The sequence below is a fragment of the Schistocerca americana genome, chromosome 3 (assembly GCF_021461395.2).
Source record: "Schistocerca americana isolate TAMUIC-IGC-003095 chromosome 3, iqSchAmer2.1, whole genome shotgun sequence".
Taxonomy (NCBI): Eukaryota; Metazoa; Arthropoda; class Insecta; order Orthoptera; family Acrididae; genus Schistocerca; species Schistocerca americana.
In genome coordinates this window covers 484,732,653-484,876,831 of record NC_060121.1, presented here as the reverse complement: position 1 = coordinate 484,876,831, position 144,179 = coordinate 484,732,653, and positions in this window count along the sequence as shown.

Here is a 144,179-nt window from a genome sequence, read left to right as displayed (position 1 = left end):
AGTTTATAAAATTGATAAAAAATTATTTTAACGTATATACAACAATAGTTCCAATGTTGAAGTTTGAAATGATAAGCCTGAACGGTCAACTGTAGTGCTTTATTACTTAAGGTGACTACATTGTCCCGGTCTCCCTTACATGTATAGTAACGGTCCCATTAGGTGGACCCATTGCAGATTGGACAACTAGTACTAGGTTAGATTGCTAGGGAAAATTAGTAACGGTTAATCTAAATCTATATCTTCTATTCTTTACTAATAATAAAACTGTAAAAAGCTACTATCCAAAATTGCCAGACGAATTTTCATGGTGTTTTGAGAGATAACTTGAGGGTAGGTTGGGGCAGCGTAGTGGTATTATTTCGCCTAAATCAGATCACGGAAGAAATATAATATTGTAATTATACTTTATCTGAAACCATCGTCTATCTGTTTCATCCCTCTGATCTCCGAAAGAACTACACGAAATTTCATGGGGTTTTCAGAGGTCACTTGAGCGTAGCCTGGGCTACCTATAGGTTTCGTTTTATCAAAATGGCATCACGAAATGGATAAAGATATCATAATTTAAAATTTTATCTCGTTTGAAGTATATAACGCTACACAGGGAAAAAATTTACTCTTTAAAAAATTTTTTTCTTATTGAAGTTTGAGCTTAATCAAATTACTGAAAATTCTTTTATTGTCTAATATGTTGTCATAATATGATTCAACATAATGAATGCATTGCTTAAACAATCTCCATGTTGCTTCATCCATACTTCTGTAGTAATACTTTACAAATTAAATGCAAACCAAATTGCTGAACCGATTTCTCTGAAACTGGTATGGAAATAGCTTGAACCCTGATACGGGGTACACAAAACACAAAAGAATCGACTTGTAAGATTGTGAAATTGATGATGTAATGTATCCTTTTGTTACATTAATGAACGTCAGATGTATTAAAGAATTAATAAATTTGTGCATAACTGCCACGTTGTATGATGTACAAATCTTCAGTATCACGATAGATAGATGCTTGCTCCTATAAACACCCCTTTTGTGCCCACAGCTCGGCCGCTGTATGAGGAAAACTGTTATCTTTGCAACACGAGTAGCGTGTAAAGCACTTGGCGTCAGAGATTCCAGTTCTTTCCTCCGCTTCAGACACGTAACACGCTAGTTTCAAGGTTTCGTGTAAATGAAACTAACAACTCAAACTTTTATTCATGACGCGAAGGAAAACTATTTATTCACCCACCCGCAGTCCAAGCCCAGAGTAGCGTTTTCAGTAGTTCGTGTCAACTTGGGAGCTCCGTTGTGCACGTCTCCACGTCTGCATCATAAAGTGAGCAGCACGGGATCCCTTGGTTACGCTCGGCGAGCAATTGCAAAAAATTGGAACTGTGTGCTGGAGCGGGAATTGAACCTGGGACCAAGCTTAAAGCGGGCAAGTACTCCGTCGGCTGAGCTATCGAAGCACAGTTCACTAACTCGGCAGGACCTCTGTTTTGCTGTTCAAACTTCACGAAAATCTCCCGCACATCTTACCTGACAGCTCTCTTGTGAAAAGGATGTAGCGGAGAAATGACTTGCAAAGAGACCGCACGAACTTCGACACACCGATTTGATTCATACAGACACGGTGTGTAGGGAAAAACTACGACCTCAGCATATATAAAGAGCAAGACCCAACTTTCAACTGTTTTCGAGGAATACGAGTCTGAAAATGTTGTTATTGTTTATTTAAATTGTATGGTCGCTAGTAATCGAGCAGTCTGCAGCCGAGCGAAAAGCGCCTAGTCTCGTAAGCGCAAGGTCTCTGGAACGAATATAGCTGCCGGTGCTTCTTTTTGTCATTCCCACGTAATTCTAATACAAGATTCATTATGACTTTGCACATTTTCCACGTTTAATCACTCATTTATTATTATGTTAATCATTATACTGAGAAAAGGAGATAACATTTTTCTTTTTTCGTAACTAGATTTGAAGTAATAATGCATACACGAAAACATTCAGTGAAATCAGTATAGTAATTTTTTTATATTTGTGTAACAGCGTTTGTGAAAAGTACCACCACTGCCCATTAAAATTGCTACACCAAGAAGAAATGCAGATGATAGACAAGTATTCATTCGACAAATATATTATACTAGAACTGACATGTGATTACATTTTCAAGCAATTTGGGTGCGTAGATCAAGAGAAATCAGTACCCAGAACAACCACTGGCCATTACAACGGCCTTGATACGCCTGGGCATTGAGTCAAACAGAGCTCGCATGGAGTGTACAGGTACAGTTACCCATGCAGCTTCAACACGATTCCACAGTTCGTCAAGAGTAGTGACTGGCATATTGTGACGAGCCAGTTGCTCGGCGGCCACCATTGACCAGACGTTTTCAATTGGTGAGAGATCTGGCGAATGTGCTGGCCAGAGCAGCAGTCGACTATTTTCTGCATTCAGAAAGGCCCGTACAGGACCTGCAACATGCGGTCGTGCATTATCCTGCTGAAATGTAGGGTTTCGCAGGGATCGAGTGAAGGGTAGAGCCACGGGTCGTAACGTACACTGTTCAAAGTGCCGTCAATGCGAACAATAGGTGACCGAGACGTGTAACCAATGGCACCCCATACCATCACGCTGGGTGATATGCCAGTATGGCGATGACGAATACACGCTTCCAACGTGCGTTCACCGCGATGCCACCAAACACGGAGCGACCATCATGATGCTGTGAACAGAACCTGGATTCATCCCAAAAAATTACGTTTTCCTATTCGTGCACCCAGGTTAGTCGCTGAATACACCATCGCAGGCGCTCCTGTCTGTGATGCAGCGTCAAGGGTAACCGCAGCCATGGTCGCGAGCTGACAGTCCGTGCTGCTGCAAACGTCGTCGAACTATTCGTGCAGATGGTTGTTGTCTTGCAAACGTCCTCATCTTTTGACTCAGGGATCGAGACGTGGCTGCACGGTCCGTTACAGTCATGCGGATAATATGCCTGTCATCTCGACTGCTAGTGATACGAGGCCGTTGGGATCCAGCAAGGCGTGCCGTATTACCCTCCTGAACCCACCGCTTCCATATTCTGCTATGAGTCATTGGATCTCGACCAACGCGAGCAGCAATGTCGCGATACGATAAACCACAATCGCGATAGGCTACAATCCGACCTTTACTAAAATCGGAAACGTTCAAATGGTTCTGAGCACTATGCGACTTAACTTCTGAGGTCATCAGTCGCCTAGAACTTAGGACTAATTAAACCTAACTAACCTAAGGACATCTCACACATCCATGCCCGAGGCAGGATTCGAAACTGCGACCGTAGCGGTCGCGCGGCTCCAGACTGTAGCGCTTAGAATCGCTCGGCCACTCCGGCCGGCGTTGGAAACGTGATGTTACGCATTTCTCCTCCTTACACGAGGCATCACAACAACTTTTCACCAGGGAACGCCTATTAACTGCTGTTTGTGTGTGAGAAATCTGTTGGAAATTTTCCTCATGTGAGCACGTTGTAGGTGTCGCCACCGACGCCAACCCTGTGTGAATGCTCTGAAACGCTAATTATTTGCATATCACAGCATTTTCTTCCTGTCGGTTAAATTTCGTGTCTGCAGCACGTCATCTTCGTGGTGTAGAAATTTTAATGGCCAGCAGTGTATAATGTGAAACCCACGAAGCACTACACGAATCAGGATGGTACTGATCGTAGAGACATGGAAAACAATAGCACACTGCGATATACAGCGCACGTATGACGTACACCGACGGTTTGTAACTGTTCTTTTTTTAATGAGTCTGTTAAAAAAAAAAATTGGTTTATAGTCGTGCTTGGACGACTGTCGGTAGAGCACTCGTCCGCGAAGGGATGAGATCCCAAGTTCGAATCCCGGTCCGGGACGCAGTTTTAGTCTTCCAGGATGTTTCAGATCACCGCACCCTCGACTGTACAGAAAAATCTCATTCTGCAGACCTTAGGTAGCTCGACATTCGTTGACTTTGTTGGGTTTTGACGATTTAGGGGTATGCAAGTTGGGGGCTGGTAAAAACTACCAGTCCTCTACAACACTACTTCTCCCCTGCAGGTGAAGCACTGTAGAGTTTTTTTATGTTTTACACCTTTCCTTTGTATTAGTTGACATTGTTATGGTCAGAGCTCTCTGGTCAATATTTCAAGTTGTTGAATGGTTTTCGCTTGTAGGTCTTTATAGTCTGTTTCTGGTGAGCTGCCACTTTAAGAGTAGTGACGTAAAAATTCCTTGGTATATTAACTCACCAGTACAAAAATCATGAGTGGGACCACAGACCACGCATCTGACTACTATAAATAATGATAAGTTGCTCTGGTTTCCACTAAGCTCCAAAAAATGCAGACAGCTGGTCAGAAAAATAACAAAAATAGACCAAAATTTATAGCCATTATCTGCATCTTCAATCATATTAATCACAGTAGTTCCCTAGAACTAATAAATGCTCCCTATGAATCTCTCGCACATTCTTACTGGTGTTGAACGCCACGTTACAGGCTCTGACAAAACAAATATGTCGATTTGATACATTATTGTCAGCCTCATACAATGAAACTCTGTCAGAAGGAAGCTGCGCTTATAGGGTTCAGACAAAAATATGGATACATCGCGATAAATACATGCTGGAACACAGATGTAGGTGCCAGCCCAGCCTGCGGATTGTTCTTCTGTGCTTGACTAGGCACAGCACCTATGAAATGTCTTCAATAATTCGTAGGGGGCAGTCGTGGGCGGAACAGTATAGTGCGTAGTTGTGAGCGCAATATGTTGAAGCTAAGTTCTAACATTCTGCGTGGTGTCCGTTTGTTCTATATCGTGTCTCCCTACCACTTTCGCGCAACGACGCTCTGAGCGTGTTTTTAGGGAATTGACTAGTTTGAACCTGGGACCTGTTGCTGGTAAGGAGACGCCAGACCACACATGACATGTAGAATTCAGAAGAGTTCAGTGAGACTAGCAATGATATAACCAAATACTTAATGATTTCAGCGTCAGCTCCACTGCACTCCCTGTAAAACAATCTTAATACTAACTAAATTTAGTGGAAGGGGTTCAAGGCTTTCCTATTTTTAGTTAGCTGGTAAAATAACGTTGAAAAAGCAGTTAAGTTTACCATTGGAAATTTTATTTTACTCACAAAACATTGTTTATAAATTGCACTATTGATAAAAGGAAATGTTTTAATACAGGATGGTAAAAACCGACTGCGTTCAACAAAAATGTGAACGAATATTCCCTGAATGGGTTTACAAGTTCTACAATGGATCGAAGAATGACCTATGCCATATCACATCTATAGTCTTGATTTAAATTAAGTTTCAAAAAAGAGAAAACTATCAAAATGGTCTACAGTGACCCTCAATTATCTTTAATTACTTATCAAACTTGTCGTAAATTACAGTGGCTGATGTAGCTTCTCAATAACTATATAACAGAGAAATCATCGCGTTTCAGATTTTTACTTCAAGTGGCAAATGTGAACACCATGAGCTTAATTGACGATCGACACTAGTATTACGCAAAAAGGGGGTGTAACAGATGAGACTTCAGCAGTTCTGAGTGAAGATTTATGCGCTGTTATGCGGCAGCGCGTGCATTCATTACCTTGTCGCTGTTCGTCAGGGGGCGGCGGGCAGCTCTCTGTCTCGGAAGCAACTCTTCCCTAATTTCTCCTCACTACAATTTACCGAAGTTGGTTTAAAAAAAACTATCTGGCTGTGTTTTCATCTGACCAATCAGGGTCTCAATGTTGACCTTAAGCTCCGCCTACAATGATTCGGTGTATCCAATGAGAAGCGTTATATTTTTCGTGATGGGGCAATGTTTTTAAAGTTTGGAACGCAACAGAGACGCGAAAAAGTCTCATGCTGAAACTTGCAGCTGGTGTGGTCCTTTAGTGTTATCGTAAGATCTATACTGTTCTTCTGGAGGGCTCTAGCTTTTAACATGGGCTGGGGGGTGGTCCTAACCTAACAGAGACGTGAAAAAGTCTCACACTGAAACTTGCGGGTGGTGTGTGGTCCTACCGGTTAGCTGGCGAAGTGGGTGTCCGTCCCGTATCGTAGGGCCTTCCAGCTTAACACGGTTCTACTCTCGGCTTCTGTTCTCGTTTCTCCCCTCGGAACTGCGTCTGTCTCACAGTGGGAAGGTATGACATGCATTTAGGCATTCTTGTGTTAGTCTCTGGTATTCCATTTGCTCCCTCGTTACTCGTATTACTTTGGTAAATTTCATGTCACGATTTATTCGGACCTATGTGACATACTACTGGATTTGCTTATCATGTCAGGGTTTTCATGCAAAGTGTTGGATTTGCCTGACACTTTACAAAGTGACTTTGAACATGTGATAATCGCAGTATTTTTATAATGGATGCTTCCATAATCACGGTAGCCGAAGGTTTTGGTGTTCCAAGAGACACCACATCGAAATGTATTCCGCATGCGTGGAATGCGGAAAAAACATCATTCACTAAGTCACAACACAGACGAAAGTGTGTGTTGAGTGTGATCACCACCGACGGTTATTGCAGAGGATTGTGGTGAAAAGTAAGACTGTAAGACTGTAAAAGTCACAACAGAATGGAATTCGCACTAACAAAATCTGTCAGCTCCAAAGTAACATAAAGTGGAGCTCGATAAGCTGGGAGCTGGAATTCCGGTATCAGTCAGTGAACTTAAGACCCGTATCACGAAAACGTAGTGACGAAGCAATAAAACTAGGACTGCGGAACAATGGAAGGAAGGTATTTGGACAGATGACTCTTGTTGTGCATTGTTTCCTACTTCTGATCAGGTTCACGTACAAAGAGTGAAACATGGTGGGGGCTAACAACTTGGGCGCTCACGCATAATCTACAAGGTCGCACTACTGCCAGGGATCATGTGACCATATTGGCTGATCAAGTTCATCCCATGGTACGATGTTGGTTCCCCAATGCCGGTGCTGCGTTCCAGACGACAGGGCCCCTCTTCACGTCATTTTCCATGACTGGTTTTGTGAGCACGAGAATAAATTGTCACATCTCTCCTGGCCATCGCATTCACCAGATCCCAATATTAATTTTGGAGAGAAGGGTGGGCAATAGCTAATCACCTTCATTATCTTTAGCTGAACTTGTCATTATTTTGCAGGAAGAGTGGCATACGATTCCTTGAAAACCACAACGGTCCTGTATTTCCATTCCGACAGGTCTTAAAGCTGTTTTGAAACCTTCTTCACAAAACCAGAGAAATAATATCGAATGGCTCCGACATATGTCACAACTGGAATCGTAAAAGTCATACAAATACTTGATTATAACAGACCCCACGAAGGGATTTAAGTTGTTAATCCACTCACAATGTGCGTTTGGAGCTGGAAGAAATTATAAAATATGGTGAAAAGGCAAACACCCTCTGCCACGCACTTCACAGCGATTAGCAGAATATGCATGAGGATGTATAAATGCTATCCACGTTACGTATGGCTGCAACAGGCACATTACCAGTGTTGTAACGGTGACCAGAACGGTCGTGGGGTAGCAATGACGGAAACGCCGTGGGTCCAGCGGAGCGTCCCGCGAGCAACAACACGACGGGAGAGGACGGACATGAACAACGGAGGACGTTACGACACACCAAGAACAGACAACAGAGTAGCGAACCAAACACGACTACCATTTCCACTGGAATAGAAACACGAAAGTGAATACGCTCTCTGAGGCGATATGTCCTGAGACGCACGACATGTTAGACTGCTGGCTGAGCTTTTTTTTTTATTTTTTCTTTATTGTAATTTTAGCACCTCATACAGGCGGGCTGTCAGCAGCATAGTACGCCGCTCTTCAGCCTTAAGAGGTACAATCATATGACAAAGAGGCGACATAGACAATAAAATGAAAAAGGGCGGTCAAAAACAGTAGAGACAAAAAACAAGAAACATGAAGCCGTTCACGCTGGACGATAAAAACGCTAACACCCTTTTGACACGGCGCACAGAACACGGAGGACGGCGACGGCACATGTGAACAGTGGAGTTGTAACTGCGAAAAGAACGCGATAACACAAAACGAGGCACACACACGAGACACCGATGGCGATAATCTCCGGCGCGCGAATGTTCACTATGCGCGTGCGAGTCCGGGGACCTGCCAAGAGAGGAGGAGGAGGAAGGGGAGTGGGAGAACGAGAGGGGAGAGCAGAGATGCCACGGGCAGGGGAGATAGGGGGAAGGGAGGATGGGGGAGGGGAAGCCCGAGGGAAGAGGGGTGGAGGGAGGGGACGGGGGAAAAGGAAAGAGGAGGGAAGGGAAGAGAAGGGAGGGAGGGTGCCTAAAGGAAAGGACACCGGAAGTGGGGGTGAGGCAGGGTTAAAATTGGTAGGAGGGGTAGATCGAGGGGAGGAGGACATCATCAGGGAGGGGGAGCTGGCGGAAGCCACCTTGCGAGAGGGTAAGGAGGGTGGAGAGATGGAGGCCGGGAGAGACGTGCGAATACAGGCGCGGCAGCGGGCAGGGGTGGGAGAGGATCGGGGAGACGAGCGGGTGAGGAGGATCGAGTTTACGGGAGTTGTACAGGATCTGTATCCTTTCAAGGAAAAGGAGGAGGTGGGGGAAGGGGATGAGATCGTACAGGATCCGTGTAGGGGAGGGGAGACGGATGCGATAGGCGAGGCAGAGAGCATGGCGTTCAAGGATTTGGAGGGATTTGTAAAAAGTAGGGGGGGCAGAGATCCAAGCCGGATGGGCATAACAAAGGATAGGGCGGATGAGGGATTTATAGGTGTGCAGAATGGTGGAGGGGTCCAGACCCCAGGTACGGTCAGAGAGGAGCTTGAGGAGACTTGAGTCAGGAGCATGCCTTGGCTTGGATTGTCTGAAGGTGGGGAGTCCAGGAGAGGCGACGGTCGAGGGTGACGCCAAGGTTCTTAAGGGTGGGAGTGAGGGCGATAGGACGGCCATAGATGGTGATGTAGAAATCAAGGAGGCGGAAGGAAGGGGTGGTTTTGCCTACAATGACTGGCTGAGCGCGAGGCAGGCGCTTAAGTACGCTATCGGGGTCGCCGATATTGGCCGCTGGGACCACGTGTTCCACATTGGCGCCCTCACACTAATAGCGGGCCAGGAAGCGCGCGCCGCCACAGCTTTCGGCGCGATGGTGCAGAGACCTCTGTGGGTCTTCGACGTCCATGACGTCTGGCGCGGAATCAAATTCCGCGGCCTGCGGTACCAGAACCACAGTAAAGTAGTAAATAACTCTGGTGCCGCAGGTACTAGAGATACGTTGAATAAATTCTTGTGGTATTTTGCGTCCCATTAGTTGAGCTATAAACACTTCTGCCTTGAGCACAGTTGGTAAGGTGCTGTTTGCCCTCTGGTCTGAACCTTGGGAGAGGAGGCCACTGTTCACCACTGTTTAACCGTCTCTGGCCATAGCGAGGGTCCTCCGCCAACGCAGGTCCACCTGAGTGCACTCAATACACCTCTAACATCAAACCTAAACTGAACGTCGGCATTTCATATGGCGGGATGTCGAATTATTCACGAACTATCTTTCTGTGAAAGGTGTAATTACATGTACACACCGTTGTACACGTCCCAATTTTACTGTGTTTTGCATGTTATCTTAGCAGAACAATATATTCACTGATATTCCAATTAATATTTAACTCGTTACCGTCTGGGTAGTTGGCTATTGCACGCTTATTCGAACGGACATAACTTCCAATAGCCTACAAAGAGATAGAGTCGATATTGACTATTGTAACTTAGGACATGGGGATGAGGGGTACACTTAGGGTGGACGGTCAAGGCCCCTGTAATTGTTACTCCTTAAGCAACAACTACCAAATTCATTCTTTATTCAAAACAGGTAATAGACAATCAACGTGCGCATCTTTTATAAAATATTGCAGGTATCTTGCTTCTCAAGCAAGACAGCAGATAACAATTACCAACAGACTTAAAGATATGACCAACAGAGATTTCAAATAAATTACAGCCTGAAGCTGATTTAAAGAAATGGTACAATTTTTTATAATAATTTGCAGTGTCAAGCTGATTTGTGAAAAGCATCAGTTCGTTTGGAACCCCCAAAAACCCAACCAGCACAACACGTGACTAGAATTACAATTCATACTCAACAAATTTAAAACCTCTCTTTTTTTATTTAAAAAAAAACAGTGCATGAAATTGGTTACGTTTATTAAATGGGCAGTGACCGCAGGCTGCCCTGGGCAATGTGACTTGACTTAAATGTCGGAAGCAGCAGACCAGCCGTCCAAACAATACCTAAACTCTGGGGCCCAACCGGGAGTCACTTCCCATTAGACGGCACGCCACAGCTTCTGTGCACCGATGCGGAACGTGGCGCCGCACCCACGCACTCCAACTTGGAGAAACTGGAGCACAAACAGACCGCAGAAGACCGGCAAACACCAACCAAACATCAATAAATAAACGTTAAGAAATTGATAAACAATGAAATACACAAACCAATTACTGTTGAGTGAGTGCATTCATTGCATTTATTTATTTATTTAACAACAATATACCAGGGACGTCGCTTGATGGCAATAACCCAAAATCACACGCACGCCTTCGTGATAATCTGCCTTTTAATAGACATCCAACAAGCAAATATTACTGCTGGTCTGCATACAGTCACACAGACTCTGCCGGCTGCTCTTACTTCGACAACACGTGTATTAGAACCAACAAATACACCCACTGCAACGCAAATCGTTTGACGAAAGGCACCAAAACCACTTACACGTACGATGGAGAGCGTTTTTCGAGAGAAAACAGGCACCAAAGCAATGCGACGAGCAGCGCCCGAAGTTGACATCAGACAGGTCCACCACAAACTCGCGACCGTCTTGCAAGGTAGACCGGCCACGGCAACGCTGGCCCAGCCCGCGTGTTTGCTCCGTCGTCCCCTCAAGCACGTCCTAGCGCCTCGTAGCGAGTCCGACGACCAACTCCCCTACCGCAAATAAATACCCGCTGGCAGATCACAACAGGGGCAAAGACCGTAGTACAGGCGGGTAATCGATAGTCGTGCCAAAGAGCTTGTGTGCCAGAAAATCACACCACGGCTCAGCTATATTTTGTTTTTGTATGATTGTAATGTTCTCTTCATTAACCAAAGTTTGCATCATCTGTAAAGTAGTTTTTTACGGAGTTTTTTCTAGTAGTCGTGTTTTCCGAGTGTGTCCTTCAAGTGGGCGTGAAACTATTTACAGTAAACTATCGATAACGGAAATCTGTCGAAAGAATTGAAACGTTAAATGAATTCTGCTCATCCGATTTCAACGAGAGAGTAATATGTGCCCGAATTCAGTATTCGTCGTATGTCTATTGGCAATGAATGACCTGGTGGGCATACCAGAAATTTAACTACAAATTGAAATATCGAGGAGATGCATGATGAAGCATTCAGAGATGTTTGACACAGCTGTCGCATTACACACATCATAAGGAAAACTTTGGTGCACTTTAGGTGAGATACGTGGTACCCAAAAATACACAGAGGTCGACTCTCAGAATGAACTTGTGCGGTTGGGAAGTATCAAACTAAATTTCTTAGTCGCTTTCTTGCCTCGGTTGACACCTGCGTCCACAAGACCGCTCTAGAGACGAGGCGGCTGTTTTAACTGTTAGGAAGAGGTCAGCGGCGGCAGTTCACAAGAGCGGAGTAGTCAATTTTGTTTGCCGAATTCCACAGGGAGCAATGTTCCTAGGGTGAAAAAAAGACACCGTCTTGTTAAAAACCCTGTTAAAAGTTAAACAGTACTAATACACTGTTCTACGAGGGTAGCACCACGTATACATGGCCTTAATAGCCAATAACGGAAACAAGATCGCCAAAACAAAGAAAAAGCTCTTACAGCTCTTTAAAAGAGACAAATGTCACGAACTTCATATATCTTTATTCTTCTTTTATACATATTTCTCAAGGTAGTCAGTCTGGCGAGGACACATTCCTCCCAACAGGGGAACAGTTTGTGGATAGCGTCGTTATAGAACGTTTGGTTTTGTTGACGAAGCCACAACCTCATCACTGCTAGCAGCGGTCTTAGTTATCAAACTGAGTCCTCTAAGTTGCTCTTTAAGTTATGGAAAAAGATGAAAATCGGTTGGGTTCAAGTCGGAGCTATACGGAGGATGATCTACGACTGTGAACCGAAGGCTTCGGATTGTAGCAGTTGTAACACATTACTCATGTCACAATCATCTTCCATGGATTTCAATTGGAGACAAGTTTTCTGCGGCAAGTTTTCTGCGGTTGAAAGTCTATTACAGCGCCATGTTTCTCTCTCACCGGTACAGCTACGTTACTCACCGCCTTGGTACGTGGTACAATTCAGAGCTCCCTACCGGCAATTGGTTGCCACTTGCGTCGGCGAAGTGGGAAAGTCGATCGAGGAATATGCACGGCATGTAATGCCTAAAGCGACATTGAAAACAGAAAAGAATAAAGAGACATCAATAAGGTAACCGATCACCAGGCATCCATAATCCTCCAAAGATAACGGTCAGGACCCAGCAAAACGACCGAATGGATTCAACCGATTACTCAAATACAATATGTGGAATGAAATAAGGTGTTTGAGAAAGATGAGCGTTTACTAGGACACCACAGCCCGTCAGTGGTTCGAGAAATATGAAGAGAATCCAAATTTTGGGATAAATTCCAGGCCGAACTGAAGGAAACATTTGGTGACAGTCAGCAGCAACAACGAAAAAAAAGGGCCCAACAGTCAAACATACCGAATGGTTTTGGCCCTAGGCCAAATAGTGATTCCAAATATGACAGAAGCCAATAAAATCACACACTTGGCGAAAGTAGTAGCAAAAGATATGTACGAAACTCTTCTGGAAGAACGTACCAAAATGAGTCGGACGGAAGAAGTATGACTGGCTGACGAATGTGGTCTTTATGATAGTCTTGGAAGACCGCCATGATCTCGCCTCTCTCATTTGCAGATAATAAGAGACGAGGTACAGTACTGTACAGCAGCCAGAAATGTCGGATCGAGCACACAAGAGATAGCAGCCATGAATGTCGACCCAATCCATCAGGAGGTAATAGAGAATGTTAAAGAACAGGTGTTTCAATCTACACCAGTGTCCACCAACTCGGACTTACTCCGCAGCCAACAAACGGTTAGCCAGCATCCGATCAACACAGGTAGAACCAACTCCTACGCCAACCATAATGTCCTGTAGAAAAATAGACATATGGAGGAAGGAAGATGTCACATCAGTGTGTTTCCACTGCTGGTGCCCTTGACACATTTACTTAGTTAAGTTCAGAGAGAAAAGGCGAGCCAGCCGCTGTGGCCGAGCGATTCTAGGTGATTCAGTCTAGAACCGCGCGACCGCTGCGGTATCAGGTTCGAATCTTGCTTCTGGCATGGATGTGTGTGATATCCTTACGTTGGTTAGGTTTAAGTAATTCTAAGTTATAGGGGACTGATGACCTCAGGTGTTAAATCCCATAGTTCTCAGAGCCAGTTGAACCCGAGAAGGCCAGTTTCCAACGACTTCTGCGCTGCCATATTCAATCCGGTGCACTGCAGATGATTATAGTCAGCCTTTGGGATGCTGCCCATCAAGTACTCTGTACGAGATCACATCCCATCACGCCGTAGCTGTACCCTGTCGGTGCACAGAGGTACCAGCCGCTTGACTAGCCGCCGACTTCTGGAAAGCTAAGCGAGGCGACCAACTACTGATTTGGGGCAGCCACAGATGCCAGTACTCCATTCACGACAGTCACTAACATGTCATGAAATCTGAGAGACGGCATCATGGACAGCGAACGTCTCTGGGTGCTGGTCGACTCATGGTCGACTCTGTGAGGTATGCTTATCGTCGTCAAACGAAGAAGAGTACATTCCGTGCTAAGAAAGCAAATACGATAAAAAAACGCAGATGGAAAATTTCAATCCAGCAGGGACATGTTCTGCAAGATTGACTAACAATGACGGATCACAGTCCTTCGAATTCGTCGTTTAAAGGGATGTGATTATTCTCAGATGGGACTTATAGCAGACATCACAAGCAGCCATAGATTGTGAAAGATCATACATATCTCTAGGTTGACGAATACATTCCAACAAGCGCACGTAACAAAATTTGTTCTGGGAAGTTATTCGCCACCGAAGGTGTTGATATCCCACCAACATAAACGAGATGAATTCCAAGAGGTACTCAGTTAAACTGTAAAACTTTTGTTGATTGCAGAATGCTATTCACGCTCACAAAATAAATCCACGTGCCAGTGACGATTGTAAGTGTTGTAGGTAGTAAAGGTCAGCTTTGGATTATTAATTGTCACGAGCAGTCACAATTCGTTCCTAAAGGAACGTGCATATGGACAGACGAACCAGCCCAGGAAAGGGCAGCTTAGTGTGATCGACGAAGAATCCCACTGTGATTCCACTGCCGACGTCGCAGGGTAGGCAGCTAGTATCGAATTGCCAATTTGATCTTGCCTAGCCGGTCGCTGTGGCCGAGCGGTTCTAGGCGCTTCAGTCCGGAACCGCGCTGTTGCTACGGTCGCAGGTTCGAAACCTGTCTGTGATGTCTTTAGGTGAGTCAGGTTTAAGTAGTTCTAAGTCAAGGGGACTGATGATCTAAGATGTTAAGTCTCATAGTCCTTAGAGCCAGTTGAACCATTTCATCTGGCCTGACCGATGAAAAATATCACCAAATGACCGCCGGTCTGCATCACTTTTCGGAGAAAGTGAAAGAAGATTAGAATTTGACGTCTCATCGAGAAGAAAGTCATTACAGATAGAGTACAAACTTTAATGTGGGAGGGATGTGAAAGGAAATCCTTCTAAATGGATAGATCTCAGCATTTGCCTTAAGCATTTTTGCGAAATTATGCGGATGGCTGGACAGGGATCTGCACCATCGTCTTCCCAAATGCGTGTCCTGTGTGCCAACAGCTGCGCCACCAGTCCAAGATCAGTTTTCAGATGCCTTAAAAATTGGAGTGACTAAAATGCAGACCAAGTGACGTACGACAAACCATTATATCAACACAGGATCATCCACCAATTACTCTGTTGTCGTACAGCGTGTCGCAAGCATAATAACAGATAATAGGAGGAAGTGGAGGAGAAGATACCACCATTAAATCTTCAGAGACTGCTTGGGTCTTTCCTTCGAATCCTGTGAGGAAGGATGGAAAATGTCGTTCACGTGTTTACTACAAACAGCTGAACAAAACCTGTTGTCTGCCAGTTGGTGCATATTGATATCGTCCTAGACTGCTTTAAACAAGGTAGACATTTCTCAGCTATAGACATGCAGACAGGCTACCGTCAAATTGAGGTCGACAAGGCTGACTGAGGGAAGAGCGTCTTCATGACTCCTGATAGCCTCTATGGGTTCGAATATATTATCTTTGGACAGTGTAACACTTTGTCCACCTTTGAACGTATAGTGGACTATTTGTTTCGACACCTGAAACAGTCGATGCGTCTTTGCTACAGGGATGACACTATTATTTTTTGAAGATATTTGAAGAACATGTAAGCTGCCTGACAACCGTGTTGAAGTGTTTTCAAGTGCAGGCCTCCATCTGAATCCAAAAAGTTCCTTCCCACTAACGAAGAAATAAAAATCTTGAGACACCTATTAAAAGGAGATAGAGTCCATCCTGATCTAAAGAAAAATAACAGTAGTTTTCAAACACCCCAGCACATTGTGATGTGAAATGGGTTTTTAGGAATAAGCTCATACTACTGCCAATTCATAAACTATTTCTGCACCAAGGCCAGTCTTGCAAAATCTACCGCTAGGAGATTCTAAATTTTTCAGGACATCCAGAAGGAACTAGAGAAGAAGCTGCAAGATGACATCACTGACCCTTCAGAGGGTGCTTGGCCCTTTCAGTTGTAGCTTGTGAGGAAATACGTAAAAATTCGTTTATTTCTTGACCGCCAAAGTTCTTTCCTTTTCCTTAAGAAGGCAGTAACATGTTCTGCATTCCTAGCATTGTATGACAAGAATGCCGAGACAGAACTTGACACTGACACTCGCAGTTATGGAATAGGTGCAGTTATAGAGAACATTGAGGAAGGGCGCTGAAAATCTGATAGCTTATTCTTCCACAGCACTCGCCGAGATGAATTAGCCTACAATAAAGAGAGCGAGTGCCTTTTAGTTCTTTGGCCCATGAAAAGCTTCTTTTCGCATTTATTTCGTAAACCGTTCATTTCTGTGATAGAGCACTATTCTCTACGGCAGCTGAAGAGCCTGATGCATCTGTTAAGTATACCGGTCTGCTGGGCACTGAGGCTGCAGCATTAAAACATCACGGTGGACGATAACAGAAGGGTGTCCACCATCTTTCAAGGAATCCCTTGACGGAATCCAGCAACCTGGATGAGACCTGGGTGACCGATTCTTTAAGTAACATTGCACTACCGCAAACCATAGCAGCCTTAAAGGAGGAGGAACCGCCAAAAGAGAATTCCACTTAATAAATGGAGCACTATACAGGCGGAAGGGTAACTATGACCCAACTGAGCTGTATTGGCAACCCTTCATCCGCTCGTCTACAGTTGTGAAGTTCTTCCACAGCACTCCAGCATCCAGACACCTGGGATTCGTGAAGACTGAAAAATAGTCGACAAACGGAAAAGATGAATAGTAGTATCACTAACTACCTCACTAACTATATCCTGTCAACAAAGCTGTACCGACTGCCAAAGCTCTGGGAACTGCGAAGTTCCTTGTAAGAGACATCATTTGAAACATGGAGTACCCATGTGATGATCTCTGATCATGGAAAACGTTTCTAATCGAGACTAATATCAGAGGTGTTTTCAGGTTGCGCCATCACTCACCACTGCCTGCCATCCACAGAAAAATGACCTCACAGAATGTTTCAATAATACGTTGACAGATATGCTCTCTATGTTCTTTGATATCGAACACGGAGATTGTGATACAATACTTGCTAACAACAAAGCAATGCAGGACACTACAGGCTTCACACAGTTGTTTCTTTTGTGATGCCACGAGGCCAAAACGACATTGGAGACAATGTTCCTTTGTTATCCCGACAATACTTCGATTCTCGGGATGAATACGTCAAACGCCTCATCAACAGGACTTATGGCAGTTGGATCGCTTTGGTTCCAGGACGCCAAGGAAGACGACAGCGCTATAAGACAAAGCTCTGGCTAGACCTTCATGGCCTGGGAGATTTGGAGTGGGCTTTTACACCTTTGTGGAAAGTGGAACTGTTGGAAAAGTTACTAAAGAGCTACTTTAGTCTATATAGTATCCTTCATCGCTTGCCGGTCGTCATAAGTCAGATATTATGACAGCCAAAAAGACAAAAATGTATCGACGTAGTCCATTGCTTCTGTATGAAACCTTTCTGCAGTCCATATCAGTGATGGGAGCTTCAAGGCAACTGAAGACCCACTCGACGATCGAGAAGCTGTGACGGACGGAGCTAACTTGGATTCCTATCATAATGAATATGATGTAACAACGCCATCATAACGTGAGGATCCGCCAGCGCCCCCGTATTTACGAACAATAACCAGAACTAAAGCCACAGTGTGGTAATCACGTTTTGCTCTTTCCGACAGCGACTCTTTTCTGATGAGGAAAGGGCAATGCCGTGAGCTTTGGCGCCCGCAGTGCAGATATGTCTGAAAATAGAATGGCACAGTTCCAACCTACACATGATGTACAAACCCTGTGAGCAGTGGAGGGAGAAAAGAATTACAGATTCGGTGCATGCTGTTCATAATATAACAGTGACGTCTACTTCATTGTGTTCAAAATTCTACGTGGCCTGTGAGATAAAAGAAAAGCATAATTTAATAACTAAGTTTATTCAGCAGTTAATTACTCAATGTTTTCCGCCCGAATTATCAAAACGAGATTATTCATCTGTAGGTTCACATGCGAGCTGGCACGTAAACAGCTAATAATTAAAACAAAAGAAAATTAAAATATTGACAACTTAAAGAGAATTGAATAACATGTTACACTTTTCTTTAATACAGCGTTCGTGGCGTCAGTCAACTTCGTTTATTAGTTGCTGCTATGGATCACTACCTAGCGATCTTTCCTCTCTCATTTTTTCATACCCCTGTGGTTTTACATGTCATTTTCGAATAATTTTAATATCTGTGTTTGGGTTAATGAAATTCATTTGCCGGCCGAAGTGGCCGTGCGGTTAAAGGCGCTGCAGTCTGGAACCGCAAGACCGCTACGGTCGCAGGTTCGAATCCTGCCTCGGGCATGGATGTTTGTGATGTCCTTAGGTTAGTTAGGTTTAACTAGTTCTAAGTTCTAGGGGACTGATGACCTCAGCAGTTGAGTCCCATAGTGCTCAGAGCCATTTTTTTTGAAATTCATTTCTCCTCCATTACCAATAAATACGTCTCATAATCACAAGCTTCCGCAAACGCCGTCAAATTCATTAGATGATTTCTGCTGCTTAATCCATTTATACTGTGAAATATTCCAGTATATTGGGCTCTGTTAAAGGTGCCTTCGTAGACGTTAAACAATACACTACTGGCCATTAAAACTGCTACACCACGAAGATGACGTGCTACATACACGAAATTTAACCGACAGGAAGAAGATGCAAATGATTAGCTTTGCAGAGCATTCACACCAGGTTGGCGTCGATGGCGACACCTACAACGTGCTGACATGAGGAACGTTTCCAACCGATTTCTCATACACAAACAGCAGTTGACCGGCGCTTCCTAGTGAAACGTTGTTGTGATGTCTCGTGTAAGGAGGAAAAATGCGTACCATCTCGTTTCCGACTTTGATAAAGGTCGGATTGTAGCCTATCGCGATTGTGGTTTGTCGTATGGCGACACTGCTGCTCGCGTTGGTCGAGATCTAATTACTCTTAGCAGAATATGGAATCGGTGGGTTCAGGAGGGTAATACGGCACGCCGTGCTGGATCCCAAAGGCCTCGTATCACTAGCAGTCGAGATGACAGGCATCTTATCCGCAGGACAACCATCTGCACGAACAGTTCGATGACGTTTGCAGCAGCATGCACTATCAGCTCAGAGGCCATGGCTGCGGTTACCCTTGACGCTGCATCACAGACAGGAGCGCCTGCCGTTGTGTACTCAACGACGAACCTGGGTGCACGAATGACAGAACGTCATTTTTTCGGATGAATCCTGGTTCTGTTTACAGCATCATGATGGTCGCATCCGTGTTTGGTGACATCGTGGTGAACGCACATTGGAAGCGTGTATTCGTCATCGCCAAACTGGTCTATCACCCGGCGTGATGGGGTGCCATTGGTTACACGCCTCGGTCACCTCTTGTTCACATTGACGGCACTTTGAACAGTGGACGTTACATTTCAGATGTGTTACGACCCGTGGCTCTACCCTTCATTCGATCCCTGCGAAACCCTACATTTCAGCTGGATAATGCATGACCGCATGTTGCAGGTCCTGTACGGGCCTTTCTGGATACAGAAAATGTTCGACTGCTGCCCTGGCCAGCACGTGCTCCAGATCTCTCACCAACTGAAAACGTCTGGTCAATGGTGGCAGAGCAACTGGCTCGTCGCAATACGCCAGCCATTACTCTTGATGAACTGTGGTATCGTGTTGAAGCTGCATGGGCAGCTGTAGCTGTACAAGCCATCCAATCTCTGTTCGACTCAATGCCTAGGCGTATCAAGGCCGTTATTATGGCCAGAGGTTGATCTGGGTGCTGATTCCTCAGGATCTATGTACCGAAATTGCGTGAAAATGTAATCACATTTCAGTTCAAATATTATTTATTTGTCCAATGAATACCAGTTTATCATCTGTATTTCTTCCTGGTATAGCAATTTTAATGGCCAGTAGTGTTGATGAATCTTTGCAAACTTTCACAACAGGACTCTGTCGCAGACTCAAAAGTGTTTTTTATTCAGATGTATCACTCATCATAGTCACAAATCCATTGATATTGATTTCTCTGATATTGAGTGTTTGAGACTAAGGTATGTTATAAGGTGGCGATAATATCCTATCTGACTTCTTGAACTATGACGGATCTGAGCTCATTACTGTACATCGACCGTAGCAATCAGCAAAGACGAACGCTTTCGGAATGGCGAACTATTGTAGTTTACGCTTTAGCTAAGAGAGTGAACATACACCACTTTTTTGGTATTGACATTCATTACTTCGTTTTAGAGGCTTTAAAAGGTAGGTGCTTTGATATACATCTACATCTACGCCTATACGTGTGGTAAATGTATTATGGCTTCTTTCGATACCATTCACGTGCTTGACGAGACAATCGGAACATTATAATAGCATCGTCAGCGTGTATGATGTTTAATACATGGAGATGACAAATTTTAGGCATTATATACGACTGTACCAAGAATTTGTATTAAGTGGCTACAATTAACGGATGCCAAGCCTCGTAAACATAGGTTATATATTCATTTAAAATTTCAGAGTGCTCGGGAAATAGCACCAGTTCAACGGAAAGTTTCTTTCGGAGCAATATACAGTCAGAAACGAAAAACTGATAAATTTAACCTCCGAGAATGCCAACGAAAAGTAATGTGTTCACGCCGGCCGCGGTGGTCTAGCGGTTCTAGGCGCTCAGTCCAGAACAGCGAGACCGCTACGGTCGCAGGTTCGAATCCTGCCTCGGGCATGGATGTGTGTGATGTCCTTAGGTTAGTTAGGTTTAAGTAGTTCTAAGTTCTAGGGGACTGATGTCCTCAGATGTTAAGTCCCATAGTGCTCAGAGCCATTTGATTTGATGTGTTCACAAAACTGTAAAATCCTAGACAAGGATGCGAAAAGAATGTTCACAACTCCGAATAACAACTAACGACAGCATTTTAGAAAGCCACGAATGTTCATCCGCACTGTCAGCAATTGTTAAGAATGAGCGACATTTAAAGCAAGTTGGTACCACGTCAGGTGTACTGCTACTTTGCCCGGCCGGTTCGCCGTGCAGTCTAACGCACTGCTTTCCGGGCGGCAAGGCGTGCCGGACCCCAGCACGAATCCGCCCGGCGGGTTAGTGTCGTGTGCTGGACCGTCTGTGGATGGTTTTTAAGGCGGGTTTCCATCTGCCTCAGCGAATACGGTCTGATTCCCCTTGTTCCTCCTCAGTTACACTATGTCGGCAATTGCTCCACGTACGCGTACACCACAATTACTCTACCACGAAAACACAGGGGTTACAGTCGTCTGGTGTGAGACGTTGCCGGGGTGGCCCGCTTCAGGCCGAACCGCACAATATCCCTGGGTTCAGTGAGGGGTGGCGGTGGGGTGAGTGGATTGCTGTAGCCTGCTGTGGGGTTGTGAACCACTGAGATGGCTACGGGGAGGGGGGGGGGCGACGAAGCCACTCCTTCGTTTCTTCTAGGTCCCCAATTCCGTACAATACAATACTACAACTTTCATAAAAATTGTCTCATGTCTGATTTACTTCGTTCCACCTATGCTACTTGACTGCTTCCGAAAACCTGTTGGAGAGTAACTTTATAATTGAAGTCATAGCTGTGATTGGCAGCAACAGTTGATGTAGGCAGAGATGTAACAACATGGAATCATTCTTCTGACTATTTTTCATGTCTACATATTTATTTCTCAACTTAGTCACCCATGAGACACTCATTTCTCCCAAAGAGAGAATGTTTGACTTGGCTGACGTAGCCACAGCTTCATCTGTATTCACTCCGCTTCATTACTACCTAGGAGAAGTCCTTGAAAGTGTTCTTTAAATTTTGGAAGCAATCGAATAGGTCCAAACCGGGACTGAATGGAGAATGATCGATGACACTGAACCCAAGGCGTCGGATTGTTGCAGATGATGTAGCGCTCGTGTGCGAATTGACGATGTCATAATGAAGGAGAGGGTGCTGAATGCGAGGAACAACTCTTAGAATTCGGGTCTTGCAGTATCTTTCATAGTTTATGTGGGTGCCTTTAGGTATGAACATCAAATGCATCAGACTTTGAATATCCGAAAACACTATGAGCGTGGCTTCGCCTGCTCATGACAAAATTGATCTTGTTGAAAGTAAACGTCATGTACACATCGCAGTTAAGGCGAAAGTCGTCAGCCTTTAACAGATCAGAAGAACAACGGCTGCTGTCAAAAGTACTGGCTGTGTTAACTAGATGTGATCATCGTATGTACCCAGCGGCACCACATACGATCCCGCTAAGTTCTGGGAAAATGTAACTACGAAGAATACAATCTGGGATCATTCATTAACGTCGGAGTCTCCAAACATGGGTTTATCCATCGTGATGCTGTACATAGAACTGGGACGAGTCTGTCAAGAGGACGTGATTCTTTTGTTGGTCGAATATTGCTGTGTGGGCACCATTGTCAGAGTTGTTCCCTCTACCGCCACCTCAGTAGGAGCCGGAACTACATTCGCTGTTCTGACAGTCCGTGTTGTTCCTAGCCCCGGACGTCGTCGCACTGTCCGTGTGGATATTCGCTTTGCTGCAAGCAACACCAGTATGTGGCTCAGTGTCTAACGGGCAGTCGAATGAGAGCGAGACAAATTATAAAGGTAAATAAACTGTTTATTATTTCAAAAGCAATCGCCGTTATATCTCATACATTTATCCAACTGTGAGACAAGTCGGTCAGTGAATTCATGGCTAAGGACCGTTGATTGTATCCAGGTGAGCACCAGAAGCAAATCGACTGCCACGAACGTCTTTCTTCAGGGGTCCAGAAATACGGAAGTCGTGTGGGGAGCGATAGCAAGTTAATAAGGAATGTGTAAGGGCCTCACAGCTGAACTTCTGCAACATAGTCGAAACAACGTAGATGCCCACACACCTGTAAACAAACATGGTTCCAGAAGTAAACGCCAAAATTTCTCCGTGAATATTTGACCGTCTTGTCTCACCATGCAATAAAGGTACTTTTGACAGAGTGAGCAGTTTAATTAATTTTTCCCATCTGTCTCGTTTTCATTTTACTGTGCGTTATATAATTCATTTTCGTCGCTAAATAATATTATTTACGATTAAACGCTTCTGATGACACTTGATACACTGTGTCCCGTTACGCTTTATATTGCGAAGGTTAACCCTTGTCGCCACTTAATGTAGTCGCATCCGCAATTATATGGGTCTGCCGGAGAAGAGGCTTCAAACCAGTTACAAATATTGCTACAGCATCTGAGAAACCAAGTATGGCCTCGGTGTTTTGTATATATTGCAGAATTGCAGTCTCCCATTAGTTCATCACCTCCTCCAGACTCTCTCTGTCTCTCTCATCTCCTACTCTCCCCGCTTTCTTTGCAACTCCTCCTCAGCTCTCTATCCAACTCCTCCTTTCCCCTTCTGTGTCCAATAATCCATTATTAATGCCCCCCTCACACCATTATTAGTTGGTGATTTGTATTGTCGTGTCGTCCGAAGAGCACAGTGCGAAAGCAATGTTGGCCCCGTGCAACGAAATTACAGAATAGTCGTTGCATGCTGTACTAGGAATGACAAACGCTGGCATGGCCACACCTTCTAGAGTTTCTCTTAGCTACTGCAATGTCTCGTCCACTTACGGCTGAGCAGACCAACGCTTGGCAAGGTTTGCAGTCAACCAGCAACAAGACAGCATCGTCGTAGATAGCCCACAAGGGAATTGAACGTCTTAGGAACTACGTGAGTGTGAACAGAATGTCAGTTATTCTTCAGGTCAAGAATCTTGTAAATTTGTCTCTACCTACGATACTTAAATATTCACAGACAGCTGTTTATACTCAGAACATTCTTTTGGAAATGAATTGTAGAAAGTAGTAAAATTTCAAGTAATATAATAAGATGAACAAATATTTTATATATTTTATTTCCGCTCAATGTCCTGGCGAACAAGCCAAAGAACCAAAGAACCCACCGTTGTGCCGTCGAGTGTATTTTCGTCTGCAGAACATTTACTGCGATAGTTTTTCTTTCCAGATAGTATTATCGGTACCACGTTTGGATGAAATCGATCCAGGGGCTTACGAGAAGAAGTGGAACATATTGCTATGTACCGTATATTGTTTATATATGCGCGCGCGCGCGCGCGAACGCGCGCGTGTGTGTGTGTGTGTGTGTGTGTGTGTGTGTGTGTGTATGTGTGTGTGTGTCTCACACTTACGAAATTATTCTTTGGCTGCAGTGCTCTTTCTCACAATCTGGTTGACATACTGAACAGCACAAATCAGACACAAACTGCACTTCATATTTTTAAAAGTATTCTATGTCAACTAAACGCAAGAAATGAATGGCATGAAGACGTTTTCGATTATTCCTATGCCACCCTTTTCTTCCACACCCCCACCCGTAGCAGTAGTCGTAGTGAATCCTACTCCAACAGTGTTTTTACATAGGTAATAAGTCAGGTACCTAACAAATTTGGTTGGAATTTCTCCAGGTGTGTAGAGTTATTCTGCTATGTCACCCCAGTTTCGACACCATTCCAATTACATGTAAGTGATTATTAAACCCACAGTGCCTCTTTCCAGATAGTAAGTGACCATTGAACTCCCGACTCTTTAAAGAAACGAACTCCGCGGTGTGAAGCCATATGACATGACTGCCACATATGGCTCTGCGATTTCTTACAACACAGTCACGATTACGGGATCCTTAATTGTATGAGCTTGGTACATTTTTCCTCACAGTGATCAGTAATCAAAAGAAGGAAGTGGTGCAGAAAATTCAGCAGCTCCTTAAGATCGCGAAAAGGTTTTTCACGGTGATTCAACAGCAAGCAGCTATCGCCTTTTGCGTGGAGACAAACTTTCACCGAAGTGGTCCTGTTTCTTGAAATGTTGATTGCGGACTGTTACTGGCGCTAATCCATTTCCTAAATACACAGATGCCGCCGTTTGCCATAGTGTATCACTAGGGTGAGGGGGCTTGAGGGTGAAATTCCCTCTTCTGTTGGCGCACCAAAGAGGAAGCCGCTTACTAGAAGTTCCCAGATCTGAGGGAGTTCCAAAACTATGGGCTCGAGAAACAAAGCTAATGAGCCCACCACCAGACAGGGTGACGTTGCTGCTGATCGATGAAAAGAGACTCCTTAAAATAATTACCAACCTCATGAATCGTAATGATGCTTTTTGAAGTGTTTGAGAGTAAATTTTCAGCTGCCTTCCCAACTATTTACGTAGAAAAGAGAACATATTGAGAGAGAATAAGTCACTCTCTCACCTATTTTTCGCATACGGAAAATTATTAAAGATTTTATTACAACGTGGCACACCTTGAGCAAGTCTCTAGAAAGGTAACGGGCTGAGCAGACGCTGATGGTGCGTGGTAGGGCGCTAAAAGAATGAGCCAATTATTTTCAGCACATAGCAACGGTTTGCTAGGAGCTGAAAATAATTGGTGGAGAACCCATCCTTTATTAAATCTTGCCGGACAGGCCCACAGCCGTACAGGGTAGACAGAGCAGCTTCTTGTGGAGACAGGACTCCAGTAGAACAATGCCGTAATACCTACCACAGTGCCAGCAGAAAGGAACACGTCTAAACAGTGGAGTTATAAACAAGGCTTTGTGTGTAATTTCTTAGACTTTCCCGGCGATTTGATGACATCTCGTGGAAATCGGGTTTTCTGCCGGATATCAGCGTCTTCCAAACACGATATTTCGACGTCATTACTTGACGGCATACTGCAGAAAGGTGACTATGACCTGAAGATCCGGCGACCTCTGGAGGACCCGGCCTACAAACCACTGGAGCAGGATCCAACAGACAGGGTGGACAGAAAAACCAAGTCTCTGCTGAAGGAAACTGGCTGGCCTGAGAAAGTTATCAAACAACTGAAATCCAAGGCACTAGTACCACCCAGACCCTATGGACTACCTAAAATCCACAGAGGGGGTGTACCACTACGACCCATTGTGAGCAATATTTGGGCAGCCACCTACCCAGCTGCAACATATCTCAAGAAAATGTTGGCACCATATGTGGGGAAGTGTGGACACCACATCCGCAACTCACGGGACTTTGTGGAACGTCTTAAAAACCTAGGTTTCTCAGATGCAGACTTAATGGTCAGTTTTGACGTGGTGTCCCTGTTCACCAGAGTGCCCTTAAAGGACATGCTTGACTTATCAGTGAGAAGTTTGATGGAGCTGTGCTGGATCTGTTTAAGCATATTCTAACATCGACTTACTTCCTATGTGGAGGTCAATTTATGAACAGACTGAAGGGGTGACGATGGGTAGCCCCTTGTCACCAGTAGTGGCCAACCTGTTTATGGAGAAGTTCGAGGACGAGGCTCTTACAACTGCCACTTACCAGCCAACATGCTTCCTGAGATACGTTGATGACACATTTGTCATTTGGCCCCACGGTCGCGAAAAACTGGAAGACTTCCTGGACCACCTGAACTCAAGGCATCCGAATATTAAATTCACCATGGAGCTACAAAAGGACGGCCGGCTTCCGTTTCTGGATGTGCTGGTGAAGAAGAAGGCGGATGGCACCTTCAGCCACAGTGTGTACCGAAAACCAACACACACAGACTTATACCTACAAGCTGACAGCTGCGACCACCCAGCACAAAAGACCGGGGTGCTTAGAACACTCGTACCCCGAGCCAAGACACTGTCTGACTCTGACAGCCTGGCAGGGGAACTTAAACATCTTCAAAAAGTGTTTGCTAACAACGGATTCTCATCCAGGGACATCCGCAGAGCTCTACATCCCGCCAGACGTCAGGATACACCAGAGAATGAGCAAGAAGAAAAATCAAGAAGTTGGCATTTTTACCGTATGCCGGGTCTGTTTCTGCCACGATCAGCAGAATACTAATGAAACATAACATCAAGAGTGTCTTCTGCCCACCTAGCAAAATCAGGGCTTTACTTGGAACAGTCAAAGATGACCTGGGCTTAAGGAAGCCTGGCATTTACAATATTCCTTGTGACTGCGGTATGTCCTACATTGGCCAAACGACTAGAACGGTGGAAATCAGACGTAAGGAACACCAGCGACATGACAGGCTAAGGCAGGCCACAAAATCAGCAATATCAAAACACTGCCTAGAGCTGGAACACTCCATGGATTGTGAGAACACCAAGGTCATGGTGCAGACCCCCAGGTTCTGGGATTGTGTCATCACTGAATCTATAGAGATACAAAACCTGATTAACCGGGAAGCAGGATACCAGCTAAGCACTGCATGGAACACGGCATTTGAACTGCTGAAGCAATACCGGAGAAAATATGTTTCCAACACCAACAACGAGCCTCAGACATCCGCACACTGCGGGCACGAACAAAGAATGGAACACCAGGGAGCCTCAGCCGCAGTCGGAGGCGGCCAGAGTGGGCGCGGACGGAATAGGGAACGGCAAACAGAACACTAGGCACCAGGCAGGCATAAATTTGCGACCCGGTCCAGCCAGCAGCCAGTGAAGACGTCAAGTAATGACGTCGAAATATCGTGATTGGAAGACGCTAATATCCGGCAGAAATCCCGATTTCCACGAGATGTTAAGGCTTTGTGTGCAGAACCACGCATAATAAAAATTCACATGTTTTCTTGTTCGCCGATAGTGCAAATAGGCTATTGAACCACTTGCCTCGGCTTCTTCGGTTGTGTAAGGAAACCCTGGCGTCTGAGAGACGTTTAGAGATAAAATCCTATTTACATCTCAATTCAACGACTAACAAGCTCCAAAGCACAGGTGATTTATGTAAAGATGTATGAGATTGTATCTGTTCGGTTGTTGCCGTGGGAAGAGACACGATTTCAGAGAATCATCTCATCCCCCTCTGCAAAAACTTAAAGAAGCCAGTAATTGGGGGTTATTTTTTTTAGAGGCGCAGTTTTCTTAACTCTTGCCCTGGTTCGACGTGAATTTGTGCTGTCATCTGGGAGGGGAGATTTAGCACCTCTAGAGCCCCGTGATTTACTCAACATGATGTGAAGGAGGCGTCGTTCGTCAACTTTGCAAGAAAACGGAATTTTTTTTCGGGAGAGGTGCAAAGCACTCTAGTGCGGGGCTTTGGTCTGGCAAGCCCTTTTGGTTGAAGCTCTGGCATGTGTGGTTGATTCTTGGGACGTGTCCTGAGACTGACTTCAGGAGCGAGTAGTTTAGGCTGGGGGGGGGGGGGGGGGCGGGGGCTGTGGTGAAGCTCTTATGTACCGACCATGCGAATGGGTGTGTCACTCACTGAAATCTGACGTGATTTCAGGGCTCTGGTAGAGAGTAAATTGATATCCGTCTGCCTGATCACTACACCGTGAGAATTTTGCATTTCTTTGGTGGCCGCGAGCGATTCACAGGTGCCGCCCCCACGTCTCACCTCCCCCGCCGCACACATCTCGCCAACAGCAGGTCACATCGCTGCACGAAGTACACAGGGCAACGTACTACCGCTCCGGCATAGTCGGGCGTACAGATCTCAATCGCCACACGCTCTCAGCTGCACCTATGTAGAGAAACTTCAGTAGATTTCATGAACCAACGTCTGCTCAGCAACAGATCAATTGAGCTTGCGTTATCAATATTTTTAGGGCCACAGTACTTGACTCACTGATCACCTAGTTAAACTGGCTTTGCCGACCAGGATCCACCAAGTGGAGTAGTCAATAACCTGTCAGTTGTTTAGGACATCCAATCAATAACTTTTTTAGTATAATTTGTGTCTGATTTTAAAAAATAAATGTGTTTAGTCCACTAAATCTTGTCAACATTCTCAGTCATTTAAATAGTTCCACCAGAGTTACCTTAAATTATTGGTTCGTCATACTGGCTGCAGCAGTCTATCTACCATCCGAGTGGAGTTCAGAATTTTTGGGGATTCTGAAGAGAGCTTCGTTTTTAGGATAAGATTCGCCTCCCAGCTCGTGTCGGCTAGTAATGGGCGCCCTATCAGTGTACTTCAGCAATGTAAGTTGTAGCCAGTAGCATAATACAGCTTCTGAGAAGCACGTGGCTCATTTGCTTATGCGTCTAGAATCGCAAATTATCTAGCTCAAAAAAGTTTCTCGTTTACGTTGCTTTCTTGAACTCGCTAGATGTGAAAGTCTTATTTATTATACTTCCTGCAGTCTTCCAATTAATCCTGGGTGCAATATTCTTTAGTAAATGAGAATTTGATGTGAACCGAGCATCCCCACCCGCTATCCAAATCACCCCACAACGATTCAAATGTATGGCTACGATGTAAATGAAAGGGAATTTGTGGGAAAGATTGCACTGATGTATTAACCGCAGCTGTGAGCCTTACGGTAAATAAATAAATATGACAGTAGCTTTGAGAACAAATTTGTACAGGAATTAGTTAGAAATTAAGAAATCTACATCTACATCTATACTCCGCGAGCCACCTTACGGTGTGTGGCGGAGGGTACTCATTGTACCACTATCTGATCCCCCCTTCCCTGTTCCATTCACGAATTGTGCGTGGGAAGAACGACTGCTTGTAAGTCTCCGTATTTGCTCTAATTTCTCGGATCTTTTCGTTGTGATCATTACGCGAGATATATGTGGGCGGTAGTAATATGTTGCCCATCTCTTCCCGGAATGTGCTCTCTCGTAATTTCGATAATAAACCTCTCCGTATTGCGTAACGCCTTTCTTGAAGTGTCCGCCACTGGAGCTTGTTCAGCATCTCCGTAACGCTCTCGCGCTGACTAAATGTCCCCATGACGAATCGCGCTGCTTTTCGCTGGATCATGTCTATCTCTTCTATTAATCCAACCTGGTAAGGGTCCCATACTGATGAGCAATACTCAAGAATCGGACGAACAAGCGTTTTGTAAGCTACTTCTTTCGTCGATGAGTCACATTTTCTTAGAATTCTTCCTATGAATCTCAACCTGGCGCCTGCTTTTCCCACTATTTGTTTTATGTGATCATTCCACTTCAGATCGCTCCGGATAGTAACTCCTAAGTATTTTACGGTCGTTACCGCTTCCAATGATTTACCACCTATGGCATAATCGTACTGGAATGGATTTCTGCCCCTATGTATGCGCATTATATTACATTTATCTACGTTTAGGGAAAGCTGCCAGCTGTCGCACCATGCATTAATCCTCTGCAGGTCCTCCTGGAGTACGTAAGAGTCTTCTGATGTTGCTACTTTCTTGTAGACAACCGTGTCATCTGCAAATAGCCTCACGGAGCTACCGATGTTGTCAACTAAGTCATTTATGTATATTGTAAACAATAAAGGTCCTATCACGCTTCCCTGCGGTACTCCCGAAATTACCTCTACATCTGCAGATTTTGAACCGTTAAGAATGACATGTTGTGTTCTTTCTTCTAGGAAATCCTGAATCCAATCACAAACCTGGTCCGATATTCCGTAAGCTCGTATTTTTTTCACTAAACGTAAGTGCGGAACAGTATCAAATGCCTTCCTGAAGTCCAGGAATACGGCATCAATCTGCTCGCCAGTGTCTACGGCACTGTGAATTTCTTGGGCAAATAGGGCGAGCTGAGTTTCACATGATCTCTGTTTGCGGAATCCATGTTGGTTATGATGAAGGAGATTTGTATTATCTACGAACGTCATAATACGAGAACACAAAACATGTTCCATTATTCTACAACAGATTGACGTAAGCGAAATAGGCCTATAATTATTCGCATCTGATTTATGACCCTTCTTGAAAATGGGAACGACCTGCGCTTTCTTCCAGTCGCTAGGTACTTTACGTTCTTCCAGCGATCTACGATAAATTGCTGATAGAAAGGGGGCAAGTTCTTTAGCATAATCACTGTAGAATCTTAAGGGTATCTCGTCTGGTCCGGATGCTTTTCCGCTACTAAGTGATAGCAGTTGTTTTTCAATTCCGATATCGTTTATTTCAATATTTTCCATTTTGGCGTCCGTGCGACGGCTGAAGTCAGGGACCGTGTTACGATTTTCCGCAGTGAAACAGTTTCGGAACACTGAATTCAGTATTTCTGCCTTTCTTCGGTCGTCCTCTGTTTTGGTGCCATCGTGGTCAACGAGTGACTGAATAGGGGATTTAGATCCGCTTACCGATTTTACATATGACCAAAACTTTTTAGGGTTCTTGTTTAGATTGTTTGCCAATGTTTTATGTTCGAATTCGTTGAATGCTTCTCTCATTGCTCTCTTTACGCTCTTTTTCGCTTCGTTCAGCTTTTCCTTATCAGCTATGATTCGACTACTCTTAAACCTATGATGTAGCTTTCTTTGTTTCCGTAGTACCTTTCGTACATGATTGTTATACCACGGTGGATCTTTCCCCTCGCTTTGGACCTTAGTCGGTACGAACTTATCTAAGGCGTACTGGACGATGTTTCTGAATTTTTTCCATTTTTGTTCCACATCCTCTTCCTCAGAAATGAACGTTTGATGGTGGTCACTCAGATATTCTGCGATTTGTGCCCTATCACTCTTGTTGAGCAAATATATTTTCCTTCCTTTCTTGGCATTTCTTATTACACTTGTAGTCATTGATGCAACCACTGACTTACGATCACTGATACCCTCTTCTACATTCACGGAGTCGAAAAGTTCCGGTCTATTTGTTGCTATGAGGTCTAAAACGTTAGCTTCACGAGTTGGTTCTCTAACTATCTGCTCGAAGTAATTCTCGGACAAGGCAGTCAGGATAATGTCACAAGAGTCTCTGTCCCTGGCTCCAGTTCTGATTGTGTGACTATCCCATTCTATACCTGGTAGATTGAAGTCTCCCCCTATTACAATAGTATGATCACGAAACTTCTTCACGACGGTCTGCAGGTTCTCTCTGAGGCGCTCAACTACTACGGTTGCTGATGCAGGTGGTCTATAGAAGCATCCGACTATCATATCTGACCCACCTTTGATACTTAACTTAACCCAGATTATTTCACATTCGCATTCGCTAATAACTTCACTGGATATTATTGAATTCTTTACTGCTATAAATACTCCTCCACCATTGGCGTTTATCCTATCCTTGCGGTATATATTCCATTCTGTGTCTAGGATTTCGTTACTGTTCACTTCCGGTTTTAACCAACTTTCCGTTCCTAATACTATATGCGCACTATTTCCTTCAATAAGAGATACTAATTCAGGAACCTTGCCCTGGATACTCCTGCAGTTTACCAATATTACGTTGACTTTTCCTGTTTTTGGTCTCTGAGGACGGACGTTCTTTATCAACGATGATAATGTCCTCTCTGGTAAGCCGTCAGGTATTTTATCGTTTCGCCCAAGGGGGGGGTCCCTCTAACCTAAAAAACCCCCGTGTGCACGCCACACGTACTCTGCTACCCTAGTAGCTGCTTCCGGTGTGTAGTGCACGCCTGACCTGTCTAGGGGGGCCCTACAGTTCTCCACCCAATAACGGAGGTCGATGAATTTGCCACCATTATAGTCGCAGAGTCGTCTGAGCCTCTGGTTTAGACCCTCCACACGGCTCCAAACCAGAGGACCGCGATCGACTCTGGGCACTATGCTGCAGATATTAAGCTCAGCTTGCACTCCGCGTGCGATGCTGGTTGTCTTCACCAAATCAGCCAGCCGCCGGAAGGAACCAAGGATGGCCTCAGAACCCAAGCGGCAGGCGTCATTCGTTCCGACATGTGCTACTATCTGCAGCCGGTCACACCCAGTGCGTTCAATAGCTGCCGGAATGGCCTCCTCCACATTACGGACGAGACCCCCCGGCAAGCACACCGAGTGCACACTGGCATTCTTCCCCAACCTACCCGCTATTTTCCTAAGGGGCTCCATAACCCGCCTAACGTTGGAGCTCCCTATAACTAATAGGCCCGCCCTCTGTGACTGTCGGGACCTTGCCGGAGAATCGGCCACTGGCCCAACAGGCGAGGCATCCTGTGGTGGCTCGGAAACGATGTCATCACCACTAGGAAGCACCCCATACCTGCTGGAAAGGGGTAAGGCAGCTGCCACGCGGCCAGATCCCACCTTCGCCTTTCGGCCAGGCACGCGCGAGCCCACCACTGTCCGCCATTCACCCTGGAGTGATGGCTGACCGGTAAGATGCTCACTGCCGGAAGACGCAGCGACAGGGGTTCCATGCGATTCCAAGGCCACCGAAGTAGGCATAGGTCTCACCACAGTTGCCCCAACGCCACTACGAGCCGACGCCTGCGCCTCGAGCTCAATGAGCCTAACAGACAAAGCCTCCACCTGCCCCCGAAGAGTGGCCAATTCTCCTTGCGTCCGCTCACAACAACCACAGTCCCTACACATGACTATGTTTACCCTACAAGCGAACGGTGTACTCGCCTTATTAGCAGCAGGAAATCGAAGTGCTCTCTCACTGACGGTCTAACCGACACTGAGCTGTTCTAACCAAACAAACAAAAGCCTGTACGATACGAGGGTCGATAGCAACGGCGATACTGTACACTACACTGTTATTAAAATAAACGGTTGTGTCTAGTAGGCACTCAAACACGCAAGAAATTACAAAAATAAAATAGTAACTACCCAGATAACTGAAAATAAGTTGTACCTGTTTGAAGCTCGCAAAAATGTGTAACAAGCGAACGGTGTACTCGCCTTATTAGCAGCAGGAAATCGAAGTGCTCTCTCACTGACGGTCTAACCGACACTGAGCTGTTCTAACCAAACAAACAAAAGCCTGTACGATACGAGGGTCAGTAGCAACGGTGATACTGTACACTACACTGTTATTAAAATAAAAGGTTGTGTCTAGTAGGCACTCGAACACGCACGAAATTACAAAAATAAAATAGTAACTACCCAGATAACTGAAAATAAGTTGTACCTGTTTGAAGCTCGTAAAAATGTGTAACAAGCGAACGGTGTACTCGCCTTATTAGCAGCAGGAAATCGAAGTGCTCTCTCACTGACGGTCTAACCGTATTGTGATTTATTGACACTTTTGTTGGATGTGGGTTATCACTGGACAGTCACAAGTACATTAAATATCTCTCTTAGAATAAATACGTCTAGAACCTGAGTTTACGGAAATAAATGCAATAAACTGCTAGGGTGAGTGGTATGGATCACAAAAGTTTGGATATTACTCTGGTAATGAGGTTTCACACAGAATCAAACTGAATTTAACTGCAGGGTCGTTCTGATTGTGATGACTGCATCGTTTTGGTAAACGTGGTAGACAAGCATGCGAGGAAACCCAACAACAAAGTATGACCGATTAATATTAAATCGGGTCTATTCCCTACAAGTGTGGCTTGCTCGCCATATTATTCGTAAACATACGCAAGTTAAACGGCATCGAGGTCAGATAAAGTGGCGGAGAGTGATGGTCCCCTAAGTACACGTTGCACCAGCTTCTGCCATGGTGCCTCCTCCTCAAGTGTCTCCAAAAAAGGCTCCGTTCCTTTTGTCTCGGCAGACGAGTCCGTCCTTTTCTGTTTTTTCTTTTTGTTTCTAAATACTTGCGCCCCCGGTTGTGTCCTCGCGATGCCGCCAGTACTATTGGTAATCCAATCTAAATGAATGTCTCAAGCTCTGCCAATCTTCTAAAAGTGGCGCGCTCATTATGCAGAATAGTCTAATGTTTCCCGGGAAGTTGTTAGTGCCGACTAGTGGTACCAACAGCCACTCTCGTTTCATCCTCTTCCTTAAGAGGTTGTTTATTGTCAAGTTTCTTGTCGGCATTCGGATATTTCCTTTGCTGGAACTTCGTGTTTTGTTAGGCTAGTCTTTCATTCTTTTCTTTTCCATTGAGAGGTTTTCTCGCTGTTTCCTATTCTGCTCTTCGTTCTGTAGCTGTTCCGATTTCTTGTATTTGTTGCCCGTGGGTGTTGATGTGTTCGTTTTGTGACGCCTGCAGCTTTGCATAATTGTTTTCTGCAAGGAGATGAAGCGCACGGTGAGGCGTTCGATGCCTGCAGCAAAGTGTAGGTCTGCCGGGGGGAAGAGAACTAAGACGTGCAGTGCTCGTCTAAGCTTTCTGTCTTGAACTTTCTGTAGTCGGTCCGTCGTTATCTGGCTGCGTACCACCTTACAGTTCACCTATATTTCGGTATAGTTCTAATTAGATTTCGATAGACGGCTATACTTGTTTATGGGTCGAGGGAACTGCTGGAGTTAAAGAGTGGGTACAGGACCTGCATCCTGCGGAGAGCTTTTCTGCGAAGCCTCCAAGTCAGGTTCTTATCAAATGAGATGCGTCTCGTAAAGTTCCTCCAGGGGAAAATTTGGCCCTTCAGTTCCAACAAATGGTAAGTTGTTCTGGGTGGATGGTCTGCATTTATCATAATGTCTGACGAGCATCTTCTCGGTGATTTGATAGAGATGCGCCATTGCTTCCGTCAGTTTTCCGCCCTTTTTAGGGCGATCTGCAGACTTCTTCAGGTTCCTGTTAGCAGAACAGGAGGAGAATACAGTCTTGTCTGTGTATTGAGCAGTAAGCGTCTTTAGGCTGTACACATTGGAATGGACGGGCCCCACGGCCGAACTTCTGGGCGTACCTGCACTGATTCTTCTCTGGTGGACCTTACCTATTCATCGTAACCACAAAAGTCCTAAAGGACAGACAATTATTCAGTATTTCTACGGTCTTCCCCGGAAAGTCTAGAGTGTACATTTTGTTTAGTAGCCCAGCGTGCCACACAGTCAAAAGCTGTTCCACAAAACTAGTAACACAAGCCCGCAATAGCACTTTCTGTAGCTGTTTCAATCATACTCATATTTTATGGAGGCCTAAATATTTTTACTGAATGCCCAACTGAATTCTCGGTCGTATTTGCTCTCATCTGATATGAAACTGTGTAGACATATGTTGGGGGCGCTCGTATAGTTCGCTGAGTGTTTCCAGTAGACTAACTGATCTGTTGCGAGAACGTCGGGTTTTTTCCTGTTTCTCGATCGCTGTGACGTCCACCGAGACGGGAATTTTTGCGATCGCGTAAGGTCGTTGAATACGTATGTTAAGTTTTAGACAGCCACTGGCGAGAAGTATTTCTGTATTTCGTTTGTTAACTGGTCGTGTCCTGCCACCTTCCTGATCGGCAGAAACTTGATGTAGTGTGTCACATATTCTGGACTGAAGAGTTGCAGCAGCCAGAAACGTGGCCAGTTGTAGTCGGATAGTTTGGACGTGCTGTATACCGTTCTTCTGTTGGGTGCAGTTGCTTTTGAAATGTGTCTGCTAGCACGTTGGCTTTGTCAATAGGACTAACCGGCAGTCCACGTTCACCATGCAGCACCTTGTTTTCAATAGTGGTCCTGGCGATGCGCCGGCAAGCGTCAAAGTCGGTCCTATTGGTGGAGTTTTGCTCTTCCCAGCTCATGAAGCGATCATATTTTGCCAAGGAGCCCTAAGTCAAACGCTATTACCACCTGCTACCCAGAAGCCCCAACCCCCTGTGATGGTGATCAGTAGCAGTTTGGACACGCCTTGTAGAAAGTATGGTGGCCTCGCGGAAGTGTTGGACCAGCTGGGGAGCCATGCCGATCCAAGCGCCGTCAGTTGCTAGCGCATTAGCTATGTCCATAGGACTGACCAGCAGTCCACGTTCCCCACGAAGAGGTAGCATTTTCCCACTTCTTTTTTTTTCCCACCTTGTTTTCAATAGTGGTCCTGACGATGCGACGGCAAGCGTCAAAGTTGGTCCTAATGTTGGAGTTTTTCTCTTCCCAGCTTATGAAGATCTTGGCAGGAAGCCCTATGTCAACGCTTTAACCTTCTGCTACCCAGAAGCCCCCGCCAGCTATGATGGTGTTCAGTAGCAGTTTGGATACGCCCTGCAGAAAGTATGGTGGCCTCGCGGAAGTGCTGGGTCGGCTGGAGGACCATGCTGATCCAAGCAACGTCTGTTGCTAGCGCGTTGTCTATGTCCATGGGACTGACCGGCAGTCCACGTTCAAGATGCAGACATAGCATTTTCGTACTTCTTTTCGTTTCCCACCATTGTTTTCAGTAGTGGTCCTGGCGATGCGCCGGGAAGCATCAAAGTTGGTCCTAACGGTTGAGTTTTGCTCTTCCCAGCTGATGAAGCGATCTTATATTGCCAAAGAGCCCTAAGTCAAACGCTTTCACAACCTACTACCCAGAAGCGACAACCCCCTATGATAGTGTTCAGTAGCAGTTTGGATACGCCTTGTAGGCATTATGATGGCCTTGCAGAAGTGTTAGGCTGCCTGGAGGGCCATGCTGATCCAAGAAACGTCAGTTGCTAGCGCATTAGCTATGTCCATAGAACTGACCAGCAGTCCACATTCCCCATGCAGAGGTAGCATTGTCGAACTTCTTTTTGTTTACCACCTATCTTTTCAATAGTGGCCGGCCGAAGTGGCCGTGCGGTTAAAGGCGCTACAGTCTGGAACCGCAAGACCACTACGGTCGCAGGTTCGAATCCTGCCTCGGGCATGGATGTTTGTGTTGTCCTTAGGTTAGTTAGGTTTAACTAGTTCTAAGATCTAGGGGACTAATGACCTCAGAAGTTGAGTCCCATAGTGCTCAGAGCCATTTGAACCATTTGATTTTTTCAATAGTGGTCCTGGCGAAGTGCCGGCAAGCGTCAAAGTCGGACCTAATGGTGGAGTTTTGCTCTTCCCAGCTTATCAAGCGATCTTATCTTGCCAAGGAGCCCTAAGTGAACCGCTTTTACCACCTGCAACCCAGACGCCAACGCCCCCTATGACGGTGTTCAGTAGCAGATTGGAAACGCCTTGTAGAATGTATGGTGGCCTCGCAGAAGTGTTGTGCCGGGTTCAGGGCCATGCTGATCCAAGCGCCGTCAGTTGCTAGTGCATGCAGAGGTAGCATTTTCGCACTTCTTTTTGTTTCCCACCTGTGTTATCAATAGTGGTCCTGGCGATGCGCCGGCAAGTGTCGAAGTCAGTCCTAACGTTGGAGTTTTGTTCTTCCCAGCTTATGAATCGATCTTATCTTGCCAAGGAGCCCTAAGTGAAACGAATTTACCACCTGCTACCCAGACGCCCACGTCCCCTATCATGGTGTTCAGTAGCAGTTCGGATACGCCTTGTAGAAAGTATTGTGTCCTCGCGGAAGTTTTGGGGAGGTTGGAGGGCCATGCTGATCCAAGCAACATCAGTTGCTAGCGCATTGGCTATGTCCATAGGACTGGCCAGCAAACAACGTTCCCCATGCAGAGGTAGCATTTTCGCACTTCTTTCTGTTTCCCACTTGTGTCTTCAATAGTGGTCCTGGCGATGCGCCGGCAAGCGTCAATGTCGGTCCTAACGTTGCAGTTTTGCTCTTCCCAGCTTATGAAGCGATCTTATCTTGCCAAGGAGCCCTAAGTCAAACGCTTTTACCACCTGCTACCCAGACGCCCACGTCCCCTATCACGGTTTTCAGAAGCAGTTTGGATACGCCTTGTAGAGAGTATGGTGGCCTCACGGAAGTGTTGGTCCTGCTGGAGGGCCATGCTGATCCAAGCGCCGTCAGTTGCTAGGGCATTAACTATGTCCATAAGACTGACCGGCAGTCCACGTTCACGATGCAGACATAGCATTTTCGCACTTCTTTTCGTTTCCCACCAGTGTATTCAATAGTGGTCCCTGCGATGCTCCGGGAAGTATCAAAGTTGGTCCTAACGGTGGAGTTTTGCTCTTACCAGCTTAAGAAGCGATCTCATAATGCCAAAGAGCCCTAAGTCAAACGCTTTTACAACCTACCACCCAGAAGCGCCAACCCCCTATGATGGTGTTCAGTAGCATTTTGGATACGCCTTGTAGAAATTATGGTGGCCTCGTGGAAGTGTTAGGCCGCCTGGAGGGCCATGCTGATCCAAGCAACGTCAGTTGCTAGCGCATTAGCTAAGTCCATAGGAATGACCAGAAGTCCACGTTTGCCATGCAGAGGTAGCATTTTCGTACTTCTTTTTGTTTACCACCTGTGTTTTCATTAGTGGTCATAGCGATGCGACGGCAAGCGTCAAAGTCGGTCCTAATGGAGGAGTTTTGCTCTTCCCAGCTAATCAAGCAATCATATCTTGCCAAGGAGCCCTAAGTGAAACGCATTTACTACCTGCTACTCAGACGCCCATGCCCCCTATGACAGTGTTCTGTATCAGTTTGGATACGCCTTGTAGAAACTATGGTGGCCTCAAGGAAGTGTTGGACGGGGTGGAGGGCCATGCTGATCGAAGCGCCGTCAGTTGCTTGTGCATTAGCTATGTCCATCGGACTGACAGCAGTCCACGTTCCCCATGCGGAGGTAGCATTTTCGCACTTCTTCTTGTTTCAATAGTAGTCCTGGCGATGCGCCGGCAAGCGTCAAAGTCGGTCCTTACGTAGGAGTTTTGTTCTTCCCAGCTTATAAAACGACCTTATCTTACCAGGGAGCCCTAAGTGAAACGCTTTTACCACCTGCTACTTAGACGCCCACGCCCCCTATGACGGTGTTCAGTAGCTGTTTGGATACGCCTTGTTGAAAGTATGGTGGCCTCGCTAAAGTTTTGGGCCGGCTGGAGGGCCATGCCGATCCAAGCAACATCAGTTGCTAGCGCTTTGGCTACGTCCACAGGACTGACCAGCAGACCACGTTCCCCATGCAGAGGTAGCATTTTCGCAGTTCTTTTTGTTTCCCACCTGTGTTTTCAGTAGTGGTCCTGGCGATACGCCGGTAAGCGTCAAAGTCGCTCCTAACGTTGGAATTTTGCTCTTCCCAGCTTATGAAGCGATCTTATATTGCCAAGGAGCCCTAAGTGGAACGATTTTACTACCTGCTACCCAGACGCCCACGCTCCCTATCACGGTGTTCAGTAGCAGTATGGATACGCCTTGTAGAAAGTATGGTGGCCTTGCGGAAGTGTTGGGCCTGCTGGAGGGCAATGCTCATCCAAGCACGGTCAGTTGCTAGCGCATTGAGTATGTCCATAGGACTGACCAGCAGTCCACGTTCACCATGCAGAGGAATCATTTTCGCAGTTCTTTTTGTTTCCCAACTGTGTTTTCAATAGCGGTCCTGGCGTTGCGCCGGCAAGCGTCAAAGTCGGTCCTAATGATGCAGTTTTGCTCTTCTCAGCTTATGAAGCGATCTTATCTTGCCAAGGAGCCCTAAGTCAAACTCTTTTACGCACTGCTACCCAGAAGCCCCAACCCCCAATGATTGGGTTCAGTACCAGTTTGGATATGCCTTGTAGAATGTATGGTGGCCTCGCGGAAGTGTTGGACCGCCTGGTGGGCCATACAGATCCAAGCAACGTCAGTTGCTAGCACGTTGGCTATATCCATAGGATTGACCAGCATCCCACGTTCCCCATGCAGAGGTACCATTTTCGAACTTTTTTTTGTTTCCCAACTGTGGTTTCAATACTGGTCCTGGCGATGCGCCGGCAAGTGTCAAAGTCGGTCCTAATGTTGAAGTTTTGCTCCTCCCAGCTAATGAAGCGATCTTATCTTGCCAAGGAGCCCTAAGTCAAACGCTTTTACTTCCAGCTACCCAGACGCCCACGCCCGCTATGACGGTGTTCAGTAACAGTTTGGACACGCCCTATGGAAAGTATGGTGCCTTCGCGGAAGTGTTGGGTCGGCTGGAGGGCCATGATGATCCAAGCGCCGTCAGTTGCTAGCGCATTGGCTATGTTAATAGGATTGCCTAGCAGTCCACGTTCACCTTGCAGAGGTAGATTTTCGCCCGTCTTTTTGTTTCCCACCTTGTTTTCAATAGTGCTCCAGGCGATGCGCAGGCATGCGTCGAAGTCAGTCTTAACATTGGAGTTTTGCTCTTCCCAGCTTATGAACCGATCTTATCTTGCCAACGAGCCCTAAGGGAAACGCTTTCACCTCCTGCTACCCAGAAGCCCACGCCCTCTAAGACGGTGTTCAGTAGCAGTTTCGATATGCCTTGTGGAAAGTATGGTGGCCTCGCGGAAGTCTTGGGCCGGCTGGAGGGCCATGCTGAATTAAGCAACTTCAGTTGCTAGCGAATTGGCTATGTCCATAGGACTGACCAGCAGTCCACATTCACCATGCAGAGATAGCATTTTCGCACTGCTTTTTGTTTCGCACCAGTTTTTTCAATAGTGGTTCTGGCGATGCGCCGGCAAGTGTCAAAGTCAGTCCTAATGGTGGAGTTTTGCTCTTCCCAACTTATGAATCGATCTTATTTTGCCAAGGAGCCCTAAGTCAAACGCTTTTACCACCTGCTTCCCAGACGCCCACACCCCCTATGATGGTGATCAGTAGCGGTTTAATACGCCTTGTAGAAAGTATGGTGCTCTCACGGAAGTGTTGGGCTGGCTGGCGGGGCATGTTGATCCAAGGGCCATCAGTTGCTAGCGCATTGGCTATGTCCATAGGACTGACCAGCAGTCCACGTTCACCATGCACACTTAGCATTTTCGCACTTCTTTTTGTTTCCCACCTTGTTTTGAATGGTGGTCCGGGTGATGCGCCCTGAAGCGTCAGAGTCGGTCCTAATGGTGGAGTTTTGCTCTTCCCAGCTTATGAATCGATCTTATCTTGCCAAGGAGCCCTAAGTCAAACGCTTTTACCACCATCTTCCCAAACGCCCACACCCCCAATGATGGTGTTTAGTACCGGTTTGGATACGCTTTGTAGAAAGTATGGGCCCTTGCGCAAGTGATGGGCCGGCTGGGGGATAATTCTGATCCATGCGCCGTCAGTTGCTAGCACGTTGGCTATGTCCATAGGGCTGACCAGCAGTCCACGTTCACCATGCAGAGATAGCATTTTCACACTGCTTTTTGTTTCGCACCATTGTTTTCAATAGTGGTTCTGGCGATGCGCCGGCAAGTGTCAAAGTCAGTCCTAATGGTGGAGTTTTGCTCTTCGCAGCTTATGAAGCGATCTTATCCTGCCAAGGAGCCCTAAGTCAAAAGCTTTTACCTTCTGCTACCCAGAAGCCGCCGCCCCCTATGATGGTGTTCAGTAACAGTTTGGATACGCCCTGTAGAAAGTATGGTGGCCTGGCTGAAGTGTTGGGTCGGCTGGAGGACCATGCTGGTCCAAGCAACGTCAGTTGCTAGCGCATTTTCTATGTCCATAGGACTGACCAGCAGTCCACGTTCACCATGCAGAGGTAGCATTTTCGCACTTCTTTTTATTCCCACCTGTCTTTTCAATAGTGGTCCTGGTGATGCGCCGGCAAGCGTCAAAGTCGGTTCTAATGGTGGAGTTTTGTTCTTCCCAGCTTATGAAGCGAACTTATCTTGCCAAGGAGCCTAAGTCAAACGCTTCTACCTTCTGCTACCCAGAAGCCCCCGCCCCCTATGATGGTGTTCAGTAGCAGTTTGGATACGCCTTGTAGAAAGTATGGGCCCTCGTGCAAGTGATGGGCCGGCTGGGGGATAATTATGATCCAAGCGCCGTCAGTTGCTAGCACGTTGGCTATGTCCATAGGGCTGACCAGCAGTCCACGTTCACCATGCAGAGATAGCATTTTCGCACTTCTTTTTGTTTCCCACCTGTGTTTTCAATAGTGGTCCTGGCGATGCGCCGGCAAGTGTCAAAGTCGGTCCTGATGGTGGATTTTTGCTCCTCCCAGCTAATGAAGCGATCTTATCTTGCCAAGGAGCCCTAAGTCAAACGCTTTTATTACCTGCTACCCAGACGCCCACGCCCCCTATGATGGTGTTCAGTAGCGGTTCGGATACGTCTTGTAGAAAGTACGGTGGCCTCGCGGAAGTGTTGGGCCGGCTGGAGGGCTATGCTTATCCAAGCAACGTCAGTTGGAAGCGCATTGGCTATGTCCGTAGGATTGACCGGCAGTCAACGTTCACCATGCATAGTGGTTTTGGAGATGCGCCGGCAATCATAAAAGTCGGTCCTAACGGTGGGGTTTTGCTCTTCCCAGTTTCTGAAGCGATCTTATATTGCCAAGGAGCCCTAAGTCAAACCCTTTTACCACCTGCTACCCAGAAGCCCCTATCCCCTATGATGGTGTTCAGTAGCAGTTTGGATACGCCCTGTAGAAAGTATTGTGGCCTCGCGGTAGTGTTGGGTCGGCTGGATTACCATGCTGATCCAAGCGCCGTCAGTTCAAGGAAGTGCTAATCTCCTAAGAAAAACCATCAGCCCTCCTCAACGACCGAGGCGGAACGGTTCACAGTCCCCTCCAATATAATGAGCGGCCCTCTGTCTCCCCTGTTTGTCAAACTTTTTATGGAAGGTTTCGAGGAGAGATCGGTTGAGCCAACTGCCCTCTAACCAAATATGCTCCGGAGTTCCGGAGGTATGTTGACAATACTTTCATTGCGTGGCCTCATGAAGAAGATAAAATGATGGAGTTTCTTCACCAACTCAACTGAATTCATAACATTTGGTTCACAATGGAAACAGAGGGAGATGGTTATCTGCCTTTCTTGGATGTTTTGGTTAAATGAAAAACTGACGGCTCTCAGGAACATTTAGGTCATCGTATGCCCACTCACACTGATTTGGCATGCAAACGCCAAGTTTCATTACCTGTCACTAACAATGAGTGTGCTTTGAAAATTCGTGCACAGAACTAACACCATCTTAGATGTAGATAGTTTTAATAAAGAGTTGGCCCACATAAGCAAAGTGATTAGAAAGAATGGATATTCCACCCAGCAGATTAACAGGGCTCGCTCAGTTAATTCAAAAACCAGGAATGTTTCTTCCTTTTGTGGTCAACTTTAAAACAGCATAAATCCTCTGCAAAGTTTAAGTGAAAGTTATTTTCCGCCAATCATGTAAGATTACACACCTTTTGGGGTCGCCGAAGGACGACTTGTTATTGCGGACTGCCGGAATTTACGAAATATTTCGTTACCAAGATATGGCTTACGTAGCACAGACCACACCCATTGTGAAAAAATGCTGCACTGAACATCAACGTGGCATTCGCTTTATGCAATCAAGCAAGTCCGCTATTGCCGATCACTATTTCCACAGGACACTCAATGGAGTATGATTTAACTGTGATTCTAACCACAGCTACATCTTTTAGGACTCCATCATTAAATAATCCGTGGAAATACGCCTGGCGGAAAATCTCATGAATCATAATAGCGACTACCAGTTGGACAGTACATGGAACCCCATCTCCTCCACCCTTTTTTCTAATCGAAGATAACAGATTCCGCCAACACCCGCGGCCAACAGTAACACAGGGGACAAATGAGTTCCGCGCTTCCACCAGCGAGGTCGCTGCCCCCTGAATTTCGACGCATGTGTGGAATACTTGCAGCACGCTATATAGGGCGGAACAGAGCAAGTCTTCTTCAGTCTCCGATGGCTGCTCTGAAGATGACTGGCAGGTGCCCAGTCGAAATATCGTGCAATAAATTAAACGACAGCAGGTTGCAAGCTCGAAATTTGTTTGAACACCTTTCCTCCCCTGTTCGATTCAGTACCCGATCGTTACATATTCGGTTTATACATCTACTCTTTAACATTTTTTTGTATCATTACGTCTCTAAAAATGTCCCTGTCTAGAGTGTTAGTCGTCCACGTTCCACTTCCATTCATGGCTACAGTCCATAAAAAAGCCTTCGAAAAAAAGACTTCTAATGCTTAAATTTTAATTCGATGTTAAGATACTCCTCTTCTTCATAGATGCTTTCCTTACTTATGTCTCTATTCCAGTAACAGACAGCCAATTTTGTACAACAGGTAATTCATTTCTGCAGGTGATGACGTCCTTCATGACATAAAAACTGTGAGACGAGGATCTTGACGTCGAACATGGCTAAGTTAAAGTGTACCAAAATTAGAAAATGTCAACATCGAATGAAAATTCTCTCTCTCTCTCTCGCTCTCGCTATCTCTCTCTCTCTCTCTCTCTCTCTCTCTCTCTCTCTCTCTCTCTCTCTCTCTGTGTCGGTCTGACGCTGCATTCCAGCTCAGTGGCTTTGTAACATTATGTTATATAACACATACCTAGGACACCATAAGATTACGCAACACTGGCGTCGGAATGGCGTAGACGTTACAGCGTGGAACGTGGTTAAAACAAAATGTCCGTGGCTGGAATTGGCTGAAACGAGTCTTCAAGAAGTCGGAGGTCTGTGCTGACAGTCTGGTAACGGGGCCCACAGTGAAACGCCATGTCTGTGGTGGTTGTCGTCAATTGTTGAGAAATATCATTACAGCATTGTTAAGATTCCGGTGTCGCAGGCAGGTCGATAGTGCTGTTGCATATGTCCGATGGAAGTAATTGAAGTGGTGGCTGTGTTTTAATGTGTGGTGGTATGGAGTGATCTGTAGGTAAACTAGTGACCTTAATGTTTGTTTTTGGTCAAAAATAGGCAAATATTTGGCGTGAATACATTTAATTACTAATATTTACTGTCTTTTTGTCACGTCCACTGTTGAAGTGGTCGTACCCCTGAAGTGTAATGACCGCACCGTGGTTAACTGAAGTAGGACGACTTTCTGCTCTACGAACAAGTAAAACAATTTCTCTATCTTGACGCAACGGCAACAAGCAGCTCCGTATGGACTCATGAAAACGAACCCAGTGTTTAGCCATATCACAGCCCAACTCTTGAACTCTTGACACCTTGCGGGTTTATTGTTTATATTTTTTCCTTTGAATGCTGTTAAGGGTAATACACGGCACTAAATCTACAGTGATATATATATATATATATATATATATATATATATATATATATATATATATATATATTCCTTAATCTATTGCTAGATGCATCTGAAAATAGCCTGCGGCTTGAGGTAAACGATAGGATTCAAACCATTGGGTTTATTACACTATCATGCAGGAAGTTTAATTGCCTAACAAATAATGTTCCTAAACGCTAATGTTTATTATGAAATGCACAGTAGACATTAACTTAGAAGTTGCATTGTGTCTAACCATCATTGTCTCGTGGGCACAGCCGTACAGCGTATTCACATCAACCAACACTATATGCGAGGCGTTCAGCCTGTATCTCGTCCCGTCATCAACTGCTCCGTTCACTCCCTCAAGACCTGTGAGAAGGCGCACTTTTTGGCGCACCTTCTGGCCAGTAACTGTTCTTGCTTCTGGGCGACGCCACAATCAGCTCGTGTCAGAAGGGTTCCCTATGGATTTCTTCTCCACCTGTTTTAACGGACGGACTCTCTCGAAAGATCTCGAAACTTCTGCCGTGAATTCAGTGGCGGCTGTTGTGTAAGAGCACAAGAGCACGTGAACCCCCTAACACTTGACACCCTGAGGACTTATTGGTTATTTTGTCTTTGAATGTAGTTAAGCGTAATGCAGATGCGGTAATCTGAAATACACGGCACTAAATCTACAGCGCTATGCAGCATTGCTACTCTTCGAGACTCCGTGGACCTTGGCGCCACGGTCGCAAACACACCTTCAGCTGGGCACGTTTTAAGGAGCATTTGCGCATGCGTAACAGGTGCGACGTAATTGCCTAACGGCACAGTTTTTAAGATCCGCTGTGTGCACCATTTAAAACAAGAACCCCAAATTTTGTTATCTAACAGACAATTTAACATCCGGCGTGCATTTCTATATCTTACCACTCAACTACAAGTTTAAATCAATGACACCAGGTGGTAGCACACTGCAGCAGAATATATCGCACTAGAAGGTAACACACTCTGCAGTTGTACCAATTCACTCACTATATAATAAAATTATATTGGACATCATTATATGTTTTGCTGATAAAAAAGCCTGTTTTGTGGGATCCTGAATGAGACATATTATGTTACGTTTTGGATCTTATCATGCAATAATCTTCGAGGCGATGAAAACTATAAAGTAGATCACCGATGTTTGTTAGACTGTGGCAATGAATCATGCTTCTGATATCTGTCGATTTTATGATCGGTCATGTTTATCTGTGCTGTAGGTCCACAATGTATATATGAACATTCACGAAAAACTGTCTCACTGGTTTCTTTGATACTCACTTAAATGTAGGATCAACAACGGTGTGCATTCAGCCCTTGTGATTCCAAGAGCCTCATTTGTATTCTAATCAAGTGACCATGTTAGCAGACAGTACTACCTGAATGTAATCATTTCTACAAACAGTCTATTGTGATTGGATTTGGTTGTTCACTGTGCAGGAATCACCTTTCGTGTACAGTATCAACACGAATTCTGCTGAATCCTTTTTAAGCGTTAATAGAAAAGATAATTGCCAGGAAAAGTTAGACACAAAGGAACTAGGGCCTCCCAGATCAGATCCGATGACTGAGAAAGAGACGAAATTAAATAAGCATGACTATTAGTGAACATTTCACGAAGAAGTGTATAATAAGTGTAAGTTGTGAGGCGGCAATCTAAGTATGTTTGATTTTCAGCCTGGAAGTTAATTCGTCAACTAATATATGTGCATTTATTAGGAATCTTGTACATTTGTCCGAAAAAATAAAAAGCATGAAAACTCCCACTTACACGAAAATGCGGAACGGGGAATGGCGAAAACCTTAACATCATTTCGTTCTTGCCCTAAACTGGATTTAATTGTGTACAAAACAACAATATTCCAAAGACATTATTATTAACATCATTGTTATTATTACTGTTATTATTATTGGCCTTGGCTGTAGTTACATAAATATGTTGATAAGCCTAACTACTATACAGTAGATGCTATTAACTTCACACTCTCATATTTATTTGTACCCAAAAATTTCTGAACACCCGGAATGTATACTCACGACCAGCCATTCCCCAAACCTACATCAGTGGAAAGGCACACCCATGAAATCGGCGGGAAGGATCTTTATACATACGTGCCCCAGATGACGTACACCGAGACGAGAAGGCTGTGATTACATGCTTGTTCTTCGATTCGTTCTCCCCCCCCCCTCCTACCAACCCCGAAAACTCTCCCCCCTCCCCCCCCCCCACACAACCCTGCCACAGTCCTGTGCATTTCAAAGGTTCATCCCTCCGTTTCTAAGCTTGGAGTGAGTATAAAATTCGCCTTAGCAAGGCAGGGAGTGTTTCTGTAGAGGCTGATGATCTTACAAGGACAGTCAGGATTAAAATAAAACATATACACCACAGATCACTTCTCATGGCGTTGGTCTGAGTAGAAAATGAAAATTATAAAATACCGGATCTATTTGACAGACTGTAGTCTAATGAAAGATGCACTCAAGTAACTGGACGTCTGTCAGTTTTATCTCCAATAGTTGCAAATTGGAATTTATAACTAATGTTGTGGAAAGTATTAAGTGCACAGAGCACTGTGATGTGAGAAACCACAGCAATCATTAAAAGACAGCCCTTAAAAAAGTTAAACTGTGTGCTCTCTTCTGCAAATCAAGCAGTTAAGGGTTTCCTAAAAATATCGCCATTATTACTTTATATACGCCGCTCCAGGGCAAGCTCACGACCGAGTGCTTCCACTGCAGTGCAAGGACACCTCTGAAGACGCAAGATTAGGGGAATTCAAAAAAACCGCGAAATGTGACGGATTTGCACGTCGCCAACTACAAGCCCGAGTGTACAGTCATTCTATTACAACTAGGGGCTGGGGCACGTCTTGCAAATAGTCAAGTCAGCTGGTGTTTAAACCAGCCGTTTTCATATCAGAATTGTGGACGTGTTTTTGTCAACGGTTCTATATGTATTCCGGGGTGCTGTATCTGTTTCGCAAAGTTGCTGCCTACAGCAGGTGGTTCCACAAGAAAAATGCAAAATACATCCAAATTTTCGCTTTTTTCTCAATTTTTCTCATATATGTAAAAAGACGTGGGTTTTTCGAAGATGAACACTCTATATATCAATGTAGAGAAAGTTTCCTACAAAATACACTGATCGGGTTTGGTTTTTGGAGAGAGATGATATTGCCAAAGCGCACTGAAAAGCAGAGAATTTTCGGCCCTTTTGCGAGAACGTCACCAAAGCCACTTTCACTTTCCACAACTTGTAAAATACAAACATCAAAAACTGTTTTTCATCAACCCGGTCCCCAGAACTCCTGAAGATAGACGTTGACTGTGGATAAGGTATCGCAGACTCAGTTCCTTTGACTGTTCAGAGGTGTCACTAATCCCGTCCAAAGATGTAAGGAACCATGGATGAGCAGCATCTATTAGACGGAAGGGGTCCGACAACCGATCAATTCTAGTCATTTCACCAGGAAGGAAGTGCACGGATCGTGTTGTCTGTAGTTCAACCATGCCTAAATGGTCAATAGCGCAGTTACATCGCGTCCGCTTTGTTACTTTGTGGCAGGAAGGGCTCTCAACAAGGGAAATGTCCAGGCGTCTCAGTGTGAACCAAATCGATGCTGTTCGGACATGGAGGAGATACAGAGAGACAGGAACTGTCGATCACATGCCTCGCTCGGGCCGCCCAAGGGCTATTTCTGCACTGGATGACCGCTACCTACGGTTTATGGCTCAGAGGAAACCTGACTGCAACGCCATCATGTTAAATAATGCTTCTCGTGCAGCCACAGGACGTCGTCTTACGATTCAAACTGTGCGCAATAGGCTGCATGATGCGCAACTTCACTCCCGACGTCCAGGGTGAGGTCCATCTTTGCAACCATGACACCATGCAACGCGTTAGAGATGGGCCCAACAACATGTCGAATGGACCGCTCAGGATCAGCATCACTCTCTCTTCACCGACGAGAGTCGCATATGCCTTCAAGTAGACAATCGCGGAGACGTGTTTGGAGGCAACCCGATCAGGCTGAACGCCTTAGACACACTGTCCAGCGAGTGCAACAAGGTGGAGCTTCCCTTATGCTTTGAGGTGGCATTACGTGGGGCCGACGTACGCCGCTGGTGGTCACGGAAGACGCTGTTACGGCTGTACGATACGTGAATGCCATGCTCCCACCGATGGTGCAATCATATCGGCAGCTTATTGTCGAGGCATTAGTCTTCATGGACGACAGTTCGCGCCTCTATCGTGCACATGTTGTGATTGACTTCCTTGAGGATAATGATATCGTTCGACTAGAGTGGCTAGCATGTTCTCCAGACATGAACCATATCGAACATGCCTGGGATAGATTGAAAAGGGCTGTTTATTTACGACTTGACTCACCAACCGTTCTGAGGGATCTACGCCAAATCGCCGTTGAAGAGAGGGACAATCTGGACCAAAGATCCCTTAATGAACTTGTGGATAGTATACCACGACGAATACAGGCCTGAATCAGTGCAAGAGGACGTGCTACTGGATATTAGACGTACCGGTGTGTACAGAAATCTGGACCACCACCTCTGAAGGTCTCGCTATATGATGGTACAACATGTAATGTGTGGTTTTCATGAGCAATAAAAAGGCGGAAATGATGAATATGTTAGTCACTGTTCCAGTTTTCTGTGCAGATTCTGGAACTGTCGGAACCGAGGTGATGCAATTTTTTTTTGTGTCTATATACGTTAGCAAGAGAGACTCCTACACCACATGAGAGTACATCAAATTTGTTGCAAGATATTTCTGCACACATTTAATCTTCTCATAATTTGAGATCGAAAGTTTTGATAAATGCCTCGTACGTGCTACGGCCGAATGACCCACCAATCTAGCCCTCACTGGCGCTGTACTTCCAGCGCATTACGCTTAAAATTGATTGTTTTGATTGAACTGATGGGAAAGCATGTCTGATGAAAACGTTAATATACTTGTTTATAACATGTTGAATACATGATACATAATAGAGAGATGAATATAAAATCTGTATGTAGTAATATGCATATCTCATGAAATAAGTGAATGTCGAGCCCAGGATTAGGTCATGACTTCGAGTAGGTTTTCCATCTGAAAAAGAAAGGCAACATATAGTGGTATAATACGGATACCAAAGGCAAATAAGTTGTATAATGAACTGTCAATTTATAAAAAAGTACCTGTACTGATGTCATGTACGTTAGGCTGGGGATGTTTATGGGACACTTGGGGGTCAATGTGAAGGACCAATGCCCAACGGATGGTGCAGACTGTCAAGAGGCTGTGTACGTTCCAAGCTGAACAGTGAGCAGTTGCTGTTCTTCAATTGAAAAAAACTGTGAGTGAATGATTAATGTTATCAGGTTACCTTCCATTCGGAAAGTGGGTGCACTCAACGACTGTTATGCGACTTATAAATTATAGAGTGCAGCAATCAGGCGTCCTTTTTTAGATTTGCGTAATAAAATCTAAAAAAGGATGACTGATTGCTGCACTCTATAATTTATAGGATTAATGTTATGACAGAGGAAAGTATGTTAGTAAAGTTGCGTAATGCTGCAAAATATTACATCAATTAATACCTTATGTGGCCTCAGCTTCTTAGTTAGTGGTAGTGAAAAGTTCTGAACCTTTCCGTCTTCGTCCTCGTCACCTACATGAAAATTTTCGTTGGTATTGGAACACCACCTTGCACCTTCCTGGACTGTTACGTGCCAAACAGTCCTTCTTGCCTACAGCCACACTGACCTTAGCAATCTGTCTTGCATTCGGAAGAAGCCTTCCGAGAGCCGGGGCTTTCAGTGTGGTAGTGGGAGCCACCTCATTTTGCTCAAGAGAAACCACCATTCGACTGGGCTACAAGGCAAGAAGAGCGTTCTGGCTTCCTTAAAATGAACTGTTTGCTTTATAGCTGTTATGTTTAGCTCGCTGCAGGTTATTCAGCTGATAAGCTGGCTGCACCCCATTCTCAGCCGGCAGACAAAAAACCACTGTGCTCGTGTAGGCGCGCTGTACTGGGCGCTGTACGTGTGATCAGATTACCGCGGCCGCAGACCGGTGCTTGTCGCGGGCGGCGCCCAGGGAGCGCCGCTTATCTCGGCCGCTCACACTCAGGCACGCCGGGCAGCCGCAGCGCAGCGTGAGGCGCGCCCTGCGGCGCTCCCATTACCGCAGCCAGTGGCGCGTGAGGTCGCCGCCGATCACGTGACGTGGCGTCCATCATGCAGCCCGCCCTCAGCCTGTCCTGCTCTGCGAACAATGCTGCTCGCGCTGAGTGATTTGAACGCAGTGACGGTGGCAAACAGAGCGGACGAAAAAGGGACAGGGCAGGGCAGGAGGGAGGAATACAGATATAGCATCTAGAGTCGGCGCCTATTACTTGAATGTAACTAAGTGTTGCAGTGATTACCACGATCGATGCGTCTGCTGCGATTCAGATGATTTTGGTGAAGGACATCACATCCCTCTGATAATACCCAGAGGGGTTTCTACTCACGTGCTGATTTAATGCCCATTGAATGTGTAGGGTCTCTGAACCTTCGCATACTTGCAGAGGGTGTAGTTATCTAGTTTCCACAAGGATTTCAGTTGAATATGTATAGGAGAAAGTTACAGAAACTGAGAGGCCTTCTTACAAGTTAAATTACATATAATGATTGGTGCTTAAATCTGTAGCGTTTTTCCGTAAGTTTAATAAACGCTGAACATACAGAAAAGTCATCAATAATATATAATATCCTTCACTATTTGCATCAGTCTACCAACGCTGGGTAGCTTTTCCGTTTCGCAGCTGTAAGGATCACCTCGTTTTGAGACGAAGGACCCCTCGAGCCACGTTCGGAGCGTTTTCATCCGGAAAGGAAGTTCCGAGGAGGAGGAGGAGGAGGAGGAGGAAGAGATTAGTGTTTAACGTCCCCTCGACAGCGAGGTCATTAGAGACGGAGCACAAGCTCGGGTGAGGGAAGGATGGGGAAGGAAGTCGGCTGTGCCCTTTAAAAGGAACCATCCCGGCATTTGCCTGAAGCGATTTAGGGAAATCACCGAAAACCTAAATCAGGATGTCCGGAGACGGGATTGAACCGTCGTCCTCCGGAATGCGTGTCCAGTGTGCTAACCACAGCGCCACCTCGCTCGGTATAAGTTCCTTGAAGGTGGTTCGATAGAGAGTGAAAAAGGTGAAACTCTGATCGGAAAATAAGGTGAATAATGTGGGTGCGGAATGACTTTCCAACGCAGCTCCTGCAAAGTACAAGTCATTCGACGGGAGCGCGGGAGGGTTATCGTGGTATAGCATCACCTCAAGGAGTCTTCCTGGACGGCATCTCAGTATTTGACAATAAATGTCAGCAGTGATGTTTCCACCTCGGAGAAGCAATTCGTAGTACACCACAGCGTCGGTGCTCCACCAGATGCATAATGTTATCTTTTGTAAGAGTACATGCGCCGAAGTCTTTGCACGGAGACTTGCTGCTTTGTTTCGGCTCAACGACTCCTTTCTTTTCGTTATGTCACCACTAACGATACAGGACAGGAAAGGTCGCTGTTGCTCGCGAGACAATTGATGACGAGTAAGCAGAGACGCACACTGCTACGCGTTAATTTTTGTAATTATGGCTTAGAGCACGTGGTACCCGTAAGCCCTATCCAATGCCATGTTAACGTCGCAAGATGGTGCAATCATCTCATTTCATCATATCTGCCAGCTTTTAGGTACAGTGACGTGGATAATAATGGATTAATACATTTAAATGATCTTTATCATACACTGAAAGTCTCCCTAAACGTTCAGAGTTATTGATGTCAAAATTACCCTAAAACGAGAAAACTACTTTCTTGCTGATCTTTATCCAATGGCATTATCCCCATACATGCCGTAAACGTTTCTGGCTTCCTCCGCTCCTGTCACCCCTCTGCAGAACTCGAACAGACGAATGTGTCAGAAATGTTTCTATTTCTCCACTTGCCGCCCCATTTTCTAGCGTCTACAATCCCACTCACTATCTGCAAGTGAGGCAATGGCAAGATGTAAACTCAAATATCAACCGTGAACTACAAATAAAAAAAGCCAGTCGGTAACTAAATCCAAAGCAACCGGAATATCAACAGACAAAACAAAAACGCTACCAACTTATACACCAACCTAATATTTTGTATCCGTGATACCATGAAAAGAGTCAGCCTTGTTACAAACAGACAGCATCAACATCGACGTCCATGTAGATGGCGAGCTTCTGTGCTGCTGTAGGCCAAAAATAATCGATGACAAAGAAATGAAATTTTATGAAGCAGTGTAATTTTTGGGACCCTGGTGAGAGAGTAAAATGCGGGAATTTTACCCCTATCATATTAATGGCCTACCATGGGAGATGAGGCGCAGCAGGAGCAGAAATGCAAGATGCAACTGCCGTCGTAACGGCGGATCTGGGTGCAAGTACGAAAATTCCCCTAATGGTACGTAAGCGAGCCCTGTAGACGCTAAAATATACCTAATGGTATTCATCTAAACAGTAACTACCGAACAAACGCGGCACTGCTTCCACGTGTTGAAAGCTGAGGAAGGCTAAGGCGGCGGCCACTTCCACAATACTGCTACTTACGAAGCGGCATGTCTGGCATCTCCGAAGAACTGAGGACAGCTGGTCTGAAAGTTGATCTCGTCGGACTTTTCCTAAGACGAGTACCTTCACACATTTCACTTTCGCAATATGAGACAAGATATCCCGTACCATCTTAACGGGAGAAGGAAAAGCTAACGGCCCTGTAGCCCAGGATGCGGGCGTGAAACGGCCGTTTGATGTTTAGGTTACCGGGCCCGAATGGGTGCCAATTCGTCCAGGACACACCATACTGGTGTGACTGCGCATCCACGTTCCTGCTGGACATTTTGTAACTAACGGCTAGAAAACTCAAGGCAACCTAAATGTAATAGCATTAATTAACAGATGAACAGGACAATCATTTAGCACCCGGAACCTGATAGTGCCTGTGGAAGGTGTGAATACGGTGAGGTTAAATGAACGTCGAAAATTAGCATTAATGCTGAAACCACGAGTTTTCATTAATGATATCTTTAGTTAATTGAATAACAGGGCCATTCTGGGTACCGGTCGTCTCGTTGTCTCGCCGGCAATGTAAATCACAAATCAAATTACCCTAATTAGCTTTGTCTCACCCTTTCTCTCTCTCTCTCCCTCTGGTCCTGGAGAAGGCAGACTTTGTCACAACGCCGCATCTGGATCTGCACAAGAAAAATCTCTGTTACACAGACATACTGGGGGCGTTCAGTAAGTAATGCAACACATTTTGTTCTGAAAGCAGACCGATTTTATTCAGGATTCCAATACACCATATTTTCCCCATTGTTTAGGTTACAAGACACTATTTATCATCGTAATCGTCTTTCAGGCCGACGGCGTTATGCCATCTTACTGTGAGGGCCTGTATTCCCGGACGGCACCACTCTACGGGTCGACGTCGGAACCAACGTCTTGTCGCATCAATAACTGCCCAATCATCCGCGTGCTGCTCCCAGTGGAGTGCATTCTTCACTGGCCAAACAGATGGAAGTCGGAAGATGCGAAATCCGAGCCGTAGGGTGGGCGAGGAGGAACAGCTCAGTGATGTTTCATGAGCTCCTCTCGGGTGCGCAGACTTCTGTGAGGCCTTGCGTTATCATGGGAAAGGCGAAGTCCGTTTGCATTCGTATCGCGACGAACACGATGCAGGAGTCAGAGCTGTGTGCGGCCGGCCGCCACCTACCACAAACAGGCAACACTGGTTTGTGTAAACACATATATTTTTTGGCGTAGAATTCTAATATGCAATAAAAATACAAGAGGGTTGGTTAGTTAGCACAGACAGATGTCTCCTTTAGTGACACATTGACGACAGAACCAGGAAATGGTTCAAATAGCTCTAAGTACTATGGGACTTACCATCTGAGGTCATCAGTCCCCTAGACTTAGAACTACTTAAACCTAACTTAGGACATCAAACTCTTCCATACCCAAAGCAGGATTCGAACCGGCGACAGTAGCATAAGCGCGGTTGCTGACTGAAGCGCCTAGTACCGCTCGTCGATAGTGGCCGACAGGTCCAGGAGATATCCGTTTAATAGCGGCCTGCAATGGCTGACGGGCTAAGGGAATCTGCGTTTTCCTGAACGGGGCTCGCTTATGACATTGTGTACCCCATTTTGGGTAAAGTCTGATCTATTTGCTCGTACCAAGATCGTAGCTATTAGTGTCGGTATGTCTGATCACTCGTACGATCACGATAGCCCAACGACTCACCATTATGTAGTTCTCTGCCTAGTCTCCATAGACATTCTGCAAATGCCAATGAGTATCTGAGATTCTCTGGTTTCTTGTCAAAAGAACTCAATGACAGCTCTCTGCTGGAGCGCATTTCCCGTTGCAGAAGCCATTTTGTTTGCTACGTATGGCGCCGTCACGTATCGGAAGCTCATGAAGCTATAGGTGCTCAAGCGGGAATGTTGCACAATGTCAAACAGCAAATTCCGTATTTTTTCAACCGTAACAGGCCGATAAAATGAGTTGCATTACTTATTGAACACCCTTCGTAGAAATGAACAGATCTTACAACATTCCTTAAGAAGTTCCTTTGAGGTAGTGTGAACTGTACGATGAATAATAAAACAATAACGCGCGTAAATTTCGTGTATTTGAACAAGGTTTGCTTCAGAAATAAATACATCGGACAAAATAATCAGTCGCATCAGTACCCATCTCGCTAATACCATGTAACACAGCCTTTACCGTTGATAACAGCCTTATGTCCGCGAGGAAGAGAGAACGCAAGATTCGCCAAGTACAGCCTCTGACTGATGACTGGATCCACAAGAGCTACCAGTTTGTAGGCAAGCTGACTGCTCTGTTTTACCAGTTGTTCCAAACAATCGCAGGCATTTTCTGTAAGATTCAGATCACTTGATAAAGCAGACTGCTCAAGGAGTGATAGGGCGCCTTACTTTTCGTCAACCGAGCGAGGTGGAGCAGTGCTTAGACATTGGACTCGCATTCGGAAGGACGACGGTTCAATCCTGCGTCCGGCCATCCTGATTTAGGTTTTCCGTGATTTACCTGAATCAGTCCAGGCAAATGCCGGGATGGTTCCTCTGAAAGTGCACGGCCGACTTCCTTCCCCATCCTTCCCTAATCCGATGAGACCGATGACCACGCTGTCTGGTCTCCTTCCCCAAACCAACCAACCAACCAACTTTTCGTCAGATCAGGAAAGTATGATCGCAACCTCTGACGCAGTTTTCCTGATGTGTTTATTTACATTAATTCTTTGTTTTCTTATAACTGATATTATTTTTCCTACCGGGAAACTGTAAATTTGTATGCATGTAAGCATTGTACACGTAGAAATTTGCTTCGGTGCTACGCCCAGAGGTATTGATACCTGTGCAAAATCAGATGAACCAATAGCTGAAGACAAGCGAAAGGAGGATAATACAAATACGCTTTACCTGAGATTTTCTAGACATCGAATGTATCAAGATAAGGATTTGAATGGCACAGGAACTGTTAGTGAAAAAGGTGCATGAAATTGGAGTAAAGAGACGGTGATTCTAAGTGATGAAAGTTATGGAGACTCCACAAGCGAGTTATGAGCATACGAGTGCTCTACGTGTGAACTGTGTAATAAGTGACGCAGGAACGCAGTTTACCGAATTACAGTGAGGTATTATTTGTTGTTTAATGTACTCTTGCGATGGCATAGCGCAGCTAACTCCTTGATGTGTTCTATCTTTCCAATACATGATCGTGACCCTTCAGTTATATATCATGCATAGCGATTAAATATTGAAAATCGAGGATTCTAAGTAAACCCAAAGTATTTGTCACAACTTCACACTCCTTCCCCTAATACTCTGAACTTATTTGCACCCTTCAGAAATGCTGTACCATTAAAGCCGATTTGTTGCCCAAGAACGTCGATACGGTAAGGTAGTTATTACAGCGGATAATCGGGTACAATGAAGGAGAGCGAAAAAATCAGAGAAGGCAAAGCTTGGAGCATCACCTCATAAGTCACCAGATAGAAGACACTTCTTTGCATATATGTTTGGGCATCTACAAACACTCACACGGAAACTGAACAAACACACAGATCCGCATGCCCATTCAGAGGTTAAAGATCAGTTTTTATACTGACCGAACTTGTATTTATGAGTTCCTCTTAATATTTCACGAAACATATATATATATATATATATATATTAAGAGGAACTCATAAATACAAGTTCGGTCAGTATAAAAACTGATCTTTAACCTCTGAATATATATATATATATATATATATATATATATATATATATATATATATACAGGGTGAGTCACCTAACGTTACCGCTGGATATATTTCGTAAACTACATCAAATACTGACGATTCGATTCCACAGACCGAACGTGAGGAGAGGGGCTAGTGTAATTGGTTAATACAAACCATAAAAAAATGCACGGAAGTATGTTTTTTAACACAAACCTACGTTTTTTTAAATGGAATCCCGTTAATTTTGTAAGCACATCTGAACATATAAACAAATACGTAATCAGTGCCGTTTGTTGCATTGTAAAATGTTAATTACATCCGGAGATAATGTAACCGAAAGTTGACGCTTGAGTACCACTCCTCCGCTGTTCGATCGTGTGTATCGGAGAGCACCGAATTTCGTAGGGATCCAAAGGGAACGGTGATGGACCTTAGGTACAGAAGAGACTGGAACAACACATTACGTCCACATGCTAACACCTTTTTATTGGTCTTTTTCACTGACGCACATGTACATTACCATGAGAGGTGAGGTACACGTACACACGTGGTTTCCGTTTTCAATTACGACATGTCAGGCCAATAGATGTTCAATGTGGTGGCCATCGTTTGCTGCACACAATTGCAATCTCTGGCGTAATGAATGTCGTACACGCCGCAGTACAACTGGTGTAATGTCGCCGCAGGCTGCCACAATACGCCGGCCGAAGTGGCCGAGCGGTTAAAGGCGCCACAGTCTGGAACCGCACGACCGCGACGTCGCAGGTTCGAATCCTGCCTCGGGAATGGATGTGTGTTATGTCCTTAGGTTAGTTAGGTTTAAGTAGTTCTAAGTTCTAGGGGACTTATGGCCACAGCAGTTGAGTCCCATAGTGCTCAGAGCTATTTGAACCATTTTTTTTTTTGGCCACAATACGTTGTTTCATATCCTCTGGGGTTGTAGGCACATCACGCTACACATTCTCTTTTAACGTACCCCACAGAAAGAAGTCCAGAGGTGTAAGATCAGGAGAACGGGCTGGCCAATTTATGCGTCCTCCACGTCCTATGAAACGCCCGTCGAACGTGTACCTCACCCCACATGGTAATGTACATGTGCGTCAGTGAAAAAGACCAATAAAAAGGTGTTAGTATGTGGACGTAACGTGTTGTTCCAGTCTCTTCTGTACCTAAGGTCCATCACCGTTCCCTTTGGATCCCTATGCAGTTCGGTGGTCTCCGATACACACGATCGAATAGCGGAGGAGTGGTACTCAAGCGTCAACTTTCGGTTACATTATCTCCGGATGTAATTAACATTTTACAATGCAACAAACGGCACTGATTACGTATTTGTTTATATGTTCAGATGTGCTAACAAAACCAACGGGGTTCTATTTAAAAAGCGTAGGTTTCTGTTAAAAAACATACTTCCGTGCATTTTTTTATGGTTTGTGTTAACCAATTACACTATATATATATATTATAAACATTCTCGTAGCTGCAATAAGTGGCCGAGCGGTTCTAGGCGCTATAGTCTGGAACCGCGCGACCGCCACGGTAACAGGTTCGAATCCTGCCTCGGATGTGTGTGATGTGTGTGATGTCCTTAGGTTAGTTAGGTTTAAGTAGTTCTAAGTTCTAGGGGACTGATGACCTCAGCAGTTAAGTCTCATAGTGCTCAGAGCCATTTGAACTATTTTTGAAATAAGCTGTAATTTTCACGCAACCCTGCAACCCTCGCCCTCCAATCACGCGTCAGACCGACCCAGAGACGGAAAAAGCAGCCCCCTCCCTTTCCCAAGACAGCCCCCCACAAAAGTAGGCTCGTGGACAGAACTGTAACACGTACACACGTGGTTTCCGTTTTCAATTACGATATGTCAGGCCAATAGATGTTCAATGTGGTGGCCATCGTTTGCTGCACACAATTGCAATCTCTGGCGTAATGAATGTCGTACACGCCGCAGTACAACTGGTGTAATGTCGCCGCAGGCTGCCACAATACGCCGGCCGAAGTGGCCGAGCGGTTAAAGGCGCCACAGTCTTGAACCGCACGACCGCGACGTCGCAGGTTCGAATCCTGCCTCGGGAATGGATGTGTGTTATGTCCTTAGGTTAGTTAGGTTTAAGTAGTTCTAAGTTCTAGGGGACTTATGGCCACAGCAGTTAAGTCCCATAGTGCTCAGAGCTATTTGAACCATTTTTTTTTTTTTGGCCACAATACGTTGTTTCATATCCTCTGGGGTTGTAGGCACATCACGCTACACATTCTCTTTTAACGTACCCCACAGAAAGAAGTCCAGAGGTGTAAGGTCAGGAGAACGGGCTGGCCAATTTATGCGTCCTCCACGTCCTATGAAACGCCCGTCGAACGTGTACCTCACCCCTCATGGTAATGTACATGTGCGTCAGTGAAAAAGACCAATAAAAAGGTGTTAGTATGTGGACGTAACGTGTTGTTCCAGTCTCTTCTGTACCTAAGGTCCATCACCGTTCCCTTTGGATCCCTATGCAGTTCGGTGGTCTCCGATACACACGATCGAATAGCGGAGGAGTGGTACTCAAGCGTCAACTTTAGGTTACAATATCTCCGGATGTAATTAACATTTTACAATGCAACAAACGGCACTGATTACGTATTTGTTTATATGTTCAGATGTGCTAACAAAACCAACGGGGTTCTATTTAAAAAGCGTAGGTTTCTGTTAAAAAACATACTTCCGTGCATTTTTTTATGGTTTGTGTTAACCAATTACACTATATACACACACACATATATATATATATATATATATATATATATATATATATATATATATATATATATTATAAACATTCTCGTAGCTGCAATAAGTGGCCGAGCGGTTCTAGGCGCTATAGTCTGGAACCGCGCGACCGCCACGGTAACAGGTTCGAATCCTGCCTCGGATGTGTGTGATGTGTGTGATGTCCTTAGGTTAGTTAGGTTTAAGTAGTTCTAAGTTCTAGGGGACTGATGACCTCAGCAGTTAAGTCTCATAGTGCTCAGAGCCATTTGAACTATTTTTGAAATAAGCTGTAATTTTCACGCAACCCTGGAACCCTCGCCCTCCAATCACGCGTCAGACCGACCCAGAGACGGAAAAAGCAGCCCCCTCCCTTTCCCAAGACAGCCCCCCACAAAAGTAGGCTCGTGGACAGAACTGTAACATGCCCCCCTCCCCCCCCCCCCCGGACCATCTCACTCTCAAGACAGGCCATGCAAAAATGGGCTGGATAGAACTTTGAGCCATGCAATGAACCAGCCTGCTAAAAATACGCTGAATAGAACCACAAGCCCCTAATGGGATATTTCCTAAGTGAACCTGAATACACTGCAAGTGGTAGTGAATACCCAAATCTAGAGAGGTATGAAGTAGCTCCCTCTAAATATCGATTCCCCCTGAGACAGCTCGCTGTGATGAACTTGTTCACTTGAACCACGTAGCTCATTCTTAGTGCTTAATGCAAATTAGAAAAACACTTAAACTAAAAAATCAGACCCCAATCGACTAGCGGCGCAGCCTAACGTGCTGCTTCCCGAGCAGGAATGCGTGCCTTCCCGGTACGAAACCGCCCAGCGGATCGCTGTCGAGGTCCGGTGTGCTGGGCAGCCTGAGGGTGGATTTTAAGGTGGTTTTCCATCTGCCTCGGCGCATGCGGGCTGGTTCCCCTTATTCTGCCTCAGTTACACTGTGTCGGCGATTGCTGAACAAACACCGTTTCCACGTGCGCGTACATCATAATTACTCTACCATGCGAACATTTGAGATTACACTCGTCTGTTATAAGACGTTCCCTGGAGGAGGGTCCATTCGGGACCGAACTGCAGAATAACTGGGTTCGGTGTGGGGCGGCGGTGGGGTGGGTGGTCTGCTGCGGCCTGTCGTGGGGTTGTGAACCACTCAGGGCTACGGCGGGACGAAGTCTCTCTGTCGTTTCTAGGTTCCCAGTTTAATACAATACAATAAATCAGACAGCAGAATTTTATTGCCTACAAACATTAAAAGCCCTATGGGAACAAGCCCAGCGAGCATATTTACACGAACATAACTTTTGTACATGCTAAGTTTTCTAAAAAGGGGCTGATCCCTTTCAGTTTTAACCCAGTCTTTTCCTTGGACGCCAAGGTAGCGGGTACGCTAAAGACTAAATTATTCATATCATCACGAAGAGCATTTACTTGCTTCCTAGTTCTTTTTTTTTTATCTGGTAAGGTCTAGAAGAAGGGACAGCTCGTTCCTAAATAATTCTCGAGATGGGCAAAAATATTTAGATAAAGGATAACTACGTAATAGGTACAAACAAACATTTCTTAGATATGATATATGGCTGATATTACTTGGAAAGAGGACTGCCCACGACGATTTTTAGGAAGTTTTGGTCATAAATATAACTGAAATTGCGAATTTGATAAATGTACTCAACCTCTGTAATATTGATATATTAATATTCTTTGTAAGGCTGTGTTTGAAACCAGAGAGGTAGAGTGGTTAACTTTGCTTTGTCCGAGGAAGTCAGAGAGTAGCTTTAGCTGAGTGTGTTGGATAGTCTGCCAGCGTGATTGATTTAAAATGGGTGGAATCTGGCCTGATACGTAGTGCTGGCAGCTATATTTAAAACGGACTCTGCAATAATATGTTTTGAGGAAAGGTAGTGAGCAAATGAGATTACGTTGGTGGAAGAATGCGAAAAAATTATTTTTAAGGTAATCCAGTTTTTTTTTATATTTGTAACTGTTTAGCTTCTCATTGTTAGAACATTGCGTATGGCTGAAGTTTGCTGTATAACTTTTGTAATGAAACGTATCTTGTCTTACAGTTGAAACATGTGTCGTGGGAGGCAATTGCACACAGGACATTCGTTAAGTAATGCACCGAAGAGCCAAAGAAACTGATGCATCTGCCTAATATTTTGTAGAGCCTCCTCGAGCCCTCAGAAGTGCCGCAACACGACGTGGTATGTCTGATGTAGTGCTGGATGGAATTTACACCATGAATCCTGTAGGGCTATCCATGAATCCGTAAGAGTACAAGGGGGTGAGATCTCTTTTGAACAGCAAGTTGCAAACCATTCCAGACATGCTCAACAATATTCATGTCTGGAGAGCGTGGTGGCCAGCGGAAGTGTTTAAACTCAGAAGACAATTCCTGGAGCCACTCTGTAGCAATTCTGGTTGTGTGGGGTGTCGCATTGTCCTGCTGGAATTGCCGAAGCCCGTCGGAATGCACAATGGATGCATGCAGATGATCAGAGAGGATGCTTACATACTTGTCACCTGTCAGAGTCGTATCACTGCAATTGCACACGCCCCACACAATTACACAGCCTCCACCAGCTTGAACAGTCCCCTGCTAACATGCGGGGAACATTCATTCATGAGGTTGTCTCTATATCCGTATACGTCCATCCTCTCAATGCAATTTGAAACGAGACTCGCACGACCAGGCAACATGTTTCCAGTCATCAACAATGGTTCTCACGCTGACACTTGCTGATGGCTCAGCACTGAACACTGCAGCAGTTTGAGGAAGGGTAGTACTTCTGTCAAGCTGAATTATTCTCTTTAGTCATCGTTGGTCCCGTCCTTGCAGGATTTTTTTCCAGCCTCAGCGATGTCGAAGATTTGATGTTCTAGCGGATTCCTGATTTTCAAGGTACGCCCGTGAAAAAGTCGTACGGGAATATCTCCACTTCATCGCTACTGCGGAAATGCTGTGTCGCATCGCTCGTGAGCCGATTATAACACCACGTTCACTTACATCTTGATAACCCGCCTTTGTAGCAGCAGTAGCAGATCTAACAATTGCGACAGTGCCGTATTCTGCCTGTTTATATATATCTCTGTTAGAATACGCGTGACTACACCAGTTTCGTTGGCGCTTTAATGTATTTTGCTACCTTGACTTTGAATAAGAACTTTATGAGAAGATGTATTGTTGTAACGGCTTCATAAAGCATAGTTAGACTTGGAGTTTTTCGTCGTTTACCAGTCGTTAAGACTAGGTCCTCATTTTCATTTACTTTCATGACTCTCTTTGCACCCTCACATTGCACATGGTGAGTTATGAGCTGAGAAGCATTATGCAAATCGGTAACAAACCGTCTTGCATTGCACATCGCAAGTTTCACATCATTAGTCCTAACAGCAACAAGCTGCAGAGCAGACGAGGGTTCAGCGCACACACGTAGGTCAATAAATTTAATGCCATAGTCACGTCAACCGTATTGCACAATGAATGGCAGAGGATATTTGTGAAAATATTGTCAGTATCAGTTCAGAGGCTTACTAGCAGCAAAAGAAAGTGATACCTTGTGAGTTTTGAAGCAGTTTTATCAGAATATCCGGTCATTAATTTGTGTGCTCATTTACTTGTGTAATTACAATAAGAGCTGTGGTGCAGTCAATGTTTGCAAGACTAAAGTTGGAGATTAGCAGTATTAAAGGCCAACATTTTAAACTGAGTAATTTTGTTTTGCAGTTATGTAGCCTGTGGAAATTCCACTGAAAGCAGATTGCTTTCTCGCATACGTACTGTTTGATGTACCAGCTAATATGGATTTCTCATCGTCTTGTTCCACATACTTCCGTTAAAATGTCACTTTTCAGTTAGTCCTTTTACTCTGCGCTGCGATTTACAAATTTCGATATCAAAGATAACGTACGAACATGAATTTAAACATGTAAGTAACTTTCAAATTCATATATTCGGTCATTGCATCATACAAAATGTACTTTACATTACTTGACTGTGTGCAATCTACGCTTTTTATCTGTCATTACTTGACTCAGTTTTGAATGATTAGTGAAATGAGCTAGCTGGTATGCACAGCCTTTCCACTACGATTTTTTTTGCAGTTAAGGTACATTAACGTTCTTTGTTCCGACCAATGTAACGGGTCAGACCGCATGTGAATTTGCCCGTTTCTACAGAACAATGGGGTCTTTGGTTTTGTTTTGCAATTAGTGCCACTGTTTCTCTATCGTATTTCGTTCCAATCTTTGACGAGCTAAGTGCTCCCAGGGCAGAGGAAATAAAGGCAGGCTCTTCAAAGCGAGCAACTCGGAACACTGTTTCAGAAATTAATTTTATTCCTTTGATATCACAGTGTCCCTGATTTTCTTTAGCAGCTTGTTGCACACTTGTTTGTAACACAATGAAAACTAACGAAACGATTTCGGTCCTCCGCTCTGACGCAGTTTGTACTGTCCTGAACTGGAGCCTGAACTGCAGTGATTTTGGTCTTCCGATTAAATGTAGTCGACAGTCGGGAACTGGATCCAGACTGAACTACGCGAACTATTGGAACAGTTGGTGTCTGTTGTTCCGACGCAATACACACAGATACGAACTCGAGGCTGAACTGAAATGAACTAACGCAACGGTTTCGGTCTTCCAGTGAGATGCTACTCGCACAGTCCACGGTTAGGAGTTCAGAACTACGGATGCTTAGGTCCTAGGAGTATAAAGGACGGGTAGATCCCTGCATGAGCATTCTAACTTCCAGTAGGTAGAGAAAGTGAGGTGTAAAAGAACGACAGTTCAAATAAAGTCCAATCCGTACAGTTCCCTTCCTGCAGTAGTTGTTCTGAACTATTTTGTTCATGAAGTACACATCGCCATTCAAAATTCAAATCTATAATTCAAAAAGCCCTTTAATGATAATCATTTTGTCGTCATTAACGAACTCACGTGCGACAAGCAGTATAACATCACTAGTCAAAGCAGCTGATTATATGTAGGGTACACATGCTTCCAGGAAGCGAACTGTGGTTGGTGGATAGGAAATGTTCAGCCAAGAACTCTTGGTATTTTTATTCCACAATGACCGGTTTTGACAGAATCTTGCCGTCAGCATCGTATCTTTGGAATTTGTTATTAACATGTATACATGTATCCGATTTTGAAAGCAGGATTAAGTCGAAATCGGTAGTATAAAAATACCAAACGATCTTGTCTGACCGCACGGGACTAGCCGAGCGGTCTCATGCGCTGCAGTCCTTGACTGTGCGGCTGATCCCGGCGGAGGTTCGAGTCCTCCCTCGGGCATGGGAGTGTGTGTTTATTCTTAGAATAATTTAGGTTAAGTAGTGTCTAAGCTTAGTGACTGACGACCTTAGGAGTTAAATCCCATAAGATATCACACACATTTGAACATTTTTTATCTTGGCTGCAGAAGATTTCTTAACTATATGAAAATTATGATAATTGTCAGTTGCGGGTGCGTTTGCATGAAACTTAATATGTGCGCTATGAATGGAATTGAACCACTAATGTGAGAACAACTATAAGAAGAGTTATGTAAGGAAGTAAAAGACATTGACAAAGCCTCTGACATTGTCGGGTTCGACATTTTACTTGCTAAACTTAACACCTTAAAATTCTCTCCAGGTACAGTCCAATAGTTTCGCTCCTACCTGGCGTGGCACCAGTAGGGCGTCATGTTTGGCACCATGGAGTCACAAGTCCAAATCAGGTCCTATACGCTTATCTTTCAACGGAGTAAACGTCTTCTAAAAAACTTTAGTGCAAAACGTAAGTAAATGAGTCAAAATTGCGTAAAAAGCAGATACACGGGTCGTAGAGATTTTATCGGAATTTACATATGGATATACAAGACGCACTTCTGATACGAGCAAACCAAAAAATATTTTAAGAAAATTGTTTCTTTTGTAATGTAGAGACTATAGTCTCTTTGTGATCGTTCTGCTTTGTGTCTTACCGCCGCGCGGATTGTAATATCTGGATGATTTTATTTTGCTCTGTCGGTAGAAGGACTGTACCACTGGAAATTAAGTATTTGTTCTCTTTAATATTTAGCTTATGTTTCTTAAAGTGATATGTGATTTTACTTATGTAAAAATCAAAATTGGCCGAATTTGTTTCATATGGAGACTTCCATTGTTGGCAGCCATTACTGCCTGGACCACTAATTTGATTAAATAACCGTCGCAGTGGCCAACTTATTCAGACACAAACTACGTCGTTACTAACGACAAGTTATTTCGAGAGTACTACTATTAGTATTATCCGGAATTTAAGAAAATTTTAGATGAAACAAACTGCAGACTGACGAGTATGTTGCTGCACTGACGCAGTTAACGGTTCAGTCTTCTCATACAATGAAGGCTTTCACGACCGGGTGTTTCAGCTGCTCAGAATTCTTCCGGGTTATATGGCCGTCGTCCATAGAAGTCTTCTATCCCCGAAGTTTCCTCCAAAGCTACGTTTGACATCTTTGGGGGTCCTCCTGGTTGTGCTGAGTCTTGCCGAGGATGTCCAACGTAGTTTTGGACGAAACGTCAGGGATAGAAGACTACCATGCACCACCGCCATATAACCCGGAAGAATTTTCGGCAGTTCAGTCTTCTGTCAAAACTATTAAATGTTGACTTTGGGTTTAAGCAAAAGCTATACTACAACGCAACACATATACAGGACCGTATTTTCCTTGTAAGCAACAGGACGTAGTGCTCTTTACTGGGAACTTGCTGTTAGGAGGATAGGGTAACGTCTCACTTAGATCATTCATAGCCATTCATCATTGTTGTATCATCAGTCTTGTCTTACAGCAAATACCATATTATCCCAATGACCTCCACTTGCTTCTAAGTGCAAAACCAATGAAGACAGCTATCGAGTATTTCCGTACTGACATTTACTCTAAATATCACGAATCTCTGCCATCTTTAATGTTAAATGATACAAATACCAACCTATCTCCGCCTACCGGTGTAGTCGAGCGGTTCTAGGTGCTACAGTCAGGAACCGCGCGACCGCTACAGTCGTAGGTTCGGATTCTGCCTCGGGCACGAATGTGCGTCATGTCCTTAGGTTAGTTAGGTTTAGGTAGGTCTTCGTTGTAGGGTACTGATGGCCTCAGAAGTCCCATAGTGCTCAGAGCCATTTGACATTTAGTCAACCTGTCTCCCTCAGCAACCAATCTTGGAGGAATAATAAACGCTTATACTTTCAATTGTTGATTGCAGCTATGCTATTCTGCTCTTTGTCAGGACAGACTGGTGATGAACACCTGAATCGATATATCTGAGATGTTTGACTCTGATCATATTTCACCTTCTTATACACAGCTAACTTGGCTATGTGAAGACAAGAGCAGAGATTTCCATACACATTGTCTCCTCTATAGTCCTACGTACCTATAACGACGCTCGTTACTCTCAACCTTAACACTGAATAAAACCGTCCCAGCCAGCCGCTTTTTCGTAGTCCTTTACAGTACCAGGAACCATCCTCTTTAACGACATCCGCCATCCCATTAGAGAGGTGAATAATATCCCCAGCTTCAAAAGACCATTAATGACATATCAACTGAAGCAACAATAATGTCGACGTGAGCACTCATTACATCGTCACATCCTTCTTCACAAGATCCTCCTCATTTCAGAGGCCTCATAGCTGCAGCAGTGTCCTTACGTTTGTTCCTCTCTGAACTCGCTAAGCCACACGCAGACTCTGGGCACCCAAAAGCATATTTCGTATCTGCCAATCATTATTATGAGTTTTTTTCATCGGCAGTAATAGAAGTAGTAGTAGTATTAGTAGTAGTACTGGTAGTTCTTTGTCAGGGCTGTATATTCGCATTCTCCACATATAAGTTCAGTTATGTTATTATTATCTGCCAGACTCTTATTTTCTTTATTTCTTAGGTAAATAAGGGTTCTGTACGTGTGAAACTCTGGTCCGAGGAAAGAGGGGTCCTCAAGGTCTTTATCTCATGTGATTAAAAAAAAGGGAATAAAATTTTGAAGTTAACTATTTAAATTAATTTTTATAAAAATTATTGTTTTTTTTTAATGTTAAATTTTCTATTAGGTGCTAATCAGGGCTTCCTGTTTTGAATGGTACTCACACCACATCTTACAGCGGGTAACTTGCGTAGCTCTGGCAGTGACAAAATTCAGCGGCGAGAATGGTATACAAATATAACTGCTAAAAATCTTAGACAATATTGCCCTATTTGAAGCATTTTTATCACAGTATATCTCTGTGAACATTGATGAAAGACAACGTTGAACCTAAAGTTGGTCCTTGTGAAATTTAATTAAAAAGGAATCTGTTTTCTACATTATTTGTCTTACCTGGGTCGCACTGGATAACGCCGTGCAAACGCGCGTGAAGTAGCGCGTCTTGATAATAGAGCTGCAAAAATCTATTGAGCTACAGAAAGGTGCAGTGCGTTCTGTGATAACATTACTGTCTTTCGTGGTTCATTATTTTTGATAATAGTTTTAAATAAACTGAAAATTAAGCCACTCTTGAGATGTGGACAATAACACTGTGATAAATGAACTCGGTGGCAATCTCATATCATTCGACTTAATAAAATGTAATGAAACTTCAATAACAGTTAAGCTTTCTCCGAAACCGGGGAACTATACTGCAAGAATTACAAAAATTAAACTTCACGTATATAATTTTTCCTTAAACAAAATTATGTTGCCGTCGGTGAATCACACATATCCAAAAAATTTCGTCGTCAACTTGGGTGTACCAAGTACACCATCAAACAAAACTCGTCGATGTTTGTGTTGAAATAAACACGTTTTGTTGGAGATTCAGAGCATAGACATTGTATGACTTGTATGAAAAGCAAAAAGATTTCTGATCTGGATATCTGATAAGCCAAGAATGCTGCATTAACAAATCGCTGCTACAAATAAAATAAACTTAATCATTATATGTAACCCATTCTTATAAAGACTATAATCGTACCAATGTAAAAATCAATTCTTTCTTTCTCCACGATAAATCTTCCATTAATCCATAGTAAATCTCTGTTATTTGCTGCTTTTTGCTGCTAAACCAAAACTCAGCTGGTCAAATCTAACACCATAGCTCGACTGCCTATCTCCTCTCATTGTGGTCAACAGATAAATCTGGCGCGTATCTACGCAGAGCAATGATCACTTCTAATTCATCTTTGTGTGGTGTAGCTTCTCTCTCTAAGCTGGGCGCCTACGTCTATAAGGAGTTGAAACCTTACGACAGTAAGTCCAATCATCCAAATTAAGAAAAACTCTAACCAAAATTTAGACACACACTTTTCCCTTTCACTAGGCATCTCCGGCTAGAACACTGCAGGATAAGATTTTCAATGAACTACGATTAGACTGCAAAATTCGGTAACGAAGTTAAAGAACGAAGTACGCAAGAAGAAATAAAGAAATGATAACCATAACAGCATAAAAGGTAGCATGATCCACAGTACCTACAAACTGTTTTCAGTTGTCATGCACTGGTGCACTAACAGTCCCTGACGAATTGTTTTAAATTACTGTGCACAGACGCACAAACAGTCCATGACATTTTGGTTTCAATTACTGTGCACAGGTGCACCAGCAGCCGTATAAACACCACCCTGCCCAAAGCATCAGTAAGAAAACAAATGTAGTAATGTCATTTGCGGTGGCTCGTCGATTTGTGTCTTGAGGTAAACATATTTTGTCGGAGATTCACTGCATAAACATTGTATGAATTATATCACTGGATTGGTTTATTTGTGAGGATGATAAGAGATGACTCAGAGGATTCAGAATTGCTCCATAAATATTGCACTGACAATTCAGAGCCAATTTGTCTCACAACTGTACAGTAAAGGTCCGTAGTATGGCGGGTACGTAGCACTGTGAAATAATTACGTTAATCCAGTTGAGACCTAACATATCGACATTAGATAAGAACGCCCATTCGATGCATAAGTATCTCACAGTGCAGAAGAATATTTTCATGAAACTCCTGGCTCAGCATATAACATCACAGACAAACATTGTTGTCATAAATAAGTAAATACATAAGCTATAATTGAAACTGAAATAAGTGTTATCACAAGATTACCCAAACGACTACCAGTAGGTAAATTTCCATAAGAGAATTAGTTAGATGATTCCATTCCCATGGTGCCTAACGGCTACAGCTGAACACTTGATCTTCCTAACTATAGCCCCTGTGGGCAAACCAGTTGCGTCTTTACCTGGAGCTCCTCGTGCTTTGCGTACTTGTGCTATGCGCGGCTCTGTTTAAAACAGCTAGCTAGATACAGTCGCAGGGTCGAGCTGTGCAAACACGCTTTCATGCCCCGCAGCTAATTCTCTGCAACTACTCGCCCGTAGCTGTGATCCTGCCGTGAAATAGTCTATGCATCTGCTAGAACTGCGAGTTAATAAAATACTCAGAAATACGAAAGATAAATGAGTAATTTAATAAGAAGTCTTCTATTCTAACGGCTGTAATTGACGTGGACGACAGAGAATTATGTTGTATACTGTTTATTCAAGAAACGATATCTCAAATAAACTGGTAGTGGTCCTACGACATTCAGTTAAAATACGTACAGAAAATACACTTACCAAATGAAATAAAGTTAAGTTGAGGGCGTTACGGAAAAGGTAGCAAAAGCCTCAAAATAAAGAGTCACAAGTCGCTTCGGAAGTTCAAGTATGGTAGAGGCGTTCACACTCAGATTCAATCACCTCCATAATAGGGTACTACTCGTTACCACCTTCTTTCAGAACTCGGGTAGAATGGTCCAGAATCGTTCCCTTGAGCTCTTCTACTGAAAAATCCCAGTCTCCACTCGAATTTAGCAGTGTTCCGCCATTGCCAACATACATTGGCTGCAGGGCGTCCCCATCAAAAATTCATCGTTCTTATGAGTAACAGACATGATTTTACTCATCTTGATCACTTTCCCCCCCAAACTACTACAAAAATATTTAAAGAAAGAAATATTACAAACATTGTCACACTCAGATAATTTAAAATAATTATAAATAAAGGCCTGTCCATAAATAAATCAGCCACCATTCTGCTTCAGGTGCACCAAAGATAGATGAGTACAGATTACCACTAAATATTATTTAAACAAGTAATTACACCTTCTTGATAGAGGCGGCTTTTTGTTCTCCTTCCAAACTTGGTGTCCGCTAACAAATGTAACTGACGACTTTCAAATTAGCTTAGTATTTTAATAGCACTTGGAACATACATTTAAGTAAAGTTACTGGCACAACAGTAAAGTATTCATTAAATAAAAACACAATTATGACAAAATAGAGGTATTCACTCTGCTTTCATTTGTTGTGTAAACACATAGGATAGGGAGTCTGCAAACATTTGGATATAGAGAAAGAAGTACAGTCTTAGACATAAAAACTGACCGCCAGTCGACCGCCACAGAGACTGAGTCGCGGCGCGACGCTGTCAGTGTATGTGTCAACTGTCATTTTCGAATTTGAAGTTGTGGTTATCATCATACAGTTAAGCATTGGATTTTGGATACCAGAAAATCATGAACTACTCTTAAGCATTGTAAAATTGAGTCGCAAGTGAAAAAGGTGTAACATCTGCAACACAATATTTACTTATATTATAACAGAGGGATGAATGCAGAGGAGGCAGCTAGAAAGATTTGACCTGTGTGTGGAGCGAGTGCTTTTGGGAAAAATACACCAGAAAAATATATTCTTGTTTCAACAAAGATAGTTCTGGCATGAATGATTTTCCACATAAAGGAGAATGATTTTCCACATAAAGGAACTCTCGACTGCTGATATACAGGGTGTTACAAAAAGGTACGGCCAAACTTTCAGGAAACATTCCTCACACATAATGAAAGAAAATAAGTTATGTGGACATGTGTCCGGAAACGTTTACTTTCCATGTTGGAGCTCATTTTATTACTTCTCTTCAAATCACATTGATCATGGAATGGAAACACACAGCAACGGAACGTACCAGCGTGTCTTCAAAAACTTTGTTGCAGGAAATGTTCAAAATGTCCTCCGTTAGCGAGTATACATGCATCCACCTCCGTCGCATGGAATCCCTGATGCACTGATGCAGCCCTGGAGAATGGCGTATTGTATCACAGCCGTCCACAATACGAGCACTAAGAGTCTCTACATTTCGTACCGGGGTTGCGTAGACGAGAGCTTTCAAATGCCACCATAATTGAAAGTCAAGAGGGTTGAGGTCAGGAGAGCGTGGAGGCCACGGAAGTGGTCCGCCACTACCAATCCATCGGTCACCGAATCTGTTGTTGAGAAGCGTACGAACACTTCAACTGAAATGCGCAGGAGCTCCATCGTGCATGAACCACACGTTGTGTCGTAATTGTAAAGGCACATGTTCTAGCAGCACAGGTAGAGTATCCCGTATGAAATCGTGATAACGTGCTCCATTGAGCGTAGGTGGAAGAACATGGGGCCCAATCCAGACATCACCAACAATGCCTGCCCAAACGTTCACAGGACATGTGTGTTGATGACGTGATTGCACAATTGCGTGCGGATGCTCGTCAGCCCACCCATGCTGTGAAAATTTACAATTTGATTACGTTGGAATGAAGCCACATCCGTAAAGAGAACATTTGCACTGATATGAGGATTGACACACTGTTGGATGAACCATTCGCAGAAGTTTACCCGTGGAGGCCAATCAGCTGCTGATAGTGCCTGCACGCGTACACGGTACAGAAACAACTGGTTCTCCCGTAGCACTCTCCATACAGTGACGTGGTCAACGTTACCTTGTACAGCAGCAACTTCTCTGACGCTGACCTTAGGGTTATCGTCAACTGCACGAAGAATTGCCTCGTCCATTGCAGGTGTCCTCGTCGTTCTAGGTCTTCCCCAGTCGCGAGTCATAGGCTGGAATGTTCCGTACTCCCTAAGACGCCGATCAATTGCTTCGAACGTCTTCCTGTCGGGACACCTTCGTTCTGGAAATTTGTCTCGATACGAACGTACCGGGCTACGGCTATTGCCCCGCGCTAATCCGTACATCAAATGAGCACCTGGCAACTCCGCATTTGTAAACATTGCGCTGACTGCAAAACCATGTTCGTGATGAACACTAACCTGTTGATGCTACGTACTGATGTGTTTGATGCTAGTACTGTAGAGCAATGAGTCGCATGTCAACACAAGCACCGAAGTCAACATTACCTTTCTTCAATGGGGCCAACTGGCGGTGAATCGAGGAAGTACAGTACATACCGACGAAACTAAAATGAGTTCTAACATGGAAATTAAGCGTTTCCGGACACATGTCCACATAACATCTTTTCTTTATTTGTGTGTGAGGAATGTTTTCTGAAAGTTTGGCCGTACCTTTTTGTAACACCCTGTAAAGTCTTGAAAAGGAACTAGTCTGAGCCACGACAGATAACTTCCGGGAAATGTTAGGCTTGGATACTTTGTCACCTGACGACTAGGATGTGCAGGAGCCCCGTCATGCCGGAGGAACATACGCATTCTTGTAGCCAAAGGAACCTCTTCCAATTTACGGTGGTAGCTCATTTTCAAGGAATTGTAGACAACTGGTTCCTGTAAGGACCAACGTACGAAACGAAAATGCATTGAACCCAACTGTATGTACTCAATAAAAATTGGACACAAGTTATATGGCATTTTTGCTGCAATTTGTCTATACTACAACCTCCTACAATATTTACTATTCCTCCTTAAACACGCTGAATAATTTCTCAGGTCTCTACAGGTCATCGAAAGTTTTCAGTGATAGACGCACGTCATCGTCCGAACCCTCGCGGAAATACAGTGTGACCACGAGGGAGTCGAATAATGGACGAGTGTGTGTGTGGGGGGGGGGGGGGGGGGGGGGGGAGGTCCTGCGCATGTGGTATGCAGCAAAGATGGGAATCCGCGTTTGACGAGAAGCGTGTGTAGATAGGTGCTGCAGAGAGGTTGGCTGTGTGTCCCGATAGTGCCCACTGTCGGAGGTTCGAGTCCTGCCTGCGGCATGAGTGTGTGTGTTGCCCATAGCGTAAGTTAGTTTAAGTTAGATTAAGTAGTGAGTAAGCTTAGGGAGCGTTGACCTAAGCAGCTTGGACCCATAAGATCTTACCAAAAATTTTCAAAATTTTAAATCCAAAATACTGCATCTCGGTTCTTACAATAGTGCAATAAGTGTGCACTAGGTAGATGTAACTGAAGACAGACTCCAACTCAGATTGAGGTTAAGGGCGAATCCCAAGCTCATGGCTACGAACAATTGGGAGCGGATACTTAATGTCATCGGAGCCTTGTTGAAGGACCATGACATGCGATCGTTAGATCGACTACAGAAAGTTCAGTTTATAAATACATACATACTTACCAGAATATATCATGTCGCAGCAGTCTTACCGATACTGCAGGTCACCGCACATAAAATACTAGCTGCAGCGTGTTGGTATACGTGGAAACAAAATATCTTCAAGTATCCTTCCACACGGCGTCTTTGCGGAGGCAAAACGGAGGACTTGGAATTAAAGACGTTAAATCTAGATGTGACGCACTGTTTCTAACTCGTGCTTTTAAACTAAGGCATGCTACTAAGACAGGCATCACGAAACTTCTTTTCTTCTCGGTAGATCCTGAGGATAGGAACGCTCCTGTTAATGTAGCACATTTAGATGCCAGCCTACATTACGTCCGAAAGTACTATGTCGATTGCAGCTGTATAAGACATCTACCAGCTCAAACCAACAGTAGAACCGTCTATGATTATATTACCAGGCATGGTCTTCACAACCAAATTCAGGTAAATTAACCTACTAAAAACTGGATGAACGTCTGGAAAAATATCAATAGTAAAATTCTACCAACTAGAGTCAATGCCGTGTGGTACGACGAAACCATACCCACAGCGGAAAGATTATGGAAAATCAAATTGTGACCATCTCCATACTGCGACAAATGTCGGCTTGTAGAAACTGTAGCGCACATGTTCTTTTGTGAAACTAGAATCAGAACCGCAGGAAGTCATATACCGGCAATTGAAGCTTTACAACCCGACTGGAAATGTTACCCGTCAGCAATGAATAACAGTTTTTCGTGGCTTCTGGGACAGTTTGTGTTTTACGTGTTAACAAACAAAACTTCGAACTTAGAAGGATACATGTTTTATATTGCAGAAGAACATTTTGAGCTGAAGGAGAATAACAAATATAAGGAATGGTTTTAAAAATTTTTATCTATTGCTTTATATGGGCTACAAAGATGTGGACAGTTTTATTGATTAGAAGCAGAATACTATTCTTTCACTTTTTTATTCCTGGATTCTTCTTTTACGTTGGTTCTAAAGTCCGAACTGTTCTAATTTGGCAAAACCCCTCAGGCTCCGAAATTTTTTTCATTTGTTGAAAAATATTTGGCATCCTTACAGACCTCATATGCATCCAGTGCATAATAACTCAAATTGTGAATATGTTTCTGAATGAATGTTTGTTATGTATTTTTCCGTCACCCTTTTGACTGTTATAAGTTATGTTCTCGAAGGAACGCACGCCATTGGAGGCAGCAATCTGTAATTTATTTTACCTTAATTACTACTTCAATTTTGTTCTACAATTTAAGGCACATATGGGAACAAACATGGAACACATAGAAATAATGCAGCTACTCAGGTATGGGGGAGGCATTGTGGCCAGGTCTCGGATCTTCGACCCATGCCCTCTTTGCCTCCGCCTACCTGGTGCTGAAAGTCTTCTCAAGCTTTAAAAAAAAAAAAAAAAAAAATATTGCAGTGGTCAGCGCGTCTGTGTAGTAAGGAGGAGGTCCAGGTTCGAAGCCCGGTCGGTCACAAATTTTCATGTGCCGTCGTTGCTTTTTCCATATTTAAGATGCAATTGTTTTTTGAAACAATAGAGGTGATTTTCGAACATTTGTCTCGCCATCAACGTAACGGGACTTCACCGGCATCCAACCCTTAGTCATTGCTTTGTGACGGCGCTAGCCCATGTCATATACATGCGAATCAGATTGTAGCGCATATTTAGTCAAATTACGAATGGTCAGTATACAAGTATTTACGAACAGTAGATGCAGAAGTGCAACGTAGAGTACCTGTGTAATGAGTCATTCCAGCTACATAGAAAAGGGTAATATTTGTTAAGCAATTCACTGCAGAATTGATGTAATACCCGCACGATGATCTCTATAGTCATACTGTATCATTAGCAGCTCGCTGATGAAGTACTATGTTCGTTAAATCGGATTCCCCAAGCTGATACCAAATAAAGAGAAGCGAAGACGCCACCGCACTATCTTTACTTAAGTAGGCAGTCATCGCTGAATTATGTGCGCCACCAATAACGTCACTGTAAGCAGTTTGACAACACCACCACCACAACTACTGACGACCTGTACCATTATCAACACAAAGTTGTAAGTCGCAGTGATTACAAGTTGCTGATGTTTGCCAAGAATAGCGTCAAGCGCCTCATGAATGTGAAGTTCCATTTGCATTTCGCCTAGGACGGAGAGAATCCTAAATAAGAGAAATAGATCACCCAGCGAAGGGAACAGTCGACGTATTGTCTCAAGTTCTTGCAGTTTGATATTAATGCAGTTCACGATAGTTTCACTATAACGGGTTCTTTTCGCTATCGGAAAACATATATGGAAATTATCAAACTGTAATTTCTAGAACGCTCAACTACCTAAATAACACGTCATTCTGGACTGAATACGACTCTGAAAGTGAAGTTAATTTGACGTTTCTTTCCATATCCTGACGTATTACTGAATGAAGTCTGAAGTGCACGCACAGTTGTGTTGCCTGCCGCATGGATTCTGTGAAGTGTTGTGGCAGTTGGCAGTCACTGCTGGATACAGGCATGTGCAAATATCCTCACTGCTCTAGGGGAACTAGTCTTTGTTGCATTTTTCCCATATTGTAATTAGCACAATAAAGTAAGGCTTATTCTGCTGAAGAACTTGATGCCTACAAGTCCTTAAATAATAATCTCCGAGCGGTAGTAATGAATGAAAGGAAACATACTGTTGGACAAAAGAAATGACAGCTCCCTGCTTTTTGCTTTTCCGATAGCGCCTACGATAAGAATCTGGTATCATATTATGCCAGAACACTAAAAACAGTTTATTTTTCACTTCATACTAAAACAAAAGCTATGATATGAGAAGAGGAAATGACTTACATGCTTCTCAGGTACTTTAGTTTTTCGTGTTTCTTTTCTCACTTCATACTAAAACAAGGGCGTTGATATGAGAAGACGAAATGAAATATACGCTTCCAAGACATAATATTTCCTTGTGTGCTACTACTGCATGCATGAAAGCTCTGCAGTTAAGTTTTGCGTCTTAGATAAATTTTGGTATCATCTCACATTACTTTGTGACAAGGTTCCTATTTTCTTGGGATTCAAATAGAGTGCACATTTCATGACCGGTAAATATTCTGATGACTAGTGATATGATACCCGTTGCAATTCCTCCATAGCACATGTGAGTAGAGTCTCACGTTGGTTACTATAAGAACAGGCAGGCAGTGATGTCCGCTCACTGCGGCAAGAGCCAAGGTGATTTCTTTCTGTATCTGACGAAGTGTCTGCTGCAGTGTCCACGCTCAGCCAACATAAACAAATCGCGGCGGCATTGGGCACTGCTAGTCGCTGCACTTACGAGCCGCGAAAACAAGAGCGCACTGTCTCTCCTAACAATATTATGGTGTTAATACATCTTGCTTACTTAACGTAATATGCAGGACGTGGGTTGGGTAAAAATTCAGTTTGTAACTTACCATCGCATTAAAATACTTTACAGTCATATTTGATGCAATATTTATTGTTGGTTGTGCGTGAACACGAAAACACACACACACACACACACACACACACACACACACGCATACACACAAACAGTCATCGATTTCACTGAGGATGACGACTGCTGCGTGTTGGACAACACATGCTCCAATAAATTCCTCAGTTGGCGTCGAGTGGATGAGATTTTTCAATTACCTTGCATTGCAAGAATTGTAAGGAGGAGACTGAAAGTAAATGGACTTGTATGTTAAAGAGCTGCGACAAAGCAATGCTTAACCGATTATCAGACAATTGCCCACATGGGTTTTGTAGACGAGTATACTTTTAGTAACCAACCCACCCACCCTCATTACGTAAGATTTCTCGAGGGCGTAGGGGAATTGATTTCATTAAGTCGTCGATACTGTAGCGTCATGGTTTACTTCCCACCATACGTTTTCCATATTCGTCCAAAGGTCGGTTGCGTTTGTAGGTCCACATGGCATTGACCTTGTTACCTCTGCCCACATATTCTCTATCTGGTTGATGTTCGGTGATCGTGGAACAAACGGCACCAGCGTTATCCTCTCTTGGGCCTGAAACCAATCTTGCACTGCTTTGCTATGATGGATGGGGCTCTGCTCCTGTAAATAAATTGTTATCTCGTTACTTCATATTTTTATATTCAAATAACGTATTTGTAATAAGCACATTGTGTTAGTATTTTTCATACTGTTTAAGAATTCAGGCCCTGTCATAGATAAGTGATCCCGATTCAACAGTCCGATTAAGAATGTGGTTTACCCAGTCCATCGTGTGATGAGAGCCGTAGTCGGATATCCACATTAAGACTGACTGGCTGAATTCGATTAGAACGATTTGGAATCGAAATGAAATTACAGAAATCGGATAATTTGAACGTCTGTATTGCAACAATGCTGGGCACATAATTCCTTTGATGGAGTAACATTTGGCAACTGTCTAAGAAAAGGTGAGAAATACACTCCTGGAAATTGAAATAAGAACACCGTGAATTCATTGTCCCAGGAAGGGGAAACTTTATTGACACATTCCTGGGGTCAGATACATCACATGATCACACTGACAGAACCACAAGCACATAGACACAGGCAACAGAGCATGCACAATGTCGGCACTAGTACAGTATATATCCACCTTTCGCAGCAATGCAGGCTGCTATTCTCCCATGGAGACGATCGTAGAGATGCTGGATGTAGTCCTGTGGAACGGCTTGCCATGCCATTTCTACCTGGCGCCTCAGTTGGACCAGCGTTCGTGCTGGACGTGCAGACCGCGTGAGACGACGCTTCATCCAGTCCCAAACATGCTCAATGGGGGACAGATCAGGAGATCTTGCTGGCCAGGGTAGTTGACTTACACCTTCTAGAGCACGTTGGGTGGCACGGGATACATGCGGACGTGCATTGTCCTGTTGGAACAGCAAGTTCCCTTGCCGGTCTAGGAATGGTAGAACGATGGGCTCGATGACGGTTTGGATGTACCGTGCACTATTCAGTGTCCCCTCGACGATCACCAGTGGTGTACGGCCAGTGTAGGAGATCGCTCCCCACACCATGATGCCGGGTGTTGGCCCTGTGTGCCTCGGCCGTATGCAGTCCTGATTGTGGCGCTCACCTGCACGGCGCCAAACACGCATACGACCATCATTGGCACCAAGGCAGAAGCGACTCTCATCGCTGAAGACGACACGTCTCCATTCGTCCCTCCATTCACGCCTGTCGCGACACCACTGGAGGCGGGCTGCACGATGTTGGGGCGTGAGCGGAAGACGGCCTAACGATGTGCGGGACCGTAGCCCAGCTTCATGGAGACGGTTGCGAATTGTCCTCGCCGATACCCCAGGAGCAACAGTGTCCCTAATTTGCTGGGAAGTGGCGGTGCGGTCCCCTATGGCACTGCGTAGGATCCTACGGTCTTGGCGTGCATCCGTGCGTCGCTGCGGTCCGGTCCCAGGTCGACGGCCACGTGCACCTTCCGCCGACCACTGGCGACAACATCGATGTACTGTGGAGACCTCACGCCCCACGTGTTGAGCAATTCGGCGGTACGTCCACCTGGCCTCCCGCATGCCCACTATACGCCCTCGCTCAAAGTCCGTCAACTGCACATACGGTTCACGTCCACGCTGTCGCGGCATGCTATCAGTGTTAAAGACTGCGATGGAGCTCCGTATGCCACGGCAAACTGGCTGACACTGACGGCGGCGGTGCACAAATGCTGCGCAGCTAGCGCCATTCGACGGCCAACACCGCGGTTCCTGGTGTGTCCGCTGTGCCGTGCGTGTGATCATTGCTTGTACAGCCCTCTCGCAGTGTCCGGAGCAAGTATGGTGGGTCTGACACACCGGTGTCAATGTGTTCTTTTTTCCATTTCCAGGAGTGTATGTCTACTAGCACCAATGTAACGTAATTATAAACCACATTTATATGATGGAATTATTGAATCGAACAATACACATCTACTTCAGTGGTGGGAAGATACACCAAAATGGATTTACTGATGACATAATGATAATAATACTAATAATTATAATCCCGTATGGCGGATAGGTGAAAGCCTCCCACATATGGGTGGTGGCGAGGAAATCAAATACTTGGGGTAAACCAAATACTAACGCAGTTCTGAACGGCTACTCATGCCGTTGAACACAAAACCCAGACACGTCTGAGTGAAAATCACCGGTACTCCGGTCACCGTCTGTTAGCTCAATGAGCCCGGCTGAAAATATTTTCTTCCAAAGGCTTCAGCACCTTCTGGGCCTGTCTGGTCCTGGTATCACACAAACCATACCAATGAAACAGAAGCAGACATGAACTGTGCAAGCAAAGTCAACTTTACCCCAGGTGGTACCCAACCCGGCCGTCGAAAGGCGGCAGCTGGACTGTCGGATTCTGGGGAGTCCAGGCTAGCACGGCAGAGAATATAGAAGATCTCTGGTAAATATCCCTACAAGCATAAAACATGCATTTGCAAACTAAACATCGATACATTGATCCAAACGCGAAAACTAAATAATCTCACATAAGAAATCCACCGCCATAAAATTCTCATCCTTCCTCTTCAAGGACGACGACTAATTGATAATGAAACCTTCCATTACGGAAACCACCGCATCTTCAAGAGCAAAATACAACAAAAGGTAGCGAAATGCGCACCAATCTTCGGTATGGCATTCTCGAACACAGATCTAACATCAACTCTGTCAAAGAAATCACAGCCATCAACAATCGACTTATGACTATGCTCATTCAGAGGACCAATTAAAAATATACACTCATCAATGCACATGCCCCCACCAACATCGAAAATAAGAAAAACACCGAAAATATCTGTAACACACTCGAAAAAACTATGAGCAAAATTCACCAAGAGACGTGAAAATACTAATGGGAGACTTCAACTCTCTATTTGGGACAGAAAAACCAATAGAAAAATCATTGGTACAAATTCGACACACACCTCTGACTGACATTTGCCAACAATTCAACCTCAAAATGATGTCTACCCACTTTAGGAAAAAACCAGTTCTCAGGTAACATGCTTGGTTACCAGGTGCAAGGTGATTTCGTTCGCCTTTCGAGACTCACTGCAAGCGAGATTTTTAATTCTTTTGTAGCAGAGCTACAAGCAGGCAGATACAAGCTCAGTAAGGGTGTCGTAAGACAACGCTCCAGCAAAATTCGTCTTGCTACTTTTAGTACCTTTTAGAGTCAGAGAGAAAACCTAACGATACTGCCAAATTCATAATGCCACTTATTTTTTCAGCCGAGATATTTTTTTGTGAATACATAATTTTATCTATGAACTGCCACATTTTCATAATACTTGCAAATGGTACAGGAACTGAAGTAAATACAGGCCTTTTCGAAGTTAGAAGTCGGTAATATCCTACTAGTCAGTGTTAAAATAGGCGCAATCGTCTTACAGATACTTAATGCTTTATTATGGTAGACTGCCGTTGTGATGTTTCTGTAGTAAGCTGAATTTAAATTCTGTTAGTACAGTGAATATTTTAATTGGGTTTTCCATTAGTTTACTGAACGCAAAAGTAATCATCAAAGAGAAATTAATCAGCAGCAGAATTTTCTTTCACGATATTTAAAACAATCTGACAATGCTAAAGTAGTTTACAAATTCCACGCCGGTAGAAACCTACTGCTTCTAATGATGTCATTAAATCATTGTAGTTTGAAGAGTATTTTCGTCTAGAAATGAATTGCCTTGACGGTTGATCGATCAAGAGCGGGAAACGTGAAATTCTACGAGTATATGACGAGAGGGAGAAGTGCTTGATAGAGGACTTCCCTATCAATACAAGTGCCTGAGAGACGACTTTCCTATCAATCTCCTGGATAGTTTTGTTTCTCAAATCAACAGAGTGCGTTATCATGCAGTAGCAAAGGTGATGTAGTTTTGTCGGTCGATTTCTCTTACACTGCGACCGAAAGGTGTCTCAGTTGCTGGCAACAAATTCCTGCTGTGATGCACACACCCCTTGGTGCACAATCCGTAGCCCAAAATACATTTTTGGAGCTATCAGATGTAAACTATTATGTTCGCAATACCCTTTGCTCGTGTTTATGTCTTTTGGTGGTGCTCAGCCTTTCATTTCTTCTTAGAAAATTAACGATAAAGGCATCATAACTCGTCAACAGTAACTGTACTGCATAGGAATGCTCAATGAGCGACGTGATGACGTTCAATAATCGTTGATTTTTGTTGTGTTGCAGATGTTACACCTTTTTCCACTTGCTACTCAATTTTACAATGCTTAAGCGTAGTTCATGATTTTCAGGTATGCAAAACCCAATGCTTAACTGTAAGATGATAACTAGAACTTCAAATTCGAATATGACAGTTGACACATACACTGACAGCGTCGCGCCGCGTTCACCTGAGCGGCGCCGGATTTCAGGCGGCGGGTGGCGTCTGGCCGGTGGCCGGTAGCCGCTGCAGCGCGAGGAAACTCTCGAGCGTTAAGCTGTTCTGATCACGACGCAGCCATGAGCTGTCCTGCGGAATTGTTTCCGGAAGTTCTTGTTATTGCTGGTGGGTAGAATATGAAGCGAATTATGTTCGATGTTCAATCAGACTCATAACTTTAGACGAGTGCCGAAAAGGGAAAAAAACAAAAAATACCGTTGGACGAGAACAGGCGGCCATAAGTTTAGAATGCACGACGGTTTCCACTTTTTTTTTTAATGAACCGCTGCCGGAGCAGGAAGAATGGTAGGGCAGGGGTCGACACCCGAAGCCTGGCAATCCCGCCGCCACGCCCAAGCAACGTGTTCCAGTTCGAGGATCGAAGGATCAGAAAGAGGATGTACTGGGTTTGTCGATGTTGATTTATTTATTTAGTTCTTTAATTTTTACGACATTTTTAATTTTTTTCATTTTTTTCATGTTTTGTTGTATTTATAGATTTATTTTTGTTTCATTACAAAGAAAGATCCTACAACTTCCGTAGCCGAGCGTCCGAGTCGTCTTCTCGTTTGTTGGGAGGGGTTCCCCCCTACTCCGTCCGTAGAGGATCAATATGCTCCAAGATTCTTCTTCATTTTCAGCGTCTCATACCCGGAACGCCCCAGTGAGCAGGAGAATCCTCAAATAATGAACCTAAATAATTTGCGAAATGAGTTCTCTACTTCGGGTGGCGGCTGATAGCTTCGTGTGTCGTAATCAGTAGGGACCAAAAGTCGAGTGTGCCTTTGGGAGCATCGCAGAATATGTAGTAAACGGACATGCCTTTTAGCCAGTTAACGGCGTTCGTTCTGGTTGATGGAAAGTATACGCCTTCGGGGCGCAATACATCATCAGGGGAGATAGACTCCGGCAATCGCCGCAAGAGTAACGCCAGCATGGGCTGCGTCAGTAGCCAGCACTCGCTGGTCGCGGCACACGTCAGACGGTGTGCATCCGAGTCAACGACTGAGCATGTCGGACACAAGGGGTCGTCCGTCAGATGTATGGAATGTAACCTCTGACGAGTAGCGAACTTCCCATTCACAACCACGTACCACAATGAACGCACCGTCGTACGTAGAAAAGGCATGTGTACCGCTCGTCACACCGTGTTCCAGGCAACTTCAGGATGTCTATGGGCGACAGTATTTACAGGTTGCTGCTGTTGATAGAGGCGATAATAGCCTTTTGTGCTGGGCTTCCGTGTCGTCGGAAGTTCTGACCGTAAGTAGCTGAGGTCAATCAAGAACTCTCTGATGTGGGTGAGCCCCAGTGAAATGTGTCCTACAGAAACCGGGGGATGCAGAGAGTGTGGTGCCACTTCCGCTATCAGGGTGCCCGTCAGAGTGGCGTGGGCAGAGGTCCACATGCGACGCATAGTGTTGAGATAAAGCGATCGCGCACGGTTATATACATGAATTAAACCGATACCGCCCGCCCGCTGCGGCAGTGTCAGGGTGGCGTGTCGGACTTAAAAACCAGACCGGTGCTTACGAAATGTCCATATGCTGCTTGAAATCTGTCGGCCATCGTAGCCGTCAAGGGAAGGATATGCGCAAAACAGTTCAGTTTTGAGACAAGATAGGTGTTGACATAACGTGTTCTGAGGAGTATATCAAAGCGACGCAGTTTGTTGTCCTGCAGCAGAGCACGTGTCTGGTGTAGGAGCCGGCGGTACGTAGTATAGAATTGCACTCCTAAACACTTGAGTACGGGCACCCTGTCAAAGGGCACCGCCGTTGTATGGGAAAGCCCCCCTCCGACATCCACGAATTTTGTCTTCTTCACGTTGATGACGCTCCCAGCGACCGCCCCGTACTGGCGTAGCCACTGTAGCGCCATATGCATTTCATCCTCTGATCTGGCCAGGAACACCACGTCATCGGCGAATGCACCACAACGAAAGGTCACGTCCCGTAAGGAGATACCAGTTAATCGCTGCCGTAGACCATGTAAAGCTGGTTCAAGCGCTGCAGCAAATAATATACCCGACAGGGGGCACCCTTGTCGCACTGACCGTCCAACAACAATGTGACCAGACCGATAACCGTTGACCATCATGCGGGAGCGCGCTCCGTGGACCAGTCGAAGTGGACCACCTGTGCAGACTCCGGAGAGAGGCCCATGTGTTGCAAAACTGCGCGTAAGATGCCGTGGTCGACGCAGTCGAATGCGTGGTCAAAATCTACGGCGACAACGGCGCCTCGTATTTGGCAGGCCGCCGTCAAAGCAATTACGTCGCGGTATGCTCCTAACGCCGTATGAATGTTGCTGACACCACCTAAACATGTCTGATCGGTGTGGATGGGTTTCCCGATAGCGGTGTGGAGACGCGCGCGGAGGATACGGGCGAAGATCTTGTAGTCGTTGTTGAGGAGTATGAGTGGGCGAAAGTCCTGCCATCTACAACCACCATTCGGTTTCGGTACTGGGATCTAGATGCCTTCTGTGAATTCTGTGGGGACAGTGAAATCAGGGCGTATCAGGTCTTGACACATTTGGAGCCACTTGGCACCCATAAGGTCGTAAAAAGTGCGGCAGAATTCCAGGGGTAAGCCGTCCGGTCCAGGCGACTTGTTCGGTGCTCCACGTGCCAAGGCCGATGTCAGCTCGTCGGGTGTAATGGGCAACAGCAGACTATCATCGGGTGCCACGTCCCGAGGGGCGGGAAATCGTGCTACAGCTCGTCATAATCACGTACATTTCGCTGATCTTTCATGTACAAGGTCCCATAGTGTCTGGCGAAGGCGTGCGCGATGTCCGTTTGTGTCACAGCGCGGCCGCCACCTCCGTGTTTACCGCCGTAATGAGCTGACGTTTGCGGTGGCGCCTCTCGCGCACAATGTGATACACTGACGCCGTTTCGTTGGGGATACATTCTTGCACTCGCGCACGGATGCGGACACCTTCTAGCTGCTCTGTCCTGATGCGAAGTAGACGAGCTTTGATGCTTTGTACGGACATCTGACGTTCGGGAGACGGCGGTTGCGCCGCCAGCTCACGTAACGCTGTATAGTAAAATTCCGGTGTTGCCCTTTGCCAGTTCACTCTGTCGCGCCCGTAGGCCATCAAGGTCTTTCGGAGTGCAGGTTTGACACATCCCAGCCACCACAGCAACGTGGAAGCATACATGGGCAGGCGCCTGATGCATCGACGTCACGTGTCAGTGACTGCTCACCGACATGCTTCCTCGCGAAGGAGGGAGACGTTCAGCGTCCACGGGCCCCTGCTGCGTCTTGTGAGTTGTCGGGGTAAGGTGATAGTGCAGATGTACGCGAGATGGTCCGTGAAGGCCGTCGGCCAGAGTTCTGCATCACGGGTTGCTGTGCGGAGGGCACGCGAGACGTAAATCCGGTCCAGACGACTGGCAGAATGGCTGGTAAAGTGCGTATATCCACTCTGGGTCCCATGATGTAAGAGCCATGTGTCGTGGAGCGCGAGGTCGCGTATCAATGCTTGTAGAGCCGGGCTTGAGACGTAATGCGGTATCTGGTCCTCGGGCCGCAGAACACTGTTAAAATCGCCGCGCACTTTGTAATGGTCCTTATTTCCTTGCAAAAGTGAGGCTACCTCCTCCGAATAGAAGACATGCCTGTTACCACGGTGCGAATTACCGGAGGGAGCGTAGACGTTAATGAGGCGGACTGTGCCAAGTGTGAGTGCGATGCCTCGCCCGTTCGGCAAGTACGTCACGTCCGTCGCGTCTATGCCATCTCGGAGAAGGATGGCCGTTCCTCCTGCGCCATCACCTGTGGTAGGCTGTAGGTGGTGTAGCCATATAGGTCTAAACGCAGCTCGGGACGGACCTCCTGGAGAACGGCAATGTCCACGTCTGCCGCTCTGATCATGTCGTGTAACATGCGGGTCTTGACAGTGGAGTTGACACCATTTACATTGACTGTTCCCATACGGTATGACTGAGACATATCAAGTGGCGGAGGCAGTGTGCCGGTGCAAGCCCACAGTGATCTCACACACCACACAGCCATCCATCTGCATGCTGTGCATCACTGTGCCGTACGAGTCAGGGCTCAATGTCAGCCATGGGCTCTGGTGGAGATATCGATGGTTGCTGTGCATCATCTGCCTCCATATCGTCTGCCCAATCACCAAGAGACGATTGTGATGTCATTGGTGGCTAATCGCTTTCACAGGAGCCCACATTTTGGGAGTCGACGCAATGCGTCTCGTTTTCTGGGCCACCAAATTTAGGAGAGTGTTCCTTGTCTTCAGACACCGTCTGGGGAATGATGCCACTGAAGTCCATTGCAATTGTGGACGAGTCAACGAAGTCGATGTCTTCCGCCGGCTTCACATCCCTGTCCTGTTCTTCAGCTGACAATCGCCTCTTCTTGTGTCGCTTGGATGAATTTTGCTTTCGGGTCCGAGATTCGACATCCACTGGAGGGCGGGGCTCGACACAGTCTCGGTCGCTAGGAACCCCTGTGTCCGATCCCGACAGTGACGGTGGCTGGGTGCCCACGACGGTGCGGTGGGGAGAGGCTGTAGGAACCTCTGCACCGTTGGGCAGCGGCGTCGTCGATGGAGCTGACTCTCCAACGGAGCTGGCAGCGGCTTGAGGAGGTAGCAGGTTCTGATCATCCATCACATCATGTCGTGCCGCCTCCACATATGTTAGCGGGAGAGAGGGCATAGTGGATCGTTGGTAAAGTTCATTGCGGGGCACCTGAATGAGGCGGCGCTGCAGACACTCAGTTCTAACATGGCCCACCTGGCCGCAGCCCGAGCAGGTTCTCGGTTGTCCATCATATATAACAATTGCGCCGCAGCCACCAACGAAAATATATGATGGAACGTGCTTCTTAAGTTCTATGCGCACTTGTCGTACCCCGTTAAGGACAGGGTACGTTTCGAATGTGTTCCATTTCTCCTCTGTGTGGCTCAGAACTGTACCGTATGGCCGCAGCGCATCAGCGACTAGGTTGGCAGGAGCTTCGAACGGTAGTTCAAAGATGAGCACGGTACGCACCCCCAGACCAGCATGGCCAACTCCTACCACGCTCACATTACCGTCTGCGTGACACAAGCGAAAGCTGTTTGCAGATCGTTGGAGTAATCTGCCGCAGGCCGCTTCGTCAATCAGTTTGAGGTACACTGTGCTGGTTACAATAGACAGATGAATACCTATCAGTTCTTGTGGTCCTATGTTCATGTTGTCTCGTAGAAACCGTTCAATTTCATGGGCCTTCGGTCTCGTGTACGATACGTTGAACGTTAGTTTGATTGTAGCTTTTCGATATGAGATCGCCGTGGGGGGTCGGTACAGGTACTATAAGGCAGTACAACGACGCGACCGCGCGCTAGCGGGTAAACAACAACACCTGCGGAGCACTGCCCGGCGCGCCGAGCCCGTCCGCACGGTATCACGTGTGAAAGCCGACTGACTAGACCACGGGCTCACACAGTCCAACAATATCTCGGAAGTAGACAACACTTCCTCTTGACACTTCCGCATCTTACAGTGTTGCCAGATTGTGCAGATGGCTGGACTTAGAGTTGTCAGGGTCGGTCAGTTTTATTGGCCACCTTAAGTAAACGACTCAGACTTAGTCGTTGTGGCAGCCGACCGGCAGTCAGTTTTTATGTCTAAGACTGTACTTCTTTCTCTTTATCCAAATGTTTGCAGACTCCCTATCCTATGTGTTTACACAACAAATGAAAGCAGAATGAATACCTCATATTTTGTCATAATTGTGTTTTTATTTAACGAATACTTTACTGTTGTGCCAGCAACTTTACTTAAATGTTTGTTCCAAGTGCTATTAAAATACTAAGCGAATTTGAAAGTCGTCAGTTGCATGTGTTAGCGGACACCAAAATTGAAAGGAGAACTAAAAGCCGCCTCTATCAAGAATGTGTAATTAATTGTTTAAATAATATTTAGTGGTAATCTGTACTCATCTATCTTTGGTGCACCTGCAGCAGAATGGTGGCTGATTTATTTATGGACAGGCCTTTATTTATAATTATTTTAAATTATCTGAGTGTGACAATGTTTGTAATATTTCTTTCTTTAAATATTTTTGTAGTAGTTTAGGGCGGAAAGTGGTCAAGAGAGTAAAATCATGTCTGTTACTCATAAGAATGATGTATTTTTGATGGGGACGCCCTGCAGCCAATGTATGTTGGCAATGGCGGAACACTGCTAAATTCGAGTGGAGACTGGGATTTTTCAGTAGAAGTGCTCATAGGAACGATTCTGGACCATTCTAGCCCAGTTCTGAAAGAAGGTAGACCTGCCTGTGGTAACGAGTGGTACCCTATTGTGGAGGTGATTGATTGTGAGCGTGAACGCCTCTACCATACTTGAACTTCCGAAGCGACTTGTATTGAGACCCGTCTTCTCTGGAGCACGATTCTAAATTTTTTCCCTCTGATTTACGGAATTGAGAATAGATAAATTATGAGTTACTGTTCTTCCTATCATGCATTTTAATTTGTGAATCATCATTTTGAACTCTGAACTATTTTGAGCAAGGGGAACTTTCGTGTACTATGATGACGAAATGAACTTAGTGTTCGCCAGTCAATAATGACTCTTTATTTTGAGGCTTTTGCTACCTTTTTCGTAACGCCCTCAACTTAACTTTATTTCATTTGATAAGTGTATTTTCTGTACGTATTTTAACTGAATGTCGTAGGACCACTACCAGTTTATTTGAGATATCGTTTCTTGAATTAACAGTATACAACATAATTCTCTGTCGTCCACGACAATTACAGCCGTTACAGTGGAAGACTTCTTATTAAATTACTCATTTATCTTTCGTATTTCTGAGTATTTTATTAACTCGCAGTTCTAGCAGATGCATAGACTATTTAACGGCAGGATCACAGCTACAGGCGAGTAGTTGCAGAGAACTAGCTGCGGGGCATGAAAGCGTGTTTGCACAGCTCGACCCTGCGACTGTATCTAGCTAGCTGTTTTAAACAGAGCCGCGCATAGCACAAGTACGCAAAGCACGAGGAGCTCCAGGTGAAGACGCAACTGGTTTGACCACAGGGGCTACAGTTAGGAAGTTCAAGTGTTCAGCTGTAGCCGTTAGGCACCATGGGAATGGAATCATCTAACTAATTCTCTTACGGAAATTTCCCTACTGGTAGTCGTTTGGGTAATCTTGTGATAACACTTATTTCAGTTTCAATTATAGCTTATATATTTACTCATTTATGACAACAATGTTTTTCTGTGATGTTATATGCTGAGCCAGGAGTTTCATGAAAATATTCTTCTGCACTGTGAGATACTTATGCACAGAATGGGCGTTCTTATATAATGTCGATATGTTAGGTCTCAACTGGTTTAACGTAATTATTTCACAGTGCTACGTTCCCGACATTCTACGGACCTTTACTGTACAGTTGTGAAACAAATTGGCTCTGAGCTGTCAGTGCAATATTTATGGACCAATTCTACATCCTCTGAGTCAGCTCTTATCATCCTCACAAATAAACCAATACAGTGATACAACTTACACAATGTTTATGCAGTGAATCTCCGACAAAATATGTTTACCTCAAGACACAAATCGACGAGCCACCGCAAATGACATTACTACATTTGTTTTCTTACTGAAGCTTTGGGCACGGTGGTGTTTATACGGCTGCTGGTGCACCTGCGCACAGTAGTTGAAACCAAAATGTCATGGACTGTTTGTGCGTCTGTGCACAGTAATTTAAAACAATTCGTCAGGGACTGTTAGTGCACCAGTGCATGACAACTGAAAACAGTTTGTAGGTACTGTGGATCATGCTACCTTTTATGCTGTTACGGTTATCATTTCTTTATTTCTTCTTGTGTACTTCTTTTTTTAACTTCGTTACCGAATTTTGCAATCTAATCGTAGTTCATCGAAAATCTTATCCTGCAGTATTCTAGCCGGAGAGACCTAGTGAAAGGGAAAAGTGTGTGTCTAAATTTTGGTTAGAATTTTTCTTAATTTGGATGTTTGGAATCACTCTCTTAAGGTTTCAAGTGCTTATAGACGTAGGCGCCCAGCTTAGAGAGAGAAGCTACACCACACAGAGATGAATTAGAAGTGATCATTGCTCTGCGTAGATACGCGCCAGATTTATTCGTTGATCACGAGGAGAGGAGGTAGGCAGTCGAGCTATGGTGTTAGATTTGACCAGCCGAGTTTTGGTTTAGCAGCAAAAAACAGCAAATAACAGAGATTTACTATGGATTAATGTAAGATTTATCGTGGAGAAAGAAAGAATTGATTTTTACATTGGTATGATTATAGTCTTTATAAGAATGGATTACATATAATGATTAAGTTTGTTTTATTTGTAGCAGCGGTTTGATAATGCAGCATTCTTGGTTTGTCAGATATCTAGATCAGATATCTTATTGCTTTTCATACAAGTCATACAATATCTATGCTCTGAATCTCCAATAAAACGTGTTTACTTCAACACAAACATCGACGAGTTTTGTTTGATGGTGTACTTGGTACACCCAAGTTGACGACGAAATTCTTTGAATACGTGAGATTCGCCGACGGCAACATAATTTTGTTTAAGGAAAAATTATATATGTGATGTTTAATTTTTGTAATTCTTGTAGCATAGTTGCCCAGTTTCAGAGAAAGCTTAACTGTTATTGAAGTTTCATTACATTTTATTAAGTCGAATGATATGAAATTGCCACCGAGTTCATTTATCACAGTGTTATTGTCCACATCTCAAGAGTGGCTTAATTTTCAGTTTATTTAAAACTATTATCAAAAATAATGAACCACGAAAGACAGTAATGTCTTCACAGAACGCACTGCACCTTTCTGTAGCTCAATAGATTTTTGCAGCTCTATTATCAAGACGCGCTACTTCACGCGCGTTTGCACGGCGTTATCCAGTGCGACCCAGGTAAGACAAATAGTGTAGAAAACAGATTCCTTTTTAATTAAATTTCACAAGGACCAACTTTAGGTTCAACCTTGTCTTTCATCAATGTTCACAGTGATATACTGTCATAAAAACGCTTCAAATAGGGCAAGATTGTCTAAGATTTTTAGCAGTTGTATTTGTATACCATTCTCGCCGCCGAATTTTGTCACTGCCAGAGCTACGCACGTTACCCGCTGTAAGATGTGGTGTGAGTACCATTCAAAACAGGAAGCCCTGATCAGCACCTAATAGAAAATTTAACATTAAAAAAAACAATAATTATTATGAAAATTAATTTAAATAGTTAACTTCAAAATTTTATTCCCTTTTTTTTAATCACATGAGATAAAGACCTTCAGGACCCCTCTTTCATCGGACCAGAGTTTCACTCGTACAGAACCCTTATTTACCTAAGAAATAAAGAAAATATGAGTCTGGCAGATAATAATAACATAACTGAACTTATATGTGGAGAATGCGAATATACAGCCCTGACAAAGAACTACCAGTACTACTACTAATACTACTACTACTTCTATTACTGCCGATGAAAAAAACTCATAATAATGATTGGCAGATACGAAATATGCTTTTGGGTGCCCGGAGTCTGCGTGTGGCTTAGCGAGTTCAGAGAGGAACAAACGTAAGGACACTGCTGCAGCTATGAGGCCTCTGAAATGAGGAGGATCTTGTGAAGAAGGATGTGACGATGTAATGAGTGCTCACGTCGACATTATTGTTGCTTCAGTTGATATGTCATTAATGGTCTTTTGAAGCTGGGGATATTATTCACCTCTCTAATGGGATGGCGGATGTCGTTAAAGAGGATGGTTCCTGGTACTGTAAAGGACTACGAAAAAGCGGCTGACTGGGACGGTTTTGTTCAGTGTTAAGGTTCAGAGTAACGAGCGTCGTTATAGGTACGTAAGACTATAGAGGAGACAATGTGTATGGAAATCTCTGCTCTTGTCTTCACATAGCCAAGTTAGCGGAGTATAAGATGGTGAAATATGATCAGTGTCAAACATCTCAGATATTTCGAATTCAGGTGTTCATCACCAGTCTGTCCTGACAAAGAGCAGAATAGCATAGCTGTATTCAACAATTGAAAGTATAAGCGTTCATACTTCTTTTTCATGTCGAAAGGGAAGTGCTTTTCATATTTTTGTAGGTCACTGAGAGATGCTGCTCATTGCCATTGTGTGCTCAGCCTAATTTATCTTTCGTTTATTATTCCTCCAAGATTGTTTGCTGAGGGAGACAGGTTGACTAAATGTCAAATGGCTCTGAGCACTATGGGACTTCTGAGGCCATCAGTCGCCTAGAACGAAGAACTACTTAAACCTAACTAACCTAAGGACATCACGCACATGTGTGCCCGAGGCAGGATCCGAACCTGCGATCGTAGCGGTCGCGCGGTTCCAGACTGTAGCGCGTAGAACCGCTCGGCCACACCGGCCGGCGGAGATAGGTTGGTTTTTGTATCATTTAACATTAAATATGGCAGAGATTCGTGATATTTAGAGTAAATGAGCCTAGTATGCCCTACCAGGACCGCTTGTGCCTTGATTGGATTGTGCTGTAACACTATTCTTTGTGCCAATTTCGATATTGCTCTTTGTCAGTACGGAAATACTCGATAGCTGTCTTCATTGGTTTTGCACTTAGAAGCAAGTGGAGGTCATTGGGATAATATGGTATTTGCTGTAAGACAAGACTGATGATACATCAATGATGAATGGCTATGAATGATCTAAGTGAGACGTTACTCTATCCTCATAACAGCAACTTTCCAGTAAAGAGCACTACGTCCTCTTGTTTACAAGGAAAATACGGTCCTGTATATGTGTAGCGTTGTAGTATAGCTTTTGCTGAAACCCAAACACAACATTTAATAGTTTTGACACAAGACTGAACTGCCGAGAATTCTTCCGGGTTATATGGCGGTGGTGCATGGTAGTCTTCTATCCCTGACGTTTCGTCCAAAACTACCTTGGACATCCTCGGCAAGACTCAGCACTACCATGAGGACCTCCAAAGATGTCCAACGTAGCTTTGGACGAAACGTCAGGGATAGAAGAGTTCTATGGACGACGGCCATATATCCCGGAAGAATTCTCAGCAGCTGAAACACCCGGTCGTGAAAGCCTTCATTGTATGAGACGACTGAACTGTTAACTGCGTCAGTGCTGCAACATACTCGTCAGTCTGCAGTTTGTATCATCTAAAATTTGCTTAAATTCCGGATAATACTAATAGTAGTACTCTCGAAATAACTTGTCGTTAGTAACGACGTAGTTTGTGTCTGAATAAGTTGGCCACTGCGACGGTTATTTAAACTACTTAGTAATCCAGGCAGTAATGGCTGCCAACAATAGAAGTCTCCATATGAAACAAATTCGGCCAATTTTGATTTTTACATAAGTAAAATCACATATCACTTTAAGAAACATAAGCTAAATTTTAAAGAGAACAATTACTTCCTTCTACCGACAGAGCAAAATAAAATCATCCAGATATCACAATGCGCGCGGCGATAAGACACAAAGCAGAACGATCACAAAGATACTATAGGCTCTACATTACAAAAGAAGCCATTTTCTTAAAATATTTTTTGGTTTGCTCGCATCAGAGGTGCGTCATGTATATCTATTTTTAAATTCCGATAAAATCTCTACGTCACGTGTATCTGTTTTTTATGCAATTTTGACACATTTACATACGTTTTGCACTAAATTTTTCCAGAAGACGTTTACTGTGTTGAAGGGAAAGCGTAGGGGACCTGATATCGACTTGTGACTCCATGGTGCCAAACATGACGCCCTACTGGCGCCACGTCAGGTAGGAGCGAAACTATTGGACTGTACCTGGAGAGAAATTTAAGGTGTTAAGTTTAGCAAGTAAAATGTCGAACCCGACAATGTCAAAGGCTTTGCCAATGTCTTTTACTTCCTTACATAACTCTTCTTATAGTGGTTTTCACATTAGTGGTTCAATTGCATTCATAGCGCACATATTAAATTTCATGCAAACGTACACGCCACTGACAATTATCATAATTTTCATATAGTTAAGAAATCTTCTGCTGCCAAGATAAAAAATGTTCAAATATGTGTGAAATCTTTTGGAATTGAACTCCTAAGGCTCATCAGTTTCTAAGCTTACACACTACTCAACCTAAATTATCCTAAGGACAAACACACCCACCCATGCCCGAGGGAGGACTCGAACCTCCGCCGGGATCAGCCGCACAGTCAAGGACTGCAGCGCCTGAGACCGACCGCTCGGCTAGTCCTGCGCGGCCAGACAAAAGCGTTTGGTATTTTTATTCTACCGGTTTCGACTGAATCCCGCTTTCAAAATCGGATACATGTATACATGCTAATAACAAATTCCAAAGATACGATGCTGACGGCAAGATTCTGTCAAAACCGGTCATTGTGGAATAAATATACCAAGAGTTCTTGGCTGAACATTTCCTATCCACCAACCACAGTTCGCTCCCTGGAAACATGTTCACCCTACATATAATCAGCTGCTTTGACTAGTGATACTATACTGCTTGTCGCACGTGAGTTCGTTACTGACGACAAAATGAATATCATTAAAAGGCTTTTTGAATTATGGATTTGAATGGCGATGTGTACTTCATGAACAAAATAGTTCAGAAGAACTATTGCAGGAAGGGAACTGTACGGATTGGACTTTATTTGAACTGTCGTTCTCTTACACCTCACTTTCTCTACCTACTGGAAGTTAGAAAGCTCATGCTGGGATCTGCCCGTCCTTTACACTCCTAGGACCTAAGCATCCGTAGTTCTGAACTCCTAACCGTGGACTGTGCGAGTAGCATCTCACTGGAAGACCGAAACCGTTGCGTTAGTTCATTCCAGTTCAGCCTCGAGTTCCTATCTGTGTGAATTGCGTCGGAACAACAGACACAAACTGTTCCAATAGTTCACGTAGTTCAGTCTGGGTCCAGTTCCCGACTGTCGACTACATTTAATCGGAAGACCAAAATCACTGCAGTTCAGGCTCCAGTTCAGAACAGTGCAAACTGTGTCAGAGTGGAGGACCGAAATCGTTTCGTTAGTTTTCATTGTGTTACAAACAAGTGTGCAACAAGCTGCTAAAGAAAATCAGGGACACTGTGATATGAAAGGAACAAAATTAATTTCTGAATCAGAGTTCCTAGATGCTCGCTTTGAAAAGCCTGCCTTTATTTCCTCTGCCCTGGGAGCACTTAGCTCGTCAAAGATTGGAACGAAATACGATAGAGACACAGTAGCTCTAATTGCAAAACTAAACCAAAAAGCCCATTGTTCTGTAGAAACGGGAAAATTCACATGCGGTCTGACCCGTTACATTGGTCGGAACAAAGAACGTTAATGTACCTTAACTGCAAAAAAATCGTTGTGGAAAGGCTGTGCATACCAGCTAGCTCATTTCACTAATCTTTCAAAACTGAGTCAAGTAATGACAGATAAAAAGCGTAGATTACACACAGTCAAGTAATGGAAAGTACTTTTTGTATGATGTAATGACTGAAACTATGAAGTAGGAAGTTACTTACATATTAAAATTCATGTTCGTACGTTATCTTTGATATCGAAATTTGTAAATCTCAGTGCAGAGTAAAAGGACTAACTGAAAAGTTACATTTTAACGGAAGTATGTGGAACCAAACGATGAGAAATCCATATTAGCTGGTACATCAAACATTACGTATGCGAGAAAGCAAACTGTTTTCAGTGGAATTTCCATAAGCTACATGACTGCAAAACAAAATTACTCAGTTTAAAATGTTGGCCTTTAATACTGCTAATCTCCAACCTTAGTCTTGCAAACATTGACTGTACTACAACTCTTACTGTTATTACACAAGTAAATGAGCACAAAAATTAATGACCGGATTTTCTGATAAAACTGCTTCAAAACTCACAAGGTATAACTTCCTTTTGCTGCTAGTAAGCCTCTGAACTGATACTGACAATATTTTCACAAATATCCTCTGCCATTCATTGTGCAATACGGTTGACGTGACCATGGCATTAAATTTATTGACCTACGTGTGTGCGCTGAACCCTCGTCTGCTCTGCAGCTTGTTGCTGTTAGGACTAATGATGTGAAACTTGCGATGTGCAATGCAAGACGGTTTGTTACCGATTTGCACAATGCTTCTCAGCTCATAACTCGCCATGTGCAATGTGAGGGTGCAAAGAGAGTCATGAAAGTAAATGAAAATGAGGACCTAGACTTAACGACTGATAAACGACGAAAAACTACAAGTTTAACTATGCTTTATTAAGCCATAACAACTGTACATCTTCTCATAAAGCTCTTACACAAAGACAAGGTAGCAAAATACATTAAAGCGCCAACGAAACTGGTGTAGTCACGCGTATTCTAATAGAGATATATATAAACAGGCAGAATACGGCACTGTCGCAATTGTTAGATCTGCTACTGCTGCTACAAAGGCGGGTTATCAAGATCTAAGTGAACGTGGTGTTATAATCGGCTCACGAGCGATGCGACACAGCATTTCCGCGGTAGCGATGAAGTGGAGATATTCCCGTACGACTTTTTCACGGGCGTACCTTGAAAATCAGGAATCCGCTAGAACATCACATCTTCGACGTCGCTGCGGCTGGAAAAAGATCCTGCAAGGACGGGACCAACGACGACTAAAGAGAATAATTCAGCTTGACAGAAGTACTACCCTTCCTCAAACTGCTGCAGTTTTCAGTGCTGAGGCATCAGCAAGGGTCAGCGTGAGAAACATTGTTGATGACTGGAAACATGTTGCCTGGTCGGACGAGTCTCGTTTCAAATTGCATTGTGAGGATGGACGTATACGGGTATGGAGACAACCTCATGAATGAATGCTCCCCGCATGTCAGCAGGGGACTGTTCAAGCTGGTGGAGGCTGTGTAATGGTGTGGGGCGTGTGCATTTGCAGTGATACGACTCTGACAGGTCACAAGTATGTAAGCATCCTCTCTGATCATCTGCATGCATCCATTGTGCATTCCGACGGGCTTCGGCAATTCTAGCAGGACAATGCGACACCCCACACGACGAGAATTGCTACAGAGTGGCTCCAGGAATTGTCTTCTGAGTTTAAACACTTCCGTTGGCCACCACGCTCTCCTGACATGAACATTGTTGAGCATATCTGGAATGCTTTGCAAAGTGCTGTTCAAAAGAGATCTCACCCCCTTGTACTCTTACGGATTCATGGATAGCCCTACAGGATTCATGGTGTAAATTCCCTCCAGCACTGCATCAGACATACCACGTCGTGTTGCAGCACTTCTGAGAGCTCGAGGAGGCTCTACAAAATATTAGGCAGATGCATCAGTTTCTTTGGCTCTTCGGTGCATTACTTAACGAATGTCCTGTGTGCAATTGCCTCCCACGACACTTGTTTCAACTGTAAGACAAGATACGTTTCATTACAAAAGTTATACAGCAAACTTCAGCCATACGCAATGTTCTAACAATGAGAAGCTAAACAGTTACAAATATAAAAAAAACTGGATTACCTTAAAAATAATTTTTTCGCATTCTTCCACCAACGTAATCTCATTTGCTCACTATCTTTCCTCAAAACATATTATTGCAGAGTTCGTTTTAAATATTGCTGCCTGCACTACGTAACAGGCCAGATTCCACCCATTTTAAACCAATCACGCTGGCAGACTAACCATGATATATTCATGATATATAACTGAAGGGTCACGATCATGTATTGGAAAGATAGAACACATCAAGGAGTTAGCTGCGCTATGCCATCGCAAGAGTACATTAAACAACAAATAATACCTCACTGTAATTCGGTATACTGCGTTCCTGCGTCACTTATTGCGCAGTTCACACGTAGAGCACTCGTACGCTCATAACTCACTTGTGGAGTCTCCATAACTTTCATCACTTAGAATCACCGTCTCTTTACTCCAATTTCATACACCTTTTTCACTAACACTTCCTGTGCCATTCAAATCCTTATCTTGATACATTCGATGTCTAAAAAATCTCAGGTAAAGCGTATTTATTTTATCCTCCTTTCACTTGTCTTCAGCTATTGGTTCATCTGATTTTGCACAGGTATTAATATCTCTGGGCGTAGCACCGAAGCAACAAAATTTCTACGCGTACAATGCTTACATGCATACAAATTTACAGTTTCCCGTAAAGAAAAATAATATCAGTTATAAGAAAACAAAGAATTAATGTAAATAAACACATCAGGAAAACTGCGTCAGAAGTTGCGCTCATACTTTCCTGGTCTGACGAAAAGTAAGGCGCCCTATCACTCCTTTAGCAGTCTGCTTTATCAAGTGATCTGAATCTTACAGAAAATGCCTGCGATTGTTGGGAACAACTGGTGAAACAGAGCAGTCAGCTTGCCTACAAACTGGTAGCTCTTGTGGATCCAGTCATCAGTCAGAGGCTGCAGCTGAATAGGGTGTATTTGGCGAATCTTGCGTTCTCTCTTCCTCACGGACATGAGGCCATTATCAACGGTAAATTCTGTGTTACATGGTATTAGCGTGATGGGTGCTGATGCGACTGATTATTTTGTCCGATGTATTTATTTCTGGAGCAAACCTTGTTCTAATACACGAAATTTACGCGCGTTATTGTTTTATTATTCATCGTACTGTTGCACACTACCTCAAAGGAACTTCTTAAGGAATGTTGTAAGATTTGTTCATTTCTACGAAGGGTGTTCAATAAGTAATGCAACTCATTTTATCGGCCTGTTTCGGTTGAAAAATTACGGAATTTGCTGTTTGACATTGTGCAATGTCCCCGTTTCAGCACCTATAGCTTCATGAGCTTCCGATACGTGGCGGCGCCATACGCAGCAAACAAAATAGCTTCTGCAACGGAAATGCGCTCCAGCAGAGAGCTGTCATTGAGTTCTTTTGACAAGAAACCAGAGAATATTAGATACTCATTGGCATTTGCAGAATGTCTATGGAGACTAGGCAGAGAACTACATAATGGTGAGTCGTTGGGCTATTTAAATTTGACAGAAATCTCTTGCAGGAAATTTGGTGTTCTCTCATGAGGTGTAGGAGTCCCGCTTGCTAACGTATATACACACACATCAAAAAAAGTTTTGCTTCACCTCGGTTCCGAGAGTTCTGGAACCTTTACAGAAAATTGGAATAGAGAATAACATATGCATCATTTCCGCCCTCTGTATTTCTCATCAAAACCACACATTACATATTGTACCATCATACAACGAGACCTTCAGAGGTGCTGGTCCAGATTGCTGTACACAGCGGTACCTCTAACACCCAGTAGCACGTTCTCTTGCACTGATTCATACCTGTATTGGTCGTGGTATACTATCCAGAAGTTCATCAGGGCATCGTAGATCCACATTGTCCCACTCCCTACGGTGATTCGGCGTAGATTCCTCAGAACGGTTGGTGGGCCACGTCGTAAATAAACAGCCATTTTCAATCTATCCCAGGCATGTTCAATATGGTTCAAGTCTGGAGAACAAGCTGGCCACTCTAGTCGAACGATGTCATTATCGTGAAGGAAATCAATCACCAGATGTGCACAATGGAGACGCGAATTGCCGTCCATGAAGACGAATGCCTCGCCAATAAGCTGTCGATATGATTGTACTATTGGTTGGAGCATGGCCTTCATGTATCTTACAGCTGTTATAGCGTCTTCCGTGACCACCAGCGGCGTACGTCGCCCCCACATAACGCCACCCAAAAGAACAAAGGAAGTTCCTCCTTGCTGTACTCGCTGGACAGTGTGTATAAGGTGTTCAACCTGACCAGGTTGCCCCTAAACACGTTTCTGACGATTGTTTGGTTGAAGGCATATGCGACTGTCATCGGTGAAGAGAGCGTAATGCTGATCCTGAGGGGTCCATTCGACATGTTGTTGGGCCCATCTGTTACGCGCTGCTAGGTGTCATAGTTGCAAAGATGGAACTCTCCCAGGATGTCGGTAGTGAAGTTGTGCACCATGCAGCCTAATGCGCACAGTTTGAGTCATAACACGATGTCCTGTGGCTGCACGAAAAGCATTATTGAACAAGGTGGCATTGCTATCAGGGTTCCTCCGATCCATAATCCGTAAGTAGTGGTCATCCTCTGCAGTAGTAGCCCTTGGGCGGCATTATCGAGGCATGTCATCGACAGTTCCTGTGTCTCTGAATCTCCTCCATGTCCAAACAGCATCGCTTCGGTTCACTCCGAGACGCCTGGACACTTCCCTTGTTGAGAGCCCTTCCTACCACAAAGTAACAATGCGGTCCCGATCTACCTGCGTTATTGACCGTCTAGGAATTGTTGAACTACAGACAATACGAGCCGTGCGCCTCCTTCCTGGTGGAATGACTGGAATTGATCGGCTGTGAGATCCCCTCCGTCTAATAGGTGCTACTCATTCAAAGCTGTTTACATCTTTGGGAGGAATTAGTGACATCTCTGAACAAAGGGAAGCAGGTTGATGCTAAACTTTTTTTGATGTGTGTATTTTACAAGTTGTAGAGTGTGGAAGGGGCTTTTGTGACGTTTTCGCAAAAGGGCAGAAAATTCGCTGTTTTTCAGGGCGATGTGGCCATGGTACCTCTCTCCAGAAAACCAAATTCGAACAGTGTATTTTGTAGGAAATTTTCTCAACTCATATAGTGTTCATCTTCGAAAAACCCACAGTTTTTGAGATATAAGAGAAAAATTGAGAAAAAAAAAGAAAATTTTGATGTACTTTGCACAACATTAGTTGTTGTTGTTGTGGTCTTCAGTCCTGAGACTGGTTTGATGCAGCCCTCCATGCTACTCTATCCTGTGCAAGCTTCTTCATCTCCCAGTACCTACTGCGACCTACATCCTTCTGAATCTGCTTAGTGTATTAATCTCTTGGTCTCCCTCTACGATTTTTACCCCCCACGCTGCCATCCAATACTAAATTGGTGATCCCTTGATGCCTCACAACATATCCTACCAACCGATCCCTTCTACTACTCAAGTTGTGCCACAAACTTCTCTTCTCCCCAGTCCTATTCAGTACTTCCTCATTAAGTATGTGATATACCCATCTAATCTTCAGCATTCTTCTGTAGCACCACATTTGGAAAGCTTCTATTCTCTTCTTTTCCAAACTATTTATCGTCCATGTTTCACTTCCATACATGGCTACACTCTATACAAATACTTTCAGAAACGACTTCCTGACACAAATCTATACTCGATGTTAACAAATTTCTCTTCTTCAGAAACGCTTTCCTTGCCATTGCCAGTCTACATTTTATATCCTCTCTACTTCGACCATCGTCAGTTATTTTACTCCCCAAATAGCAAACCTCCTTTACTACTTTAAGTGTCTCATTTCCTAATCTAATTCCTTCAGCATCACCCGACTTCATTCGACTAGATTCCATTATCCTAGTTTTGCTTTTGTTGATGTTCATCTTATACCCTCCTTTCAAGACACTGTCCATTCCGTTCAACTGCTCTTCCAAGTCCTTTGCTGTCTCTGACAGAATTACAATGTCATCGACGAACCTAAACGTTTTTATTTCTTCTCCATGGATTTTAATACCTACTCCAAATTTTTCTTTTGTTTCTTTCACTGCTTGCTCAATATACAGATTGAATAACATCGGGGAGAGGCTACAACCCTGTCTCACTCCCTTCCCAACCACTGCTTCGCTTTCATGTCCCTCGACTCTTATAACTGCCATCTAGTTTCAATACATATTGTAAATAGCCTTTCGCTCCCTGTATTTTACCCCTGCCACCTTCAGAATTTGAAAGACAGTATTCCAGTCAACATTGTCAAAACTTTCTCTAAGTCTACAAATGCTAGAAACGTAGGTCGGCCTTTCCTTAATCTAGCTTCTAAGATAAGTCGTAGGGACAGTACTGCTTCACGTGTTCCAACATTTCTACGGAATCCAAACTGATCTTCCCCGAGGTCGGCTTCTATTAGTTTTTCCATTCGTCTGTAAAGAATTATCGTTAGTATTTTGCTGACGTGACTTATTAAACTGATAGTTCGGTAATTTTCACATCTGTCAACACCTACTTTCTTTGGGATTGGAATATTCTTCTTGAAGTCTGAGGGTATTTCGCCAGTCTCATACATCTTGCTCACCAGATAGTGGTTTTGTCAGGACTGGCTCTCCCAGGGCCGTCAGTAGTTCTAATGGAATGTTGTCTGCTGCCGGGGCCTTATTTCCAATCAGGTCTTTCAGTGCTCTGTCAAACTCTTCACGCAGTATCGTATCTCCCATTTTATCTTCATCTACATCCTCTTCCATTTCCATAATATTGTCCTCAAGTACATCGCCCTTGTATAGACCCTCTATATACTCCTTCCACCTTTCTGCTTTCCCTTCTTTGCTTAGAACTGGATTTCCATCTGAGCTGTTGATATTCATACAAGTGGTTCTCTTTTCTCCAAAGGTCTCTTTAATTTTCCTGTAGACAGTATCCATCTTACCCCTAGTGAGATAAGCCTCTACATCCTTACATTTGTCCTCTAGCCATCCCTGCTTCGCCATTTTGCATTTCCTGTTGATCTCATTTTTGAGACGTTTGTATTCGTTTTTACCCTTTTCATTTACTGCATTTTTATATTTTCTCCCTTCATCAATTAAATTCAATATTTATTCTATTACCCAAGGATTTCTACTAGCCCTCGTCTTTTTACCTACTTGATCCTCTGCTGCCTTCACTACTTCATACCTCAAAGCTACCCATTCTTCTTCTACTGTATTTCTTTCCCCCCTCCTTGTTAATTGTTCCCTTATGCTCTCCCTGAAACTCTGTACATCCTCTGCTTTAGTCATTTTATCCGGGTCCCATCTCCTTAAATTACCACCTTTTTGAAGTTTCTTCTGTTTTAATCTTAAGTTCATAACCAATAGATTGTGGTCAGAGTCCACATCTGCCCCTGGAAATGTCTTACAATTTAAAACGTGGTTCCTAAAACTCTGTCTTACCATTATATAATCTATCTGAAACCGGTCAGTATCTCCAGGCTTCATCCATGTATACAACCTTCTTTTATGATTCTTGAACCAAGTGCTAGCTTTGATTAAGTTGTGCTCTGCGCAAAATTCTACCAGACGGCTTCCTCTTTCATTTCTTAACCCCAATCCATATTCACCTACTACGTTTCCTTCTCTCCCTTTTCCTACTGACGAATGCCAGTCACCCATGACTATTAAATTTTCGTCTCCCTTCATTATCTGAATAATTTCTACTCAAGAGGATGTCATTATCAGGAGAAATAAAACTGGTGTTATACTGATCGGAGCGTGGAATGACAGATCCCTTAATCGGGCAGGTAGGTTAGAAAATCTAAAAAGGGAATTGGATAGGTTAAAGTTAGATATAGTGGGAATTAGTGAAGTTCGGTGGCAGGAGGAACAAGACTTCTGGTCAGGTGACTACAGGGTTATAAACACAAGACCAAATAGGGGTAATGCAGGAGTAGGTTCAATAATTAATAGGAAAATAGGAATGCGGGTAAGCTACTACAAACAGCGTAGTGAACGCATTATTGTGGCCAAGATAGATACGAAGCCCACGCCTACCACAGTAATACAAGTTTATATGCCGACTAGCTGATGACAACAGTAGCTATAAATTTCATTTTGCAACTATGTTAGATTGAACTGACAGACGTCCATTTACTTGAGTGCATCATTCATTAGACTACAGCCTGTTAAATAGTTCGGTATTTTATAATGTTCATTTTTTACTCAGACCAACGCCATGAGAAGTGATCTGTGGTTTATATGTTTTATTTTGATCCTGACTGTTCTTGTAAGATCAGCAGCCTCTGCAATAACACTCCCTGCCCTTCTAAGGTGAATTTTGTACTCTCTACACGCTTAGAAACAGAAGGATGAACCTTTGGAATGCACAGAACTGTAGCAGGCGGGAGGATGGGTGGTTGGGTGTGGGTAGCCGTGGGGGGGGGGGGGGGGGGGGGAATGGGTTAGATGGGTTAGGGAGAGCGAATTGAAGAACAAGCAAGTAATCACAGCCTTCTCGTCTCGGTGTGCGTCATCTGGGGCACGTATGTGGAATGAACTTTCCCGCCGAATTCTTGGGTGTCCCTTTCCACTGACGTAAGTTCACGCACTGGCGGGTCGTGAGTATACATTCCGGGTGTTCACAAATTTTTAGGCAGAAATAAATATGAGAATGTGAAGTTAATAACATCTACTATAGCCACGGCCAATACTAATAACAGTAATAATAATAATGATATTCCAAAATGAGTTTTTCACTCTGCAGCGGAGTGTGCGCTATATGACACTTCCTGGCAGATTAAAACTGTGTGCTGGACTGATACTCGAACTCGGGACCTTTGCCTTTCGCGGGCAATGCTCTACCAACTGAGCTACCCAAGCACGACTCACGCCCCGTCCTCACAGCTTTACTTCTGCCAGTACCTCGTCTCCTATCTTCCAAACTTTACAGGAGCTCTCCTGCGAACCTTGCAGAACTAGCACTCCTGAAAGAAAGTATATTGCGGAGACATGGCTTAGCCACAGCCTGGGGATGTTTCCAGAACGAGATTTTCACTCTGCAGCGGAGTGTGCGCTGATATGAAACTTCCTGGTAGATTAAAACTGTGTGCCGGACCGAGACTCGAACTCGGGAGCTTTGCCTTTCGCAGGCAAGTGCTCTACCAACTGAGCTACCCAAGCACGACTCACGCCCTGTCTTCACAGCTTTACTTCTGCCAGGAGCAACTTTGACGCTTGCCGACGCAGCGCCAGGACCGCTATTGAAGACACAGGTGGGAAACAAAAAGAAGCGCGAAAATGCTACCTCTGCATGGTGAACGTGGACTGCAGGTCAGTCCTATAGACAAAGCCAACGCACTAGCGGACATATTCCAAAAGCAACTGCAGCCACAGAGGCACGGGAAACAACACGTCTCAACTGTCCTCCAACAACTGGCCACGTTTCTCGAGGCTGCAACTCTTCAGTCCCGAATATGTGACACACTACATCAAGTCTCTGTCGGTCAGGAAGGTGGCAGGACACGGCCAGTTAACAAACGAATTACTGAAACACTTCTCGCCATTGGCTGTCTAAAATTTAACATACGTATTCAACGACCTGATGCGATCGCAAAAATTCCCGTCTTAGTGGACGTCATACCGATCGAGAAACCAGGAAAAAACCCGACGACGTTCTCGCAAAAGACCAGTTAGTCTGCCGGAAACACTCAGCGAACTATACGAGCACCCCCAGCTTATGTCTACGTAGGTTCATATCAGACGAGAGCAAATACGACCGAAAATTCAGTTCGGCATTCAGTAAAAATAATTAGGCCTCCATAAAATATCAGTATGATTGAAGCAGCTACAGAAAGTGCTATTGTGGGCTTGTCTTACCAGTTTAGTAGAACAGATTTTGACTGTGTGGCGCGCTGTGCTACTAAACAAAATGTACACTCTAGGCTTTCCGGGGAAGACCGTAAAAATACTGAATAATTGTCTCTCCGGTAGGACTTTCGTGGTTACGATCAATGGGTAAGGTCGACCAGAGAAGAATCAGTGCAGGTATGCCTCAAGGTTCGGTCCTGGGACCCGTCCTTTACAATGTGTACAACCAAAAGACGCAGCATATACATACTGCTCAATATACGGACAGTATTGCAGCAATACTGCACTCTTCTCCTGTTCGAGAAACAGGATCCTGGTTACAAGAAGCCTGAAAATCGCCCTAAAAAGGGCGGAAAACTGGCGAAAGCAATGGCGCATCTTTATCAAATCACCGAGAAGACGCTCGTCAGACATTATGGTAAATGCAGATCACCCAACCAGAAGACCTTACCATTTGTAGCAACTGAATGGCCAAATTCTCCACTGGAGGAACTTTGCGAGATGCATCTCATTTGATAAGAACCTGACTTGGAAGCTTCCCAGAAAAGCTCGCGGCAGGATGCACGTCCTGTACTCACTCTTTAACTCCAGCAGTGGCTAACGGATAAAAATTCTAACAATCAAGGAAGTCAGGAGCCACTAGGATCGGTCGAGGAAGCAGGGCCAAGTGCTGGTAGAAGTAACGCAACACCTTACTTCTAATGCATTTATTTAAACTAGCTAAAATACGATATACAATCTGCCAAGATAATGAATATAGGGAGAATCAAACCTTAAGATACTAGTTCATCAACAACTTAACATTGTACCACGCAACATAGTACTGCGTATGCCTTAAGGGCTGCAATCGCAAAGAAAGCCTGAAGGGCCAATTTAGCAAGAATACATATAACATGCTCAGCCTGAAGGGCCAGTAAATTTGCAAACCAAAATTCACTTCCCTTTAAAATTTAAGATATAAAAGGCCAATACCACAGACAATGAAAATATTCAAATATAAACGAATGAACAGAAGGTTTGAGCCTGAATAGCCACCAAAATAGTTAACTAGACTTTAGTTAAAGAGCAGATTTTCCAACAGTTTAGGCAAGGCAGTGTGAAACAATAAATAGGCCTGAAGGGCCGTGCAACTTCCAAGTAAGGGGCCTGAAGGGCCAAATTAACAAGATAAGAAAATCTTAAAAATACAAACTGGAAAATAACAAGTGCTTATTAACAACTCGACCTTAATGGCCGGGTAATAAATGAAATTAGTCAAACAAATTCTGCAATAAGTAAGTAATGACCAGGAATTTATCAGTAAGCCGGCCTTAAGGGGCCCAGTACACTAACAAGGGACGTTAAGTATTAAAACTGGATTTCAAAGCCTTAAGGGCTGTAGAGCTTCCAAAAGGGGGGGCCTGAAGGGCTAATTCATCAAGGTACTTAATAAACAGCTCAGCCCGAAGGGCTGGCCGATGGTTAAGGTTAGGCAAGTTCTCAAAAATAGAGGGCAAATCAACAAATTTATCAGTACTCGAGCCTTAAGGGCCACAGTACATTTAGAATCCACATTAAGCATTAAGAACTATCATACAGCGAAGCAATTCCCTAAAACTTAGCAACCTTAAATAAATCAATTGATACTATCCAGCTTAAAACCTTCGGACAACAATACATGCATATACTTCGAAAAGGTAAACTTGCATAAAATCTAAATTTAAAATCAAACAATCGCACACCAACATGGCCAGCAAATTTAGAAAAGTTTAACCACAGTTGCTGAGTATGAAATACAAGCAGCTGCAAGGCTACCAATCAGTCATCGTGCCCCAATATCATGATTTACAATCTTCAGGTAGTACGGAACAGGAAAAATACAAGGCGAGCCGCAAAGAGGAATTGAATGATGCCCTTCAATTACAAATCATTAAACGGCCGCGTAAAGCTGCCACATTTCACAAACTGGCGTAAAAGCCACCAGCTCAATCGACACTGTTCATATAGGCAAACATACAAATAAAATTCTCTAACTCTGTAAAATTTTCAGTCTAAAAGAAGTGCGATAATAACATACGATATTTAAACAATCTTTAGGATAAACACATCCACCAACAACTTTTAAGGTGTGCACAGCCACGTACTTCACAAATTTCTTTTCTTTCTCTCACACACATAGAACGCGTAGGCTTGGAACTGACTACCAAATTGGTCACAAGAATCAATAGATAGCCACCAATACATCAGTACCTAATTAGATAGTCTCCTAGTGTGACATGATAGAGCAACAGTTCACATTCACAGCCTTTGATTCAACATGTTCTACTATCCTCGTTGTACAGCATCGACCATGCCCGGAGTGCCTACAGCAATTGTTAACCAAGCAATTCATGCTGACGTCGACGCCTGACCGAGGAACCAGCCCAGCAGTACAAGAACAACCTACACACTCGAAGTCAAACTCCGCAAACGCAGTGCAGAACTATCATTCAACCTTTTCCTTCATAGATTCAGAACCGGCGAGCTGAACCGGTGGACGGAAAACACACAATGTCGGCGGCATCAACATAAAGGAAGTCGCAAACACCACCCTAATACAAGGCAATAGCAAGTGAAAAGCACAACGGCAATAGCGAAATATACTCAACTTCAGTCCCGGAGGAAAAACTGCCGCCCTCAGTGCTCAAAACATTCCCGGAGCAACCGTCCTCGGCCACTCCCACTATTCTCCGAAATAGCAACATCACAGCTCCTTATTTCAATTCTCTTCCGACAAGAACAAGCATAATCGGAGCTAACGCCTTCTCCAAGTCAGACACGCTATGCCGTAGAACCTCACGGTGGAATGAGCCGGCCGACACCACACAAACCACCGCAAGTCAGACAAAGAAGCACTTCCGGAGTCGATGGCGTACTGCCACGCTTCACGACTCAGTCACTCCACTCCAACGACTTAGAGGGCGGGGCATGAGACGCGAACAGACGGCGCCGCCACGCGGAAAAGCGCCGGCGGGAGGCCAAGGCATATCTAGGGCGCGTGTTTAAACGAGACGGACAGAAGCACGTCTAACCCTCGACGCCAGAACAGGTATAGTAATCTATCGAAATCTAATTAGAACGATGCCGAAATAAGGGTGAACTGTAAGGCGGTACGCAGCCAGATAACGACGGACCGACTACAGGAAGTTCAAGACAGAAAGCTTAGACGAGCACTGCACGTCCCAGTTCTCTTCCCCCCGGCAGACCAACACTTTGCTGCAGGCATCGAACGCCTCACCGTGCGCTTCATCTCCTTGGCAGAAAACAATTATGCAAAGTTGCAGGCGTCACAAAACGAACACATCAACAACCATGGGCAACAAATACAAGAAATCGCAACAGCTACAGAACGAGAAGCAGAATAAGACACAATGAGAAAAACTCTCAATGGAAAAGAAAAGAATGAAAGACTAGCCTAACAAAACACCAAGTCCCAGCAAAGGAAATATCCGAATGCCGACAAGAAACTTCACAATAAACAACCTCTTAAGCATGAGGATGAAACGAGAGTGGCTGTTGGTACCATTAGTCCGCACTAACAACTTCCCGGGTAACATTAGACTATTCTGCATAATGAGTGCGCCACTTTTAGAAGATTGGCAGAGCTTGAGACGTTCATTTAGATTGGATTACCAATAGTACCGGCGGCATCGCGAGGACACAACCGGGGGCGCAAGTATTTAGAAACAAAAAGAAAAAACAGAAAAGGACGGACTCGTCTGCCGAGACAAAAGGAACGGAGCCTTCTTTGGAGGCACTTGAGGAGGAGGGAGCATGGCAGAAGCTGGTGCAACGTGTACTTAGGGGACCATCACTCTCCGCCACTTTATCTGACCTCGATGCCGTTTAACTTGCGTAAGTTTACGAATAATATGGCGAGCAAGCCACACTTGTAGGGAATAGAAGCGATTTAATATTAATCGGTCACACTTTGTTGATGTATTTCCTCACATGCTTGTCCACGACGTTTATCATAACGATCCAGTCATCACAATCAGGACGACCCTGCAGTTAAATTTAGTTTGATTCTGTGCGAAACCTTATTACCACAGTAATATCCAACCTTTTGTGAGCCATACCACTCACCCTAGCAGTTAATTGCATTTATTTCCGTAAATTCAGGTTCTAGACATATTTCATCAAAGAGAGATATTTAATTAACTTGTGACTGTCCAGTGATAAGCTTGCATCGGATAGAGTAGCATGGAGGGCTGCATCAAACCAGTCTCAGGACTGAAGACCACAACAACAACAACTGATGTTGTGCAAAGTACATCAAAATTTTCTTTTTTTTCTCAATTTTTCTCTTATATCTCAGCAACAAAATACAGTCATCGAATTTGGTTTTCTGGAGAGAGGCCCTGAAAAACAGCGAATTTTCTGCCCTTTTGCGAAAACGTCACAAAAGCCCCTTCCACACTCTACAACTTATAAAATACACATTAAGCATTACAGAGCGTGTTTTGTTAGAAAGGGAGAAGAAAGAAAAGTCATCTTTAGTTATTTGCCAAACTTCTAAGTAATAATTGCAATTTAATACCATGAAAGTTAAGTCCAAAGAAATGTCGGTCAGAGATAACTTTAATGTGGAAGAGAGCTGTAAACGCAACGAAGAAATTCAATGCGTCTGCAATACTCAGTCACGGAAAAAGCTATCAAGTCATACGAGAGTAGCTCTTGCCATAGTTGAGCTAACGGAACGCGACGAGATTGTTTTACTTTCAAGAGTCGTTGTTGCGTGACATAGACGCACGGATTTTGTGAACTGATATTCAGACTAGAGACTTGAACCGAGATAGTATGCTGACTGTGTATACCGAGTTGTTGGACTTTATTAACGTTAGTAGGCACTATTGGACTCAACATTCACATAAGTGAACATATAGGAAGGAATGGACAAAGTTTCAAAAGACTAAAATACACGTATAGTGTCGAGTAGGAGACATTGACACGAATACATGAAGAACATACAATCACGCCGAGGATTAAAGCGGTCGTAATTGTCACGATACTTGAAACTAACACAACTGCCTGTGCAAATTAACCATGTGTGCGTGTGGCGCGATATTTATAAAGTATTTAGCGAAAAGGAACAATAAAATTGTTCATCAAAAGTGGAAATTCAAGGTGTCGTTTCCATCATTATATGAATATTTGGTAATTTCTCATCAAACTTAATGAACAGCGACTATTTAGCTTGGAAGTAAATTCTTGCACTGTTAGTTGTGACAAGGAAGTTTTGGACAGACGTAATACTACGACGCAAGATAATTAAGACATTGTTAAAGAGTATCTGTGGATCTCGCGTCATATAGAGCAAACAATTTTACTTAGCAACGAACAAACAACGACTAATACGATCTGCAATTGAACATTTTCCTCGCTTTTGGTGATGTGGACGATGCGCATGAGAGAAGATTCATCAATTACTGCAGTAAGGTGTTAACCGAGCACATAATAATTCAACTTCAAACCATAAGAGACAGAGTGCGTAGTTCGCATTAATAAGGAAACTGTGCGGACTCGCAATCAAACTTTAATCATTACGCGAGGAACGATTTCTTAAGAGCTTTTTCTCGTTAACCGACGGAGACATCCGTCATCGCGCATCGCTCCTCGACTCCACCGACCGAGCTGTAGCAGTAACAGCTCCACGGCGTCGACTACACCAGCACGCCTCGGAGAGGGGACGTCACAACTGTCCGCTGAGGAAGCGCGTCGTAAGCTGCCTTCAGCCGGCACAAGACCCCCCATACAGCCCACTTCGTACCACCCGCCCGGCTGTTGCATTGGCGGTTCACCGCCGCGGCAGTGACAGCGATGTGTGAATCGAATTTACGCACGCCGACTCGGGAGTCGCTCTCTCCTCTCCCGCTCCCCACCTTTCTTCGCCATCCGTCGTAGCGTGTTGACGGTTGCTGTGCAGCCGAGAAGTTCGGCGAGATTGGGCTGCCGTCCAGGTAGGTCTTATTCAATCCGCCGGATTGTCAGGAACGGTGGTGTCCTGAACCGTGGCGGGGGGGGGGGGGGGAGAAGGAAAGACTTACAGGTTCTCCTATCTGCGACACAGGCAGACTGTAGTGTTGAACTCTGGAACTGCTGATTATGGCGAAGGAAAGATTTTTCCCAGCAGCGGCTGTTGTTTGTAGCATGCAGGAGATCCATAAGGGACTTTTGCCATAAGTTACTTCGCAGTGATCATGGAATAGAATATGAACATAATTTACGCCATCGATCCGTCTCACAGACTGCCTTACGAGCTAAACTGCCGGGGTGTTTATGGAGCGAAGTAGTAGCTCATATTTAAACGACGTCATTCCGCATGACTGCACAGAGCTTGCTATCACGTAGGTAACTGCGGTTTCCTCCGTTCGTGCTTGCTTAACGAGTTTGTTATTGTATGGAACTGATTCGTAAAAGCTATTGGTACCGTTTGCTGCATTCGCCTTAGTTCTTTTGTCACATAACGTTGGTGACGTGACGCTGTTTGGCTTCTCTGACCAACTACATTCTGCTGAAGTGTGCTGCCTGGCCGCCAGAATCGGCGATTCTTCCGTAATCCAGTCCTGGTGGCGAAATGTTTTAATTGCTGCCGCCTCGTATCAACATTGCTGTAACGTAGTGAGGTAGCTTTGCTCTGGGACTTCTAACGTTTTACCACTTTTACTGCGCTATACTAGGTTGGCACGCAACAGTGCTTTCAGTGTTTTAAATTGTTCGTTTGCTCTGGTGTCAGCTCTATTTGTTTCTGTTTCCAAATGCTGTATCTCTGGAATGCTTTTTTGATTTTCTCTGCAAATTTGCCTCCGCAGTAATAACAACTACTTTATGAATTTTTTCAGTAATTAAAGCATTCTGCTTTCGGTACGTATCTGTAATTTCTTTAAATATTGTGTCAACCTCAGCCACTCACTGACTAAATTTACGTTCTAATTGTGTCTACGAGGACAACTTATATCTATCCAACGTCTATCCACGGCAATATTGTACATAAGGGTCTTCGAATAAGCTCCCACATATCCAAGACAAAAATTACAATACGTATAATAATTACAAATTCTACCCACCCGCATCAGGCTGAAATGGTATGCCGTTGCCAGTGACAAACTGGGACATGAGAGGAACTGTTTCGAATCAGAATGGCACAACCTGCTCTACAAGACAGCCTAGAACACCACTTCTTGTGCCCCGATCAAAACAAAACGTGGACGCGGGGACGTAAAAACCTGGCCCATATTAGCCACACGGCATCTTCAGAAATACTTCTGGAAAATATGTCCCGATCAGAGTGGCACTTCTATCCTACTGCAAAGCAGAGCAGCTATGTGTGGTACGTGACTCGCCTCCTCTCTTAGGTATTGTCGGCTTCAACTCCAGTAACAACCCGCATTACAAACTATTTAACTGAGCATCGCTGGCTATTAAAAAACAAATTACAATGGACATATATAAGCAGGTTTTCAGCAATCTTTTGAAAATATATCTCAGTCACGTAGACTGAAGATTTCACCAACATATTGTTTTTTTCCTTACTCTTCGAAGATGGTCTTACTGGTTTCTCTCCGGAACAGTTCCACCATTTCCCATAATGAGTCACTGCGCCGTATTTTTTCGCAACATTTAGTAACTTTTTTCGTAAGGTGACTTAATTTTTTTAAAGAAATTTATTTCCTTTTGTTTTCCAGAGTAATTTATCATAACGTCTTTGCTCCCCATGATGACGTTTCTTTGCTTCCCAAGAGGAGATTTATTTAATTTTGTTCTCACAAGGTGCATATTTCATTCATTTACAATAAGAAGTTATTTCTATGTTTTTCACGAAGAAGCTCTTCGTCTACCACGATGATTTATTTACGGAGTCAGGAAGACATCTCAGAACAATTTCCCAGAGGAAAATATCGTTAATTTATTAATTCTGTGTTCAGTAATCACAAGAGGAGGAGATATACTTGGATAACACGAACTACGCATTTAAGCCGATTGAGGCATTTTTTATGGCGTAAGGTGTCGCTGAAGGGAAGGAGGGTATTAAAATGAAAGGAGAAAGGCAAATATAAATAATCTCATGTCGGCCGAAGTCTTCCAGCATAGGAAGACACCCTCTTTCTGCCAACAGCCTGGTCAAAGAAGGCGAAAATGCGGACAAAATTTTAGAGCACTCTCTTGCCCTTGGGGCGGAAAACTGTCTCTAAAAGGCGGAAGGGTCAGCAAGATCAATGGCCTGAGTGTACAGAAACCAGTGGAAACTACTGCATTACAGTCACTTAAGATGTAACCATAGGACATGTGACCTCTTGTTGATCTCTCCATTGCCAAAAGATTCCGGAATAGCCATCATTCGTACCTCCCGCAGGGAACTGCAACGAGGGAGGTGACCGTGACAAAAAGATGAAATAACCAATGGATGTGTAACATTGTAATCATTGGAGACTCGATTATCAGAAGTCTGAACGTATTAGGATAGCTAAGTAATCTGAAAAAGAAAATGAGTAATGTTAATCTGCATATAGTGAGAGTCAGAGAAGTCAAATGGAAAGGAGATAAGGATTTCGATCAGATGAGTATAGGGTAACATCAACAGCAGCAGAAAATGATACAACTAAAGTAGGATATGCTCTGAAAAGGAAAGTGGGGCAGAGAGTTTGAAACGTCCCCTTTGAACAATTATGCACGACTGTCCTTAACCTGACACACAATATTTTTAGCGCAACGCAATCTGACTTTCAAAATTCCCTACAAAAGAATGGCCCTGACTAACATTAAACTATACCTTTCACAAATCACTTACCTCACAAAAATCTTCGCTGCTCAAGCTACTGTAATACAGCGAGCGCCACTACTGCCAGCTAAATAAAAGATTCAAACTATGGAAGGCACTAACTACTGATAGGGATAGATAGCAAATGAAAGATATTAATAGAGAACAAACAATGTATTTACCTTGATATCATCATATATAAATATAGCAATTCATGACAAATTACAAATCTCCGCCATCTCTCTCCCCACATCCACCACTGCTGGCGGCTCACCTCCAACTGCGCAACGCTACGCGCTATTCACATCCAGCTGCCGCTGCCCAACACTACAATGGCGAGTATTACAACAATGCAAAGCAGACACAGACTGCCCACAGCACAGCCAGTGATTTTCATATTGAGCGCTACATAATGTTGCCAATAAGAAAACATAAACAGCCTACTTACATAAAGAAAACATAAACAGCCTACTTACAAGTTAACCACTTTGAGATTTCAAATTCGACATCAGACCAACGCCGACAGCAGTAGTTCAGTTATTTATGCCGATGTCAAAAAAAAAAAAAATGGCTCTGAGCACTATGGGACTTAACTTCTGAGGTCATCAGTCCCCTAGAACTTAGAACTACATAAACCTAACTAACCTAAGGACAACATACACATCCATGCCCGAGGCAGGATTTGAACCTGCGACCGTTGCGGTCGCCCGGTTCCAGACTGCGGCGCCTAGAACCGCTCGGCCACCCCGGCCGGTTATACCAACGTCGTTAGCAGAAGATGAAGAGATAGTGAAAGTATATGAGGATACTGAACATGTAATTCAGTATTTAAATGGTGATGTAAATCTGATAGTGGCGGGAGACTGGAAAGCTGTTGTAGAAGAAAAATTAGAGAACGGGGATACAGGATAATATGGGACTGAAAGTAGGAACGAGAGAAGAGAAGGACTAATTGAATTCTGCAATAAATTTCAGAAGGGAAAGCAAATAGTTCGTGCAATAATCACAAGAGGAGGAAGTGTACTATGAAAATACAAGGACACACCTCAAGATTGAAGCTAGATCACATCCTGGCCAGACAGAGATTCAGAAATTAGATACGGTATTTTAAGGCGAACGCATGACCAGATACGGACTCAGATTTCAATTCAGTAACGAAGAAGCTTAGACCGAAGTATAAAAGAATCGTTCAAAGGAATCGGTGTGTAAGGAAGTGGGGAACTGATTTACTGGGGGATGATTAGATGTCTTTGAAATTCGCTAAGGTTTCGACTGGTGATGAAAAACTCAGTGTTTTGAGTGATTTTAGGGGGCACACTAAGTAATCAAAAATTTGCTGGTAGGGAGTTAATGGACGCAGGAGGCTACATTGCAGCGTGAGATCAGTTGGAAATTTGGGTGGGTGAACAGACTGTGACCGGATGGCCGAAGAAGTTAAGGCTCGTGAGAATCGCCAAATCCGCGTTCGAGTACGCGCCAGGCAGAAATTTTCAGCTTTCACCCTTGCATTTCCACAGTTCCTTGTGCGGCTAGAAGTCGCTAGTTTCTCACCCGCTATTTCCCTTTTTTTCCCATTCCTCTGTTTAATATACAGCGTGTACACAAGCCCTGTTATTGCGAGTGATATCTGTACAGTTCATAGTGTCCAACGTGACACAAACTATGCAGCAATATAATGTAACACGTAGAATCAATATTATTATTTATTGTGTACTGTTAGTTCCGTGTACGTATGTAACTTCGTTTAAATTTTGGGAGCTTCGGCCAGTCATGAAAATTAATAAGTGTCAATGATATTAGGAAGAGGCAGATGTGGAGCGATGGGAGCTATACTGCGTTGCAACTACGAGTTAGGTTGAATATTACTAGTCAAACGGAGTGTACTCCTCTTGAGCGGTGAACTGTACTGGTATGCTAAAACTTGTAATGAAATCCGTGGGAGCACGGAGCTCCTGAATGGTTTAATTTTTGGGAAGTGAGAAATAAACAGGCGGAGTGCGCGTTGGGGTTGGCGTTCGGCCTGTCGTTTACTATTGTTTCTGTAAATTTCCAATTTCTAATTTTGGACCAGTGGGATAGTGAGATTAGTTTATGGTGGGTTCTGACGGACTGGCGATCTGCAAGACAACGGACCGTCGACATTAGAGATGTAGTAGCAGTCGTCTCAGGTAGGAACATGGAGGTAAAAAAGGAGTTGTCATTACGTCACAAACTTGAAGCCGACATCCTCCATCTTAATTAGCCCATAGCATTACGCTCACTGTATCAATAAATTCACGGTTTAGTACTGTGACACTTCCCCCTGATATCACTTTGACCTGCCCGTGCCCAGTTTCGACAGGTGGGGATATCTGTCGAATATTTTGATCGTATCCAAAATAATATCGCGTTCATTGACTGTGTGGAGACGTATCTGATTCATCGAAAATGTCAGCTTACGTCGTTTACGGGTGTACTAATCGATCCCATGGAAATCTAAAGGTTAAAGGAATTACATTTTAGCCTCAAGTGCAGAGATTCAAATAATATTTTCTTTTGTTAAGATGAATAATCATCGTGCAGTGTACCTTTGTTCTTTCCCGTTGCCTTCTAAACCGCAAACGCTCCGACATCAGAGCTGCAGTGTAACAATGGCCTCGTGCCCGCACAGCACCTGCAGCATGTCGTGCCCTAAATTCCTTCCCCCGATAATAATTCACTGTTAACAGAACTCCCGCTTTAAAAGAGAATCTGGCAAGAACAGTCGCAGTAGCGGTCATATGTGTGTGTGAGTTCGGTGTGTGTGATTGTATGAACGTGTGTGTGTGTGTGTGTGTGTGTGTGTGTGTGTGTGTGTGTGTGTGTGTGCGTGTGTGTGTGCATTTTGTGTGTTCCTTTGCTTCCTTTCTGAAGAAGGCTTTCACCGGAAACCTATGTGAACTCTCTTTTAGTCGTGCTGCCTCCTGCTCGGCGCGTTAGTAGCAGTCTAACCGCACCACAGCATAATTATTCCCTCGCGAAGTCTCCGCTTCCACAATGATGCACGTAATTACTATACCAGAAGGAAAAAATACTTTCATTACGCTACATTTAGGTTGTCTGTAGCACAAACAGATATTCAAAGTTCTGTAACCAATATTTTCACCACTTATCCAGTGATATAAACTGCTTGACGGAGAGAAAAGTAAAATTTGGAACTAAACTGAAGCCGTTTCTCTTTGAGAACACCTCCTATTCCTCTGAAGAATATCTGTTATTCTAATGTGTAAGAAATGATGCTGACTAGGAATTAATAACATCTATCTTTAGTTAAAAAAAAGACGAAGAAATGATCAGCATGGAGGCATATTTATAAAAAGAATTGATGTTAACATAAAATGACTCAAGATTTATCGTGAAAATAATGCTAACTATTTGTATATCACGAAGTATGGTATAAACTTCTATAATCTGTAAACCCCAAAACGAAATTCAAAGTAAAGTGAAGCAGATGGTCGAAGTAGATTTACATTCCAATTGTGATATGTTTGATTATTCCTGAAAAAGTAACAGAGTTACCGCCGATAAATCTGATGCTTGGTTCTAAAATGGTCAATGTCAATAGTCCTAGTTTTCAGTAATAAGCTTCTGAATATTTTCTGTCATTTTATGACAGCAATTAACAATATATCTGATGCTGTTTGTTAGTGTCATTATAGTAAATCAACTTAACTGGAGCTTATTTTTTAAATAATAAATTTCTGGAATTTTCAACTTCAAAATTAAAGGACTTAAGAGGACTCTGGCCCTTCTTAACATCATGAACTCTCTTAAACTATTTAACATTCGCCCTTTGGACATCAGGGCCATGTACACTAAATAACCAGAAACAGGAAATTTGAAGATAAATATTTCCTTGTACTCATTAATTAAGTCATTTTATCCATTCCGCAAGAATTTAATAACTGATAGCAGTTGTTACATGTTCCACAATTCACATTTTATTATCGGAAATCATGAAAACACTGTTTGGTCTCGTAATCAGTGGGGAAACTGTTTATTCACATTTCTTAATGTCAGACAAATAATTTGCATACGCTATACTTGATACTGTACAAGGGGAAAGAAAAAATATATTACCCGTTTACGTCATCACCACCACCCTCACCCTCCCCTTCTTAAGGTATCTGTTTATCTCTTTCATCTGACTGTGTATTGGCTCTCAGGTGACTGATAAACTGCATGTTGAATGGCCGACTGCTTACGTTGATGTACGGAAGGAGATCCCTTAAGTCCTTTCATTTCTTTTCTGAAATGAATATGATGGGTTCTCCCTAATGGATGTGTTAATTGAGTCAATTTCCAAGTGACGAATATGTCCAACTTCAAGAAACTTATGGTTGATTTACAAACGTCTTCCCTGAATCACGAATTCTTCCCCTACTCTCAGAAACATGATGGCAATAAAAGTATTTCTGTTTCGTCCGGTACACGAATCGCTGTACAGGTGTACCTCAACAATTTCGTTGACCATTTTATTAAATAATCATATAGACAAGAAGCTACTTCTTGGCCACCTCTTCCTGCGACTGTTTCATTACAAATGTAACATACTGGACAACATTCTTTATGTCTCCATACATAGATGGTAAAGTTGAAGGTCCAAAGTTGTCTTTTGTAAGAGCCACACCACATCGTAGAAACGGAGTGGGTAGACATTTCTGCAAATCAAAGACCAGCGCTACTGCATTGTAATTCTGCTCAGATTTGTTTTTATCACTGTCTTTCAGATCGTAAGCAGCGTGGGCTAAATCCAAATGTTGCTGTCTTTCCATTTCAGCCTTACAACGTTCAGCATCATCAGTACAACTCTTGAGTAACATGACGTGTTTGTCACTTTTTGCACAAGAGTCAGTCTTCGGTTTGTGGAAGCTAAGATTGAAACTGGGCACAAAACTCTTCGGTAGCACACTTCACTTCTTGGTATCACACCTTAAGTGAGGCAAATTCTTGATAGAGCCAGTGCATTGCTAAAATACTCAAGTCTGGAGATAAATATTTCCTAGAAGAATAAGATCGAGAATAATGGCTTTCATAGGAAGAAACATGTTAATATTTTCCTTTATTAAATCAATGTCGTCAGGTTGAACTTCGGGCGATTAGAATGTTTACCACGTCCATCTTCAGAACACACTCTTCCTTCAGAGCCCCGTCTTTTCTCCATAATTATTCATAGCTTCTTTTGTGTTAAGAAAAATGTACTAAGAAACATATTTTGACATACTTCTATCTTAGTCTGCAAAGAAGGACTGTAAAGAAAGTACGTCAATAAAATGGCTCTGAGCACTATTGGATTTAACATCTGAGGTCATCAGTCCCCTAGACCTAAAACTACTTAAACCTAAGGGCATCACACACATCCATTCCCGACGCAGGATTCGAACCTACGACTGTAGCAGTCGCGCGGTTCCGGACTGAAGCGCCTAGAACCGCTCGGCTACAACGGCCGGCAAAGAAAGTACTTCCTGGAATATTTTTGCCTTCTTGCAGTTCCTTCAGGTTTATTCCTTAAACGCTCCACAAGTTTCTTGTCCTTAGACACATGATTAGCTATGAAGTGATTTTTAGCTTCTGTTACAATCTGTAATATCCTGTCAACATTTTCTCTCTCTCATCGTAATTCGCTTTTCCTCCGCAAATTTTCCTGCACTTCCACGATGATTTCAGAACTCTCGCAGCTATAACTTTTCCTTTCGATGTCGCATATTCCTCTCTTGAAGTTTTCAGTTCTTTCCTCCAAACTTTCTATCATAATTTTTCGTTTCTCTTACTTTTTCTGGATCACATTTGTTCCACCCCCTTCCATTGAACTTTGTTGTTTCATTGCCAGGCTGCTGTTGAATTAGAACAATTTCTTCAATCCTTGGATCTTTTAATTGTCTTTCATACAGGTATATTCCCTCCATCATTGCTTTCATCACTCTTTTCGCAACCACTTGGAACATATTCATCAGAATCTTCGAATACATCTTCATAAGAACTTGAAATCACGTCTGGCAATAATGAGAAACATGCATTTCATTCTGTACTGATCCTAGGATGACCTTAAAGAAAATAAAAATGTAACTTTAATAGGTGGTTGATAATATTTTACATTGGCATTAAGTGAGATACCAGTTAATTTATGGTCTTGTGTTGGAGAAATTGGGGATGAGTGCTCCTGACACTAGTTTGTTTTAGTACCCTTACCTTCAAGACAAAGTGACGACTTCAACAGTGACATTTCAGGTGCAGTTTGTTCCTGAAGCTCTTACTTATAGGCTCTGTGAAACATTATGTTTGTGCCCCCCAAGACTGTCTAGACTCCTCACTAACAGTGCGCCGAATGGTTAGGGGAATTGGTAAAGGAACAACTCTTGTTATTGTGTATTCCCGCCAGATTTAAGTCCAATGTCACAGCACTGTGACAGTTGTTGAAACCATCTGTCTACAAAAAAGGCAGATGTCGAAATTGGTCCTTCTTACAAGAAATGAAAAATAAGTGGGAGGGCGAATGTCAAGATTGACTCTTTTATGCTGACTGGAAACTTGATGAAACATTTTGGGGCTTACATCTTAAAACCCCAGCGTCTCTCATCCTGTTTGGCTTAGACATATGCCGTTTTAACATTATGAAAAGCACGTGAAACTATATGGCGTATACAAATAAAACCAGTTTTCACAAATATTGACATTGGTCCTTTTAGTACCAAGCCACAGAAATATTCCGCGAAAGAAGCAGACAGGCTACGGTTGGAGAGGTAAGCCTATATGTTACGAAAGTTAGACAACCATTACCAAAAAAATTGACTTACACACATGTTAAGGCAAAAGATCCATATTTCAGGGTTTAAGCATTTGAGGCCATTCCATTAATCACATTTATAGTATTGCACAAGACGGGAACATTATTAAAATTATATCACATTCTACCCACACTTTTTATCTTACAAATTGTTATTATGGTCATACACTCAATAGCACGTCATAGGCAAATTTCAGTGCGAAGATTTGTGAACTACAGGGAAACTAATGCACTGACAATCTAATAAAACAAGAATACTATTCAGCTTGGAGGTACACCTCTATGCAGCTCTGATTCTTTGACATTTCAATAATCGTTCACTTTGTTGACATGCAAAAGATACAATAGTATGCATACGTAGTACAATAGTATGCGTGCAATCCATTGCATACGTTTATGGACTAGCAAATAACAGGTAAGTTTCTTGCAAACGTGATCGTTAAAACTGTTATGCATAAGAGTGGAACGCTGAAAATGTAACGAACAAGAAGAAGTACCCGAAAGCAAGCAGACACTGGTTTCGGAGTTCCAGCTTCGGCACAAATACTGTAAGAGTGGAATTAAATAGGTTACAAATTCGTGCTTTTCACATCACTTGCTTCTCGTTTTGGTTATTCGTAATACATCGGCAAAATATAAGTTACATTAACGATGTCAAATGTGTCGTATTATTGGAGCAAAGCTACATTTAAGAACAGAGAAACGCACGAAATTGCTAATTCATGTAAGCACTGTGATTTTTAATATTTCAAACAGTTTTTGCAGCCACACGACAATAATACTAAACAAGAAACTACCGTAAACAGTAGTCTGCTAATCTTTTGGGCTGTTTAAGATGGTGCCAGGTCCCACCCACTCTGACTTGAAAGCAACGTACAGCGTAAGCCTGTAGAGGCATTTCCCTTCTTTTTTACCTGCATGGTTAGGAAGCCACCGGACGCACATCTCTGCAGTCACATGTAGATTGTCAACTGTGTTCATGTCTGGACAGTATGTCAGCCAGCGTCTGCGTTAAAAGAGTGTTCCTGGAGCTCCTTTGTAGCAGTTCTGGACGTGTGGGGTGGCTCTGTCCTGCTGCAACTGCCCAAGTCTATCGGAATGCACAATGCACATGAATGGATGCAGATGATCAGACAGGATGCTAACGTACGTGTCACGTCGTATCTAAACGTATGAGGAGTCCCATATCACTCGAACTGCACACGCCCCATACCATTATAGAGCCTCCACTAGCTTGAACAGTGCCCTGCTGGCATGTGGGGTTCTTGGATTCTTGAGGTTGTCTTCATACCAGTACACGTCCATCCACTCGATACAATCTGAAACAAGAGTCGTTCGACCAGGCAACATGTTTCCAGTGATCAACAGCCTAACGTCGGTGTTGATGGGCCTAGAAAAGGCATAAAGCTTTTTGTCGTGCAGTCTTCAAAGTTACGCGAGTGGGCTTCCAGCTCCGGAAGTCCATATCGATGATGTTTCGTTGAATGGTTCGCAAGCTGACACTTGTTGACGGCCCAGCATGGAAATCTGCAGCAGTTTGCGGAAGGGTAATACTTGTGTCACGTTGAACGATTGTGTTCAGCCGTCGTGCGTGCCAATCTTACAGGATCTTTTTCCAGCCGCAGCGATGTCGGAGATTAGATGTTTTACCGGATTCCTGATATTCACAGCACACTCGCGAAATGGTCGTACGGGAAAATCCCCACTTCATCTCTAGCTCGGAGATAGTGTGTCCCATCACTCGTGCGCCGCCTATGACACCACGTTCAAAGTCACTTAAATCTCGGTGACCTGCCATTGTAGCACCAGTACCCGATCTAAGAACTGAGCCAACCACTTGTGTTAAATTGGTGTTGCCGACCGCAGCGTCTTATTCTGCCAGTTTACATACCTCTAAGTTTTATAACGCATTCCTATACCAGTGGCGCTTCAGTGTAATTTCATTAACGATATTTTGAGGACTCTAAGGATAAATGCGAAATAATTTTGTTCTCTCGGTACTGTGAAGTCATATTATTGGAGATAGTGCTCGTGAAACAAAAGAGGCATTCATAATCAGTTAAGAATGACCTGAAGTCGGAAATGTTTACAGATGCGTTATTTCAAGCCCGGTCATCACGCATTCTTCAGTGTTGACAATTTTGTACCACTCAGGGGTCATTTACTCGTTTATTGATTACACTGATTAATAACCAAAGATTCCCAACGTGAATATTCCAACTTCTGATTTATCTAAGTTGCTACCAACAATAAGCCAATATGCAACCAATTTTGTAATAGACATTCTCGTACAACAAGACTGAACTGCCTACCTACATATTCATCTTCGACAGCAAACGTAACGCAGAGCTACTCTTACAGTAGCTCTTGCTAAATAATAGTTGTGGATATTTTATCCGTTTACATATTCATTTAAATGTATTTGTGTTGTACGAGTATGTGACTGAAGTGTACTTGTGTCCCATAACTGCGATATCAGTGAATCTTCCTTAGAGATACACTCCATCTACCAGATAATATCAGAGACAAAATAGTCCAGGATAGAAATAAGCTGTTAAGGGGTTGGAGTAAAAGGACTGGTGAATGGTGTTTTAATTCCAATAGTTTACGAGTTGTTAAGGTGAACGTTTTGCTACATAATATTTATGTGATACGTGCAATAAGGTACTTTCAGATTTTACACATTAATTCACGAGCTGGGGGAAGGTATCCGCTGCGTATTTACTTGCAGGACACTGTGTTGATCATTACGGAACACGTAGCCAAATGACAGTATCTGCGACACTTTCATAAACAATCTTCACTGAACAGCAGTAGTAAATCGGAATCTGTCAAGGTGAAGAAGAAGTCAGGACCAGTCTCTCTACACAAGCTGTATTACTACTCCAAAAATCCCGTCGATTTTATGGGCCCTTTTGTCTGATTCGTGAATGTAATACATTCACATGGAACTAGCAAATACAGAGATACATTAGAAACGTGCTAAACGTTAAGAAAGTCCACAGGCTGGCGCTAGACAGGCATCGGAATACACTCCCTGTGAGCTACTCCCAGTACTGGAAAGCTTTCCACCGCCTCACCAGTAATAACTCTACCCATTACTAACCTCTCCTCCACAACAACCATCCATTACCCGACAACCCGTGTAAAACTATTCACTATCATTCTACTTGTCCGATATCCTCGCAATTCCGGAATATATCGAGTTTTATGCGCCTTATTCCCTACAGCCCACGAACGTACAGAAAAACTGCCCCACCTCTTGCTGCCAGTTTCCAGTATTTGGACAACCGAAGACGGACAGAACTGAAAATAGGGGTCAGATCACGTGACATTAAACACGTTCTCCACAGGAAAAGTAACGCAGACTCGAAAAGAATGCCCCCTTTCCTTCCCAGCAACCCTTCAAATTCTTTACAACACTATACACATGACAGTATGCTGAAACACAGAACACGTCCATAATACTGGCTAGCCAAATCGAAATGCACCCCTAGGTCTCTAACAGCCTCATTTTATTATTTAGCATTTTTATTCCACCCACCCACTCTCAACGCAACCAATACCTACCTCTACCTATAAATCACCGTGGCTTGCGTCTCAATTTCTCTTTCAAGATCAAGTTATGTAAGTAAATTATCCCATTTTTTTGAGTCATTCATCAGTCTTCTGACTGGTGTGATGCGGCGTGCCACGAATTCCTCTTCTGTGCCAACTTCTTCATCTCAGGGTAGAACTTGCAACTTACGTCTTCAATTATTTGCTGGATGTATTCCTATCTCTGTTTCCAATACAAGTTTTTGCCCTCTACTGTCCTTCTAATTGTCAGTGTTTTCCACCTCTTCTTTTCCTCTCCAACTGCGCACTGAATCTCATCATTCCTTACCTTATGAGTCCATCTAATATTCAACATTCTTCTGTAGCACCACATCTGAAATGCTTCGATTCTCCTCTGTTCTGGCTTTTCCACAGTCCATGTCTCACTGCCGTACAATTCTGTGCTCCCAACGTATATTACAGAAGTTTCTTCCTCAAATTAAGAACTATGTTTGATACTAGTAGACTTCTCTTGGCTAGGAGTGCCGTTCTTGCCAGCGCTAGTTTACTTTTGATGTCCTCGCTTCTCCATCCGTGATTCATTATTTTGCTGCCTGAGTAGTAGATTCCATAACTTCATCTATTTAGTGACCATCATTCCTGACGTTAAATTTCTCGCTGTTCTCATTTCTGCTATATGTCATCACTTTCGTCTTTCTTCGATTTACTGTCAATCCATATCATCTACTCATTATACTGTTCATTCCATTCAGCTGGTCATGTAATTCTTTATTTTCACTCAATATAGCAATGTCATCAGCGAATCTTATCATTTATATCCTTTCCCCTAGAATTTTAATCCCAATCCTGAACCATTCTTTTATTTCCATAATGAACAGATTGAACAGCAGGGGCGAAAGACTACTTCCCTGTCTTACACTCTTTATAATCCGAGCACTTCGTTCTTTGTCGTCCACTCGTTCTATTCCTTCATGGCTCTTGTATATATAGTGTATTACTCGTCTCTCCCAATATATTACCCTATTTTTCTCGGTATTTCCCATATCTTGCACAATTTTACGTTGTCGAACGCTTTTTACGGGTCGACAAATCCTGTGAACGTGTCTTGAGTTTTCTTTAGTCTTGCTTCCATTATCCCAAAGGATGTCTGACATTCCTGAATGACACCATTCCAGGACGGTCGATTGGAAAAGGAGCAGCAGAAGATAAACATCGTCGACGCTGACCTCTCAGGTCTTCAAAATCCACACCTTGTGACTTTTATCTGTGGGGTTGCGTAAAAGACCGTGTTTTTATTCCATCTACACTGGACACTCTTTATAGTCCGTGACATCGCATAGTAAATTCGATAACGAGAGACCAGCTGATTCATATGTGGCAAGAAATGACCCACCATTTTGATATTTGTCGTGTAACACATGGTACATAGAATGCATAAAAATTTGAAATTTCCTGTCTCCAGAAACGCTAGAATTGTGTTTCTGTCATTTGTAGTGCGGAAGCAGTAAATGTTTGAAAGCTGTTCCTTCATTTTGAGTAGCCGTGTATTATGAACACTCAAGAAATTTCTAACTGACAATACCGCTAAAATCATTTATTCATGTAGATTGCCGGTTTTGACAATTCTCTGTTGCCATCTTCGGAGCTGCAAGAGAAACTACCGGAAAACCTAGGACACAGCAACTAACATGGCAGCATACATAATTACTCGTATATTGAAGGTTTGCAGTACATAGTGTAACAACGTACTTGTTGTAACACAATAACACAATTTTCTCCTTCACTACAGTGATATACAATGTATGTCCATGTTGGTATCGTGAGCTAAAAGAACTCGGCATGTCAATTTTAAAGTAACAGCTATGTATACACGTAGTACTTCGCCGATTACAAGTGCTCACAAGTACATGAGATGACGCAGTGGTAGTACGAATCGATATTATCATCTCATCTTAGCTTAAGGCATGGATCTATTATTCCATACAATTACAGGCGTATGTAAGAGTGTGCTGGTAAGGCTAGATCATGAGTTCAGATTAAGAGTGACTCATGGTGTAGTAACTGCACATTGATTACATACTGGAACAGTGTTCATCCAGATATAAGATAATCAGATGGCACATTGGCGTCAGGTGACGAGATTTCATCTACACTTAAATGCTTGTTATCGTGGTTTAAGCTCACGTAATCATTATAAGCGACAACAAAAGTACAAACTTCAAATGGCTCCATTGTTGTACACATACTTTGAATGTATATTCCATGCAATGTCATATCTGTGGCCGTAGATGTCGAGCTGTTCCTGGATGTATTAGAAAAACCTATATACGATATCATTAGCTGTACATGGAGAGCAAGGTTACCATACTGGTTGTGATTTTGTGTAAAGGAAAATTTGGTAAATAATTATCCAAAATATCTGTAAAATATTTTCAAAAATTTTTCTAAAATATTTATGTATAAAGTATGTTTTATGAATTTAGCACAGAATTTAACAAACGGCTTTTTTAAAAATTGACAATATTGACTTGGTGTATACGTTATGACAATAATTTAGGCACATGTAATTGTATGGAATAGTAGATTCATGCCTTAATCTAACGTGAGAATATGAAATCAATTTGTAGCTACAACTGCGCCATCTAATGTACTTATGTATCACTGAAAGCCGTTACGCTGCTATATGTCAGTTGTAAAGTGGTGATGAATGTCAGCACTTGCAACCGGCGTAATAACATGCGTGTGGATAGCTGTTATTTTGAAACTGAGAGGCCGACTTCTGGTATAGCTCACGATACCAACATCAACATACATTGTAATGCACCCTTTTCTGTACCGAAGGAGAAGTTGTGTAATGATGTAACCACATGTATATTGTTATTCTATGTATTCCAAATCTCTGATAAAATTATGTATGCTGTTTAGTTAGTTGCTGTGGCCTAGCATTTTCGATCTCATCTTTTGCAGATCCGAAGATGGCAACAGAGAATTCTCAAAACCGGCAATCTGTATGAATAAATGATGTTAGTGACCTTGGCAGCTGAAAAGTTATTCATTGTTCATAAAGTCGACTCCTACAGCCCCACTGTGTACCCCTTAATCACAGCTGCTGGTGTGCTGCAACACTTACACTTACACACCCTCCATATCCTCTCACAGCGTAATTTTCACGGCCTCTCTGACCCCGGCAACGGTATTTGCCCTGACATGTATCCCTTCTATCAGATTTTATCCGGCACTCCCTATCTCTTTGGCGCTCCCATCTCAACCTATCCTTGCTTCTTCACTCTTCTTGACCTTGTCGTATCTATAGATTTCGCAACTACCATGTTTTCCTACCAGCCATCTCCCACTCTGTACCTCTCCGCCCAACATTACCAACAGAAACGACGTAGCTTCACATACATCTTAATTACTCCGAAGGTATGACCCCTCCCTGTTCTCCTTGCTCCTCATAAGAACAGGTCCCTCCCATCTTGTGGTAGTGAAGTATAAAGCAGTTCAGCGTTTACATTTAACTATTCGCAACTCACTGTTTTTAAACGTCACACAACGTTATTTTAAATATCATCAACTTTTAGTGCCTTTTATGCATTTTAAACCATCCGTATACCGGTCATAGTTGTAACAAAACTTTATTCCATTTGTTTTGGCTGCACAGCGGAGTACTGTTCCGCCGCCAGCATACATTCACCCTTCTGGGACGAGGGAGCAAATGATATTAAATGATAAGAAACGAAAACCAACAGTACCCTGAAGAAGACGACGGAGGATAGCATCGAAAGATTCAGTTTTATTCAGATTTGATGCCACAAGTAAACTGTGAATTTTTAATACAAGAATGACGAAGCGAAAAACCTCAACCTCTGTACGTACTGTGATTATAGACATGCTGAGACTCGGTTGATAACCAAGAGAAGAACTGAAATATTTTCTGCAGTTTCACCGACGAGTGCTCTTTGATGCACCAGAATTTTCTCCTCAGCTCTGTGGCGGAGCACGCGGTCGGTCTTCAGGACGTGAATATTCCAGTCGGCGAGGCGTAAGTCAGCGGCTCCTTCCGCAGAGTGCGGCGTTCCGATGTGCCATTAATCCTGCGGCGGACGGGAAGGGAAGCTCCTGCGGTCGAAGGTAGAGGAGGTCCTCGTGCGGCCGACGGCCAGGCTACAGGGTGCGCCGTGCTGCGCTCCAACTCCCGGGAGGCGTGACTTGACTGCCGGCCGCACGTCGCCAGCGCCGGACAGCAGCGCGCCGTCCCGGCACGGATTTGACCTTTGAGAAATGGCGCGCACAACAGCCTCATCTGGCGATGGAGTACGAGGGTGTGGTGACAGCTACAAGCAGTTCATTCATGTAAGAAGCAAGGACGCTTTGTCTGGAAACCACAACTCTAACTTAAACCAATCGTTACTAGACTAGGTTCATACATCCTTCTTCTGGTCTGATAATCTGATAACTTACCAATATATATATACAGGGTGTCCCAGCTATCTTGTCCACCCAAAATATCTCTGGAACAATAACAGCTATTGGAAAACGACTTTCACCTGTATTAATGTAGGGCTGGGGCCCATGAATGTACATATTTGGAAACATTCTAAAACGAAAGCATATGAGATTTTTAACACAAACTTATGTTTTTTTAAGTGGACCTCCCATATTTTTTCTTCAGCAATCCATAGCATGACAAAGCACATACACAATGGCGTTCATTGCATCGCAATATTCCCATTACGTCCCGAGATATTGAGACGCGAAGTTGACGCTTGAAACACCCGACATGCGCTGCTAGCGCACATCCTGAGGCTCAGACGTGAACCCCATGCTGCCCGTAATCGCGATGACCGTATTATTCGTTTCGGACCTCTTGATAAGTATGGAGGTGTGATTACACATGTCAATCACATCGCGATTACGGGCACCATGGGGTTGATGCCTGAGCCTCCGGACGTGCGCTATCAGCGCAAGTCGGGTGTTTCAAGCGTCAACTTCGCGTCTCAGTATCTCGGGATGTAATGGGAATATTGCGATGCAATCAACGCCATTGTGTATTTGCTTTGTCATCCTATGGGTTGCTGAAGAAAAAATATAGGAGGTCCATTTAAAAAAAACATAAGTTTGTGTTAAAAAACTCATATGCTTTCGTTTTAGATTGTTCCCAAATATGGCAAACTTTCGGAAACATTCCTCACACACAAAGAAAGAAAATATGTTATGTGAACATGTGTCCAGAAACGCTTAATTTCCATGTCAGAGCTCATTTTATTACTTCTCTTCAAGTCACATTAATCATGGAATGGAAAAACACAGCAACAGAACGTTCCAGCCTGACTTCAAACACTTTGTTACAGGAAATGTTCAAAGTGTCCTCCGTTAGCGAGGCTACATGCATCCACCTCCGTAGCATGGAATCCCTGATGCGCTGATGCAGCCCTGGAGAATGGCGTATTGTACCACAGGCGCCCACAATACGACCACGAAGAGTCTCTACATTTGGTACCGGAGTTGCGTAGACAAGAGCTTTCAAATGCCCCAAAAATGAAAGTCAAGAGGGTTGAGGTCAGGAGAGCGTGGAGGCCATGGAATTGGTCCGCCTCTACCAATCCATCGGTCACCGAGTCTGTTGTTGAGAAGCGTACGAACACTTCGACTGAAATGTGCAGGAGCTCCATCGTGCATGAACCACACGTTCTGTCGTACTTGTAAAGGCACATGTTCTAGCAGCGCAGGTAGAGTATCCAGTATGAAATTATGGCGGTGAATCGAGGAAGTACATTACATACTGACGAAACTAAAATGAGCTCCAACATGGAAATTAAGCGTTTCCGGACACAAGTCCACGTAACATCTTTTCTTTACTTACGTGTGAGGAATGTTTCCTGAAAGTTTGGCCGTACCTTTTTGTAACACCCTGTATATATTTTATTTTATTTTATTATTTAGCCTGAGATGATTAGAGTTTATAAGCCATCTCTTTCACAGAGTGTTTCAAAACGCGATGGCAACACTTCAGGAAAAAGGTCTAGTAAACACTGGCTCTAATTAGCGTGCCTTAAGTGTTATGGCACTTGTTGATTTTCGAATAACTGAAACACAGCCGGCCGGAGTGGCCGTGTGGTTAAAGGTGCTACAGTCCGGAACCGCGTGACCGCTACGGTCGCAGGTTCGAATCCTGCCTCGGGCATGGATGTGTGTGATGTCCATAGGTTAGTTAGGTGTAAGTAGTTCTAAGTTCTAGGGGACTGATGACCACAGCAGTTAAGTCACATAGTGCTCAGAGCCATTTTTGAAGTGAAACACATCTCTTCTATTCAACCAAGTGCACGTCGGTCTTAAGGCACACATTTTAAAGCCTATGTTTATTCCAGTTTGATTTGGTTCCTGCAGTCTCCCCCAACATACGGAAAGCAAACAGCATGCAGTAGAAGATATGTGTTTCACAGTATCGAAAATAAACAAGTGTTCTTTGCTCCTAACGTATCAAGTTCAGAGCCCATGTCTACTGGACCTTTTTCTTATTGATACGTGAGGAATTCATTCCTCAAGATTTATCGCAGAATTCTGAAACAACCTGCGTGGGAACAGAAACTAATATCAAAAGTTATTTCAGTAAATTCTCGATATCTATGTGTCATGGCCGCGCGGAATTAGCGGAGCGGTCTGAGGCGCTGCAGTCAGACTGTACGGCTGGTCCCGGCGGAGGTTCGAGTCGTCCCTCGGGAATGGGTGTGTGTGTTTGTCATTAAGATAATTTAGGTTCAGTATTGTGTAAGCTTAGGGACTGGTACTGGTGACCATAGCAGCTAAGTCCCATAAGACTTCACACACATTTGCCATTTATTGTCTACGTGTCATGGGATCTTCCTATATCGTGTCGGACCTCCATTTACCCGCCATAGTGCAGCAACTCGACTTGCCATGGATTCAAAAAATCGTTGGGAATACCCTGCAGAAATATTCAGTCGTCTGCCTCCACAGCCGTTCATAGCTGTGGAAGCCTTAATGGTGCAGGATTTTGTGCACGAACTGATATCTCAATTACTTCTCATAAATGTTCGATGGGATCACGTATGGCAATCTCGGTAGCCAAACTATGCGTTCGAATTGTCCAGAATGTTCTTCAAACCGATCGCAAACTGTTATGGCCCGGTGACATGGTGTGATTACATCCATACAAATTCCGCAGTTGTTTGGGAACGTGAAGTCCACGAATGGCTGAAAATGATGTCCTAGTGGCCAAATATTACAGCTGTCATTCAAAGATCGGATTAGATGCACCAGAGAACCCAGCCCATTCCAGTGCTTCACAGCCCACACCATTATGGAGCCACCATCTGCTTGCACAGTGCCTTGTTGACAACTTCCGCTGACTTCGTGGGGTCTCCGCCACTCCCGAACTCTACCATCAACTCGTACCAACTGAAATTACGACTCATCTCACCAGACCACGGTTTTCCATTCGTCGAGGTCCGACCTATCAGGTCGCGGGCACAGGAGAGGCGCTGCAGGCGATGTCGTGCTGTTAGCAAAGGCTCTCGCATCGGTTGTCTGCTGCCATACACCACTAACACCTAATTTCGCTACACTGTCCTAACGGATACGTTCACCGTATGTTCCAATTGATTTCGCGGGTATTTCACGCAGTGTTGCTTGTCTGTTAGCACTGACTACTCTACGCAAACGTAGCTGTTCTCGGTAGAGAAGTGAAGGCCGTCGGCCACTGCGTTGTGTGTGATGAGAGGTAGTGCCTGAAATTTTGTATTCTTGGCACACTCTCGACATTGTGGATCTCGGAATATTAAATTCCACAACGATTTCCCAAATGGAACGTCTCATGAGGCTATATGCAGCTACAATTCCGCGTCCGAATTCTGTCAATTGCCGTCGTGCTGCCATAATCACGCAGAAACTTTTCAGATGAATCACCTGAGTACAAATGACAGTTCCGCCAATGCACTGCCCTTTTGTACCTACTGTACGCGATTCTACAACCATCTGTGCAAGTGCATATAACTATCCAGTGACAATTGTCATCTGAGTACAGTAGTGCCATTATCTATTGGATATTATCATGAAGAAAATTGTCAGTAGAAACACTAAAAGTGAATATAATAATAATCGGAGTAGTTATTATAATAGTTTCGAGTGGCTCAACAACATGGTGCAAGTATTTCATTTCGATGTCACTTCGCTGTAGTGTGTGTTTCTGCCCTGCTCCAGTGATCTACCGGGGAAAACAGCCCCTTACCTTAATGCGGAGTCAGAACTACGTAACGTCCTGGTAGATCTTCATATTATGGTGAAATGAAGGCTAAGTTAAAGGCAGACTGAAAAATCTCCTTCTCTCTTTCGGCATGCGATGCCGCAACGTTTCGGTTACTATGTACCCACTTTACCAATATACCACCAGGTCCAACGTTATAATATTACTAACACTAATACTAATATAATAATAATAGCTATAAGAGAAGAGATTATATTTAGCATTAAGGGTACTTTGCTTAGCACTTTTGAAGCCATGTTTAACATCAGCAGAAATGGATCGAAACAGTACGAATGGTGACAGTGGAGGACACTGGAATGAGCAGAAATGGATCGAAACAGTACGAATGATGACAGTGGAAGAGACTGGAATGACAGTACCTCTTCTGAAATAGTAATCTCATGTTTTTTGAAGGCATAACTAGAACAATAATGATGTTTTATAGTAATTCTACAAAAAAAAATCAGCCTACATCACGAACACTATTTGCGATCCACACTGATCGTTTTCGTTAAGGAGAACATTAATGAGTCATCGAGGTAGTGTGAGTTGCAGACAAATTTTCGCAAGAGATATCTATCATGTTGTAAAATGGATCGTTAACCGTCCTTTTCAGTTGGAAAGGACAGCAACTTCTCAAAGATTTTCCAGACTGTCATTCCATAGTCATGTTCCTGATATAGAAAGATAAGATTCCTGTTGTATATAATGGAATAATAAGGATTTTGCTTATTTGATGGCGGGCATAACTATATGAATCAGACATAATGCAATGACTGAGACCGTAGAGCAACAACAGGCTATGATAGTCTCTACGCGTACGTCCACGTAGCCATGACAATTGCTCATAGGCAGGAACGTCATAAACAAGTCGCACACCGATGTTCGTCTTAGCTACCGGCACTGTCGCTCTGGAAATGTTAGTTACCGCACATTGTTGAGCTTCGTCGGTCTATGGTCATATTTGTGTGTGTGATATCTTGAATATGCCGGGTTCCACTATCTAAGGGGTGCGCATGTCACTGAAGTGGCGTCCAATTGAGTGGTCATACCGCGTTATGATCATTTGTTATACACAGTGGGAGCTTACTTATGCCGATGAGTTAAGATGTTATGATCGTTTGCTTCATAGCCCTCTGATCTACGTTGGGTACGGATCACATCAGCGATTCCTCGTGGCATCAATTCAAAAACTCCTTGTTACGTCTGGAGGTTTGTGACACCAAATGCCTACGCACAGGTCACGCAACTACAGTAAATTGTGCTCTCGCTGTTAGTGGGTGCACAGCTGGCCCGATGAAGTGCAATATGTGTTCCACCGAGCTCAGATAAGGTGAATATGGTGGTGAAGACAGTATCATGATTTAGTATAATGTTTCTCAAACTACCGTAGCACGACTCCTGACTTGTGACACGAATAATTATATAGGCTACCATAATGTACACATAGTACACAACTGTCATGATGACTGCATTATTGCTAGAAGTTCCAGCGAGCCATAGTGACAGTCCTGCGTCCGTGGCACAGTAAATGTATCGAGCGAACGTGCATGTGATTCAGCCGATCACGTACGCGTTTCCATTGATCCACGATCCAGTCGCGATGCTTCCATGCCCCCTGCAGCCACAACTGACGATGTAGTCGGGTCAACATGGGAACATGTATGCGTAATCTGCTGTGGAGCACAATGTCTGCTGATCGGTGTATTCCTAAACACTTGTGCCTGCACCAGCACTGTGCTCTGCCGTCAGATATGTCACAGATTTTGTACTGCCGTGCTTTACGGAGTAGGAAAGCTTCCGACCATCACGTTCTGTGATGAAGCTTGGACGTCCGACATCTTGTCGCCACCCAGTGGCTTCATCGCCCTTTATCCACTTTGCATAGATACTCAAGACAGTTGCATAGCTACCAGATGTAGGGTCACAACAGCCTGCCCTTTGTCAGAGTCGTTTATATCAGTGGATTGCACCAACTGCAGCCTGTATCGTCACTGGAATGATTTCCCATTTGTTTGAGATCCACTTACGTGTTTTTGTTGCATTGTCATGTAGCCAGGACGCCACCACGTGGCAATCAATCTCATGGCGGGGAATGGTCGTAATGTTTGGCTTCATCATAATTTTGATTGCGATTGCTATTGATTTTACAAGTTTCTCATGACACTTGAGAGGAAATAGTTACAGGCATAATTTGTATAAATTTACAAATTATTGTAAGTGTGTGAGACACGTTGATTAGCTAGAAAAGTTTTCTTAGAGAAGTTAGCTTTACCTGTTGCAGGACATAGACAGCACTACAGCTGTAAATTTCATAACAAAATGAAACGCAGAGTGGCGTTTTACACAGCTCTGTCACTAATAATGACCAGGCTGATCAGCTATTACTGATGACACTCTGATTATCAAAACAGTTTAGATTCTTTCTGCAGTTACTGTTCGAAGCGGAACCTAGAAATGAAACAGTCTGTCTTGGCTAAGACATGCTGCGACATGCTGCAAACCTGTGCAGGTAAATGGAGTGCTACTAAAATGGAGATATAAATAATCTAGGAATTCAGATGTTTCCAACCAAGCCAGCGAAGCAAATGACAGGTAAACCTGCCATATGTCAGTAGTTGTACACGACAGATACAACTCTTCAGAAAACATGTTACTGTCCTCTGCCAATGCAGTGTAACAGACATTTTCTGTTCAGGCAACCATCTCTGAGACTTACAATTACAATACAACTAAAGTAACTGTTATGGATAAATGTTTTATTACATGTCGTACGAACGTGATGAGGAAACAAGATAAACGAACCTTCATCATGACGATGCTTACTGATGCAATCTGCCTCATATTACACGTGCTGGCTGACAAAAATAGCGCAGTACCCATAATTGATATTTGAGAGGTTATTTGATGCAATTCCAATGATTACATAAGAAAATCAAATTTACAAAGGACTTCGATGTATGAACTCACTTATCAGTATGACGTTACACACCCTTTGGCCTGGATACGAACACTGATTCGGCTCGGAAGGGTGTCATAAATTGGTTGTATCCTCTTCTGAGGCAATTTTAACTCGTCGTTGATGTCCTGGATACTAGCAATGGGATGGAGATGACGTTCGAGCTGTTCCCACTTGGGTTCTATCGGGGTCATAGTGATGTCCGCTGAATCTGTTTACCAATTAATGCCAAGGAATCAGCAAGAGGAACCTTTGTAAAAAGAGATACTACATTATAAATGACTAACTAAGGATATTTTGAACGGACTGACATCGTCACCATGGGCAGCGCCTTGTCTCCTCTGGTGGAGCATCCTAAGGAAAGACCACTGGGATCAGCGGTTCTTATACCAACTGTTTCTTTGAGATATACCAATGATACTTTCTCAGTGTGGCCCCACGGAGAAGATATGTTAATGGTGTTTCTACATCATGTTAACTCCATTCATAAGAACATTCTATTTACTATGGAGTTAGAGAAAGATGGTTGTCTCCCATTACTGGTTAGTTGGTGGATTCGAGGGAGGATACCAAACAGCGAGGTGATCGGTCCCATCGGATTAGGGAAGCGATTTAGGCAACTCACAGAAAATCTAAATCGGGACGGCCGGACTCGGGTTTGCACAGTCGTCCTCCCGAATGTGAGTGTAGTGTGCTAACCACTGCGCCACCTCTCTCAATCCCATTCTTGAATGTTTTGGTTAGACGGAAGACTGACGGCTATTTCAGACATTCCGTTTATCGTAAATCCGCTCAAACTTATTTGTACTTACAGCCTTCAAGTTGTCATCACACATCCCACATCATGAGTGTGCTCAAAACCCTTGTATACAGAGCCCATAAAGTGTAGCATGCAGATAGTTTGCCTAATGTATTCTCCACATGGCAGATTAACAGGGCATTCTCAGCTATAACCAAACTCCAGGAATTGGCTATGGAGGATAAGCGGCATCGAAATCTCCTGCAGTTCCTCCTTCCGTTGGAAATATTTCCTTCAAACTATCAAGAATCCTTAGTAATTTTCTAGTAAAAGTGATTTTTCACCCACGATCGAAGATTTCGGACGTGCTGGGATCACTGAAGGATAATTGGTTTTTGCAGAAGATGGGAATTTACAAAATACCTTGCTAATGTTGTATGCCCTATATAGGACAAAGAACACGCACTTTGGAAGAACGCTGGACCGGAAATAACGTGCCACTCGCCTTTTTCGATCCAGCAAGTCTGCAACTGCGGAACTCTGAATGTCCGACGGACATCAATGGAGCATGACAGAACATTAATTTTGGCCACAGCAACATCTTTTTCGGAGTCCATTACAAAAGAATCAGTTGAAATACGCATCGCGGAAAATCTAATGAACCGTGACAGTAGTTACCAGCTGGATAATGCGTAGAATCCCGTCATCTCTTGAGCTTTCTTTCGGATGAAGACGCCACAATACTCCGACGGCTGCGGCGAGCGGGCAACACCGCAGTTCCACAAGCGAGGGCGCTGCCGCAGCCCCCAGGGCAGTGTGGTCCATCTGTCGCCGGGACTGCGCATGCGCGGCAATATTTTCAACGCGCTGTTAAGTGCGGTGCGTAGAACGTCTTCGTCAGTCTTCGCTGGCTCACCTGAAGGCAGTTGGCAGGCGTCCAGTCGAAATATGATCAAGTTTACGACGAACGGCTGCAGTCCCGCATTCTCTTCGAACATTCGCCGGGAAAAAATTTGTTGCTCTATATTTAACTCCATTCTAAGCCACTAAGTGCTTTAATAGTGGAGAATAAATGCTATTTTCTCCTCTAGTGTTGGATGTTTGAAAATCACAGTTGTTCTAAATTTATGGTGGACTACTTTTAATTTTTTAATTTCCTAATTTCATTAGCAAATACATGTACTGTGATGGTGCAGTTAAAATGCCTAACTCCTTGAAAAGGTTCCTACTTGACGACCACAGGTGGACACCGCTATACATTATTCGTACTGCTAGCTTATTAATAATTTCTTTCTGTTGCTGAGTTACTCTATAAAAAAGTTTCATAAGGTATTACTGAGTTGAAATATGCAAAAGATAACGGAAGATCGATTCGTTTGTTTCCAAGGCTAGCATACATACGACGAGCAAATGTAGTTAAACTTGTTTGATAACAGTAATAAATTTCTTCCACTTCAACTTTTCATCAATGTGTGCTTCCGGAAATTTGTGCATTCTACACTATTTGCCGACCTCTATTCTTATGCTACATCAGTTGCTAGCACGACTATTTGTTGAACAGAACTGAATATCGTGTTTCTCCCATTGTCCTCATCATTGCTAATTTACTAGGTATTGTAAGAGGTCCATGACTAAGGAATTTATTGCTAGCGCACTCGAGCAGATGTAATTTCGATGGATTGCTCACGCGCTGCCTGCGATATGTAAGCTATAAGAGAATCTTGGACCAGTGAGCAGTGTTGGCTGCAGTAGGAACCGTGTGGCAGTAGGAGTAAGTAGTAGCTAGCAGTCTGGTGTATCGAGTTAGGTGGGCCGGTCGTGGGGAGCGATGGCGGTGCCTGAGCGATGTAGTATAAGGTAAAAGCAGCCTCGTGCATATGTACCATTGGTATATCAAGTCCCATGTATATAAAAAAAATCTCTTAATAATAATCTTTCTTATAAAATTTAACTTTTGACAATCATTCATCTCAATTTAAAGAATTTACTAATTTCTCCAATCCATACTCATCCCGATTATTGTAAAGAAAAATCTGTTTTTCTTTTTATACATGACAAATCTATCGGCCAGCATTGCACTGGGCTGTGCCTGAAAAATTTGTTATAGGAGCAGATATATACGAGTTATCTGGCGACCTTATTGAGGTAAGAATTTTCAGTTTTTTCAGAATGATCTTTCAGGGCCATAACGCAGCACTGCTGACGTCCAAAATTTACCAGTTTAAATTCACAGTCAATTATTGCAAGGTTATAAGTGAGCCGCAATTTTATTGAGAGATTAATCATTTTATTATTGGTAGGTCACGGAATTTATCTGTTAGTAGGTTATACTAAGTGTGAATGATATAATTATAATTTTTACTGTTGGGAGGTTATTATGGGTCAAATGGCTCTGAGCACTATGGGACTCAACTGCTGAGGTCATTAGTCCCCTAGAACTTAGAACTAGTTAAACCTAACTAACCTAAGGACATCACAAACATCCATGCCCGAGGCAGGATTCGAACCTGCGACCGTAGCGGTCTTGCGGTTCCAGACTGCAGCGCCTTTAACCGCACGGCCACTTCGGCCGGCGGGAGGTTATTACATTTTTTGTCTGTTGGGAGGTTACACAACTTATTTTTTGCTGTTGGATGGTATATTTTTTCTGTTGGGATATTACGCTGAATGTGATTATAATACTTATTTTTTTTACTGTTTACTGTTAGGAGGTTACACTATTTATATTAGTATCTTATACGACACAGCAGAGCAGATGAGCCCACATATAAAACTACCATTAACAACCAGCAGCTACTCCACTTTTCAAAAGAGCTCTTCCATTTTCGAAACGATAATAAATTTTTGCCCACACAATTTGTTTCATAAGTAACAATATAGATGAAGAAATTTCGATTTGTTAGAGGCGTGTAATTATGATTATCTGCGAGGGAAATCATGGTCAGCATAGAAATCTGAGAGACCAACTAGAGATTCAGTCTGCGATGTAGTGAGAAGGTTGACTGTACATTAATACTGGCCATTATTTTTCATTTCCCATTGCTGATGGCGAGTTAAGCGAAAAATAGCTTCCCGACTGAGCTGTTATCGCCTCTCTCCCCGGGATGCAATATGATTTCACCTCATTTTCACGCGATCGGCTGCAATGAATGCAAATGTTGGTGGAGTTCATAAATAAACTACTGTCTTTCACAGCCGGTATGTGTTTTCAATACATCATGCGAAACTGGAAAAAAATTTAAAGTAACGCGAATTGTATTGACGTTTTTATGACCACTAGAAAAAGCCATTTATTGCTTGATTAATTCATTTATTATGAACTACCAAAAGATAAGCCCCTTCCAAATTTGTTAAATATGCGTATAGCGTGTTTCCTTCGCTCTGACTGCTGTGAGATAATTAAATTTTATGATCGACTACGTATTATAGATTGTTTGTGGTGTTAAGGGCACGCCGCATGAATGGAATAACTACACAGAATATCAGATGAGACGTGCAAAGCACCAAAAAAATCGATCACAGCTTCTGCTGGTATTTAAAGCTCATTCGCTTACTGTAGCATGAAGAAGAAGAAAGTGATAATTAAGTGGGGCTCGTTTCCTGGGGAATTAAATCAGATGCTCCACTTAGTTGTATACGAACTTGTGATTTCTGTCAAAATAAGTAACAAGCTTTTACTTAATGTACAGTGGAATGATGCTTGAAAATATGCAATTGTAGGTACTTTAAGAGAGCGCATAATCACATATAATTGGAAGCATACATCTGCTAGGTGAAACATTTCGTTATCAGGTAGGACGGTGGACGTTTAGAAATAATATTTAGCTGGCCATCACAAATGGTGTATGCATGCACATACGCTCTTGCCCCTGCTCTTAAATATATACATTGAAAAGTAGCGACGGCAACAATATAAACCTTTAGGAGGGGGATAATAATTACAGTTGAAGGGAGATATATCATAAAATGAGAGTGGCATTCTCAATGAAAGAGAAGAAATAGTATAGGACCTGTTGAAAGAACAATATAATCACTACAGAACATGGACTGACAGTAAAAATTACAATGTAATAAACAGCATCAGCTGCTTACAGGCGTTGACATACGTCAAAGGGGACAGATGAAAATATGTGCCCCGGCCGGGACCCGAACCCGGGATCTCCTGCTTACATGGCAGACGCTCTATCCAACTTTTTTTTAATTTTTTAATCTCATTTTGCTCGGTTTTGTTCGCTGTGTTTGTTCGGGGCGGGCATCCTATGACACCCGTTGAAATTGAGCGTTGGTCCAGTCACTCAGTTTTTTTATTACAGAGGTCGTCTAACCCTCTGATCGAGCACGCTGAGCTGCCGTGCCGGCTTAATTTTAAAATGCACGAAGATTACCGCTAGACCACGGGTTCACACGTCCAACTGAGCCACCCGGGATCTCCTGCTTACATGGCAGACGCTCTATCCAACTTTTTTTTTAATTTTTTAATCTCATTTTGCTCGGTTTTGTTCGCTGTGTTTGTTCGGGGCGGGCATCCTATGACACCCGTTGAAATTGAGCGTTGGTCCAGTCACTCAGTTTTTTTATTACAGAGGTCGTCTAACCCTCTGATCGAGCACGCTGAGCTGCCGTGCCGGCTTAATTTTAAAATGCACGAAGATTACCGCTAGACCACGGGTTCACACGTCCAACTGAGCCACCCGGGATCTCCTGCTTACATGGCAGACGCTCTATCCAACTTTTTTTTTAATTTTTTAATCTCATTTTGCTCGGTTTTGTTCGCTGTGTTTGTTCGGGGTGGGCATCCTATGACACCCGTTGAAATTGAGCGTTGGTCCAGTCACTCAGTTTTTTTATTACAGAGGTCGTCTAACCCTCTGATCGAGCACGCTGAGCTGCCGTGCCGGCTTAATTTTAAAATGCACGAAGATTACCGCTAGACCACGGGTTCACACGTCCAACTGAGCCACCCGGGATCTCCTGCTTATATGGCAGACGCTCTATCCAACTTTTTTATTAATTTTTTAATCTCATTTTGCTCGGTTTTGTTCGCTGTGTTTGTTCGGGGCGGGCATCCTATGACACCCGTTGAAATTGAGCGTTGGTCCAGTCACTCAGTTTTTTTATTACAGAGGTCGTCTAACCCTCTGATCGAGCACGCTGAGCTGCCGTGCCGGCTTAATTTTAAAATGCACGAAGATTACCGCTAGACCACGGGTTCACACGTCCAACTGAGCCACCGAGGACATGGGGATAGCGCGACTGCAGGGATTTATCTCTGGCACGTCTCCCGCGAAACACACATTATCAACGTATTGTCCCGCACTACATTCGTAGTGCCCCCGCCCATTATACTCATTACTTGCGACGCGTTGCCGATTCCTGTAAGAGTTCGGGCATTGTTCGTGCATTCGCACAGAAGAAGAAGATGGTCAAGTGGCCGGTGAGCCTTAACACTATATGTATATCTGTTCTTTAGGATATGTCCGAAAGAACAGATACCATCGGTGACCATCCAGCACGTTAGAATGAAATTACAATGAAATAAACACCCTTAGCTGCTTACAGGCGTTGACATACGTCAACGGCGACAAATGAAAATGTGTGCCCCGACCGGGACCCGAACCCGGCATCTCCTGCTTACATGGCAGACGCTCTATCCAAACTGAGCCACCTCGGTGGCATGGATATCACAGGATGTTTGGTGACTCTTTTCTCTAATTACGCGATTCGACGTAAACATCATCATCAGATTAATCTGAAAAAAATTTCCATAAGGAACAACAAATAACAAATAGTGTACACTGACCATTAAAATATTGAAGTATGTTGAAACAGAATGTGAAAACATCCTAGGTTCCGGGGAACTCGTCATACGTAGGTATGTAGTCATCAGTCTTATCCATAAGACAGAGTGAAACTGAATCCTTATGGCAGTTGCGATGTTCAGGAAGACAACTAGGCCACCAGGTGGTAGTACTGGAGGGCATTCCTACTTAAGATTTAAAAACGACGAAAATGACAGAGATGCGACCTGCAGATAGTGCGTAATTACAAAACATCTATACAGGGTGATCAAAAAGTCAGTATAAATTTGAAAACTTAATAAACCACGGAATAATGTAGATAAAGATGTAAAAATTGACACACATTCTTGGAATGACATGGGATTTGATTAGAACCAAAAAAAAAAAAAAAAAAAGTTCACAAAATGTCCGACAGATGGCGCTGGACAGAAAAACTGCTACCGTGACGGGTGAGAGGTACGCCGATATGTTACGTAATCGCATCATCGCCAGCCTCCCTGATAAACAGCTGCTGGAACGTACGATGTTTATGCAGGATTATGCTCCACCCCATATTGCTAGACGCGTGAA